The sequence below is a fragment of the Tachypleus tridentatus genome, chromosome 13 (genome assembly GCF_004210375.1).
Source record: "Tachypleus tridentatus isolate NWPU-2018 chromosome 13, ASM421037v1, whole genome shotgun sequence".
NCBI lineage: Eukaryota > Metazoa > Arthropoda > Merostomata > Xiphosura > Limulidae > Tachypleus > Tachypleus tridentatus.
The window spans coordinates 77,107,442-77,220,045 of NC_134837.1; the positions used below are offsets into that span (position 1 = coordinate 77,107,442).

At 31.6% G+C, this 112,604-nt stretch overlaps 1 protein-coding gene across 1 annotated transcript; it reads left to right on the forward strand.

Moving 5' to 3' along the window:
- Window positions 1-5,048: 5,048 nt before the first annotated feature.
- LOC143238533 (neuropeptides capa receptor-like) lies at window positions 5,049-80,535 on the forward strand. Its single transcript, XM_076478823.1, has 4 exons — window positions 5,049-6,063; window positions 73,108-73,656; window positions 78,382-78,513; window positions 78,668-80,535. The coding sequence occupies exons 1-4, from the start codon at window positions 5,811-5,813 to the stop codon at window positions 79,153-79,155; spliced, it is 1,422 nt and encodes a 473-aa protein (XP_076334938.1). The 5' UTR covers window positions 5,049-5,810; the 3' UTR covers window positions 79,156-80,535.
- Window positions 80,536-112,604: the final 32,069 nt, after the last annotated feature.

Here is a 112,604-nt window from a genome sequence, read left to right on the forward strand (position 1 = left end):
AGTCCTTGGTGGATTTACTGGTATATTTTGGGTCATTGTCGTGTTGCAGGGCCCAGTTCCGCTTCAGCTTTAATTTTCTTACAGATGGTTTCACATGTTCCTCAAGCACCCTCTGATACACAGTAGAATTCATGGTGGATTCTATGATTATAAGCTGTCCAGGTCCTGCTGCAGCAAAGCAGCCCCAAACCATGACACTTCCACCTCCATGCTTCACAGTTGGTATGAGGTTCTTTTCCTGGAATGTTGTGTTTGGTTTACGCCAAACATGTCCTCTGTTCTGGTGTCCAAATAATTAAATGTTGGACTCATCTGTCTAAAGAACATTATTTTAAAAGTCCTGGTGTTTGTCTACCTTCTATTTGGCAAACTTCAGTCTGGCCTTGATGTTTCTCTTAGAGATCAAATGTTTCCTCCTTGCACGCCTCCCATGCAAGTTACATTTGTGCAGCCTCTTTCTGATTGTAGAGGCATGCATTTCACATAAACAGTAGCCAGAGCCTGCTGTAGGTCCCGTGATAACATGTTAGGGTGTTTGGAGACCTCTTTTAGCATCTTGCTGTCTGCTTTGGGAGTGAACTTGCTTGGAAGACCAGACCTGGGCATGTTGGCAGTTGTTTTGAAAGCCCTCAACTTGTTGACTATTTTACGGACAGTGAAATGGCTGATTTCAAAATCTTTTGGGATCTTTTTAAATCCCTTACCAGACTCATAAGCTGCTACAATTTTCTCTCTGAAGGCCTCAGACAACTCTTCTGCTCTCACCATGGTGCTCACTCTCACTTCAACAGTCAGGAGCACACCAAACTAAACGTCTGAGGTTTAAATAGGGCAAGCCTCATTCAAAATGCTGAGTAACGATCTTCTAATCATGTGCACCTGGTGTGATACACCCGTGTGTGAGTTGAGCCATTTTAAGTGGGAATAAATGTGGGGGTGTCCTAACTTTTTCCTCACTTAGAATATGCATTTTTGTAGTATTATATTTACAGAAGATTTTGAAAAGACTTTCCTTCAGTTTTAATTGTTTAGTTATATTCCTATAATCTCTCAGTATTGTTAAAATTGAGATTAAATATCTATATATTCAAAAATGTTACAAAAATACACAGGCATTCATAGGGTGTTCTAACTTTTTCACATGACTGTACCTATAACAATCGCTTCAAAGTCTGTTGACGAATGTAATATCAACTCAGACTTTACACTGATGAAAAGTAGTAACATATTAAAATTCACCATATTTGAAACACATAGACACGTGATATGATATTTATGGGACCTTTTGGAATATAGATTTTATTTTTTGGTCAATTTATTAATTATTACACAATAAAAACTACTTAATAACATAGGTATTCACTATTTCGTTACACATTACACCAATAACTGTTCACCTGAAAGCTACTTTTCGTACATATACAAAAGTATTTGTAGACTTAATGACGTTATGTACTAGTCCACTTTGTTAACAAAAATAGTTATAAAAATATTATGAAACATTAAAACTAATAAAACTAGATTGTAGTTACCTCGCTTTATTTCATACAAACGAACTTGTTTATGTGAAATTTCCATTTTCATACGAGTTGAAAACTTTAACTCTTTCTATGTCAATGTTATTTTATTGTTTTTTTATTCTCTCATAGGTTGCCAAGGAAGACACTTATCACTCGTTTGTTACAATATTTTCCATGCTATTTATTAAAATGTTATTTCATTGTTTCTTTGTTTTCTCATAGGCTGCCAAGGAAGGCACTTATCACTCGTTTGTTACATTATTTTCCATGCTATTTATTAAAATGTTATTTCATTGTTTCTTTGTTCTCTCATAGGCTGCCAAGGAAGGCACTTACCACTCGTTTGTTACAATATTTTCCATTCTATTTATAGCTTGTTCAGTGAAGCTTAACTATCTCTAATTCTACTAGTGCATTATTTGACAAAATGTGATACCATGAAAGCTGCTCTACGCATACTTACTAAATATTTCCATGATATAAAGATCTGACAAAAGTGGGAAAAAGTTACCGAATTAAGAAGGAAAGCTATAGGGCATTTAATTACTGTCATGTGTAGACAATAACACTATCCTCAAAATGAGTTGAGATGTGAAATGGCGCAGATGAGGACCCAGACCAAAAAATTGTCACAGCTTTGGTTTGCATTCTGTTGAGGACCGTTTACGAGTTGATGATGATTGGCTCCAACCTCCACAGTGTAATCAGGACTTACACCTACAGCATTATCATGTTACTGCTTATTTTCATCCTATAAGTATAAGGCTGACATCTCTAGGTGCTACCTGTTCAGCCAACATGCAACTTTATAAAAGGTTGCATGTTAGTAATCTTCTCAGTTGACGATGCCACAAATCACCTAACTTTGAGAAAGGCAAAAAAACAACAGTAACTTGAAGCAATTTAACGACGTTTCTTGACTATTCATTATGTGGAAACCTTCACATATACAGAACAAAGAATATTTACTGGTTTTATAGTCTCAATTCACCATTTCTTAATATCTTTAGACTTAAACATGTGACTAGAAACGTATACAAAATCTGCCAGTTTCATACTTCTGACATTTTTGCAGTCATTTTGATATATATATGTGGAGACCTTCACAATGCCAGAGGTATCGGTTTCTCTGTAAGTTGTGGCTACTTCAGGTCATCGTCGTAGTATTAATATGTTAAATATGGTATGCCTGGATCCCCTTAAGGACGTATTAATCTTTGTTTGGAAACTTGTCAAGGTTTCTGTATAGCCGTTCCAAACAGCAGCAATTTTATTACTGTGAGCTCAGTATATGCCTCAACCTTAAGCTAGATATACCCTCAGCCACTATATTTGCTGGTAGTTACTTAGAGAAGTCTAATCGAATTTACACATCACTGCTCTCTAGTTTACGAGATTTGCGAATGTGCCAAACGCGCGTTGTGAGTCAAGCATGTTTTTTTTCTTTGCTTGGCAATTAACCCATTAACTGAGTTCGTATTCCTTTCATAGTTTAATGCGATTACTTATTAACACAGTATGTGCCTCACAACTGACCTATAGAGTGTTTCTTCAACACCCAGCTTGACTTCTGTTGTTGGTTGACAGTTCTAAATAAGAAAGTCCACGAACTTAAATGAGCTTCAAGAGATCGCAGTATATGTTTCATTACTTGTCTAAGAACATCTTCAAAGGTTTGAGCCTATCTTCTGGTGAGTGTTTTAGAAGTAGGAGTTAAAGAAATATTCAAGGGTCTAAGCCTATTTTCTAGTGTTAGTTAGTGTTTTACATGTAGGAGTTAGAGAACTTTTCAAAGATCTAAGCCTATCTTCTGGTGTTAGTCAGTACTTCAGATGTAGGAGTTCAAGAAATCTTCAACAGTCTAAGCCTATCTTCTGATGTTTGTCAGTGTTTCGTATTTAGGAGTTTGCAAAATATCCAACGATCTTAGCCTATTTTCTGGGGTTATCGTGAAAATGCTCCATGTCAAGGGTTTATAGGGTCTCCATTGATTTAAGCTTATTTTTTTATGCCAACTTTACATCTCAAATGAGTGAAATCAAAGTCTCAATAACGATCCAATATTATTTATCCTGAAAGGTTAATAAAACTTCGAAAGTAACTTTTATGCCCTAAATAAAAATGCACGTCTATGCATCATTCCTGGACTAGGCTCGAGAAAACATCGTTTCAATGAAGTATATTTCTTGATTATATTTTGTGATATCCGGACTTATTCAACAACTGCTAACTTCTTACTGCAGAGTAAATCGGACATGTATTTTTCCAATTGAGACAGCCAGAGACGATTTCAGCCCAGCAAATACAAGTGTCTGCACTTCTCATCTGCACTTCTTGGCCAATCTCAATCAAACTTGACAAGTACACGTCAGGCCGCGTGAAAAGTGCAATAAGATGTCTACGTTTGGTCTTATGTCAACTCTCGGATGTCCGTTTTTGTTTTACTTGATAATGTATTGATCTCCAAAATTCAAAGTTACTTTCGTGGGTATTTCAGGAAGTGATATAAGAGATGTCATTCTGAATTGCCTATCTATGTTACTGCATTTCATGTTTAAATTGTTTCTTTTTCAGTCTAAACTAAATCTGGCATGTGCTCTAGACTTTCGGATCTAATCCCCATTCTGCTTTTAGAGGGCCCCGGCATGGCCAGATGGATTAAGGCGTTCGACTCGTAATCTGAGGGTCGCGGGTTTGAATCCCTGTTGCAACAAACATGCTCGCCCTTTTAGCCGTTTGGGCGTTATAATGTGACAGTCAATCACACTATTTATTGGCAAAAGAGTATCCCAAGAGTTTGCGGTGGGTGGTGATAACTAACTGCCTTCCCTCTGGTCTTACACTGCTAAATTAAGGACGGCTAGCGCAGATAGCCCTCGTGTAGCTTTGCGCAAAATTCAAAAACAAAAATACTTGCAGAGGGCGTTGAATGAGCACAGCACATAGATGTTAATAAACTAAAATCTGTGTTATTGTAATATTTGTAGTTATCTGAAATTTTACGAATATTCAAAAGTTTATTATAATTATTATAACTTCGTGTATGCAACAGTTTTGTTGCATTGCCCTAGTGAACCGAACATTACGATACAATTAGTACGACTAATTCTTTGCTCATTTATAACTTATATTATACTTTTCAAGTTCGCTAGTTGAATGAAATAAAACGCTGAAAGTAAGATAAATATTCTGATCAACAATCTAACTTAAAAGAATAAGTAATACAAAGTATATAACCTATCAAAGTAAGCGGATATACAATAGAAATGAGAAATATACATGTATATTTTAGTAAACCTTTGTTTGGAATTATTAAAACGACATTACTGATTTTAGTAAACAAATGTTGATTAAAATATTTTTAGTCACATAATATTATTGTTTTGCTAAACCAATACCTACGTGTCATTAGCACGGCACAGTATTAAATATATGCTGTCAGATGTATTGAATATCGTTGTAGAAGCAGTGACAGAAGTCTCCTGAACTACTTCCTCTGTGATTGGCGGAACTGACGTACGGTTGAGACTCAGAGAAGCACGTCAGATCATAGCTGGTGTTTGGCCGCTAGCTGCGTGCTGCAGCCTTCTTCTATCCAGCACTCAGCTTCAGTACGGAGTTCATGTTTATTTTCTGCGTCAACCGTTAATCACAGGTAGAAGCGAATACGTTCATTTTTGTATGGAGTGTTAGGGTATAGTGTAAGCAGCTGGAAAGCGGGATAGACTTTCATAGTGCAGTTTTAGTGTAGCTGTTAAGAGTCTTGTTACAACAGAATTCAACTGATTATTCCTAGGTGTCAAGTTGGGGGCTTGAAGTTTATAGAATAGTTTTACAGACCACATACCAATGGGTGTTGTGTGGTCCAAGTTGTTTTTAAACCGTTCAAGATAAGATTTAAGCTATTATAATTTTTGAACATTGGTACTAATACAAGAAGCTTGGAAGAAAAATGTTTAATGATCCATACCATGTATGAATTTACATTAGTCTTCGAGTTTAAAAGATTAAAACCCATAATCAACAGTTATATTTGGTTTCTCAAGCCAAAGTAATCCGGTTAAAAAGTCTTCTTTTGTTTTCGAATTCTGCTTCGTAATTTCTTACTTAGATGAAGCGGGAGTCTAGAATAGGAATAAAAAAACTACAGTGGATATACTGGAACAGCTATTTCAAAATTATACAATAAATACTAAAAAAAAATAATTAATTATACAACTTAGAATTTTCGTCGGTTTTAACGAGCCTGTTGTAATCCGAAATCTTTGAAAGCAGCCCAAACTTTAAAGAATGGGTGAATATAATATCTCCAGCTTCTCAAACTTAACAGAGAGACAGTACTTGGAACTCCGGATGGGGCCTCAGCAGATATCTTCTGTCATCATTATACCAATTACAATTGTTTATGTCTTGATTTTTGTGAGTGGAATCATTGGGAACATTGTGGTGTGTCTCGCTATAACCAGGAATTCTCATTTTCAAACTCCAACCAACTACTATTTGTTTTCTCTTGCCATTTCAGACCTGCTTATATTAATCTTCGGTAAGTAAATAGTTCAACCAACTTAAGTAGGCCAGACATATAAAGATATACGTTAATTGTATACACAATCATCTAACTAGGAATTACAATGATTTTTGAAATTATTTAGGTTTAGTAGCGGATTAATCAGTTAATGAATATGAGATTGGTTGTTTGCCCGATAAAACAGAATTCAACTAATTCCTTGATGTAGTGTAATTATCTATTTGTTTAATTAATGTACAACTGAATCATTCTTGTGACGTATTGTAACTATTTACATTGGTTGTTTTTCCTAGTAATATAAATCTAACCATTTCCTTGACATAGTGTAAGTACTTAGATTGTTTTTTGCCTGATTAATATAGAACTTAACCATTTCCGTGACGTATTCAACTATTTAGATATTGTATATGGAACTTACTATGCTCATGTGATAATAATGACATTGTATAATTGTATAAATGATTCGTTATATAACATGACGCTTGGCATATGTATATCTACAACTAGCTGTATTCAAACTGTCATTATGCCAATGTATATACAACTACCTAGCAAAGTTAATACGGAATTATGGTCTTATAAATGTTTCTGTATAATTACTGACCTAAGTAAGGTCTTTATGCCATTGGATCAAATGCGTATGAGCTATGGATGCTAATATATGGTCATTCTGGAAGTGTAGAAAAGTATACATAATTATAATAATTATATACGGTCTTTGTCCAATAGAAATTCATATATAATTTTATCGATTCAGTATGGTTATTAATTTGATCGTTATAGGACTAAATAAATATATGCACAGTTAGCGACGCGCACCTGAACGTGATAACGTAACAAGAGAGATTCCTCAACATCCGCGGCTGTAATTAGATCTCAAATTTGTCAAGAGATGGAGCTATCAGCTAAACGTTTGTACTTGAAAAAAAAAAATTACTACGTTTATATGAATATGACATTGAAAAATTGTGTGTCCAACTGCCGATGTTAATAATATAATAAATATATTCGTTGCAGCATTAAATAAAAGTATGTTCAGCTAGCGATGTCAACATTATTATTACAGTACTAAATAAATGTATGTCTAACTAGCGACGTTAATATGGACAATACAGCACTCAATAAATGTAATCCAGTCAGCGGTGTTAATGTGGTCATAATGACACTCGTAGTCTAATTATTTTGATATAGTTATTCTAAGTTTTCAAAATGGTTTCTTCAATATGTGTTATATGTTCACAGGAAGATGAAAATTCCTTTTCTACAAGTAATTGAGAAAATTAGTTCTGAACCTAGAAGCTAATAATAATTGGTTCCTTACGTAACTTGTAGGATAGCTGAAAAAGGCAACTTTTTAAATAAAATTGAGTTCGGCACCATGAGAAAATTAGGGTGGTGTTATTTATCGTATCTTCTCTTTATCACTTCAAAATCAGGGACGGCTATCACAGATAGCTTTTTTTTAGCTGTCAACGAACTATAAGAGAGTTACAAACAAGTGAGTATGCGTAAAGAAGGACATGCACGTTTATCTTTCCTTTGGTGAAAATGTGGCTTTGTTTACGTGTGAACCAACATTCTGTAATTCAGGCTGTAATAGTTGAAGCTCGTAGGGTTGTTTATATGAGCCTGAAAAATGTAACATCATTTTTTCTGGCCCCTACCATGCCTGTCAAGTACAGCTGTCAAATCTCAAGCTGGGGTGTATTTTTTAATACAAAAATGGTCATGTTGTGTTATACTGACAATATTACACTTCTTAATACTTAACCGTGCCCCTTGAGACGTAAAGTACGGTAAATTATCTGTTGTTGCAAAGTGTGTTTTTTCTCTTAGTTGAATTTGTTTGTTTAAAGTGAAGCACAAAGCAACACAATGGGCTATCTATGCTCTGCCAACCACAAGTATCGAAGCCCAGTGTCTAGCAGTATAAGTCCTCAGACATAATAACCAATAATAATGTGAATTTGAGCGATTTTATAATACTTTAAGAAACGTAGAAACTATGAAGCAGTTTCAGTTGACATAAGTTTGTTTATTTGTAATTAAGCACAAAGCAACGTCTGTGCTCTGTCTGCCAGGGTGTCGAAATCCGGTTTCTAGCGTTAAAATTCCGCAAAGTACCATTGTGCCACTGGGAGGAGGGGTGACATAAAAATCACCAGTATGTTGTTTGTTATTTTCTAAACCAAGACGGCTATGCCTACTTTCCTGTCGTATGAATATGTAAATATAATTCTAAGTGTTAAAGTTTTTAAAATGATTAAATAAGTGCTTCTACTCTACTGCCAACACACTAAAAAGCGAAGTAAAGACAGTTTTTAATAAATTACCTGGCATAAACTTCACGACAAAAATACGTTTTTCAAGATTATGTACCCTCAGTGTGCAATATTTTTCAGATGAGTATGTGGCCAGAGTTGGGTTCCCCACTGGTACAACGGTAAATCTACGGATTTACAGCTCTAAAATCAGGGGTTTGATTCCCCTTGCTGGACTCAGCAGATAGCCCGATGTGGCTTTGCTATATGAACACACACACTCAGAGATGGTTTATTATACACTTTCTATCCCACGCACTTTTCTCAGAGTTCCCTGACTTGCCTTTGACAAATTGGATACTTTCGTCAACTTTATCTGACCTAGACGAAGTAGTTTCATAGTTACATTGTAGCTACTTCCTAATAGATGGATACTGACAGCATCTATCTATTCTCGCTTGTCTTAAATTTCGATTTTTTTTATTTGGTTTGTCCACTACGTTTGTGTTCTTTTAGCGTGGTTCTCTAGGGAATTATCCCCAAGTAAATTGATATCATATGAACAGTTAGAAAGACCTCTCTTCTTTGAGTTATGAGCTTTGAATTCATGATCAGTTGGAGCACTGGAAAAAATCGTTTTCCCTTTTGATGCGGTAAAGATAGTGGGATATATTTCAAATTACCATAGACTAATTACATTAGCTTTAGCTTACGAACTAAACGTTTCGACCTTTTTAGGTCATCTTCTTCTTAACCTCAAGATGACCCAGGAAGGTCGAATCTTTGTCCGTTCCTTATCAGTAAGAGTGTTAATACCCATACCAGCCGTTCTGAGATACATTTTTATTTCAAGTGAGTTTCTCGTCATCAAGAATAAACTGAAGATTATTCGTTATGTCCTTATGTTATATAGTCTTAATTGAACCGGCAACAGGTTTAACGAGGACTTAAAATGCACAGTAAATACTTTAACACACACCAACTGGAGATAGGTCGTGTCAATTACCTCACAATCCTCACTGAAAGGAACCCAAGTTTTATTACCATGCAAATATTAGTAAATTATGGTAAGTGTTTTTTATTGTAATTTTCATCGGTAAGGAAATAATCGAATTTTACATCAGTTGAGTATGTTTGTAATAATGGGTTAATCACATGTTGTAAAATGCTAGTGACATTCAATTCAGTTTTTTCACAAACTTTTAATATATTATGTGTAGTTTTATAAATGGACTATTATTGAAGAAATTATGTACATGTATATGTATTTCTTTGCAATGACGAAGTTAGACAAATTAAAGAAGATTATCTCAAAAGTTCCTTAAATGGGCCTGGCTTGGTAAAGTGGTTAGGGCGGTCGACTTGTAATCTGGGGGCTCGCAGGTTCGAGTCCCCGTCACATTCATTATGCTCGCCTTTTCAGCCGTGAGGGCGTTATAATATTCAATCAATCCAACTATTCGTTGGTACAAGAGTTGGCTGTGGGTGATGATGACTATCTGCCTTCCTTTTAGTCTTACATTCCTAAATTACGGACAGCTAGCTTGACGTAAAATTATAAACAAACAAACAATATCCTTAAAATAACATACCTCAAGCAGATGCTAGCCTAGGATGTTTGGAAAAATGACAAAGATCACATTTATTTTACTGTTGTGATTCTCGTCCGCGCAGAAGGATCGTGGATTGGGCATTTTAAGAAATTAAATAGGCACTAAAAATTTTACTACTGTCAACGTTGATACAACGATGAATTGTTCAACTTTATCAACACGCAAATACAATTGTACTATTATTATAAGCGTGCCCGGCATGACCGAGCGCGTTAGGCGTGCGACTTGTAATCCGAGGGTCGCGGGTTCGCATCCCAGTCGCGCTAAACATGCTCGCCCTTTCAGCCGTGGGGGCGTTATAATGTGACGGTCAATCCCACTATTCGTTGGTACAAGAGTAGCCCAAGAGTTGGCGGTGGGTGGTGATGACTAGCTACCTTCCCTCTAGTCTTACACTGCAAAATTAGGGACGGCTCAGGTTTCTCCTCCTGGTTGGGGGTTGTGCAGTAGGCTAACAATCTGCTTACTTAAAAAACCAGCCTGTTAATGAATCCGCAAGAGATTGCGGCCCTAGGTTCCTTCAAGGAATCTAGTGGTAATAATAAATAATAATTATTATAAGCATAATATTTTGATAAAGTTCTACCATTGGGTTCACCTTAACGATCGATATAATGTAAGGATTTAGATTTTTCTTTCGCTAACATTTAGTGTTAATTTACTCCTACTTGAATCGCATTCATAATAAAGTGTCCTCCAATTTCAAAGGTAACGATCAGGCACTGATGGAGTTCCTCTTGTTAGTGGAAGGCCTCAGTTGTTTATGAACGTTCACTGTAATGTTGTTCTTTCTCTACAAACAAATATTTGTTGATTCCTTCTCCCGGGTTTGATTAGCTTTGGTAAACTTCTTCACTCAAACATGTTTAATCTCGGAAATTTGTATTTTGATAACCTTGTAGAATTCAAGGACAGGCATGTAACATAATATTGTATCATTCAGGAACAAGAAGTTAACGTAATATCGTGGAATTAAAGAACAAGAATCTAACATAATATCGTAGAATTAAAGAACAAAAATCTCACATAATATTATAGAATTCAGAAATAAGAATTACTATAATATCGCAGAATTAAAGGACAAGAATCTAACATAATATTGCAGTTTTCAGGAACAAGAATTTAACGTAATATCGTAGAATTAAAGGACAAGAATTTAACGTAATATCGTAGAATTAAAGGACAAGAATCGAACATAATATTGCAGTTTTCAGGAACAAGAATTTAACGTAATATCGTAGAATTAAAGGACAAGAATCGAATATAATATTGTAGAATTCAGAAATAAGAATCTAACATAGTATCGCAGAATTAAAGGACAAGAATCTAACATAATATTGTAGAATTCAAAAATAAGAATCTAATTTAATATCTTCGAATTAAAGGACAAGAATCTAACATAATATTGTAGAATTCAGAAATAAGAATCTAATATAATATCTTAGAATTAAAGGACAAGAATCTAACGTAACATTGTAAAATTCAGGAACAAGAATCTAACGTAATATATAAATATTTTATGATTATTTTTATTACTGTTTTTTACATCCTGCCCTGGCATGGGCTAGCGCGTTAAGGCGTGCGCTTCGTAATCTGAGGGTCGCGGGTTAGCGCCCGAGTCGCGACAAACATGCTCGCCCTCCCAGCCGTTGGGGCGTTATAATGTGACAGTCAATCCCACTATTCGTTGGTAAAAGAGTAGCCCAAGAGTTGGTGGTGGGTGGTGGTGACTAGCTGCCTTCCCTCTAGTCTTACACTACTAAATTAGGGACGGCTAGCACAGATAGCCCTCGAGTAGCTTTGTGCGAAATTCCAAAACAAACAAACAATTTTACATCCTTTTTCCAACGTTGTCAGTTTTCTTCATTAATCTCACTTAAACGAAACAAAGATATATTATTATATTATATTATATTATTTTGAAACCACAAATAAAATAAAATATTTTCCTGATTTTTTATTGAATTGAAACATTTTTTTCTGTTTCCTGAACAGATTATAGGGGATTTAGTGCTTTTATTTATAATGCAAGGACCTCCTGCATTGCAACGTGTTAGTCAGTCTTTAACACTGAACAGACAGGTATGAAATTAAAATGAGTTCAACGAAATACGATTTTTATTTCTCACCCAGAAGAAATATAACATTTTTGACATGGGCATTATATATATATACAAATATTGTCTCACATCTCGAGCTTCAAAACGTCAAGAAATAAAAAGGTTTATCATATTTTTATAGATCTAAACCTAGAGAACATAGACCAGCTCTATTTTCTCAGCAATATATCTAATGCAATAAACTATTAAATTTAAAGTAGCCAAACAGTAGCTGTGAATTTACTTTGTTTGGTTTTCTGAGAAGTAAATGTCTTTAAAAAAATCTTACACCATAAATACACCTTCAAATGGATAGCAGTTTAAGTTATCTGAATCTTATGAATGTCTAATGACGGTAGAAAACGCCACCGACGATGACAAAGTTCATACCTCTCAATGAAATGTAGTCAGTTGAGTTTTGATTCAAGTTTGTTCGGAAGAATAAATAAACAAAGATGGTATCATATTAATTCAGAAACGTACATAAACACAAAAATAACGATACAACTATTTTAGTAGAAAAAATTTAAAATGAGCGTATCAGAATTCACATACGACAAGCTATATATATAATGTTTGTTTTGAATTTCGCGCAAAGCTACACGAGGGCTATCTGCGCTAGCCATCCATAATTTAGCAGCGTAAGACTAGAGGGAAGGTAGCTAGTCATCACCACCCACCGCCAACTCTTGGGCTACTCTTTTACCAACAAATAGTGGGATTGACCGTTACATTATAATGCACCGATAGATGAAAGGGCGAGCATGTTTGGTTTGATAGGTATTCGAACTTGCAACCCTCAGATTACGAGTCGTGTGGCTTAACCACCTAACTATGCCAGGCTTTACTTCCTCAGGAGGGTCCGAAAGTTTTCTGTCTCGAGAGTAAATAAAACCAAAACGAAGAGAAGCGAATTTTTTTCTTACTTTTGAAGTTCATGCAATGCTGTATCGTAGCCTAATTATTCTCGTGATTTATGGTATGCGTTCATGTTACTGACGTTACGACAGCACAAATTGCAGCATTAAGCGTCCTCTATGTGACGTCATTTTGGTTTCTACTGTATGACTAACAGACAACACATTATCGTTTTGTGGTGGGAGTGGTTAATATAGATGACCCATCCAAGCGGCCTTCAGCCACCTATCGGCGAAACAAAAGTGTATAGTTCCCGAAGAAGTCTGACCTGTGTATCATGCTCACCTCATCTCACTTGCTTCAGAGTTTCCCATGTTGTATATTGAGATGTTTGGCCGTTTATATTTCTTTAGTTACTACAAACATATAAACAAATTAAATTGCTTTTCAAATAGGTGAAATGTAACAGAACTTCTGAAAATAAAAATACGTAATTTAAGTTTGTATTTGTGTACGGTTCAGATTTTGGTGGATACGAATGCTGGTCTATTAAACATCATTATCCTTTGTTGAATTCGTGGTAAAATATATTACTAAGAAAGGTTTACATATTTGTAGTTTGGACTCAGAAAAACAAAACCAGGATGGATTATTAAGGTGTAAAACTAAAACCTTGCTGTATTAATGCATTCTGATGAATGTTTGTTTGATTATAGTTTAGCACTAAGCTATATAATGGGCTACCTGTGCTCTGCCCACCACAATATCGAAAATCTGTTTCCAGCAATTTAAGTCCGCAGACATTCTACTATGCCACTGAGAGGCATTTATTGTTTACATCGGTTTGTATAGTGGATTCTTTGAGATCGAATGTTGTACTTTCTTATTAATTAAAATTACGCTTTTGGCCAACACAAAGTAAGTGCGATACGAGCTTTGTTGTAAAACTGAGAGCATATAATGTTTCTATTATCAATGCATCACTTAATCTTTGTTAGTTTCTATTTTATAGAAGTTAATGGCACAGACAACACTTTTTCCAGGATATATGTATATATATATTAGAGAACATTCAGTGATGACGTTAGCCTTTGTTGTTGCAATGTTTTCACGAATACTCCGTAAGAATGTGATTGAGTTCCAGTATATATTCCTTCTAATGATACACATAGAAAGAATCACATCTTAATGTGTAAAATCGTGCGGTTATCAAGTACTTTCAGTTACCCAGTTAAGTCCTAAAGCAGTACAACAGTTACTTCATACACTAGACAAACATTTTTTTTTTTTCTTTTTTCTTTAAGTGGTTATTAATTCATACTTTCTTGGTTGTATGATATTTTTTATAATATTTCTAAACTTACTTAAAATACAAAATAAACAGTACTTTAATATGTTTTTTATATTTATATTTTGTAAAGATATCACTGCCTAAAATCGTCTTTGATTTTATGTATGTATAAACGGCTGGTTTGGGTTGAGAAAATTTTTTATGTAGAGGAGCGAACAACGTTTCGACATTCTTCAGTCATCGTCAAGTTCACAAAGAAAGAAAGAGGTAACTTACTGATAGCTGACCACATGCTTGAAGGGGTTGTGTAACTGAGTGTAGGAATGTAGAGGTCGTGCTTAACTGTTAGACGTTTAATTACAATCTTGGTAAATAAATACATAGCATGGGCATTCTCCAAATATGTAACATTAGCCAGTTCATTCATCAAAGATTCTTTTAATTTCAAGTCTAATCGTAATCAACTTAATCATAAAGCCTTAATGGCCAGTTTCGATGTTATATCCCTCTTTATAGAAGTTCCAACCGCTGAAGCCTGCAAGATCGCCTTAGAACTCTATATCAGAGACCCTAACCCATCTATAGACATTCCCAGCAACCAGTTAGCAACCCTCATAGAATTCACCACGATGAAGACAAACTTCGTGTTCAACAACCACAACTATATACAAACAAATGGCCCAAGCATGGGCAACCCAGTATCACCAGTTCTAGCCAATATTTTTCTGACACAAGTTGAAACACAATATTTTAACACAGCATTACATCCACCACTATACTTGTACAGATATGTGGGCGACATGATTGCGAGATTCACATCTACATAACACACACTTAATTTTTTCAATCACATTAACGCTATACATTCCAACATCAACTTCACATGTGAACAAGAAGAAAGCAATCAGATATCATTTCTTAACCTCAATATTACAAGAACCGAACACAATTTAAAACAGAAATCCACCGAAAAATCACCTATACTGGACTATACATTCCTTGGGACTCAGCACATGAAACAAAACAAAAACTCAACATACTAAGAAATAAAATAAACATAGCCATAAAACTATGCTCACTAGATAAAATTAACGAACGATTAGACAAAATAAAACAATACTTCATCAACATCAATACGTTTCCTCCACAAACCGTAGAAAACATTATACACACACACCTAGACAGAAAGCAAAATCAACTAACAAAAGTAAATATATCCCATGAATTAAATCACGAAACCATATATTGCTGCATACCATATATTCCCGACATCAGCAGAAAAATAACCAACGTTTGGCAAAAACTAGTAACAAAATATGACATTCCAGTTAATACTAAATTTATTCAAAAACCAGGGAAAAAAACTGAGGTCTATAGTATGTAAAAGCTACACTGAGAAACACCACACCGACATTATTTATAAAATACAATGTGATAACTGCCACAACTTCTATATTGGAGAAACAAGTAGAAAAATGGAAACCAGATTCAAAGAACACAAAACGTCACCTTCACACGTTTTCGAACACTGCAAATCAAATTAACAAAACATAACCGTAGAAAACATCCAAATACCAAATAAAGAAACAAACATAAACAAATGCAAAATTAAAGAAGCCTTACTCATACAATAACTCAAGCCCAAAATAAACCAATACAAAGGAACGCCTTTATACCTATATTAATAAATATAATCCAACATTTAAACACGCCCTCTACATTCCTACACTCAATTACACAACCGCCTTCAAACATGTGGTCATCTTCCGGTCAGTTACCTCTTTCTTTCTTTGTGAACCTGACGATCACCGAAGAAGGTCGAAACGTTATTCGCTCCTCTGCATAAAGAATTTTCTCGACCCAAACGAGTCGTTTTACATATATATTTTTCTCTACAAGTGGGTTTTCTCGTCATCACTGATTATTATTTCGTCTTTGACTTTCTTCATATAAATTGAGAGTTTTGAGTTTCCTAACAAAACACGGCTGACATTGCGTTCTATTGATAAACAAGTTAAATAAAAATAAATACTTTACTATTCTCGTTAAATTCCCTTTGCTTTTCTTACTGGTTCATAAAATATTCTCTTTACTTTGTAAACTAAAAAATAATAAAATAAATCTGTAATAAACGAGAACACCACTCGCTGAAATTTAAATTAATACAAAAGAAAGATATGTGGTAATAATAATTTTAAAGTTTCAAAATTAATTATCGTAAGTAAATCAGAATCGAAACATAAAAGTTTGACATCAATATTTACAGTGAAAACTTGAAAATGAATATAATTTTTATTACAGTTGTTATTAATAACAATGAATCAGGAAGACAACGTTACAATTCTTGTCACAATGCAATCATCTTAACTAAAGAACCTATTTTTATTTACTTATAAATAATAATACACCAGGCATTTAACATGGAAACACTTTTAAACCTAGATCTCATTACAAAAACAATAAGCGACATGAATCAACCAGAAACGCTTAAAATATTTATAATGACAAAAGTTAATAAACATTCTCTATAAAGCTCCATAAAAAGTCTTTATAACATAATATCATGTTGGCCATTATTTCAATTTTAATTTTTCATAGAATCTTTAAATCCGTATCCGCTTATTCTTGCATGTAAGGAATTTTGAAGGTTTGTAGTACTAGACTCCAGGTGTGAATTCAATGTATAGAATCTTGAATCAAATAATGAGGTATATTCCGGATGGTAATGAATGTGTCTTACATGTGAAGTTCTCTTTGTAGTTACAATATGCCACTGTTCTGTCATGTTTCTGTTTATGGTGATTTTCCCTTCTGTCACGTGGTTTTTGTTTATCCTTACCTTCACTTCTGCTTCTCATTTTTTCTTTTTGTCTTATTTTAATTAAATGTCTCCATTTTTTCATGATTTTTTTTGAATGTAAAATAAATAATAAATTGATAGAATAAATAGTTTAAGCAACTTAAACCAATTAGAGTGTACCTAATATGCAGTGCATACTTTAGACCACCACCCAGAATGATTACAAATGCATTAAATTTGACACATAAAACATATAAGTTTAAGTAATAAAGAATCAAAGACTATTAAAATGAATATATGAAATCAAGGCTAGTTTTGCCTTTATATAAAATGTATGCTATAATAATTTTACAAACAGCAATGTTTAATCAATCTTCATTCCATTTTTCCAAACCTCTTCACCTCCATATGTCATCTTCCTGACTTGCAATGGCCAAGAGGTTAAGGTAGGAATCCCGTACCATCAAACATGCTTGCCTTTTCATCTTTAGGGACATTATAATGTGACGGTCAATCCCACTATTCGTTGGTAAAATAGTAGCCCAAGAGTTGGCGGTGGGTGGTGATAACTAGCTGCCTTCCTTCTAGTCTCACACTGCTAAATTAGGGACGACTAGCGCAGATAGCCCTCGAGTAGCTTTGCGCGAAACTCAAAACAAACAAACATACATTTTATACCAATGTGAATGGGAAAAAGTAAATACGGGACAAGCTATAGAAGAAGTTTAAAACAGAATAAATGAACAGAAAAGAAATGTCAGAAACAACCATATTATTATTTCGCCATTAGCAGAAATATCAACGAAACAAATCAAACAACGGGAAAATTGTTATTATTTTAGCATAACCTGAAAATGTTATTAGTATGAATATCGGTGAACTTATTGAGAAACTTGACTGTTTAAAAAAGTAAATTGAAACTATTCAATAAAAACGATAAACCTGGTTGAAACGTCAGCAGATGGTATGGTATTCTTTAATATTTGAATTGTATGATGATGACTTTTTTCAGGGTATAAACAAATCTCATTCTTGGAGAACATTACACTCTTGAAGAGAACGAAGTAAACGTGTCGAAAGATATTGAATGTATGAGATTATTTCCAGTATTATTGTATTTTTCCCCTTTTATCCTGTACAATAAGTTATTTGACATTTTACTGTATTTTTAACACTGCTGGGAACAATCTAATTTTTGAAACTGTGTGCAATTGAAAACTGAGATTTTAACATGGTTTAAAAATGTTCATACCACATAATTACCATCTTCTAGAGAATTAGTGGCAGAACATCATTGATATAATTTTTTATATAAACAGTAAGTTGTTTGTTTCAACTATATTTAAGTATATTTCTCTAAATACACAAATACCTTTAATCAGATTGTGTATAAATAAGCTGAATGAATCCTGTAGCGAAGGTCGAAACTTCTTCGCTCTTCTATGTAAAATATTTTCTCAACCCAAACGAGTCGTTTTTGCATACATATTTCTCTACAAGTGAGTTTTCTCGACATCACTGATTAAGAGGTAGTCATGATGCAAGGAACGTATATCTAGATTGAATGTCTTCTAATGTGGGTGTGTGTTAAGTTTTAACAATAGTCTAAAAATGTTTCTCTCAAAAGAATATTTCTTCAGCATGAGGCACTACTGAATTGTAGTAAAAAAGACAGTTAAAAATATTGGTTATAAAGAGGAGTGGTCCTTTAACGTATTCAACAACGTACATTGTAACAATATACTAATTTTTTAATGTTCTTCATTGTAACTTAAGCCATTTACACAGAACTGCAAATTACCTTTTACAAAATACACATAATCTGTTAGGTTATTTCGTTTAAGTGAATACATTTATATTAATTATTCGTATTAATTCATTCAAGAATCAACACTTTTAGACTGTTTATTTATAGTCACTCAAAAGTGAACACTTTTAAACTAATCATTTGCATACATTAATTAAAGAGTGACCACTTTTCGACTGCTCTGTTAGGTTAGTTCATCTTGAAAAAGTGAAAGTATGTGAAACTTATTGGATTCGTCTGAAACAGTTTTTTATGATTTGATAAAGACAAGATAGAATGTTTTTCATTTCCCAAGTTCTTTTTACTTGGAATGGTTTTGTAATCATTCTCTGAAGTTGCCATGTTTTAAAACAGGTGCTCCTCCATTAGCTGAAGTTGTTGCGTTTTGAGCTTGATGTTTAGTTGTTCTCTGAAATTGTTTTGTTTTTTCAGCTGGTAGTTAATGGTCTTGAAGCTGTTTCGTTTCGGTGTGTTGGTATTTAGTCGTGTTCGAATGTAAGTATTTTTTCAGTTAGATAAATCGTAGCCAAACAACAAATATTTTCATTCTTAGTGGGGTAAGATATGTAGAAATACTGATTTGACTTGTAGAAGCATTAATTATACATGTAGAAGTATTGATTAGACATGTAGAAGTGCTAATTAGACATGTAGAAGTGCTAATTAGACATGTAGAAGTATTGATTAGACTTGTAGAAGTATTAATTAGACATGTAAAAGTACTGATTAGACATGTAGAAGTATTGATTAGACTACATTCTAAAATATTCAATAAAAGTTGGTCTACTCTCTTTTCCTTCTGGAATAATTTTGTATCTCTAAACGTATCATAGGTAAAATGTGTCGAAACCTTAGAGAAAGACGTTATTTATAGGCAGTCAGTACAAACGAAATAGTCCAAACGTGTGAAGTCCGTTTAAAATTACGAAGTTGATTAGAATGGAGCGGTCCGTAGATCCAATCATTTCTGTTTGTTTTTGAATTTCGCGCAAAGTTATATGAGGCCTATCTGTGCTAGCTGTCCCTAATTTCGCAGTGTAAGACTAGAGGGAAGGCAGATAGTCATCACCACCCACCACCAACTCCTGGGCTACTCTTTTAACCAGCGAATAGGGGGATTGACCGTCACATTATAACGCCCCCATGGTTGAAAGAGCAAGCATGTTTGGTGTGACGGGGATTCGACTCTCGGATTACTAGTCGAGTGCCTTAAGAACCTGGCAATGCCAGGCCTCAATTATTTCTGTCTTCGAGGTATATCATGTCATTGAGCTGTTGAATCAGGACTGAAAACGTGTTAACTACGCAATAACCTATTGGTAATATTTTTACTTCCTAACGTCACGTATGTCTGTGTTAATACCAATCATATGAGTGAATTGTAAAGATTATTAGAGGTATTCAACTTAGTTTATCGAGTTGAAGTATTAATTGACACATAAATTTCATATGAAGTTAACATCAATTTTTTTTTTAGCTGAGTGACTTGTTTTAACCAAGAATGATTTGGAAAGATTTAAACCTGAGAGAAAGTGACAACGTAAACGTTGTGGTTTGAGAAAAACACAATTAGGCTTCAGTTGCTTGGGCGGGAGAGTGTTGTATCGTCAGCAACGTTAGCCATCTCAATGAATGTCATTACAGTGAAGACTTATAGAACTCGCGTAGATATTTTTGCGATACAATATAGTCCTCAGTAGAAAGGACACAGAAGTTTATTTGGTTTCTCCTAAAGGTTGCTAATGCTTTCAGATTTTGGGGGTACTAGTCTTTTGAAGCGTTTGTATATTTCAATGTAAATAATTCAAATGCGGATTTAGTCTCGGTTTTAGTGAAATATACAAATATAGACAACAATAGTAACACTGTTATAACGTCTACTAATCATTACAACATATGACATCAACACTTAACTAAATTTGACTAAAATCAAGTATAACGCAAATTGTAACGAACATAGGCAACAGTAGTAACACTATTTATATTTTTAACAACACTTACCTAAATTTGATTGATGGCAAGTATATGGACCTTTTTCTAACAAATATAGGTAACAGTAGTGACATTTTAAGTGTTATTTATATATAATATTGTATTAACATTTTTTTTCACCCTTTAAATCCCTATAGAGTGGCTACCAGACTCCTGACATACTTAGCAATTTACTCTCACGGTTATTGACAACACAACAATCGAAGAATAAATTGTGCTATATTATTTACTTAATAGCTGGAGCATCCATCCCCTGAACGACAGCTATATAAATTCATGATTAATGAAAGTTTAGCCTAGAACATGAAAAGTTGTTTCCCTTATATCCAATTATGAAAAAAAGAAGAACCATAAAAATAAAAAAAAACGGAAATTGTGAAACCGCAATTTCAAAGCATCTCCGCATGGATCCAATAAACTTTCAAATGTGGTGAAGATCCATCAACAGGGGACGAAGTCGTGATAAAATTCCCAAAGCCGCAGATGGCCAAACTGTATCTCCCCCCCCCGTATGGACCTAACAAACTTCTATACCAATTTTAATGAAGCTAATATTTAGCTAATAATTAGCACCCTGCTAATAGTTACATAGACATACAACATACGGTACTATTGCATTTATATAGATACAAATTCACTTTAATATTAAAAACTATATATATTCGAAACTTATCGGTTGCTTAATATACAAGACAGAGATTTTGACCAAAAAGTTTAGTTTTGCGTTATCGATACCTAATGTTAAAAAACAGTGTCACGATTTTTTAAAATGAAACTACAAAATCATAGATATTTTATCTCAATTGTCTCCAACAGTGAATTTAAAGTTATGTTTTTTTTTCAGTTGCTGCCATCGAACTAAACTAGTTAATACCAGAAACCGATTACAGGAAGTCGTAGAAGACAACAATGATTTTCTTCTTTTTGTATTGCCTTCCCCTAAACTTACATAGCAAGCTTAAGGAAAGGACTGAAACTTAAAGGAATGCGTTGATATTTGGAGGTGTTTTCACGTGATCTGAATCAAAGATTAATGATGACTGTAGATATATTAGGTTCAAACCATTTAAAGCTTTCGATTTCGTGTTCTGAATTAATGATAGCTGAATCCGATATTTCATTAGTGATTAAAAGAAAGTGCTGTCGATTTGTTTATTCTCTCCTTTAACCAGCGCTAGTTTTTGGAGCAGAATATTAACCCTAAATGAGTTTGATATTTTCTAATCTATGAAAAAGTGATCCCACCTTTCTGAAAACATCAATCCATCGATTATTTTATACAACAATGATCAGTTTACTATGAAAGTTAATTTACACATGACTATTGTTACCATAAATAAATTATTTCTGAAAGAAGAGTTTGTTTAGTTGACAGTTGTATAGTAATTTCTACCAGATGACTTGAAAAAAATATCTCCTATAAAAATAACAATTAATTACAATTGGTAACAGGCAAACCCTGAAAACAACTTCTACGACTATTCTGCCTTCGTCATCAGTTTGGTATCCTCGCTGTTGTTTGTAGTTAAGCACAAAGCTATAGATTGGGCTACGTGTAAGACTTTAGAATTATTGTTGTCCCACAGGGGCACACAAATATAAGGCAGCGTTTTGTCATCTTTATCAGTTTTTTTTTTTAATTTCTATACTAAATGTAACAACAACACCGTGTAGCTATCTCTAAGATATTGACGTGTAGCACCTAGATCGTTAATTATTAAATATATCGTCGTCACTCCCGTGTTGATCTATTTAACTTTATTTGCTTATATGCTTCTTTGACTGTCCCAAAGGATCTGATGTCACTGATTGCTTTCTGAAATCAAATAAAAATAAAAGGAACTGAACTTGTTTCAAAATAGAATATTTTTTATGGCTTAAACCTATTGTAAACAAACACTCAAAATTTTTATCCTAATTCAGATAAATAATGAATGACAAATTATATATTAATATTAACCTCTTTATAAACATATTTCACCATTTTTTGTGCTTAGTTGACATGGTGAATGAATATCCGATACATGTTGTGTAAAACTAATATATTATCTGAAAGTTTTGCAACGGCTACTTGAGGATGACGTCATCTTGTTGAAACGTTTTACATTTATAATATTCTTCGATACTCAGTCAGGCCGTCTCCAAACGTTTATTTTCTGTAAAGTGTGTTCGAATTTAATATACGTCATCTACACTATCATAATATATCTTTTAAATTATGGTTTTTAAACTTACGTGAAAAGTACGATACAAACGTATAAATTACAGATTTTGAACGTACATTAGTTCAGTCTTTTTATTGGTAAGTAAGTAGTAGGTTAACACATTGAAATAGATCTGTATCGAATAATAGGTAAGATGAACAAGATAAAAATCAACAGCCCCAGCTACAAACTGTACACCTCATTTTTGAAAGTCATAAAATCTGACTGTGGTAAAAGTGTTATATCGAGCTAAGTTAAGCAATGCATTATAAATTACTATTTCTTTACAGAATGCAGAGGGTAAGAATGTTATGTTAAAACGATTTTGGAACTTTATCACCACGTAATAGTCCATTTCGCCAATGTGTCATCTTCTGTCTGATGGTCGTACACATTGACAATGATTCTGCAGCGTAGTTTCCATTACAAAAGGCTTCATTATAAAGCTTCACGTTCAAAGCATATCGCTTCTTCGTGCATACTTTTCATACTCCACCTAGCGTAAGAGAACAATGGTCTTACAGCGTTCCTTTTTATAGTCCTATCACAGAAATACGTACGTATTACATTCATTACTTGATCAGTAAGTCAATGTACGGAATAGCGTCCATATTTATTTCATTTCACAAGATGTGTGAAGTACGCGACAGTTGAAAGTAGATGACTTTTGTCAACTATAATTATGTTCGTGGAAACGTACGACCTAGAAAACTCCACAATTTGTTTACCATTACTATTTTATGACTTGTCAGATCTCTCTATGTTCAGTCGGGGTACCCCAAGCTGTTTCACAATCCTTTGTTTTTCATTATTATTAATTACGAGGGATTTTTTTTCTTAGAAAATTTCAATTTATGGTCTGAGTGTATGAATATTTTATTCCGAAACAGACAGTTACATATATTTTACACAACTCATGTACAATATCAAAATATCTCTCTGATACAAGCCGCGCGACTTTTGCTTTACATATTCGATTTGGGACTCAGTCTTCTGTAACGTACAACATAACTGACAAGGAATGCAGTGTAAGCGCCAAATTTACTTCAGTAAATCAGTTACTATTTATGGAACAAATTTCTAACTGATTTAGCTAAAGTAAATCGATAATTATTGTCACTAGTATAATCAAAACACATAAAATTATGAATTCAAACTATGGAATGTATTTGTATTTTAAAACTTCATCCTTTAACATTTAATTATAATTATTATTTAATTTGAAAAATTTATTAAGAATAATTAACACTTATCTTCTTCATTATAAACACTCTCGAATGTAACTGTAAATTTTTGAATCACTTCTAAAACCCTTTAATGTTAAATACATTAACTTACTATATGTCAGAATTCAACACCAGTAGTGAGTTTGTTTGTTTTTGAGCAAAGTAACATTGGGCTGATACCGTGGGAAATCAAACCCTGAATTTTATTGTTGTAAGTTCGTAAAATGTACTGTTGTCCTATCTGAGGACACCTTATCTTTGAAAACATTGATATTCTGAATCAATTCTATTAACAGTAGCTCACTGCCTTAGTTTTCCTAAATACGTCTTGGAAACACTGATTTTCTACATAAAACTTGAAAAGATCGATTTCTTAAATAAGTACGTCTTGGAAAACTTGGTTCCTTGACAAGTTTGGAAATATATACTTCCTAGAAAAAGTCTTGGAAACAAAGAATTCCTATGTCAGAACTGAAAATTGTAGTGCACCATATTACTTTCTAAATCAGACTTGAAAAGTTTGATTTCCGAATCAAGTTTGGAAACAATAGTTCATTACCTTAATTGTGGAGACACTGACTTCCTGAATCAGGCTTGTAAGTACTAACACAGTGGCTTAGTTGTAGAGACACTTATTTCATGTCACTTTTGAGATAACCAATTTACTGAATCGGGCTTGGAAACATTAGCTTAGTTGCTCAGTTGTAAAAATACGTATTTCATAAATCAGTCTGGGAATCTCATGCTTATTTAAGACGTGGTTAATAATTTAAACAAAATAAGTTGGGTTTTAGCGAGTTAAATAATCAGATACATTTAACTGATCTCACTTTTATACAACAACAAACCAAATTTAAACAGGTGCATTCGTTTCTTTGCTAAAATGATTTTGCAATGTTATTTTTTCCATGTTTACATTTCTACGTACATGTTTACATGACTTAATTCTTAAATTTTAATATTGCATCTTCTCGTGGCATGAGTTGACAGAGAAAAATGGTGCTAAACATGTTGAAAACGACCAGAAGCTAGGGCTCTTTCTGGAGGAAGATGCTATTCGTGTTTTTCTCCTTCTGCAAGCAATTTTGCATTGCTAAAAATGATTAAATCTTATGTGGAAATCGTGACTTAAGAAAATATGCTACGTTAATATAAAGGGCCCTTCTGCTCCAGAAGAAGAGCCCACAGTCTCCAAACGCGCTATTTTCTTTTATTCATTTGTTTGTTTGTTTTTGAATTTCGCGCATAGCTACAAGAGAGCTGTTTGCGCTAGCTATCCCTAATTTAGCAGTGTAAGACGAGAGGGAAGGCAGCTAGTCATCATCACCCACCGCTAACTCTTGGGTTAGTCTTTTACCAACGAATAGTAAGATTGACCATCACATTATAATGTTTCCACGCCTGAAAGGGCGAGCATGTTTTGTGTAACGGGGATTCGAACCCGCGACTCTCGGATTACGAGTCGAGTGCATTAACCACATGACCATGCGGGGGCCTCTTTTATCAATTCAATATATACTTGTTTTTCTAAATATACATAAGTTTCAAGATAAATTTATTACCACAAAAATACCAGTTTTGATTTTGTTATGAAATACTGGATGATAATAATTTCTCGTTTTTTTGTCTCTTAATTTCTTTTTGCTTCATTATTTGTTTAAATTAGAACGGTAAATGAGTTTATATTTTTTTATTGATCAAGGACTCAATTATATGTTTTCTTAACTACTTCATCTATAGCTGTTTCCTTGCGACGAAAACGCTAAAGAAATATGTCTACAAGGTTTTTCTGGTTCGAATCCCCGTCACATCAATCATGCTCGCCCTTTCAGCTGCAGGGGCGTTATAATGTTACGGTAAATCCCACTATTTGTTGGTAAAAAAACAGTCCAAGAGTTGGCGGAGGATGGTGAAGACTAGCTGCCTTCCCTCTAGTCTTACACTGATAATTTAGGGACGGCTAGCGCAGATTGTCCTAGTGTAGCTTTTCGCAAAATTCAAAAACAAACAAACAAAACAAGGTTAGTTTGTTCAGTCTAATTAACTGAAAAGTAAGATCAATCGTTTATTTCTACGAAATAAGTAGTTTAAATAATAAGTTAAGTAACTGTTACACTCTTGTAATGAACTTTTAATTTACAGCAGAGTACTGGCAGTTTATGTACAATCCAGCATCAGAATACTCTGTTAATGCTTTCGAAACGGATTTACAGCCATACAGTTAGAGTAGTTTCATAATAACTCTCTCCTCTCGACAATTTATGGCCTATAATCCCAAAACGAGCCTTCGTAGAATCGTATGTTAGAGTAAATCTATAGTCTAACAACTATTTTGAAAGTCCTAATTTGGCTACTTTTTACCAATGATTAGTGTGATTAACCATTATTTTATAACGCCCTTAAGGATGAAAGGGCGAGCATATTTGGTATTACGGGGATTCGAACCCGCAACCCTCTGATTACAAGTCAAGCGCCCTAACCACGTGTGATACAATAAAATACTATAATTACTCATAAAAGAAACTCACAGACATCCTGAAGAAAACAGTTTTTCTTGTAGATACTGTCAGCGTTTCATTACGTTCATTCCGGTTTAATGTATCAACGTTTCTTTCGTTTTATGTGTTTTTGATATACCATAATGGGGCCTGGCATGGCCTAGCGCGTTAAGGCGTGCGCTTCGTAATCTGAGGGTCGCGGGTTCGCGCCCGAGTCGTGCCAAACATGCTCGCCCTCCCAGGCGTGGGGGCGTTATAATGTGACGGTCAATCCCACTTTTCGTTGGTAAAAGAGTAGCCCAAGAGTTGGCGGTGGGTGGTGATGACTAGCTGCCTTCCCTCTAGTCTTACACTGCTAGATTAGGGAGGGCTAGCACAGATAGCCCTCGAGTGGCTTTGTGCGAAATTCCAAAACAAACAATATACCATAATTACTACAATGACAAATAGTTTCTGTATTTAACGCTTTAGATCAACTGTTCATAATATATAATAGTTGTAAAATAATTAGAATATTTAGATTTCATCTCTTTAATAAGCAATGACCCGGCATGGCCAAGTGTGTTTAGGCGTTCGACTCGTAATCCGAGGGTCGCGGGTTTTAATCCCGGTCGCACCAAACATCCTCGCCCTTTCAGCCGTGGGGTGTAATAATGTGACGGTCAATCCCACTATTCATTGGTAAAAGAGTAGCCCAAGAGTCGATGTCTAGCTGCCTTCTCTCTAGTCTTACGTTGCTAAATTAGGGACGACTCGCGCAGATAACCCTCGAATAGCTATGCGCGAAATTACAAAAACAAAACAAACAAACAATAAGCAATTGAATATGTTTATATAATTATAATAACTAAACAAATATAGATGGCCGAACATCTCGATGTACAATATGGAAAACTCTCAGGTAAGTAAGAGTACATGAGCATAATATACAGGTCGGACTTCTTCAAAAACTATATATATTTAACAGTTATTTCCTCGAAGGGTGGAGGGGTCACCTATTTTAACCACTCGCTCCCCTATACAATAGTGTGTTGTCGTCAATCAGTCAGTAGACACTAAAACGACGCTACAATTTGTACTGTCGTGACGTCGGTAAAATGTACGCCTGCGACGAATCATGAAAAGAATTACGCCCTCTATAGACTACGACAAAGAACTGCATATGAAATAAAAAAAACAACAAGAACAAAAATCACAAATATATTCGTTACTCTTGCTTTTGGTTTTATTTAAACAGAACACTTTCACGAACCCTAACAAAGTGCATCTAGTATAACCAGTATTTAAGATTTGTTTTATAACTTATTAAAATTATGCTATCTTTCATTTCGTGAAAGTATTATAATTCTACAAGTTTAATCTTGAAATCTAATTTTAAAGAAAATAAATCGAATAACAGAAAAGAATTAAAGAATAAGTAATTTCAGATTAAAAAAAAAAGCGTTCTCTTCCCTCTAGTGACAAATCCTTAAGCCTTAAGGCTTATAACGTTAGCCCTCCAGATGCACAGTGATATGCCTCAGGACATATACTACTTGAAACTGGGTTTCAATACCCGTGGTGCTTAATGTAAACATACATCGCACTTTGTGTGACCTTGAGCATAATAACAAAACAAACAAACAGAGAGTAAGAAAGTTGCACGCGCCACTTGAGATTATTTTTGTTCTTTACTGGTTCGTAAAGGATAGAGTCTTTCCAAATGCGCATAATTTTCTGATACAGCCTTGATGCCAAACTTAATGCTGAATGAATCCGGGAAGACTTTGGGAACTTTTTTATTGTTTGTTATATCAACACATCTTTTTATTTATTTCACTGGAGTCTCCCTTTTGAATAAATAAAATGTTATGTGTTTAGGAAACAAACTAATGTAAAACATCAGTGGTTTATGAAGAGGTTTAAATTATAATGTTTCATCGTCGCTTGCAACATTTTTGAATACATTTCATGGTAGACGTGCACTCACGGTACACATTATAAGGAAAGTTTATTCCAAATTTGGAGAAATTCGACTGGTCTAAACTCATCTACCTAATGGGTAGGTTTGACAGTGATTGATACTAACTACGTGAATTTCTGATCTTTCAAAATATTTTCAAACTACTGTTCAGCTCTTTTTACATAGCTTAAAGAGCTGAACAGTAGTTTGAAAATAACGATCAGAAAAACTGTAGGATAAAGTATTCGTTTCATAGTATTGAAAATATAAGAAAACATTATATATATGTATATATATCATTAAAGCACAAAAAAGAAAGAATTATAACATTTGAAAGCACTTAATCTAGAAGCTTAAAATGCTTTGCAATCTTGCTGATAGCAAAGAGAGAGAACTTTGCCACTGAAGTTAATCCTATATGACGTAGATAAATCTCCACATTTCCTCACCATTTTCCATATTAACATTCCGACATGTCATTTTAAATATATTCTAGAAGAAGTTGCTGTAGACAGAAGTGCATTAACATATTTTAGTTGAAGTTTTAATGTATTTATTTGACATAAATTTTAGGATACAAAAAATTGAGAATTGGGATATCTTATCGTATCTTAGGTATACCTGTTTTTTATCCTGAATTGTGCCTAACAATCTCAGACACAGTTTTTCAGATGTTTATGGTGACACTTCTGATAACCAGGTAGCTCAGAACTCTAAAAACACAATCTTTAGCTTAGATGGTAAAAGCTCGGTTGACGATCGAAAAGTATCGAATTTTCTCGAAATGTTAACCACACGTGTTCTAACAGTGGTGATGATGGTCTAAATAACGTTGTTCTTGTTTGTTTTTAATGGCTAATGTTCATCTTGTACTTTTTTTAATGTGTACGCCCTTTAATGAGTTTTTCTTTTGAAAAGAAACAAAAAATGTCTGGTTATTTAACTAATTAACAGTTAGCCTTTCTACTTATTTACCCATTAATTTATTTGCATTTTTGTTTAATTGTTTAATAATTAAATTATCCTGTTTTTAATCACTTATTAGCTTTCTAAAGAAATGTTTAGTTTGTTGATATTAATTATCAGTCTTGCGTTTTTTTCTCTTTATACTCTCACTACGTATGTGTAGAAAAAAATGTAATTCCAACGAAGAGCAAAAGAATCGAAGAGTAAAAGAGAAACACCTTTTACTCTAATTTTGGAACTATTATTAATAATTAGTTTTCCCTGAGATTTGTTTTGTTCTAACGTGCTTTTTTCTCTTCATGATCAAATCTCACGGAAACATACATAAACCTTGGCTACTAAATGTCTAATTAATCTTTCAGAGCTGATAACATAATAGGACGTAACTACCGGTCATATTATATCTTAGCTGGAGTTGGTAGTTGAGAAATCTAAAGTAAGCATAATCCACGATTGATTAAATCCAGAGAGCTTAATAAATACAATAATTTGCACTTCTAGTAGTGATTGATGTGGAGATCGGCTCCTTGATGGAAAAACTACTAAAGACAACTATTAAAGCAGTACATCATGCAACTGTAGATGAAAAAAATCAAATTATTCTCTTCTCTGTGAATGTAAATGTGCCAGATTTTCTCCATTTACAGTATAGCGTGACCTTTACGTTATTTATTATTACTGTACTGAAACGCGTTTGGCACTTTGAACAATTTTTTTAATAATCTCATTAGAAACTTTCCTCACTTGCCTCTGAAACAAAAATAATGACACCAGTTTTTGTATGAAGGAGCGCCACCTTGATATAATATTCAGAAAAAATACTACTTTCAGATTTAGTTTGGTTAATTTTCCTCGATATATAATTTATACTCGAAATTACGATATTTTTTATCAGACAATATTTGTTCTTCACTCTATTAATATAACAGACGTATAGTTTTAGTGAAAGTTATTTTCAGTTCAAGTGATTGTAGTTGAAGTCTATCTTTTTTCTTACTATCAAACTTCCAAAACATGCACATAGGTTTTAAAGTTTTTCCCCGTTCACATACTTACAAGTAATATTTCCAAGTATAATGTTTTCCTCTCTTCTTGTTTCGAGATTAATCTTTATAGCTTTCCATATACTCAACTCGTTATGACAGTCAAAGTTACTGTGATGTCAGCAGTTTGAGTTTAAATAATACGTTATAACAATTTGTAATTCCTTTTTATAAACACTGCGTGAATGATAAAGTCACTTTCTTATTTTTCAGATTGAAATCTTATTAAGTTAATGGAATAATAACATATAGTATAGACAAATACACAGCGATCTCTTAAGATAATGTGACAATACTCTTTCCTAATAACAAAAATTAATTAATCGTGTTCGTAAGGCTTGAAGATGACCTAAGAAAGTCGAAACATTGTGCTTTACTTTGTTTTAATTAAAGTTATAATACAAATACCAGCTGCTTGAAAATACATTTTTACTACAAGTGGGTTTCTCGTCATCAAAAAAATTAATTAATTAGTTTTCATACCTGCAAGATTATTTTAGCCTCCATTTAATCAACAATAAGAAGGGAAATGAGAAGTAAATTTTAAATTTCTGAAGTAAAAATCCTTCTCAGTCACAGCTTACTTTCCATAGTAACATTGCTAAAGTGTAACATAATAATAGCTTTGTTACAAGTCATTCATAAATCGCAGAAAAGCGATGTTCCAGTCGATCGAATGCGTAGGTTTTTTTTAAAGTTTAATGAGCTTTAACATAAATCATGTGTAACTTCATAATGTGCGATCAACCTTTCAGTAATAAATATTTCTTATACCAAAACAGGTACTAATAATTATAGATATGCTAAAAAAATCTAAAAGTTAAATTGTTAAGTTTATGTCATTTCATCGCATGTAAAATATTTTATGAAAAATGTGTTTTTGTTGTTGTTTTTCTGTTTGACGAGGTGCGACTATCAAACTACTTCTGTTTGTTGATAAAATATTCTCCAATACATTTGTAACTTTTAGATAACGGAAAAGTCTGCTCTATAGCCACTTAGATTATGTTAATGTTATCATATGCATCTTTAAGTTTTAGATAATAAATAATTCTACTCTTTAATCATTTAGATTATCTTAATGTTGATTAACAAAATGTTGTCTAATGCAGCTATAAGTTTCAGATAATAAATAATTTTACTCTTTAATCATTTAGATTATGTTAATGTGGATTAACAAAATGTTGTCTAATGCATCTTTAAGTTTCAGATAATAAATAATTCTACTCTTTAATCATTTAGATTATCTTATGTTGATTAACAAAATGCTGTCTAATGCATCTTAAGTTTCAGATAATAAAAAATTATACTCTTTAACCCTTTAGATTATCTTAATGTTGATTAACCAAATGTCGTCTGATGCATTTTTAAGTTTCTGATAATAAATAATTCTACTCTTTAATCATTTAGATTATTTTAATGTTGATTAACAAAATGTTGTCTCATGCATCTTTAAATTTTAGATAATAAATAATTCTACTCTTTAATCATTTAGATTATCCTAATGTTGATTAACAAAATGTTGTCTAATGCATCTTTAACTTTCAGATAATAAATAATTCTGCTGTTTAATCATTTAGATTATGTTAATGTTGATTACAAAAGAGTGTCTAATGCATCTTTAAGTTTTAGATAATAAATAATTCTTCTCTTTAATCATTTAGATTATCTTAGTGTTGATTAACAAATTGTTGTCTAATGCATCTTTAAGTTTCAGATAATAAATAATTCTACTCTTTAATCATATAGATTAACAAAATGCTGTCTAATGCATATATTTAAGTTTCAGATAATAAATAATTCTACTCTTTAATCATTTAGATTATGTTAATGTTGATTAACAAAATGTTGTCTAATGCATCTTTAAGTTTTAGATAATAAAAAATTCTACTCTTTAATCATTTAGATTATCTTAATGTTGATTAACAAAATATTGTTTAATGCATCTTTAAGTTTTAGATAATAAATAATTCTACTCTTTAATCATTTCGATTAACAAAATGCTGACTAAAGAATCTTTAAGTTTCAGATAATAAATAATTCTACTCTTTAATCATTTAGATTATCTTAATGTTGATTAACAAAATGTTGTCTAATGCATCTTTAAGTTTTAGATAATAAATAATTCTGCTCTTTAATCACTTAGATTATGTTAATGTTGATTAACAAAATGTTGTCTAATGCATCTTTAAGTTTCAGATAATAAATAATTCTACTCTTTAATCATTTAGATTATGTTAATGTTAACTAAAAAAATACTGTCTAATGCATCTTTATGTTTCAGATAATAAATATATCTGCTGTTTAATCACTTAGATTATGTTAATGTTGATTAACAAAATGTTGTCTAATGAGTCTTTAAGTTTTGGATAATAAATAATTCTGCTCTTTAATCACTTAGATTATGTTAATGTTGATTAACAAAATGTTGTCTAATGCATCTTTAAGGTTCAGATAATAAATAATTCTGCTGTTTAATCATTTAGATTATCTTAATGTTGATTAACAAAATGCTGTCTAATGCATCTTAAGTTTCAGATAATAAAAAATTCTACTCTTTAATCATTTAGATTATCTTAATGTTGATTAACAAAATGATGTCTAATGCATCTTTAGGTTTCAGATAATAAATAATTCTACTCTTAAATCATTTAGATTATCTTAATGTTGATTAACAAAATGTTGTCTAATGTATCTTTAAGTTTCAGAAAATAAATAATTCTACTCTTTAATCCTTTAGATTATCTTAATGTTGATTAACTAAATGTTGTCTGATGAATTTTTAAGTTTCTGATAATAAATAATTCTACTCTTTAATCATTTAGATTATTTTAATGTTGATTAACAAAATGTTGTCTCATGCATCTTTAAGTTTTAGATAATAAATAATTCTACTCTTTAATCACTTAGATTATGTTAATGTTGATTAACAAAAATGTTGTCTAATGCATTTTTAAGTTACAGATAATAAATAATTCTACTCATTAATCATTTAGATTATCTTAATGTTAACTAACAAAATGCTGTTTAATGCATCTTTAAGTTTCAGATAATAAATAATTCTGCTGTTTAATCACTTAGATTATGTTAATGTTGATTAACAAAATGTTGTCTAATGCATCTTTAATGTTCAGATAATAAATAATTCTACTCTTTAATCATTTAGATTATCTTAATGTTGATTAACAAAATGTTGTTTAATGCATCTTTAAGGTTCAAATAATAAATAATTCTGCTGTTTAATCATTTAGATTATCTTAATGTTGATTAACAAAATGCTGTCTAATGCATCTTTAAGTTTCAGATAATAAATAATTCTACTGTTTAATCATTTAGATTAACTTAATGTTGATTAACAAAATGCTGTCTAATTCATCTTTAATGTTCAGATAATAAATAATTCTGCTCTTTAATCACTTAGATTATGTTAATGTTGATTAACAAAATGTTGTCTAATGCATCTTTAAGGTTCAGATAATAAATAATTCTGCTGTTTAATCATTTAGATAATCTTAAAGTTGATTAACAAAATGATGTCTAATGCATCTTTACGTTTCAGATAATAAATAATTCTACTCTTTAATCATTTAGATTATCTTAATGTTGTTTAACAAAATGTTGTCTAATGCATCTTTAAGTTTCAGAAAATAAATAATTCTACTCTTTAATCCTTTAGATTATCTTAATGTTGATTAACAAAATGTTGTCTAATGCATCTTTAAGTTTCAGATAATAAATAATTCTGCTCTTTAATCATTTAGATTATCTTAATGTTGATTAACAAAATGTTGTCTAATGCATCTTTAAATTTCAGATAATAAATAATTCTACTGTTTAATCATTTAGATTATCTTAATGTTGATTAACAAAATGTTGTCTAATGCATCTTTAAGTTTCAGATAATAAATAATTCTGCTGTTTAATCATTTAGATTATGTTTAATGTTGATTAACAAAATGTTGTCTAATGCATCTTTAAGTTTCAGATAATAAATAATTCTGCTGTTTAATCATTTAGATTATCATAATGTTCATTAACAAAATGCTGTCTAATGCATCTTTAAGTTTCAGATAATAAAAAATTCTACTCTTTAATCATTTAGATTATCTTAATGTTGATTAACAAATTGTTGTCTAATGCATCTTTAAGTTTCAGATAATAAATAATTCTACTCTTTAATCCTTTAGATTATCTTAATGTTGATTAACAAAATGCTGTCTAATGCATCTTTAAGTTTCAGATAATAAATAATTCTACTTTTTAATCATTTAGATTATGTTAATGTTGATTAACAAAATGCTGTCTAATGCATCTTTAAGTTTCAGATAATAAAAAATTATACTCTTTAATCATTTAGATTATCTTAATGTTGATTAACAAAATGTTGTCTAATGCATCTTTAAGTTTCAGATAATAAATAATTCTACTCTTTAATCATTTAGATTATCTTAATGTTGATTAACAAAATGTTGTCTAATGCATCTTTAAGTTTCAGATAATAAATAATTCTACTCTTTAATCATTTAGATTATCTTAATGTTGACTAACAAAATGTTGTCTAATGCATCTTTAAGTTTCAGATAATAAATAATTCTACTCTTTAATCATTTAGATTATCTTAATGTTGATTAACAAAACTGTCTAATGCATCTTTAAGTTTCAGATAATAAATAATTCTACTCTTTAATCATTTAGATTATCCTAATGTTGATTAACAAAATGTTGTCTAATGCATCTTTAACTTTCAGATAATAAATAATTCTGCTGTTTAATCATTTAGATTATGTTAATGTTGATTAACAAAATGTGTCTAATGCATCGTTAAGTTTTAGATAATAAATAATTCTACTCTTTAATCACTTAGATTATGTTAATGTTGATTAACAAAAATGTTGTCTAATGCATCTTTAAGTTTCAGATAATAAATAATTCTACTCTTTAATCATTTAGATTATCTTAATGTTGATTAACAAAATGCTGTCTAATGCATCTTTAAGTTTCAGATAATAAATAATTCTGCTGTTTAATCACTTTAGATTATGTTAATGTTGATTAACAAAATGTTGTCTAATAAATCTTTAAGTTTCAGATAATAAATAATTCTGCTCTTTAATCACTTAGATTATGTTAATGTTGATTAACAAAATGTTGTCTAATGCATCTTTAATGTTCAGATAATAAATAATTCTACTCTTTAATCATTTAGATTATCTTAATGTTGATTAACAAAATGTTGTTCTAATGCATCTTTAAGTTTCAGATAATAAATAATTCTGCTGTTTAATCATTTAGATTATCTTAATGTTGATTAACAAAATGCTGTCTAATGCATCTTTAAGTTTCAGATAATAAATAATTCACATTTAATCATTTAGATTATCTTAATGTTGATTAACAAAATGCTGTCTAATTCATCTTTAATGTTCAGATAATAAATAATTCTGCTCTTTAATCACTTAGATTATGTTAATGTTGCTTAACAAAATGTTGTCTAATGCATCTTTAAGGTTCAGATAATAAATAATTCTGCTGTTTAATTATTTAGATAATCTTAAAGTTGATTAACAAAATGATGTCTAATGCATCTTTACGTTTCAGATAATAAATAATTCTACTCTTTAATCATTTAGATTATCTTAATGTTGTTTAACAAAATGTTGTCTAATGCATCTTTAAGTTTCAGAAAATAAATAATTCTACTCTTTAATCCTTTAGATTATCTTAATGTTGATTAACAAAATGTTGTCTAATGCATCTTTAAGTTTTAGATAATAAACAATTCTGCTCTTTAATCACTTAGTTTATGTTAATGTTGATTAACAAAATGTTGTCTAATGCATCTTTAAATTACAGATAATAAATAATTCTACTCATTAGTCATTTAGATTATCTTAATGTTAACTAACAAAATGCTGTCTAATGCATCTTTAAATTTCAGATAAGAAATAATTCTGCTGTTGAATCACTTAGATTATGTTTATGTTGATTAACAAAATGTTGTCTAATGCATCTTTAAGGTTCAGATAATAAATAATTCTGCTGTTTAATCATTTAGATTATCATAATGTTCATTAACAAAATGCTGTCTAATGCATCTTTAAGTTTCAGATAATAAAAAATTCTACTCTTTAATCATTTAGATTATCTTAATGTTGATTAACAAATTGTTGTCTAATGCATCTTTAAGTTTCAGATAATAAATAATTCTACTCTTTAATCCTTTAGATTATCTTAATGTTGATTAACAAAATGCTGTCTAATGCATCTTTAAGTTTTAGATAATAAATAATTGCACTCTTTATACTTTAAATTATGTTAATGTTAATAAACAAAATGTTGTGTAATGCATCTTTAAGTTTGAGATAATAAATAATTCTACTCTTTAATCATTTAGATTATCTTAATGTTGATTAACAAAATGTTTGTCTAATGCATCTTTAAGTTTCAGATAATAAATAATTCTAACTCAGATTTACTCTTTAATCATTTAGATTATCTTAATGTTGATTAACAAAATGTTGTCTAATGCATCTTTAAGTTTCAGATAATAAATAATTCTACTCTTTAATCATTTAGATTATCTTAATGTTGATTAACAAAATGTTGTCTAATGCATCTTTAAGTTTCAGATAATAAATAATTCTACTCTTTAATCATTTAGATTATCTTAATGTTGATTAACAAAATGTTGTCTAATGCATCTTTAAGTTTCAGATAATAAATAATTCTACTCTTTAATCATTTAGATTATCTTAATGTTGATTAACAAAATGTTGTCTAATGCATCTTTAAGTTTCAGATAATAAATAATTCTACTCTTTAATCATTTAGATTATTTTAATGTTGATTAACAAAATGTTGTCTAATGCATCTTTAAGTTTCAGATAATAAATAATTCTACTCTTTAATCATTTAGATTATCTTAATGTTGATTAACAAAATGTTGTCTAATGCATCTTTAAGTTTCAGATAATAAATAATTCTACTCTTTAATCATTTAGATTATCTTAATGTTGATTAACAAAATGTTGTCTAATGCATCTTTAAGTTTCAGATAATAAATAATTCTACTCTTTAATCATTTAGATTATCTTAATGTTGATTAACAAAATGTTGTCTAATGCATCTTTAAGTTTCAGATAATAAATAATTCTACTCTTTAATCATTTAGATTATGTTAATGTTGATTAACAAAATGTTGTCTAATGCATCTTTAAGTTTCAGATAATAAATAATTCTACTCTTTAATCATTTAGATTATCTTAATGTTGATTAACAAAATGTTGTCTAATGCATCTTTAAGTTTCAGATAATAAATAATTCTACTCTTTAATCATTTAGATTATCTTAATGTTGATTAACAAAATGTTGTCTAATGCATCTTTAAGTTTCAGATAATAAATAATTCTACTCTTTAATCATTTAGATTATCTTAATGTTGATTAACAAAATGTTGTCTAATGCATCTTTAAGTTTCAGATAATAAATAATTCTACTCTTTAATCATTTAGATTATCTTAATGTTGATTAACAAAATGTTGTCTAATGCATCTTTAAGTTTCAGATAATAAATAATTCTACTCTTTAATCATTTAGATTATCTTAATGTTGATTAACAAAATGTTGTCTAATGCATCTTTAAGTTTCAGATAATAAATAATTCTACTCTTTAATCATTTAGATTATCTTAATGTTGATTAACAAAATGTTGTCTAATGCATCTTTAAGTTTCAGATAATAAATAATTCTACTCTTTAATCATTTAGATTATCTTAATGTTGATTAACAAAATGTTGTCTAATGCATCTTTAAGTTTCAGATAATAAATAATTCTACTCTTTAATCATTTAGATTATCTTAATGTTGATTAACAAAATGTTGTCTAATGCATCTTTAAGTTTCAGATAATAAATAATTCTACTCTTTAATCATTTAGATTATCTTAATGTTGATTAACAAAATGTTGTCTAATGCATCTTTAAGTTTCAGATAATAAATAATTCTACTCTTTAATCATTTAGATTATCTTAATGTTGATTAACAAAATGTTGTCTAATGCATCTTTAAGTTTCAGATAATAAATAATTCTACTCTTTAATCATTTAGATTATCTTAATGTTGATTAACAAAATGTTGTCTAATGCATCTTTAAGTTTCAGATAATAAATAATTCTACTCTTTAATCATTTAGATTATCTTAATGTTGATTAACAAAATGTTGTCTAATGCATCTTTAAGTTTCAGATAATAAATAATTCTACTCTTTAATCATTTAGATTATCTTAATGTTGATTAACAAAATGTTGTCTAATGCATCTTTAAGTTTCAGATAATAAATAATTCTACTCTTTAATCATTTAGATTATCTTAATGTTGATTAACAAAATGTTGTCTAATGCATCTTTAAGTTTCAGATAATAAATAATTCTACTCTTTAATCATTTAGATTATCTTAATGTTGATTAACAAAATGTTGTCTAATGCATCTTTAAGTTTCAGATAATAAATAATTCTACTGTTTAATCATTTAGATTATCTTAATGTTGATTAACAAAATGTTGTCTAATGCATCTTTAAGTTTCAGATAATAAATAATTCTACTCTTTAATCATTTAGATTATCTTAATGTTGATTAACAAAATGTTGTCTAATGCATCTTTAAGTTTCAGATAATAAATAATTCTACTCTTTAATCATTTAGATTATCTTAATGTTGATTAACAAAATGTTGTCTAATGCATCTTTAAGTTTCAGATAATAAATAATTCTGCTCTTTAATCATTTAGATTATCTTAATGTTGATTAACAAAATGTTGTCTAATGCATCTTTAAGTTTCAGATAATAAATAATTCTAATCTCTTTAATCATTTAGATTATCTTAATGTTGATTAACAAAATGTTGTCTAATGCATCTTTAAGTTTCAGATAATAAATAATTCTACTCTTTAATCATTTAGATTATCTTAATGTTGATTAACAAAATGTTGTCTAATGCATCTTTAAGTTTCAGATAATAAATAATTCTACTCTTTAATCATTTAGATTATCTTAATGTTGATTAACAAAATGTTGTCTAATGCATCTTTAAGTTTCAGATAATAAATAATTCTACTCTTTAATCATTTAGATTATCTTAATGTTGATTAACAAAATGTTGTCTAATGCATCTTTAAGTTTCAGATAATAAATAATTCTACTCTTTAATCATTTAGATTATCTTAATGTTGATTAACAAAATGTTGTCTAATGCATCTTTAAGTTTCAGATAATAAATAATTCTACTCTTTAATCATTTAGATTATCTTAATGTTGATTAACAAAATGTTGTCTAATGCATCTTTAAGTTTCAGATAATAAATAATTCTACTCTTTAATCATTTAGATTATCTTAATGTTGATTAACAAAATGTTGTCTAATGCATCTTTAAGTTTCAGATAATAAATAATTCTACTCTTTAATCATTTAGATTATCTTAATGTTGATTAACAAAATGTTGTCTAATGCATCTTTAAGTTTCAGATAATAAATAATTCTAACTCTTTAATCATTTAGATTATCAGATTAATGTTGATTAACAAAATGTTGTCTAATGCATCTTTAAGTTTCAGATAATAAATAATTCTACTCTTTAATCATTTAGATTATCTTAATGTTGATTAACAAAATGTTGTCTAATGCATCTTTAAGTTTCAGATAATAAATAATTCTACTCTTTAATCATTTAGATTATCTTAATGTTGATTAACAAAATGTTGTCTAATGCATCTTTAAGTTTCAGATAATAAATAATTCTACTCTTTAATCATTTAGATTATCTTAATGTTGATTAACAAAATGTTGTCTAATGCATCTTTAAGTTTCAGATAATAAATAATTCTACTCTTTAATCATTTAGATTATCTTAATGTTGATTAACAAAATGTTGTCTAATGCATCTTTAAGTTTCAGATAATAAATAATTCTACTCTTTAATCATTTAGATTATCTTAATGTTGATTAACAAAATGTTGTCTAATGCATCTTTAAGTTTCAGATAATAAATAATTCTACTCTTTAATCATTTAGATTATCTTAATGTTGATTAACAAAATGTTGTCTAATGCATCTTTAAGTTTCAGATAATAAATAATTCTACTCTTTAATCATTTAGATTATCTTAATGTTGATTAACAAAATGTTGTCTAATGCATCTTTAAGTTTCAGATAATAAATAATTCTACTCTTTAATCATTTAGATTATCTTAATGTTGATTAACAAAATGTTGTCTAATGCATCTTTAAGTTTCAGATAATAAATAATTCTACTCTTTAATCATTTAGATTATCTTAATGTTGATTAACAAAATGTTGTCTAATGCATCTTTAAGTTTCAGATAATAAATAATTCTACTCTTTAATCATTTAGATTATCTTAATGTTGATTAACAAAATGTTGTCTAATGCATCTTTAAGTTTCAGATAATAAATAATTCTACTCTTTAATCATTTAGATTATCTTAATGTTGATTAACAAAATGTTGTCTAATGCATCTTTAAGTTTCAGATAATAAATAATTCTACTCTTTAATCATTTAGATTATCTTAATGTTGATTAACAAAATGTTGTCTAATGCATCTTTAAGTTTCAGATAATAAATAATTCTACTCTTTAATCATTTAGATTATCTTAATGTTGATTAACAAAATGTTGTCTAATGCATCTTTAAGTTTCAGATAATAAATAATTCTACTCTTTAATCATTTAGATTATCTTAATGTTGATTAACAAAATGTTGTCTAATGCATCTTTAAGTTTCAGATAATAAATAATTCTACTCTTTAATCATTTAGATTATCTTAATGTTGATTAACAAAATGTTGTCTAATGCATCTTTAAGTTTCAGATAATAAATAATTCTACTCAAAATGTTTTAATCAGTTTTAGATTATCTTAATGTTGATTAACAAAATGTTGTCTAATGCATCTTTAAGTTTCAGATAATAAATAATTCTACTCTTTAATCATTTAGATTATCTTAATGTTGATTAACAAAATGTTGTCTAATGCATCTTTAAGTTTCAGATAATAAATAATTCTACTCTTTAATCATTTAGATTATCTTAATGTTGATTAACAAAATGTTGTCTAATGCATCTTTAAGTTTCAGATAATAAATAATTCTGCTCTTTAATCATTTAGATTATCTTAATGTTGATTAACAAAATGTTGTCTAATGCATCTTTAAGTTTCAGATAATAAATAATTCTACTGTTTAATCATTTAGATTATCTTAATGTTGATTAACAAAATGTTGTCTAATGCATCTTTAAGTTTCAGATAATAAATAATTCTACTCTTTAATCATTTAGATTATCTTAATGTTGATTAACAAAATGTTGTCTAATGCATCTTTAAGTTTCAGATAATAAATAATTCTACTCTTTAATCATTTAGATTATCTTAATGTTGATTAACAAAATGTTGTCTAATGCATCTTTAAGTTTCAGATAATAAATAATTCTACTCTTTAATCATTTAGATTATCTTAATGTTGATTAACAAAATGTTGTCTAATGCATCTTTAAGTTTCAGATAATAAATAATTCTACTCTTTAATCATTTAGATTATCTTAATGTTGATTAACAAAATGTTGTCTAATGCATCTTTAAGTTTCAGATAATAAATAATTCTACTCTTTAATCATTTAGATTATCTTAATGTTGATTAACAAAATGTTGTCTAATGCATCTTTAAGTTTCAGATAATAAATAATTCTGCTCTTTAATCATTTAGATTATCTAATGTTGATTAATTGATTAACAAAATGTTGTCTAATGCATCTTTAAGTTTCAGATAATAAATAATTCTACTCTTTAATCATTTAGATTATCTTAATGTTGATTAACAAAATGTTGTCTAATGCATCTTTAAGTTTCAGATAATAAATAATTCTACTCTTTAATCATTTAGATTATCTTAATGTTGATTAACAAAATGTTGTCTAATGCATCTTTAAGTTTCAGATAATAAATAATTCTACTCTTTAATCATTTAGATTATCTTAATGTTGATTAACAAAATGTTGTCTAATGCATCTTTAAGTTTCAGATAATAAATAATTCTACTCTTTAATCATTTAGATTATCTTAATGTTGATTAACAAAATGTTGTCTAATGCATCTTTAAGTTTCAGATCATAAATAATTCTACTCTTTAATCATTTAGATTATCTTAATGTTGACTAACAAAATGTTGTCTAATGAATCTTTAAGTTTCAGATAATAAATAATTCTGCTCTTTAATCATTTAGATTATCTTAATGTTGATTAACAAAATGTTGTCTAATGCATCTTTAAGTTTCAGATAATAAATAATTCTACTCTTTAATCATTTAGATTATCTTAATGTTGATTAACAAAATGTTGTCTAATGAATCTTTAAGTTTCAGATAATAAATAATTCTGCTCTTTAATCATTTAGATTATCTTAATGTTGATTAACAAAATGTTGTCTAATGCATCTTTAAGTTTCAGATAATAAATAATTCTACTCTTTAATCATTTAGATTATCTTAATGTTGATTAACAAAATGTTGTCTAATGCATCTTTAAGTTTCAGATAATAAATAATTCTACTCTTTAATCATTTAGATTATCTTAATGTTGATTAACAAAATGTTGTCTAATGCATCTTTAAGTTTCAGATAATAAATAATTCTGCTCTTTAATCATTTAGATTATCTTAATGTTGATTAACAAAATGTTGTCTAATGCATCTTTAAGTTTCAGATAATAAATAATTCTACTCTTTAATCATTTAGATTATCTTAATGTTGATTAACAAAATGTTGTCTAATGCATCTTTAAGTTTCAGATAATAAATAATTCTACTCTTTAATCATTTAGATTATCTTAATGTTGATTAACAAAATGTTGTCTAATGCATCTTTAAGTTTCAGATAATAAATAATTCTACTCTTTAATCATTTAGCTTAATGTTGATTAACTTCTAATGCATCTTCAGATAATAAATAATTCTACTCTTTAATCATTTAGATTATCTTAATGTTGATTAACAAAATGTTGTCTAATGCATCTTTAAGTTTCAGATAATAAATAATTCTACTCTTTAATCATTTAGATTATCTTAATGTTGATTAACAAAATGTTGTCTAATGCATCTTTAAGTTTCAGATAATAAATAATTCTACTCTTTAATCATTTAGATTATCTTAATGTTGATTAACAAAATGTTGTCTAATGCATCTTTAAGTTTCAGATAATAAATAATTCTGCTCTTTAATCATTTAGATTATCTTAATGTTGATTAACAAAATGTTGTCTAATGCATCTTTAAGTTTCAGATAATAAATAATTCTACTCTTTAATCATTTAGATTATCTTAATGTTGATTAACAAAATGTTGTCTAATGCATCTTTAAGTTTCAGATAATAAATAATTCTACTCTTTAATCATTTAGATTATCTTAATGTTGATTAACAAAATGTTGTCTAATGCATCTTTAAGTTTCAGATAATAAATAATTCTGCTCTTTAATCATTTAGATTATCTTAATGTTGATTAACAAATTGTTGTCTAATGCATCTTTAAGTTTCAGATAATAAATAATTCTACTCTTTAATCCTTTAGATTATCTTAATGTTGATTAACAAAATGCTGTCTAATGCATCTTTAAGTTTCAGATAATAAATAATTCTACTCTTTAATCATTTAGATTATGTTAATGTTGATTAACAAAATGTTGTCTAATGCATCTTTAAGTTTCAGATAATAAATAATTCTACTCTTTAATCATTTAGATTATCTTAATGTTGATTAACAAAATGTTGTCTAATGCATCTTTAAGTTTCAGATCATAAATAATTCTATTCTTTAATCATTTAGATTATCTTAATGTTGACTAACAAAATGTTGTCTAATGAATCTTTAAGTTTCAGATAATAAATAATTCTACTCTTTAATCATTTAGATTATCTTAATGTTGATTAACAAAATGTTGTCTAATGCATCTTTAAGTTTCAGATAATAAATAATTCTACTCTTTAATCATTTAGATTATGTTAATGTTGATTAACAAAATGCTGTCTAATGCATCTTTAAGTTTCAGATAATAAATAATTCTGCTCTTTAATCATTTAGATTATCTTAATGTTGATTAACAAAATGTTGTCTAATGCATCTTTAAGTTTCAGATAATAAATAATTCTACTCTTTAATCATTTAGATTATCTTAATGTTGATTAACAAAATGTTGTCTAATGCATCTTTAAGTTTCAGATAATAAATAATTCTACTCTTTAATCATTTAGATTATGTTAATGTTGATTAACAAAATGTTGTCTAATGCATCTTTAAGTTTCAGATAATAAATAATTCTACTCTTTAATCATTTAGATTATCTTAATGTTGATTAACAAAATGTTGTCTAATGCATCTTTAAGTTTCAGATAATAAATAATTCTACTCTTTAATCATTTAGATTATCTTAATGTTGATTAACAAAATGTTGTCTAATGCATCTTTAAGTTTCAGATAATAAATAATTCTACTCTTTAATCATTTAGATTATCTTAATGTTGATTAACAAAATGTTGTCTAATGCATCTTTAAGTTTCAGATAATAAATAATTCTACTCTTTAATCATTTAGATTATCTTAATGTTGATTAACAAAATGTTGTCTAATGCATCTTTAAGTTTCAGATAATAAATAATTCTACTCTTTAATCATTTAGATTATCTTAATGTTGATTAACAAAATGTTGTCTAATGCATCTTTAAGTTTCAGATAATAAATAATTCTACTCTTTAATCATTTAGATTATGTTAATGTTGATTAACAAAATGTTGTCTAATGCATCTTTAAGTTTCAGATAATAAATAATTCTACTCTTTAATCATTTAGATTATCTTAATGTTGATTAACAAAATGTTGTCTAATGCATCTTTAAGTTTCAGATAATAAATAATTCTGCTCTTTAATCATTTAGATTATCTTAATGTTGATTAACAAAATGTTTGTCTAATGCATCTTTAAGTTTCAGATAATAAATAATTCTACTCTTTAATCATTTAGATTATCTTAATGTTGACTAACAAAATGTTGTCTAATGAATCTTTAAGTTTCAGATAATAAATAATTCTGCTCTTTAATCATTTAGATTATCTTAATGTTGATTAACAAAATGTTGTCTAATGCATCTTTAAGTTTCAGATAATAAATAATTCTACTCTTTAATCATTTAGATTATCTTAATGTTGATTAACAAAATGTTGTCTAATGCATCTTTAAGTTTCAGATAATAAATAATTCTACTCTTTAATCATTTAGATTATCTTAATGTTGATTAACAAAATGTTGTCTAATGCATCTTTAAGTTTCAGATAATAAATAATTCTACTCTTTAATCATTTAGATTATCTTAATGTTGATTAACAAAATGTTGTCTAATGCATCTTTAAGTTTCAGATAATAAATAATTCTACTCTTTAATCATTTAGATTATCTTAATGTTGATTAACAAAATGTTGTCTAATGCATCTTTAAGTTTCAGATAATAAATAATTCTACTCTTTAATCATTTAGATTATCTTAATGTTGATTAACAAAATGTTGTCTAATGCATCTTTAAGTTTCAGATAATAAATAATTCTTCTCTTTAATCATTTAGATTATCTTAATGTTGATTAACAAAATGTTGTCTAATGCATCTTTAAGTTTCAGATAATAAATAATTCTACTCTTTAATCATTTAGATTATCTTAATGTTGATTAACAAAATGTTGTCTAATGCATCTTTAAGTTTTAGATAATAAATAATTCTACTCTTTAATCATTTAGATTATCTTAATGTTGATTAACAAAATGTTGTCTAATGCATCTTTAAGTTTTAGATAATAAATAATTCTGCTCTTTAATCATTTAGATTATGTTAATGTTGATTAACAAAATTTTGTCTAATGCATCTTTAAGTTTCAGATAATAAATAATTCTGCTCTTTAATCATTTAGATTATCTTAATGTTGATTAACAAAATGTTGTCTAATGCATCTTTAAGTTTCAGATAATAAATAATTCTACTCTTTAATCCCTTAGATTATCTTAATGTTGATTAACAAAATGTTGTCTAATGCATCTTTAAGTTTCAGATAATAAATAATTCTACTCTTTAATCATTTAGATTATCTTAATGTTGATTAACAAAATGTTGTCTAATGCATCTTTAAGTTTCAGATAATAAATAATTCTACTCTTTAATCATTTAGATTATCTTAATGTTGATTAACAAAATGTTGTCTAATGCATCTTTAAGTTTTAGATAATAAATTATTCTACTCTTTAATCATTTAGATTATCTTAATGTTGATTAACAAAATGTTGTCTAATGCATCTTTAAGTTTTAGATAATAAATAATTCTACTCTTTAATCATTTAGATTATCTTAATGTTGATTAACAAAATGTTGTCTAATGCATCTTTAAGTTTCAGATAATAAATAATTCTACTCTTTAATCATTTAGATTATCTTAATTTTGATTAACAAAATGCTGTCAAATGCATCTTTAAGATTTCAGATAATAAATAATTCTACTCTTTAATCATTTAGATTATCTTAATGTGGATTAACAAAATGTTGTCTAATGCATCTTTAAGTTTTAGATAATAAATAATTCTACTCTTTAATCACTTAGATTATGTTAATGTTGATTAACAAAATGCTGTCTAATGCATCTTTAAGTTTGAGATAATAAATAATTCTACTCTTTAATCATTTAGATTATCTTAATGTTGATTAACAAAATGTTGTGTAATGCATCTTTAAGTTTCAGATAATAAATAATTCTACTCTTTAATCATTTAGATTATCTTAATGTTGTTTAACAAAATCTGTCTAATTTTTCTTTAAGTTTCAGATAATAAATAATTTTGCTCATTAATCATTTAGATTATCTTAATGTTGATTAACAAAATGCTGTCTAATGCATCTTTAAGATTTAGATAATAAATAATTCTACTCTTTAATCATTTAGATTATCTTAATGTTGATTAACAAAATCTGTCTAATGCATCTTTAAGTTTCAGATAATAAATAATTTTGCATATTAATTATTTAGATTATGTTAATGTTGATTAACAAAATGCTGTCTAATGCATCTTTAAGTTTCAGATAATAAATAATTCTACTCTTTAATCATTTAGATTATCTTAATGTTGATTAACTAAATGTTGTCTAATGCATCTTTAAGTTTCAGATAATAAATAATTCTACTCTTTATTCATTTAGATTATCTTAATGTTGATTAACAAAATGTTGTCTAATGCATCTTTAAGTTTCAGATAATAAATAATTCTACTCTTTATTCATTTAGATTATCTTAATGTTGATTAACAAAATATTGTCTAATGCATTATGAAGTTTTAGATAATAAATTATTATACTAATTAATCATTTAGATTATTATAATGTGGATTAACAAAATGTTGTCCAATGCATCTTTAAGTTTTAGATAATAAATAATTCTGCTCTTTAATCACTTAGATTATGTTAATGTTGATTAACAAAATGCTGTTTAATGCATCTTTAAGTTTCAGATAATAAAGAATTCTGCTCACTAATCACTTGGATTATGCTAATGGTGATTAACAAAATTCTGTCTAATGCATATTTAAGTTTCAGATAATAAATAATTCTACTCTTTAATCATTTAGATTATCTTAATATTTATTAACAAAATGTTGTCTAATGCATCTTTAAGTTTCAGATAATAAATAATTCTACTCATTAATCATTTAGATTATCTTAATGTTGATTAACAAAATGTTGTCTAATGCATCTTTAAGTTTCAGATAATAAATAATTCTACTCTTTAATCATTTAGATTATATTAATGTTGATTAACAAAATGTTGTCTAATGCATCCTGAAGTTTTAGATAATAAATTATTGTACTAATTAATCATTTAGATTATCTTAATGTTGATTAACAAAATGTTGTCTAATGGTTCTTTAAGTTTCAGATAATAAATAATTCTACTCTTGAATCATTTAGATTATCTTAATTTTGATTAACAAAATGCTGTCAAATGCATCTTTAAGATTTGGATAATAAATAATTCTACTCTTTAATCATTTAGATTATTATAATGTTGATTAACAAAATGTTGTCTAATGCATCTTTAAGTTTTAAATAATAAATAATTCTGTTCTTTAATCACTTAGATTATGTTAATGTTGATTAACAAAATGCTGTCTAATCCATCTTTAAGTTTGAGATAGTAAATAATTCTACTCTTTAATCATTTAAATTATGTTAATCTTGATTAACAAAATGTTGTGTAATGCATCTTTAAGTTTCAGATAATAAATAATTCTACTCTTTAATCATTTAGATTATCTTAATGTTGATTAACAAAATCTGTCTAATACTTCTTAAAGTTTCAGATAATAAATAATTTTGCTCATTAATCACTTAGATTATGTTAATGGTGATTAACAAAATGCTCTTTAAATCATCTTTAAATTTCAGATAATAAATAATTCTTCTCTTTTATCATTTAGATTATCTTAATGTTGATTAACAAAATGTTGTCTAATGCATCTTTAAGATTCAGATAATAAATATTTCTACTCTTTAATCATTTAGATTATCTTAATGTTGATTAACAAATTGTTGTCTAATGCATCTTTATGTTTCAGATAATAAATAATTCTACTCTTTAATCATTTAGATTATCTTAATGTTGATTAACAAAATGTTGTCGAATGCATCTTTAAGATTTAGATAATTAATAAATCTACTCTTTAATCATTTAGATTATCATAATGTTGATTAACAAAATGTTGTGTAATGCATCTTTATGTGTTAGAAAATAAATTATTCTGCTTTTTAATCACTGAGATTATGTTAATGTTGATTAACAAAATGTTGTCTAATGCATCTTTAAGTTTCAGATAATAAATAATTGTACTCTTTAATCATTTAGATTATCTTAATGTTGATTAACAAAATGCTGTCTAATGCATCTTTAAGTTTCAGATAATAAATAATTCTACTCTTTATTCATTTAGGTTTTTTTAATGTTGATTAACAAAATGTTGTCTATTGCATCTTTAAGTTTCAAATAATAAATAATTCTACTCTTTAATCATTTAGATTATGTTATTGTTGATTAACAAAATGCTGTCTAATGCATCTTTAAATTTCAGATAATAAATAATTCTACTCTTTAATCGTTTAGATTATCTTTATGTTGATTAACAAAATGCTGTCTAATGCATCTTTAAGTTTCAGATAATAAATAATTCTACTCTTTAATCATTTAGATTATCTTAATGTTGATTAACAAAATCTGTCTAATACTTCTTTAAATTTCAGATAATAAATAATTCTGCTCTTTAATCACTTAGATTATCTTAATGTTGATTAACAAAATGTTGTCTAATTCATCTTTCTGTTTTAGATAATAAATAATTCTACTCTTTAATCATTTAGATTATCTTAATGTTGATTAACGAAATGCTGTCTAATTCATCTTTAAGTTTGAGATAATAAATAATTCTGCTCTTTAATGATTTAGATTAACTTAATGTTGATTAAAAATATTGTCTAATGCATCTCTAAGTTTTTCTAATAAGAAAAAACTCTACACTATAATTCTTCGGATCATATTATTTTTAGTTTTGAAGTGGTGCCAACATTTTTCGGTTGAAGTCTGTGTAAAGATCTTCAAATAGTACTCGTTTTATGCTATTTATATGATAAAACTGCATTTAAAATGCTAAATTTTCAGATGTAATATTAACAAGAATTTATGTGCGTAATGTTTAGTGATCTAGAATATAAACATTATGACTAAATTATGTGAATCAGAAGTCTCGTTGATAGTCCACCAGACTTCATCGTTAAAATATTCAGTATTCATGTTGATACTTTATAGAATGTTCCACAGTTTTGTGTTTTGGTTTTATTACAACAATGTGGATATTTGTTTGTTTCAAGAGTAAAGCTGCACAACGGACTAACTGTGCAGAGCTGCTCTAGTGATCGAACTCGGAATTTTAAGATTACAAATCTTTAAGTTTATCGCTGAATTACTGTGGTGGCCCGACATGGCCAAGTGGGTTAAGGCGTTCGACTCGTAATCTCAGAAACGCGGGTTTGTAACCCGGTCGCACCAAACATGCTCGCCCTTTCAGCCGTGGGGCGTTATATATAATGTGACGGTCAATCCCACTATTCGTTGGTAAAAAGTAGCTCAAGAGTTGGCGGTGGGTGATGATGACTAGCTGCCTTCTTTCTAGTCTTACACTGCTAATCCTTCTAATTCGTTCCGTTATTTTCCAATTCTATTTTCTTTCAAATAACATGGCGTATTTTTAATACTTCTGTTTAAGGTCACTTTGAGGACATTTATATTTGTAATTTATAACCCTGAAGTGATTTGGCGTAAGAAAACTGTTTAGAACATATGTTCTTTACAACTATCCCCTCGACTGCGTATCTTTGAGGAAAATTTTTATTTACATATTTTATGGCTTCTCCTTTGTTGTTTATAATATTCCATGTTTCTGTTGTTTATAATATTCCATGTTTCTGTTGTTTATAATATTCCATGTTTCTGTTGTTTATAGTATTCCATGTTTCCTTCTTCCGCTTGCGACACTAATGTCAGTTGAAATAAAATTTGATTGACGATTACAAAAACAATGTATAAAAGTACAATACTAAATAATATGTATTTGTATTTACTCTTTAATGAAATAACAGTAAAAATGTGTGCAGAAAAGTGCAAATCAAAACTTGAAATGTAGGATAACACTGCATATTACAAATAACAATGATACTATATGAACGAATGTGTTTATACTTGTTTAGTTGTATTGTCACGCCAATATCTGTCAAGGTGAAATGAATAATGGGCGTGTGTGTATATATATCTCTGTATGTGGCCGAAATGATAATCACAATGACGCTCCATCTATTGAATTGTACCACAAAACAAAAACATAAGAATTTCACACTTTGGGTACTCAAAATTCGGACAGTGAGTAAAATAACTACGGTATGTGTTACAAACATTTCTTTACCACAAATAGCATTTAAAGTACAAGTTGTTTCCTCTCAACAAGAACACGACTTTCACTAGGACTGTACTGAAACTTTTATTATATATTTATTAATGTAACGTATAAATATAGTACTAAAAATGGAGTTATTAAAATATTATTTTTTCAGTAAAAGTGTGTGTTTTCTTATAGCAAAGCCACATCGGGATATTTCCTGAGCCCCCTAAGGGGAATCGATCCCCTGATTTTAGTGTTGTAAATTCGTACACTTACCGTTGTACTAGTGGAAGTTTGTTTTGAGTAAAAAGCACCACGTTTAATATACAAAAACATTATAGTTTATATTAGCACAATCCTAACAATTTTCTCGTGCAGGACTACCAGAAAAGTCCTTTTCTTAGAAAACGTTCATTTTTTCCAATTCTTTTTCAAGGAGGTATGAATTCTAACACAAACAGCCGCCTTTAGGGCGGGTTTTCTGCTAGTGTAATTTAAATGCCCCATAAAATCTGCTGTACAACATCGATTCAGAGAACTAATAATGTCTTTAGTGTCTATTAATTTCTCACTTATCTTTACAATACATTGCTTTCTGAGACATCTTTGTTACTAAAAGAAATCTAGGAAAAAATATAGAAACATTTCAAAAGGTTTTGTCATTTGACACAAGGAATTTACAGTCTGAAACGCAACTAAACCAGTGTTATCTGATATTCTAGAACATCGTTTCTAGTTTTGAACAATTAACCAAAATGAAGATATTAAGCAAGCAGCATCTGCTTCTTGGAATGTCTTTTTCTGATTTTGTCAGTTGAATAACAGCGTTAATGTTACTTTTACAACGCGCTTATGGTTAAATATGCTAAGCGTGTTTATTGACATAATGTCTCGGACTTAGGACCTTTTGATTGACAGCTCCATGCGTTAGTCTATAGCAATGAATGATGTTTTATCTTTTAGGATTTATTGAAATATAAGATTTTATATTTCAGAGCAGAATGAATTCTAGTTTCTTTGTTTGAAGTAAAGCACAAAAACTACAAAATGAGCCATATGTGATCTCTTCACCACGGGTGTCGAAATCTGGTTTCTAGCGTTGTGAGTCCTCAGAAATATTTCAGTGCCACTTAAGGGGGATTGAAATTTTAGACTTTTATATTTGGGTTACAGTGAAGTCTAGAACAGTTTGATATTTAAGTTTTGATACTTTTCACATATTTTGATAACGAATTCAACAAGGGTAACTTTATTACGGATTTGAGTTTATTTTCTTGTTTTCACTCAAACGTGCTCCCCGCTAGTACAGCGGTATGTCTCCGGATTTACAACGCTAAAATCAGGGGTTAGATTCCCTTCGGTGGGCTGAGCAGATAGCCCTATGTGGCTTTGCTATAAGAAAACACACAAACACACACTCAAACGATAGAGGAAAAAATGTTAAAATATTTACTAGCCACATAGGTCTTTTGTAACGCAGATTAATGGTGCGGTAATAAATTTGTTTGGTTTGTTTTAAATTTCGAGCAAAGCTACTTGAGGGCTATCTGCGCTAGCCGTCCCTAATTTAGTAGTGTAAAACTAGAGGGAAAGCAGCTAGTCATCACTACCTCCCGCCAACCTTTGGGCTATTATTTTATCAGCGAATATTGGAATTGACCGTAACATTATAACGCCCCCCACGGCTGAAAGGACGAGCATGTTTGGTGTGGCGGGGATTCGAACCTGCGACCCTGGGATTACGACTCGAGTCCCTTAACCACCTGGCCATGTTGGGCCGTAATTTCAAATGATACATACATTTTTAATAAAATAGATGGAAAAATTAGTCTTATTAAATTTTATATTACTAGCAAATTTTACCAAACTTTAATCGCACTTAATAAGAATGAACTGCGTATATTAATAAATTAGCGTGTTGCTACGGTTTGATAATGAATATCACCAGCTGCACTTAAAGTTGAAGAAACATTCCATGGACATTTCCGAAGAAGGACATTTGCATACAGAGATTATTAAGTGATGAAAAACTAAATAATATAACTTTTAAGGTTTTAATTCTCTCCAGGGAGAACAGAGGAGAACGTCTGGGACAGCAATGAGCCAAGAAAATGTACCATAAGTCCATTTGAGGCAACTCCATGATCCACAAAGTTTAAGGTACAGCTGCAAATAAAGAGCGTTTAAACACAATAACTATCACAATAAAGATGGAGATATATTATTGCAAAGAAAACAATATAAAAAACAAGGACATGAAGCTGACATTTCGAAATCAATGCCTATTTTCTTGGATAAAATTATACGAGAAATTGGAATTACGCCAATGCTTCTATACGGCCCTCCAATGTTAACTCCAATGATGTCTGTTTTGATCTAGTTAAATGCGGTTTTGAAAGCTGACATCTGCGTGCAGATGGAAGCCCATGGAAACTTTATGTAGATTTGCGATTCAAGGCTGACCTCAATGACCTTATTACAATATAAATTATGATATTGGGCGGTAACATGTAATGAGAGCCGTCAAAAGCAGCAAAGATGACAATAGAGGAAATAATTCCAAGGAGAACACAAGATTTTGACATTATATCTTAAAGTGCCATCAGCCCTCATCGTGAAAATATGTTTAAAGTATACATCCAATGGTATGTGATGAAAGTCAATGGTGGAATACTTTGTACAGTTTGTAGGATTATGTTTAATGCAAGGATGGATATTTAATCAATGTTACTCTTTTTAAAGAGGTGATTAGGGTATTCGACTAGCAGTCTGAGGGTCTCGGCTTTTAAACTCCGTCACACCAAACATTCTCATTAAAAATTTAGTAAATCATAAAATTACTTCTATGGGAAGACATTATATAGATAAATGGATATTTAATTTCAAGCATGAATTTACATACGTTCAATTTTGGTCCTTGAAATTGTAAAACGTTTTACTAGTTGAATGTATTTAGTATTTAATTTTCAACATGTGAGCCCGGCATGGCAGGATGGATAAGGCACTCAATTCGTACTTGTAGGGTCGCGGGTTCGAATCCCATTATACCGAATATGCTCGCCCTTTCAGCCGTGGGGCGTTATAATGTGACGGTCAATTCCATTATTCGTTGGTAAAAAAGTAGCCCAAGAATTGGCGGTGGGTAGTAATGAAAAGCTGCTTTTCCTTTAGCCTTACACTACTAAATTAGGGACGGCTAACGCAGGTAGCCCTCGTGTAGCTTTGCACGAAATTCAAACCAAACATGCTCGCCCTTTCAACCTTGAGGACGTATTAATTTATGATCAAAACCACTATTTCTTGGTTATAAAGTAGCCCAAGAGTTGACGGTGGGTGGTAATAATTTGATGTCTTCTCTCTATTTTTTAACTGCTAAATTAGAGACAGCTGGTGTAAACAGCTCTAGCGTAGCTCTGTACAAAATTCAAACATAAGCTTTCCCAAAGAAATATTTAAACAAGTCAAATTAAATGAATAAAAAAAGATTTCCAAATTTACTGAAATGTTAATTTAAATATCGATGTTTCATGTAAATATCTGACACATTTTTTTTAAGTCTCTTCGGGTACAGCGGTAAGTCTACGGATTTACAACACTATAATCACAGGTTCGATTCCCCTCGGTGAATTGAGCAAATAGCCCGATGTAGCTTGGTTATAAGAAAACAAACCCACACATTTTTTTTAAACAAGTATTAAAGTTTATCATTCAATAAAAATACCGCAAAATGTTTCATGTAAGTTATAGGTTGCTGTAGTTTCTTTTTCTTCAATAAATCCATATCGGGTATATATTATTATAACGCCCTAAAACATGTCATATCATTTAACACAAATAAAATAGTAAATAGAAATGAATGGCAAATTGAGTCGCTTTTGGTTTTAGTGTAAAATGGAATAATGAAAAAATCCACATATTGCGCATGCGTTGCTGTGCCCTCCCTATAAACGTAAAGTAAGCACAAAGAACAAAACGCTTAGTTTGTTTGTTTTTGAATTTCGCATAAAACTACTCGAGGGCTGTCTGTACTAGCCGTCCATAATTTAGTAGTGTAAGACTAGAGGGAAGGCAGCTAGTCATCTCCACCCACCGCCAACTCTTGGGCTACTATTTTACAAACGAATAGTGGGATTGACCGTGACATTATAACGCCACCACGGCTGGGAGGGCGAACATGTTTGGCGCAACGGGGATGCGAACTCGCGACCCTCAGATTACGAGTCGCACGCCTTAACACGCTTGGCCATGCTGGCCTGAAAACGCTTAGTCAGCTTCTAACGATTGAGTAAGTAATCAAACTGTAATTCACGAATAACAATTACTCTAATCATATTTCAATGCATTTGTTGAATTTTAGCTTTAGAATATCTTCGAAGTATCTTCGTCATCAATATTCAATATTATATAAGAGAAAAACCATTTAAATGACAAAAGTGTCTGAAATTACCTTTCTTGAGAAGTGGTATCTACAATTCCGCACATTAACATTTGTTTTATCAAATTACTCTATATTTCAAGAAAACGTAAACGTAATTTTTAACATCCTGGTATCAAATATGATATAGTTTTTTTTTGTTTCTTTTACAGTACCTCTTGTAGGTTGTAACTGGTATCGACACGTTGGTATTACAGTGTTTCTTAAAGAAACTCGATAACAAACACTTCGGGAAGTACATTTTCTTTTCTTAAGAGGTGCACTATCATACGGAAAGGGGAAAGTATGGGGGCTTAGGTAATCGAGATTCGTCGTTTAAAAAGTACGCGTCTTTTTTTTTCTGTTATTTTGTTACGAATTGCCTGCGCATAATAAAACAGATAATAATAAATAATAAAACGAATAATAATAATAAATAATAAAATGAATAATAAATAATAAAATGAATAATAAATAATAAAACGAATTATAATAACAAATAATAAAACGAATAATAATAATAAATAATAAAACGAATAATAATAATAAAATGAAGAATAAATAATAAAACGAATAATAAATAATAAAACAAATATTTCAGTTAATATATTATTGACACATTTTCACGCCCTTCACTTTGCAACATTGGTAATTTTTTGACATTTATGAATAGTTCATTGAGTTTTCAACTCTTTTCTAATCACAGTTTATAACATACATTTCCTTAAGATCAGAAGTCTAAGCACGTATATTTTTTCTTTGGAAAATGTACTCGAGTATTTTGAACCATTAGTTTTCTTACATTTGTATATGATTGAAAAGATCACATGAGATGTTATGATTTTACTCAATTAAAAACAAAAGAGAGAGAAATTCTAATCTCCTCAATATTACTATTATATATGTAAAACGGCTGGTATGGGTAGAGGAGCAAACGACTTATGTATTGGAGAAACAATTAGAAAAATGGAAACAAGATTCACAGAACACAAAAATTCACCTTCGCACGTTTTCAAACATTGAAAATCAAATAAACACGACATAACCATAGAAAACACTCAAATACTAAATAAAGAAACAAACATAAACAAACGCAAAATTAAAGAAGCCTTACTTATACAACAACTCAAGCCCAAAATAAACCAATACAAAGGAACACTTTTATACCTATATTAATAAATATAATCAAACATCCTAGCACGCCCTCTACATTCCTACACTCAATTACACAACCACCTTCAATCATATGGTTAGCTATCGGTCAATTACCTCTTTCTTTCTTTGTGAACTTGACGATGACCGAAAAAGGTCGAAACGTTGTTCGTTCCTCTTCATAGTGTCTTCTCCAACCAAACCAGCCGTTTTACATATGTATTTTTTTCTTCAAGTGGGTTTTCTCGTCATCACGGATTAATATTGCTATTAGAAGTTGATTAAACCACTCGCAAAGGTAACGAGTTTTATTATGTGGTCATTTTCTTTGCTCAAAGGTAATTATGTTTGTTTATTTTTAATTGCATGCAAAGCTACACGAAGGCTATCTGCGCTAGCCCTTCCTAATTTTGTAGCTTAAGAATGGAAGAAAGGCAGCTAGTCATCACCACACCCCGCCAACTCTTGGGCTATACTTTTACCAACGAATAGCGGGATTGTTCTTCGCATTATAGCATCCACACGGCTTAAAGGGCGAGCATATTTGGTGCAATGGGGAATCGAACCTGCGCCTCTCAAAGTACGAGTCGAGTACCTTAACCAGCTGGCCATGCCAGGCCTCAAAGATAGTTATATATCCATTTGTCTTATTACATTGATACCGTTGTACATGCATATCTTGAATGGGAAGGTTTTTTTAATGGGTATGTTAAAACATATTTTATATTTGACATATATATATATATATGAAACAAATACTGTTGTAGTATACTTGGATAAACATATTGTTAATATTTCTATCATTCTTCGAACTCTTTAAATTTTAATGCGAGTATAATTTATTCACTAGATTAGATTAATTTTATAACTTTTAACATACCTCTCAGGGCTTATAGCTGTAAACATCGGAAAACCGTGGGCTCAGAACAGTTAACTCATCGTGTAGCTTTGCACTTAATAACGAACACACAAACTAAAACTTTCTAATACAGTTTAGAATAACAATGGACCTGTGTATCTGCTCTAAGTCACTTTAGTAAAATTATTCTAATGCACTTTGGTAAAATACAGCATTTTCAGAAAAGGAAAAAAAAAGTTAAAAACTTAAGGATAATAAACCCTTAGTAATACGAGATCAAAGGGTATATATGAAGAGAGAGTATTTAAGTGTGATCGGGATAGAATGGACAACGAAAATAATCTATTATAATCCTATCACACACAAAATTTATTTTGTAATTAAGACACTTTCAAGTGTCAAAATAGACAAAAGATAGACCGCTAATTATAAAGAACTATTCCACAATGTTCTGATTATTGAGAATTGACTCCTGGGACGTTTATGTGCAAGTATTCTTTACAGTCCCATTAGTTTCTTGAATGCTCGTTTACTACTGGTTAGTACGCTGAATTTAATATGGTAATACATTAGTGTATTATCTGTTGTCATAGAGCTTATGTGGTATACTGATATATTAATATATTATCTGTTGCCGTAAAACGTGCGGTACACTGATATTTTAGTGTATTTCTTGCTGTCGTAAAATTTATCTAGTATACTGGTATATTAGTGTATTTCTTGTTGTCACAAAGTTTATCTAGTATACTGATGTATTAGTGTATTTCTTGTTACACAAAGCTTATCTAGTATACTGCTATATTATTGTATTTCTTGTTGTCTCCAAGTTTATCCAGTATACTGATGTATTAGTGTATTTCTTGTTGGGTTAAGGTTTACCTAGTATACTGATGTATTAGTGTATTTCTTGTTGGATTAAGGTTTACCTTGTATACTGATATGTTAGTGTATTTCTTGTTATCACAAAGTTTATCTAGTATACTGATATATTAGTGTATTTTGTGTTTACTTGTATATTCGACTAATTGTCACCAAACGTGGTAAGTATCTATAGTAGCTTTTGGGAAGTGACAAAGAGGTCACAATTCGGATCTGACCCATGGGTTCTATATCGTTCCGTTACGATGATTGGGTATGTCAACTACTACTTGCTAAAAACTTTGATATTGAGATCGACTATGTTCTGCAGGCTCTTGAGTGAACATGGTGAACAAAAATGCAAATGGTTTTTTACTGATTTTTAATATTTTTTTCGGATATTCATTAATATGTTCAAAACATATATAGAGGAGGTTTAATTATTTTCTTAGTTCATTGCAAGAGGGAGTTTTGTTTCACGTCCTGGAGCGAGTACTAATTAATGTAAAAATGGTGTTTCTGTAAATGTTAGTATGTTAGTTACTCTGTAAAAGGTGTTCCACCTTTATGTAAGGTATATGAAATGTTTATGTGGAAGAAATGTTTAGGCGTTTTCTGTATAACCAAGCATCCCTTATTCTGATACCAATTTATACGAACCAAAGTGATTGGTCGCAGTTCAGTATTTTGTTTGTGATAAAGTAACTTCTAGCAACACGTTGTCATGGGGATACATTTTACTTATATGAATTAAAATAAAACAAACCTTTCTATGAACTACACCAACTGATATCTTACTTCCTATATTCTTTTTTATCGTCGATTAAATGTATAGCTCTAAAATGATAAAAATTGGGCATATGGATATACATATATATATATATATACATTGTACATGAAAACCAAAAACGTACGTTAGAAAACAACAACTGAATGATTCAGGTGCATCTTCAACGTACAGATTAGTGTGGGAAATGTAAATACACACATCTGTAAATCTCTAACTTAGGATTAATTTATTGTGAAGTGAACTACCGAGGAGAGATTTTGGGATTTTATGTCCTGTCTCTGTGTGTGTATTTGTAATAATAAATCTCTAGAGTAATAAGAACACATACAATAAGAATAACAAACAATGAGTGGCTAAGAGTAGTTGCATAGTTCTATAACTCTGCTTCTTATTTCTCAAGAAATGTCCTAATTTAAAAAAATGTAATAATGGTTTGAATTTCTCCCTATGTTAGTATAGAAATTTAACCTTAGTTGAGACAAAAGAAGGTTGGATTGAACGATATGATGTACTCGATTTTTCTCGTAGCCTTTCTATAGTTTTGTTTAAATTCCGCGAAAAGTTACACGACAGCTACCTGCGCTAGCCACTCATAATTTAGCAGTGGAAAACTAGTTATTACCACCAACTTTTGAGCTACTCTTTTACTTACGAAATAGTGGGATTGACTACGACTTTATAACGACCCCACAGCTTCAAGTACGAGCATGTTTAGTGGAACGGGGATTCGAAACTACGCCTCTCGTATTGCGAGTCAAGTGCCCTAACCACGTGGCCTCTATAGTTCAGTAGCGAACAACATATAAGTCATCTGTAGTACATATTTTACTATTGTTAGACCAACTAACACTGTAACGTAAATGAACTGTTTTATGACAAATGGTTAACAATGAAGTAAGAATTATTCATTCAACATACATACCGTGCTTCTTGCACAGTTAATTTTAACTCAAGAACCTGTTAACCTTTTACTTTAGAGTAGCATCATCTTTTAAAGTTTTTTTTTCTCAAAACAACAAAAAAGAAAAAAAGAACTTTATGTTTTTGCGTGTCAGCATCTTTCACAACTAAACCTCGAAAGATTCCCTTGAACATTTCTTAACACAAAATAACATACGTTTCTGCAACGAGGTGGAGTTATATTGTACATTGTGTCGAGTATAATACTTTGGCGACTGAGTAGCAACACTTTTATTATATTTTGGTCTGGTTTCAATTTCGCGCAAAGCTACACAAGGACTATCTGCGCTAGCCGTCCCTAATTTAACAGTGTAAAACTAGAGGGAAGGCAGTTTGTCATCACCACCCACCGCCAACTCTTGGGCTATTCTTTTACCAACGAATATTGGGATTAACCGTCACTTTATAATGCCCTCACGGCTGAAATGGCGAGCATGTTTGGTGTAATGGGGATTCGAACCCGCGACCCTCGGATTTATTATACTTTATTAACAAATGCACTGTTACATTCAACAATTGTAAAACCTAATTAATGATATAATGATATATAGATATAATGAGTTCATTCTACTTTACTACCAATGGAGATGTCCTGCTTTTATATAACAAACTTTAGCATCATTTCACTATTTTTCTACTACATTTTTTTAAAGAAAAGCAAAAACAGTATTTTTTAAATACTGTCCCAGCTGTTTTGCGTATTAGATGGACTTAATATGTTTATATCTTGAGTTTTACGTTCCGTTACATTATTTTCCAAGGCACCTGCACATGATGTAGAAAAAATACTTGTATTCAAAACAGGACTTGATTAATTTGAATGATCTGTACCAAGGAGAATATATCCCGTGTTTCCCATCACTGATATATTTTAAAATGCAGTGTTTAGCAGAAAGACAACAAAACCCACCACTAACTCTCGGCTGTGCTCTTTTCTAATTGGATAGAGAAACTTGGTTGTCACCTTTGTAGCACCTACGGTACCAAAGAGCAGAGTGCGTTTTTGCGGAACGGGATGTGAGCCATGGACCCTCGAATTCACAGTCTGGACCTATTAACAACTAGGTCACTCCCAACCCGTTGCAGATTAAAGCACATTTCTGGTTTATTCTTTATTATTAAGGAACTCCAGAACAGTGCAAATGAAGTTTAGTGTAGTGTGGTCTAGAAACGTAATGTATTTACTGTGTTTATATGTCAAGGAGTTGCATTTTCTTATACACATGAAGTTAAAAATGTTGATAAAAACATCGGAGATGGGTCTAGCGTCACTAATTGTAAGAATCTGCGAAAATTACGGATTTTTTTTTTATCCTTTTTCGCTAAAAATAAAATACACCGTTTCGTGTTTTGTTGAGCAGACACTCCTTTGGAGGGTAACACTTTTATTTTGTCACTAGACCGCCTGTGGTGGTGGTCTATGTGCCTAGATCTGTGTTGTGGTTAAAATTAGACTCGTGATACAACCACTATACTGTCAAGGTGACGGTGACGTAAGTACACTTACCATGGAGGTAGCCAAACAAAGAAACTCTTACTTCAAGTACATTTGTTTCAACTTGTCCCAGTTTTTCTTTGCAGGCTAGAACCATAATTTTATCTTTTCTATCTGGAATTGTTTACAGCAGAGTCAAATAGGAAAACTAAATTATTGTTGCAACAATATGCTCAGCTTAAAACTTAAACGTGAACCTTATTCGGATGTGCAAGGTTTGCTGTAATTGGATTTGTCGTCCTAAATTACTAAGTTGATGGAACTTAGCTTCCTTCACTAATGAAACTATTTCTGATATAGAGAAGAAACACAGGAAGACCATTATCTATTATATATATATACACGTGCTGACTTAATTGGGATAAAAATATATATATCACATTTTAATTATCACAAGTTCTGTACTGTAAGGTACTTTAAAAAGTGCGATTAAAACGCGCTAATGTTTAAACTTTAAAATCAAACTTTTACTTAATTTTTATTATTTGAATTTATTCAAGATTTACTTAATATTATAAAGCTTCTAAACAATTAGTTCCAACTGTTAATTTTGAATGTTGTATATTCCGGCAGATGTCACTGTGCTTATATTTTGTATTATGAACTTCAATAAATCTACGCAAACTTTGAGCTGTATTTAATTTATCAAGGGTTCTGAAAATGTTCAATATTTAAAATTATTAAACTAATTTGTAAATAAAGCTGTTTATTGTAAGTTTTATTTATAGGGTTTGAGTCTGTTTTACTTTACCAAATAGTAATATAAATTAATTTAGGTAGTGAATAACCTTATAACATTTCGTCGAATTCAGTATTTAATGTTTAATGAATGATACATGTGTTAAAGATTCCTTTTCGTTTACACAGGAGGTGAATTTTCAAATAGAATCTACGACGTAGAAGCCTAATACGTGTTTTGGTTGGCCAATCAGATAATACTTTACTCTTTTACGTCATAGATTCTCTTTTTAAATTGCACTCGTAGTGATAAAGAAAGTAAATATGAATATTTATTATATATGAAGTCGTATTATCCATAGGTAAGTGTGTATTGGTGTATTGTAAGATAACCTGATTTGTATCCTAAGTAAGGGTGTGAGTTGTTATATAATTTACAGAAACACAGGAAAAAATAAAATTATGAATATGTAACCGTTTTACTCTGATATTACTTCACTAAAAGCTTTAGTGTCCGCAAAGTACAAGAATGAAAAAAGTTAATTAGAGCTTCATCCTTGGGGAGAGAGGGGTAAATTTTAAAAGTCAACGCTCGTAACAAACATTTAGCGAAATATAAAAACAAACCAAGTGAGAGGGGTAAAATTAAAAAAAGAAAATTATCACGAGGCTGTTTGGATTTTTTATAATGCATTTCTACTGAAAAGAGTTTTATTGTATCGGTTATTAAGGGCCCAGCAAGACCAAGTGGTTAACGCACTCGACTCGTAATCCGAGGGTCGCGGGTTCAAATCTCCGTCACACCAACATGCTCGCTCTTTCAGCCGTGGAGGCGTTTTAATTGACGGTCAATCCCACTATTCGTTGGAAAAAAGTAGTCCAAGAGTTAGCGGTGGGTGATGATGACTTACTGCCTTCCCTCTAGTCTTACACTGCTAAATTAGGGACGGCTAGCAGAGATAGCCCTCGTGTAGCTTTGCGCAAAATTCAAAAATCAAACCATGAGTTATTATAATCGTAAAATTCAACATATCTTGCCTAAAACCTAGGATATCGCACCAAAAGACTCCAAGCAAGATATTCCAAGGTTTTGAACTGTTTATTCGTCAATCTAACTAAGCAAAGACCACACGAAGTACTAGATGTATTTATAATGCACGACATTACGATAAAAAAAAAACGTGAAGAATTTCGAGCTCATCTGAACTATAGAAAATTAACGAATATAAAACTCACTTTTCATTCATAATGAAAAGGTCAAATCTCAAAGCGATTCCACCTTATATTCGGATCGCCTCAAGCAGAAAGAAATAAAACGCTTACACGTTACATTTTTCACAAACCATTGCATTTCAAGAAATTAAAGTTGAACGAGTATTTTATGGTTTCTCATTAAAAATTTAGTAAATCATAAAATTATTTTTCTTGGAAGATATTATATAGATAAATGGATATTTCATTTTAAGCATGAATTTATATACGTTCAATTTTGGTCCTTGAAATTCGTAAAACTTTTCAAGTAGTTGAATGTATTTAGTATTTACATTTCAACATGCGTGCCCGGCATGGCCAGGTGGTTAAGACACTCAACTTGTAATCCGAGGCTCGCGGGTTCGAATTCCCGTCATACCAAAAATGCTTGTCCCTTCAGCTGTGAGGGCATTATAATGTGATGGTCCATCCCCCTATTCATTGGTGAAAGAGTAAGCCAAGAGTTGGCGGTGGGTGATGATGGCTATCTGCCTTACCTCTAGTCTTACATTGCTAAATTATGGACTGCTAGCGCACATAGCCCTCGTTTACCAACGAATATTGGGATTAACCGTCACTTTATAACGTGACTTTATAATAAAAATTAAGTAAAAGTTTGATTTTAAAGTTTAAAAATTAGCGCGTTTTAATCGCACGTTTTAAAGTACCTTACAGTACAGAACTTGTGATAATTAAAATGTGATATTGGGATTAACCGTAACTTTATAACGTTCCCACGGCTGAAAGAGCGAGCATGTTTAATCTGACGGGAATTCGAACCCGCGACCCTCAGATTACGAGTGAAACGCCGTGCTGGACCTGTACTTTCTTGTTTTTGATGGTTTAATTTTCAACATGGTCCTTATTAATTGTGCATATATTACTTCAGTTATGAATTCTATTGCTAGATATCCTACAGATATAATTACATGATTCATGAAACACTAGAACAGACAACATCCGGCGACACAGTTCACAATTGAAACAGAATAAAATAACAAAACTCCTTTTCTATACGTGATGGTTACTAAGATACATAACCTGGTTACCATAGGAATTTATAAGAAACCCGAAGGCACTAATAAATACCCTGACTATAGAACAAACTTCCTAACAATGAAAAGACGAGCGTCATTGATTATACAGCATAAACAAGATTTATGAAACAGAATATTCTAAGAAGAAAGAAAAAGAACAGAGACCCTGAACACTTGATAAAGAATGTAATGATGAACACCAATATTTAGCAGGGAGAAAATTACAAACACACCTATATTCTCCCATAGTAGAGACCTTTCTTAAAACTTACAAAACATTGTAAACACCATAAAACGAGAAAAAGTATTCAAAAGCGTAATACAATACCATCAAAATTAATACACTCAAAATTATTCGAACTTCCGCTGGGTAAATAAAACAAAATCACTCCATTTATAAAATCTTTGTGAAAGTGGACCCTAATAAATAGGAAGACAAAAAGATCAACAAAATTGGTAATACCGATTTATCTGAAATAGCCAACAGTTCCAGAGATGGAGATCATACCGTACAACAACATTGAAAAATGCAAAAATAAAAGGAAACAAACCACGTCGAGCAGAAGAAAGGTAAAAACATTCATCTACTTTCACATAGCTCATAACAAACTCAGCTATTATAGACCCAACTCTTGGATAACCGTATTGAAAGCGTTAAAATAATTAGTTGAGTCTACTTCTCACGAGGCCTTTCTCAAAATATCCATCCCTCAAAACACCAGCGAACTGACAGACGAGGTGTAAGGTGTAAACTAATCCACAGTTAGTATCTACTGGTAAGAAAGTACATAATTAGACGTAAGTAATTATACAGGCTACTAATCATACAACTAGTTTATTGAATGTATGATACAGGCTTGATTTTAAAACAAGGCTTTACATTTGTGTGTGTTTTCCTTAAAGCAAAGCCAAATTGAGGTATTTGCTGAGTTTACCGAAATCGAACCCCTGATTTTAGCGTGGTAAGTCCGCAGACTTAGGCTTTAGACAAAAAAATCATTTTCCACTTAACACCCTTGCACTGTACGAGGAAACTGTTCAAGAAATAGTCGTAAAAGTACCTAAGTATAACTTTTTATATTTTATTGTCTTAGTTTATGGACAATGTTTTGCATTTTACGAATTTTGACGCTTTTGAAAGGCGACCTAATCCCAATGTTCTGTTCTGCTTCGAGTCGTTAACACTGTTTCGTCCAAATGGTCCTGATGCGATCTTGATGCTCCTTCAAATTTTTGCTTCATGTTTGCTTTACGCTACAACGAAGATCATTCGAATCAACTAGAACAATAGCTGATTTGATGTGTTTGTTGTTAAACACGAAAATAATGGCCAGGCGTGGCCTTAGAAACTAATGTGCCCGACTGTGAAAATTCTATGTTTTGCATCCTGTTGCCGCAAAATCGGGTTCCGCACTTTGAGATAGTGAATTACCCTTAATAATGAGGATAAAATCACACTCTTCGATTAGAGATTACCCCAAGAGTTATCGGGGGGGGATGGTGCTGTTAACTTCGCACCTTTTCTCGTGTCTATCAGTTCAAAATTAGGGATATGTAGCACAAGTAGTCCTTGGACAGCTTTGTCCCAAATCCAAAACAAAACAAAATCGCAAACCTCTGAATATATTAAACTCAGTTACCTATTTTCTGCCACAAATTCATCAGGTTGTACGAAGATAAAAATACGTACAGTTTATTGTCTGGCAAAACTGGTTAATTCTCGATTATCTGGTCTTTCAAGATGTATAATTAAGTGTAAGTTACAGAAACAGGTTAGTGCCTATATACGTAGACACTTTCAATTCTTACCTAAACTTTGATTATTGAAGATTATTTTGAATATTAATGTCTAGAACCAATATCAGTGTCTACAGAGAGGGGCTTCATTTTATTATTTGATGCAGGTGATTATATAATAAACTATGAAATTTAAAATGTTTATATTCTAGAGACGAGCCCTAATGAAGGAAAATATTACCAGATACACATTAAGAAAAGTGTATAAACATGACCTAGGAGATCCACGAACATCGAACCTTCGAATCTTTAATCATACGGTTTCTTCATAGGGCAAGCTCGTCGGAATAACCCCCGAGATGCAAAGGATCTGAAAATAGTTGTTAGAAATAAGTTTCAGAAGATAAACTACCTTTGTGAAAAAGTAATAATGTTAGCAGGAACCTAATTTGAGAGTAGATTTGATATACTGATTGGGAAAGTATATTAAACAATTTCAATGACTTCTCTAAGCCTATTTTAAATAAAACTTACGATTCTTATTAAGCCTATAATGAAATTCAATTTTCTTAAGGTAATTAAAATATGATCATTTTGAATATGAGATTTTCTTTGTATTTACCCTGTACATTTTGTTTCTAATTAACGGTATATTTGGAATCGTAGCCAAGACTGATGCTTTTTAGTTTTGGATAAATTATATTTAAAAAAACAAAGCCAAAATGCCAGTGATATAACAATCGTCGATTAACGTCTCAGTTAATCTATCTCTGAAATCTATGTGATATCATTATAAAAGTTAATTAATTAATTAACATACATTTGACGGTGAAAGTACAACAGTTAACTCAGGGTCTTTGAAATAAGCAACACAATATAAAACGAAAATTTCATCTTTGTTTAAATTAATAAAAAATTCAATTCTTGATTTATTGAGCAGTGTTTATGGTGCTGACAACTGATGGCAGACTGTAAGGAATTATGAACTAGCTTGATGTGTGCAAAGTGAGAATTTTAGTGGAGTCAGGTTCTGTTAAGTAGTTTGTAGTTTCGTTTTTAAAAATATGCAAAAAGATCTCATAATAAATGTCTATTTATGATAATAAAAATAACACTTTGGCTTTAAGATAGGAATGATAAGAACGAGGCAACAAAATTTGTTGTGATGGAAATCTTAAAGAGCAAGTATTAAAGTTAAGAAGGAAAATATGAAGAAATGTAAAGGGTTTATAAGCTTCGGAAATATTTTACCACAAATAACCTTGGGAAGAACCTTACTGTAAAACTGTCGATCACCAGAAGAGATTTATTTTATAACCTTGGGAAGAACCTTACTGTAAAACTGTCGATCACCAGAAGAGATTTATTTTATAACCTTAGGAAGAACATTACTGTAAAACTGTCGATCACCAGAAGATATTTATTTCTTGTAAAAATAGATAAATCCTATAAGCAATCCCTCAGAGATTACAGACATTAAGAAATAGATGCCGGGCCTAATCTTCTCTGTTCTTTTTGAATAAAGAGGTTCTCCTGGGTAACTAGTGTTGATTACCACCGTCATCTCAGAGACTGTTTTTATCCAACGGTTTTGCTTTGTTTCACTGATCGAAACAACACTTAAACCTTTTTTCTATAACATAGAACGATAACTAAGTACAAAATTTTCACCGCTTTTATGTATTTTAAGTGACAATTGTATAGAAAACCTAATATATGACCAATTCGGCCTCGTTTATTTAAGTGCGCTCGATTACGTTCGCATGCTTAAATATACTTCTAAAATCATAATGGAGTATTTGTAACGTAACCTGACAGCACACCAGTTACTGCCTGAAACGTTAAAGTCTTGGATTTGGATGCAAGTCAATACGATATGAGAACAGGACTATATGAAAACCCTTTGATTACTTTAGCATATTAAGTGCTTGAAAAACAAAGGGCGGATGCAGGAATGTCGTCAGTTTTTATTTGTTTCTTAAATATATCTTGTACTCAAAGAGCTTTAAGGACGCAAGACGTAGGATAAAGTACAAAGATTGGTTAGAACTAAACGAGAGCATATGCCCCTCATTGAAACAATTCATATATAGAAATATATACTATTAAACCATTTCGTAGTCTTTTGTTACTACTACAATTGAGAATGGGCCTGAACAAAACCGAACCCCTATCCACCAACCTACTTACTATATTTTTAAAAAAGTGTAAGCTGAACATTTTTATTTATGCTCTAGAAGTAAATACATTCCCTCTATTGAAGTTTAATTCTGTTATCTATATACTTTGACATCTCGCACTGAAATGTCTAGTTAGAGGCTATCACATGCTTTAGGCTTATTGGTCTTCACGAAACACGTTTCTCATCGGTAATCAAAGCATCAAAGATTACGTAAGAAGCATGACGAAAGTTACCCCTATCGAATGAAGGCAAAATGGCGTATTTGCTGTTGCAGAAAATATTTCCAACTCTAAGCTCTATAATATCATCCATACGAGTGTTATACTACGCATCTCAGCTTCAGTCTTAATAGTCTAGAGATTTTTTTTATTATGACATACTTTAAACGTTCAAAATTTCCATAATTTACGTGTGTGTTTAATTCAGCTATTGGTAGACGCGATGGTAGATAATGTGAAAGTTACGACACAGTTTTAGTCTTTGTACGTTTCGTGACGCCTGTTAAGAGGAGATACTGTTAACTCAGTTATTGAATCCAAGCAAGAATTATGAAATCTGTATACAGGTGCAGGTAATTTTATAGTTAATATTCTTAGCTGTTGACCCATAGCTGTTAAAAACAAATATATAAATCATTGTTGTAATCAATGCTGAATCTTTTTATATTTATAAACGTTTTAAAAATTGCTTGCTAAAGAAGCTTAAATGCAACGATTTTAAACCCTCACCACGTCTTTACAGTTATTGTTACCACGTCCGGTCATTCTATAACTGACGACTGTGCATTCTGCCACGAGCCCTGCGGAGTGGTTACATTTCTTAATTTTGTCATATTCTAGATATACCATTCCTTCCTATTCATTTCCATAATCCGCCTGCGCGCGAGAATGATGATTTCTCAGTATTCGTTCAAACAGTTTGATCTCACAGAATTCTACAGACAATGGTCTGTACATCTTCGTATGGAATAGAGCGGATACACTTTTAACACTCCAGCTGATTGAGATATGTTATGGTTAAATGTAAGGTAAGAATTAAAAGCTTATTTTGGCGGACCCATACCCTGTTGACCCTAGTTTCTAGACGGAGATCTTTCTTGATTATGTTAAATACCTTACTCTGGAGCACGATAATGGATTTTTCTTTTTTTTATGCATCTTTACATGTCATACATTTTGCTTACTACAACTAAAGTATAACTTGTTGCAGTTTTTTCTTTCCTGGATGGGTTTGATGTCACAAGACAATATTAGTCAGTTTTCAGATGCTATTAATTACGAGAAATATCCCCACTTTAGATATTTATAAGTCCCCGATAAGAAAACATCTATTTGATCTGAGTGAATGAATATTTTACGTTAGAAATAACTGTTTTTTTTCCTCCCAAAAGTAATCACTTTTCGCTAGCATCACACCACCTGCGTAATGCCGAGAAATGTCCAAATGTAATTATGATACATACTTTCCACCGCAACTTTATATTGGCTGTAGTTATCACGTGACTAGCTTATTTGTTTATTCAAAATCGTTTTAATATAACGTACTGAACAAATATTGGCTCTTCAGAGAAGAGAAAGTAGGCCACGCCTCTGATACATTTTAAACGAATAAAATGCGTGTAATTTATTTTATATTACTACCCATATTTTATTTGTTTGGAGTGTGAAAGTTTTCAAAAACTTCACATTTCTCTGTCATTCATCGAGTTGATATCTCAGGGTGGAGAAAGAAGCAGAGAAATGTAATGCCTCTCAGCTCTTTCTTTATCTGCTCGGTTTCTCTAAACTTATGACGAAAACAGCCAAGAGGATCTGAGTTTGATTTTGTTCTTTTTGTCGGGTTTTAAAATCAGTTGCACATATCAACTGCATATTTTCGGTAAGCTGTTTCATAGATCTTCAAGCTGTTCATTTTACCAGGGGATTACTCGCATAGAGGCGATTGTGAACTGATGATTTTTGTAGATATCATATTGTAAAATATCTTCACAATCTTGTCTAATTTAATAAAGCAGTAAAACAAGTGATAATTAAAATAGTTTATTCAGGTAAAGCAACGCTGATTGTTAGCGAAAATTAACAGATATAAGCATGTTTTAGTTTGTTTCTTTGTTGTACTTCCTGTAAATCTAGCTAGCCGTCTCTACTTTTGAAGTTATTAACTAGAAGGAACGCAGTTAATTAACATCATCTACTGCCAGCTTTTGGACTACTCTTGTAAAATCAGATTTGACTGTTACTCTTAAAACCCAACCACGACTTGAGAGTGCCGAGTTTTTTTTTTTTTTTTTTGTCTTAGCGGTTACAAGATGAAAAGCATATAACCTGAATTTCTCAGATGGGCTTGTTAAACACCAGGTTGAGAGCAGCCCAGTATCATTTTCAATGTTTCTCCCGCCCTTGTTTAAACAAATAAGTTTTTACCAGAGTATGTGACCAGTTACTTTTATCTAGCCATTAAGACATATACACAAACACTAACGAATGTAAGAAGGATTGTATTGTTATCTTAATATACGGTTCAAAGAAGTTGTTTGTGTGTTTCAGATATTTGCATAAAGCTACAAAAGGGCTAAGTGTACGAGTCATTTCTTATCTTGAACTTGGAGCAGATAGCCTTCGTGTAGTTTTTGCGCGAAATTCAAAACAAACCAAACCAATCTTGAACTTACAGACAAAATGGAAGTATGTTAATCCACATGAGTATTGACGAAGGCTTTTACCCTGAAGTTTCTGACCACATTTTATCTTTCTTATAGCAAGCAATCTATAAGTATTTTTACAGTATCTGGTGTATGAATGTAGTTACACGAATTCTTCTTGGTTTCGAGAGGGATAATTTATAAACAATAATCATTGCAGTACGATCAATCTTCGTACAATGTTTCGACATAAATTACATGTTTCGAAGTACCTCTCTGCTTTACAATTACTCCTAACATAGACACAGGCAAATTGAGAATTTTGGTTGACTTGATTCTGTTTTTATCTTCAATTCTACAAAACAGGTTACATGAGTAGAATAATTACAATACTTGTAGAGGTTTTTCTCCTTTCTTAGATATCGAAAATCCGAAAGTACTAATGGATTTTGTTTTGTTTTTGTATCAAACCTAAAAAATAAGAGATTGGAGGAATAGGATACATTATGTTCATGACAGTACAATTATAGGATACGCATGTAAGATGTAACCTAAATACCAAAAATTAATGAATTCTCCTTATTAAAAGATACAATAGTAATGGAAGGAGTATATCTCTTTAAACTTTCTAGTAACTCAGTGGTAAGCTGGTAATTTCAAATTCAGAGTTCGTTCCTCGCAGTAGTTGAGGTGCAAATACCTCAATGCAGAGCAGCCTTGTACAAAACAAATAAGACAAACAATCGACTTTAGAACAATTTGAAAGTAAATGTTCTGTTTGAATTCACGTGAAAAAAGTTACAGTTAATAAGAATCCTTTGAAGGACGTGCCATTGTTGTCAAGAGCTTTTATTTTCAGTGATTTGTTCCAAAACACACATATAATGGCATGACTCAATAACAGAATAACAACAGATCTTAAACCTTATATTAATGATAAAAATCGTGATATATTGCAGCTTTCTCTTCCAGTTATTCTTAAATCAACCCATTACGTCACAGTGCTATGTATTTCTAAATTCAAGAAATTCTCATTTTCGACAATATTAACGCTTCAAAACGCATGGCAAAGTATATAATTTTCAGCTTATATGCATCATTCAGTTATTGTACTAAATGAAAGTGTTTTGTATTTTTTGTGTATTTAGAATTTCCTTTTTCTTTTTACATAGCTTATTGAGAATTTTTACTTGATTATCCATAAAATTCCTATCGTTGAAATCTGTATTCTCGTATTATAGATAGATAGTAGAAAACAAATATAAAGATAACAAAAACAGCAAATAATTCAGTGAATAACATAGCGTGTTATTATAATAATTCAATTAATTTTTTCAGGACTTCCAAACGACTTGAAAGTCTACTGGCAACAATATCCTTGGATGTTTGGTGAGACAGTTTGTAAGTTGCGCGCTCTCGTGGCAGAAATGACTAGTTATGCTTCGGTGCTGACGATAGTGGCTTTCAGTACCGAAAGATATATAGCTATCTGTTACCCACTGTTTATTCAGACTGTGTCATCGTTATCTAGGTGTATAAAAATTATTACACTTGTGTGGATAATAGCATGTGTTAGCGCCATTCCGTTTGCCATCTTTACTAAAGTGAATTATGTGGAATATCCAATAGGATCAGGAAACCTTCTCACGGAATCAGCTTTCTGTTCTCTCCCTATGGAAAATCACGATATAAGTCTGCCGTTACTACAGTTTGCCACATTTGCTTTCTTCTGCTTACCCATGACGCTAATTATTATCCTATATGTCAAAATTGGTCTCACCTTACGCCATTCATCGCGTGTGTCTTCTGACGGCTCGACGATTGGGTCGCCATCTTTCGGAAATAACAGACAATGTCAAGTTCGCCGATCAATCAACAAGATGCTAGGTGCGTTGGAACTTCTATTATTTCATATACATTTTTTAAGATATAGACTGTTGCGACGTTTGTGTTAGCCTGTGACTTTGAGCAGTGGCTTGAAAATTTTTTTGAAGCTTATGATAGAACTCATTGGATCATATTTGAAATTTTGAAACCGTAACAAACAGAATAACAAAGGACAATTTTAGACATTTTCTGTTCATTGGTTGTCGTATTTTATGTTGCTAGTTTAAGAGTCATAAAAGAAAGAACACGAGAAAAACATACACCAAGTGAACTGTTTATAAGAACAGTGCATAAAATAATTAGTGTGTTGGTTTAAATTTAAAATGGAAGTGTGTTAAATAAGAACGTTTGTTTTGGAACTTTAATACAGGTGGTGCTCATAAATAAAATGGTTGAAAATAGTAAAACGAGATTTAAGAAAAAGTGGAGGAACTCAAGATGTTTACATTAGTTTTTATTGCTAAGTCTTTCATTGGCCCAAACCTGTCACAGGGGTAAATTTTAACAATGATGAATAGGAACATACAAATAAATATGTGATAAATAGGTATATCTCAATGGTGATGTGGCTACCTTTACAGTGATAAACAGGTTTATATCAAGAGTTATGCAGCTAATTTTACCATTGATAAACACGTTTATAACAGGAATTATGTGGTTAATTTTACCAGTTATAAACAGGTTTATCACAGGAGTTATGTTGCTAATTTTATTAGTGATAAATAGGTTTATCACAGGAGTTATGTTTCGACTTAGCCACAAAATTTATTACTACCCTTTTCTTCACCAGATGCAACAAGTGATGACTCTTTATTTCAGGCCCGGCATAGCCAGGTGGGTTAAGACGTTCGACTCGTAATCCGAGAGTCGCGGGTTCCAATCCCAGTTGCACCAAACATGCTCGTCCTTTTAGTCGTGGGGGCGTTATAAGTGACGGTCAATCCCACTATTCGTTGGTAAAAGTGTAGCCCAAGAGTTGGCGGTAGATGGTGATGACTAGCTGTCTTCCCTATAGTCTTACACTGCTAAATTAGGGACGGCTAACTCAGATAGCCCTTGTGTAGCTTTGCGCGAAAATCAAATCAAACCCTTTATTTCAGACATGACATAAAACTATAACAAGAACGACGTAAGCAACTTTTATACCTGGAGAAATATTCCGTTGTTGATTTTATAAAAATAATATATTTTTCACAAAGTTGGATGTTTAGTAAAAAATTCGGAGTATGTTATTATATAAGTTTTCTGACTCTAAGTGTAACTGAACCAATCAGATCTCAGTTATCAAGCAATGAGAGCTTTTATTTTCTGTTTTTATTCGGTGCCAGTTAATTGAGCTGCGCTTGGTTTAGCTAATATTAGTTACTACGACTTTGTCTGACGAAAGTTAATGTTTCGATTACTCATAATATTATATTATTTTTCCTTTTTAAAAAATTGCAGGTTTTGGATCTAGAATGCAAAACTAAACTTATAGTTGTTCTTTGTATTATTTTTTTTCTGTGTATCGTATCCAAACAGGACAGTGGTGGCCATGGTCTTCCACAGATCTCATCTCTTTTAGTTACAAATAATTTAAAATATCGATACACTCATACATTTAGATAAGCTCGTGATATAAGTCAATCCTTGTCTTCCATGGTCTCTCCTTCCTTCCAAACTGTCAATTTCTTCCTTCTTCATTATGTTTCCAAGAAACTTCATTTGTCTTTTTCTAACGTCAGCCATCATCATTCTTCTGCAACCTGCTCTTGATGAAATATCTTCATTTGCCCAGTTTGCCCTTGAAGAAGAAAGGTCCACCTTTCGAAAGCGCTCGGGTTATGGATTTCTATTTCATTTTTATGAAGACTTCCTGAACCTACGTGTTTTCAGAACATCATGAATATCTTCATTTGAGGTGTGACTTATTCAATATACCTTCAAAACACGCCTTAAGAACCACAATTCATTTGCTTCTATATTGTCCAACATTCTTATGTACGTGTGGAAACTGGTTAACACAGGAATCCAACATTCTTATGTATGTGTGGAAACTGGTATAACACAGGAATCCAACATTCTTATGTATGTGTAAAAACTGGTATAACACAGGAATCCAAAATTCTTAATCTTGTCCCCATAGAAACTTTACTTTTAATTTTTTTATAACTTAATATTAATGCCTATTTACTCCTCTCTGACAAATTCAAACAAATTGTGTCTCTAAAGTCTGCAGTTGGATCAATGTTTTAATTATTATTTTATCAGCGATATAAGAAAGATTATGTTTATGAAGTAATGCATTTTTGTATTGTTGACGTTTGTTATTTTTATTATAGAATATACAAAGATGTTGTTTAATGATCAGTATTATTAAAGACATCAGTCAGTAAAGTTGGTACATATACTTTATAGTGATTTGTTGTGCATTTATACATAGCATTCATTCTTGTTATATTGATTAGTTAGGCCTGAAATTTAATATGCTCTTGAAGTCTTTAAATGACTTAAAACATTTTCGTATTTAACTCCCCTTTTATTCTTTTTCTTTATTTTACTTTTTATCTGTATAATTTTTTCCAGATGGTTGTTTTTCGTCTTGCTTTCCTGTTCTACTTTTTGTCATTATTTCTGTCATATACAACACATTTTGATCACTTTTGGTAATATATAAATTAACGTATTATGCCATATGTTTAATTTCTTTGAATACAAAAAAACATTCGCAAATTCACCAAATTAAATATTTTCACAAATGACAAAAACCAGGAAAAACTAAATTATATAAAATCGTTATATAACGGCGAAATAACGTTATTGAAGAGATTTGCGTTTGGTTTAGTTAAAAACCAAACAGTTTTTGTAACGTGTTAACGAAAGAGCTCAATGTCAGGTGAAGGGTTTATTGTTACGATTATGTGCAAATCAGGTGTTTGCGATGCCTCCTGTAACGTTTCAACTTGATAGTTGTATGTTTGAGCTTATTCCAAATTTATTATAAATCTTAATATATTTCCCCTGTTTGTTATTAATCACCCAATTTATATTCAAATTACTCTACAATCACTTTGCACGAACCATGTTTTTCGATCCGTGACAAAACTAATTATCGTGTTATAATTTCAAGTGGACAGAAAAATATTACAAAATCTGGACTCAGCGCCATGATTATCTTCTACACCAATAATAGATTATGAAGTATAACATTTTATAAAATAATAAATAAAATGTGTAAAGTGAAAATATCAGATCATCCCATAAGTAATGCTTGAATATTTTATTACAGAAAGTGCATCATCATTTCTGTCTTTGTAGAAGACTTCAATGACTAAAATATATAGTAGGACGTGCATAAATATGTGCAGACAAATAAAAGACACTAACCCAACTCCACGTTTACAGATTATTAATCAAATAAACCCCTATGTAGATGGATGTGTCTGAGAAGCACATTAGGCATATAATGTTTTATGAGTTTAAAAAAGGCATTAGTGCATTAGAAACTACACTAAACATTCAAGGTGTTTATGGTGCAGAGTCTCTCAATGAAAGAAAATGTCGAAGGTGATTTCAGAAGTTCAGATCAGGTGACTACAGCTTAAGTGATGCGCCACGTTCAGGTCGTCCTGTTGAGTTTAATGATGACTTGCTGCTGGCTGCACTTGATGAAGATTGTGTTGTAACAGTTAAAGAACTAACACAGAAGCTTAATTCAACCCATTCAACAGTTAACCGTCATCTGTAACAGCTTGGAAAGGCGTCAAAACTTGGAAAATGGGTCCCCATGATCAGACAGAAGCCAACCTTAGAACAAGAGTGGACATTTGCACTTCTCTGCACTCTCGTGAATGCAATTCATCTTTTTAGACAAGTTGATGACTTGAGATGAAAAATGAATATGTTATAAAAATATTAAGCGCCACAGACAATGGTTCAGTTCAGGTAAACTGGCTAAAGCACAGCCCTAAATGGACCACCACCCTAGGAAAGTCTTGTTAAGCGTTTGGTGGAATATTGTTGGTGTGATCCACTTTTAGTTGCTGCCACACAATGTAACGATTCATCAGACTTCTGTTGTCAACAGTTAGAGCGCTTGAATATTGCACTGAAAGAAAGGAGGCTTGCTTTGATCAGTCATAAAGGTGTTGTGTTAAACCAGGATAATGCACGGCCCCACCCGATAAGGGTCACATCTGCAAAGATTGAAGAGCTAGAGTGAGAAACACTTCCACATCCTCCTTATTCTGATTATCATCTATTCTGAAGTTTGTAGAACTATCTTGATGGAAAAGAGCTTGGAACATATGAAGATGTCAAAACTACCATATCTATATTATTTTCCTCCAAACTCCAAGGCATTTATAGAAGTGACATTCAGAAGCTTGTGAATCGTTGACAGGATGTAATTAATAATAATGAAACATATATTATTGATTAAATAACATTAAAAGCGTTTAAAATCCTTTATCCTTTTCTGAACCTAAAATCAGACATTACTTAAGGGATGACCTGATATAAATAGTATTGGTGACACTGAAAATACGTTTAGTGTTTGTGTAACAACTTGCTTTTCATAATTAAATAATTAAAAATTATTAAAACTTTTCGGGACGTAAATAATAAGATTCCTTCTGGTTTCCTGTTATAAATAAACGGTTCTTTCACCATACCTTACACATATATATATGTATATATATTACATTTACATTAGTTACTTATCTGTTATTTATCTGTTACCGATAGTTGCTGTTGTCATCGCTTTCTTTCTTTGCTGGGCACCTTTCCATGCACAGCGCCTTCTGGTGGTATATGTGCATCCTCGACAGTGGACTATGAATTTAAGAACACTTAATGAAGTATTATATTATCTTGCTGGTAGGATATTTCTCTATTTAAACGCATTTTTCTTAGGGTAAAATTGCTAAACTTTTACTGTATTGTTTGTTTTATTCAATAATTAGTTTGAACTGGTATTATTTTGAAGTGTTGTTTTTGGTATTTTATTCCTTTTAACAATATTTTTCGATAGGTTGTCTGTATTACTTCAGTGCAACCATCAACCCCATCCTTTATTCACTAATGTCAACCAAGTATAGAGAAGCCTTCCGAAGGACGTTATGTTTATTTTCCCAGCCCAAACATCAACGCAGCAGTACAAAACAACGGGGATCTACAGAACCTTTCCACAAATCAATTTGTCTGAATGAAGGTTCGTTTTCTTCCAAAAGGAAAAATCCGATTGGTTCTGAATGTAGCAGTTCCGTTCCACTGAAGCATCTGGGCGTCGCGGAAATCAAACGATTGCCCAGCGACGAATCTTCATCTCGGACGGATAGGAAACTAAATTGGAATGAAATTGTCGACGAAAGAAGGAGTCAGCTCCATCCAGGGATTCCTTCAGAGAACGTGTTTTCATCAACATTTCCAAGAGCGAGCTCTCTTCTTAATCATTACAAACCAGAAAATATAAACAAGAAACAAACACTTTCCTCGAAGAGCAGACAAACTGAACTATGATGAAATTTCTTATTCAGGAGCAAATAAATCAATAGATTCTCGTAAAAATAATATATATTAACGTTTGTTAAGGTGTTGCACAAAAGACCCCGTTGTTGAGTTATTGGTGTAATGTGAAACAAAATATATAAACATGAGATTATTATATTAGTAAATCAAAAACCAGTAACAAGCTTAAGTCCTATTCATATATCTTTATGGTTTTGATTCGTATAAAACTATATTGCTCTTTAGAATCAGTGTGTATGGATGTATACAACGAGATATTGTGCTATACTTAGATAATACCCTTCATTTTCTTTCACTTTTTAAGTAAGTATAATTATAACATTTAGTAAGCACATCGCTGCTTCATCAATCATGGTGGCTTTCCCCATTCTGCGGGTCGAAGACTGTGGTTTCCAGACCTTTCTGCCTCTACCAACTGTCCTGTTTCAAGCACCTCATTCAATCTTCTAATATGATCGATCCAAGTGAATCTTGATCTCACTCCCAGTTCGCACTTCAGGAACTTCATCGATTCAGTCTTCCCTCAGAGATAACTATATTATCAAAATAGTGGATATTCCATTGTCTACATCGTACCCAGCAGTTTTATTTTGTCTTTGCAACGCTGATTCTAAACTAGTGTTAAATAAGACAGTTTTTTAACATTTAGGATGTACCTTTTACTTCAAACAGTTTGTCATGTAATCTGAACTTTAAACAGTTGAGCATGTTATTTATACCTTAAACAGCTTGGCATGCAACCTGTGCTTTAAATAGATTAGCATATAACTTTTGTTTTAATTAGCATGTAACCTATATTTTAAACAGTCTAGGATGTAACTTATGCCTTAAAGGATTTGACATGTTTTCTTTAATTTATATGTAAATTTACTTTAAAGATTTTGACATGTGAGAAGCTATTCAACAGTTTTACATCAACGCCATATTTCAAGTACATGAAAAACAGAAATTACTTAACGGTTTGTTTTAAAGTGAGACAGGATCATATACAACTAGCATAAGTTTAATTATAGTTATTTGAAGACCTTATTAGTGAAACATCATTCTCTCCTGGTTATTTCTGGCAAGACTGTAGGTTGTGTACAATTAAAATAAACTGTGAACCTCAGGGTGTTGTAAATGTACCGTTGTATTAATACCTGGAAGCAGCTGAACACCTGTATTGAGGTAAAACTGTGGCTTAATTTATAAATCAGAAAACAAATTTTATTTACATCAGTTATTGCCATTTCGCTTATTTTTCACTTATCAAAACCTCTGCTCTGAAAGTGTGAATCTAACGAAACACTCCAAACCTTATATTCACTGAATGTATATTGTCATTGTGTCAACCTTGTACTTTTATTTCGAATAATAAACACGAGTATTCAAAGCGTATTAGCTTCTCTTAGTTTACTTTTAGAAAATTTTAACTAAGATTTTGTTGTTGTCAGTTGCAAAAGTACACAATAAGATATTTGTGCTGTACCCACCACAAGTGTTTAAACCTGATTTTTAGTGTCTTAACTCCAAATAGTTATTGCTGCTGGGCCACTGGGGTTACAAATAAGTGGAAATTCAAATCGGCCATTGTTTCTCACGATAATCAATTTATATTGCCAGTCGTCGTTAACCTGTCTAAATTATAAAAATATATAAGATATTACTGAATTAAATACTCAGTATTACGAGAAAAATGTCTCTCTAAGCCAACACACAAAAAAGGGTTTTACTTACTGATAGGTTCCAATACTAAATAAAATGCCTTGTAGGCAGCAAAATATAACGAAATTCCAGATATTATGCTCTGATTACGATTTTATTAATCTTAAGACGATGCTTTATTACTTTTGTTTTAACTGTACATTACGAATGATACAAAAATTCTACAAACAAAAATTAATTCAACGCCAATATTTACACATTTAAAAGTTTGGAGATGTGTGGTGGAGCCGGAGAATTTATAAACAATATTTCTCTTTTACCAGAATTTGTTCACCAGATCGTCTTAAAAAACCAAATATAAACATTAATATCATTATAATTGCATAATCAATTTTCTCACCAGTGTAGCAATTCAACTTAAATACGACTGTTTGAAACCGGTAACCTATTTTGACGAATAAAGCTTACAAAAATATTCATAATATTGTTATAATAATAGTAATTAATAAACAATTACTTAAGAACAATTCATAATATTGTTATTGTTTTGAATTAAGCACAAATCTCCTTCATTGGTTATCTGTGCTCTGCCCATCACGGGTATTGAAACCCGGGTTTAGCGTCGTAAGTCCGCAGACATACCGCTCAGCTACTTGGAGCGTATTGTTATAATAAGAATGAAAGTAATGAATAAACAATAATAATTACTTAAGAAAAAAATCATAATATTTTTATAATAAGAATGAAAGTAATTAATAAACAATTGCAATTGCTTCAGAAAAAAATATTTGTAATATTGTTATAATAAGAATGAAAGTGATTAATAAACAATAACAATTATTTTATAAAAAATATAATGCTGTTATAATAAGAATGAAAGTAATAAATAAACAATAACAACTACTTAAGAAAAAATTCATAATATTTTTATAATAAGAACGAAAGTAATTAATAAACAACAACAATTACTTAAGAAAAAATTATAATAGTGTTATAATAAGAACGAAAGTAATTAATAAACAACAACAATTACTTAAGAAAAAATTATAATAGTGTTATAATAAGAATGAAAGTAATAAATAAACAATAACAACTACTTAAGAAAAAATTCATAATATTTTTATAATAAGAACGAAAGTAATTAATAAACAACAACAATTACTTAAGAAAAAATTATAATAGTGTTATAATAAGAATGAAAGTAATTAATAAACAATAATAACATGTCGCATTTGTTTCTTAGAATTTCGACTAAGAGCATAATCAAAGCTTTCCATATCTTTAATTAATGAAATTATTCTCTCAAAACAACGTTTTTCAACTTTTATTTCTGTTACAAATTATTTTTTTAAATTTAGTATCCTTATTGACTCATAACAACAACGAAAGAACTTGCCAACAACTCACAATTCCCTGATTTGTCTTGACAATACACATATGCTGCAAAATTAACCTATCTTTTATAATTAAGAAAAGAAAAGTTTTGAAGAAGGAATTATTTTAAGGTTGATAATCTGTATTCGATAAATTTGTTTATTGTTAAGCAAAAAGCTACACAATAAGCTATTTGTGTTCTGCCCACTGCAAGTAACTGAACATGATATTTAACGTTATAAGACCCGAAACTTACCTCTGAGCCACCAGAGGGAGACATATCAGTTAACTTTTATGATGATTATCGGTCAAAGATTGGATTTCAGCAAATATAATTACTGCTATGAAATATTCTAATTTAAACATAATGATATAATAAATATAAAAAATATAATAAATAAATACATCTTTTATTTTATTTTATTATACTAAAATTTTAGAATAGTTTCACAAAATAATATTTCACTGATGAATTTTTTTGTCTTTTAACCAAATCTGAAAATCGTTTTTCCTCATATGGTGTTTCGCAGATACTCTGGACCCTGAAGACTGCACCTTTCACCATCAAGTATACAGAAATTTTACCAAGTTCTTGTAAATTAACCAGTATAGCTCTTCGATGAAAGGCGACTCGTGTTGTTGTGTAAATTCAAGCTTAAAATCAACTTCCTCTAATTAATGCTTTGGATATTCTTATAAATATTTGTACAGTATTGATTTTTCCAATTTAAATACTTTTTAAACATTTAAATTTCCCTTTAATTTTAAATAGCGGGGCGAAAAACACCCCGTAAAAACCCAATTAATCGGTCAGAAAATTATGAATAATTTTTGAAACAAACAAACTACTAAGACACTTAAAATGGCCTTCAGAACTTGGAAATATTCACGATTTCGACCTTCATTCGGGTAATAGACCACAAACCCTACAATTTGCTGCAAATCGTGTACGACTTTTTCGAAATTAACTTTGTCTAAAGCTCAGCCTTGATTGTGTGTTTGTTTGCTTTTTGATTTCGCGCAAAGCTACATAGGGCTACCCGTACTAGCCGTATTTAGCAGTGTAAGACTAGAGGGAAGGCAACTAGTGATCATTACCCACCGTCAATTCTTGGGCTACTCTTTTACCAACGAATAGTGAGATTGATCGATACATTATAACGCTCCCCACGGCTGAAAGGGCGAGCATATTCGGTGTGGCGGGGATTCGAACCCACTACCCTCGGATTACGAGTCGAGTTCCTTAACTACCTCGCCATGCCGGGTCTTTATGAAAGATAGACAATGGACTTTCAATGCTCTGCTCATTACGGATATCAAAACTCGGTTTCTAGCGTTGTAATTCAGTCAACATTTCGCTGTCTGTCTGTTTGTTTGTTTGTTTGTTTAGAATTAAGCAAAAACTATACATTGGGCTATCAGGTATCAAAACCCGGTCATTAGCATTGTGAGTCAACAGACATACCTTTGTGTTACTAGGAGTCACCGCTGTGTCACTGGGGTTGCATTGATACCCAAGATATTCATTGAGAAAACATGTGTGTACTATTTGAGTACCATAATATTATGGAATATTTATATTGGAAGGTAGGTAAAGATTTTGAATAACTAAATCTAAGAAGTGATGTGTAGATGTCGGTAGTAGATATTCTGTATTCAGTCTCTCCTTTGTGTGAGGATTATCGTACGTGGAATCATCCGTTCAAATCTGCTTAACTTGGGATGGAATTCAAATAAGCCGATAGCGTCAAGTTTACTGGATGTGTTGATAGAATAGTACAATGGACTTATTTCATTGAACTGACAGATGAAATGACAAACAGATAGATAAATTAAAGCTTTACAAAATGTGTCCAAAATCATGTTCAATCTAGTGATAGGTTTTTAATGTTTTCTATTGAATTTTGCGAATCAGAAATTGATATTTGACTAGACCGCAAAATCCAGATTCATAAAAAACAACATTCTTCCAATATACGGTGATTGTTTTCAATGATGTTTCAATACTGCTATAATTCTTTGAGACTTTTTCAGTTGGGAATTAGTGAAACAATCAACCAAAATGACTGAAATTATTAGACAACTGTTTGAGTTATTTCACTGTTTGAGTTACTTCAAAGCTGTAAGCTTACTATCATATAATTTGTATGATTATACGGATTAAAAGTTGCGTCGTGATATTAATTGTATTGTGTATCGAGTGTTTGTACGTACGTTTAAAGCAGGCTGTATGTTTTTAATAACTTTCTTTTGAAAATAAATTTTAAAAAATTACCAAAGCAATCTGATGTTATTGAATTCAAATGTGGTTAAAATAACGTTATTATACTTTTCAAAACTACAAGAAGACAAAGTTTCTTTAACTACAGAAAAGTAGTCGTATCCAAGGTAAGAAAAGAGCAGTTTTCGGATTGGTAAAACTCCGTGTCCAAAAATGAAAGTTCGAGTGTTGAGAACAAATAAAAAAAGATAATAATTTTTTATCTGTTGTTGTTAATCTTCTGTTACATCGTGTCTGTTTGGTTTTCTCTTTTGTTATCTTTACCCCTTCTTCAGATTTGGCAGATTTTAATTATAGGGGTAAGCTTCTCTCATAACAGTTTCATACTATATGGACAACGTTCTCTTGCAGCAGTCTTTGACAGAAAATGCAATCTTCTCTTCTAGCAATGTCTAGCAAAAAGAGCCAATCTCCTTATGCGGCAGTTTCTAACAATAACCAATATTCAATTGTAACAGTTTTTCTTGTATCACTTTTCGACAATAAAGGCAATCTTTTCTTGTAGCAATTTCTAAAAGCAGAGAAAACCTTATATTAGAGTTCTTAAATTATATATATATTGAAAACGCGAACCAGGTTCAAAGGAAGCTTTATAGTAAAGCCTTTGATTCTTGAGAGTGGTGGAATGTGTTTTAACTTTCAGCAGTTGTTTAAGTTATTTTCTTGTCTCAAAACTAAACATAAAAAAAAACCTAGCCTAAGTCTTTTCTTTATAATTTTCACATTTTTGTCGGATAAGAAGGAGGTAAATATCGCATGAAACCGGATATTATTATCTATTTCGTAATTAGTTAATTAAATAGTTAATTTATCTTATTTGAGTCAACAAGAGCTTTCTAATTCTACCACTCACGTAGCCTGAATTGAATGACATAAGTGAATATAAAAATGATGTAAGAGCATATTTTATTTCTGAGTTTTTTGTGTATAAAAATAAACATATGCCAAAAACTTATTTAATGTTCTATAGGATTGTTTATTTTTTGAATTTCGCGCAAAGCTACACAAGGACTATCTGCGTTAGCCGTTCCAAATTTAGCAGTATAAGACTAGAAGAAAGGCAGCTAGTCATCACAACCAACTGCCAACTCTTGGTCTACTTTTTTAACAACAAATATTGGGATTGATAGTCACTTATAACACCCACACACACACACACACGGGCGAAAGAGCAAGCATGTTTGGTGTGACGGGAATTCGAAAGCGCGACCCTCAGATTACAAGTCAAGTGCCCTCGCCAAGCCGGGCCTTACGCTATTGGAAGAAATAACTGCATTATTTGAAGACAAATAAAAGAAGATATATAAAAAAAACAACAAGTAACGTTGGATAACAACGATCTATGTCTTTTATATATAAGAGCCGGCATGGCCAGGTGATTAAGGCACTCGACTCGTAGTCCGAGGGTCGAGGGTTCGAATCCCCTCACAACTGAGGGTACAAGCACGTTTGGGCGTTATAAAGTGACGGTCAATCCCACTATTCGTTGGTAAAAGAGTATCCCAAGAGTTGGCGGTGGGTGGTGATGACTAGTTGCCTTCCCTCTAGTCTTACACTGCTAAATTAGGAATGGCTAGCGCAGATAGTCCTCTTGTAGTTTTGCGCGAAATTCAAAAACAAATAAAACAAACTTTTTATGCCTAGATCACTAGTTGTTAACACGTCAGTGTTTAAGTATGTTTTAAAACTTTACTGAAATGAAATATTGATAAACTGTTAATCATATTAACACCTATAACAACTTACATCAACTTTTTTGTATATAGCTTTCTCTATTTACATTCACATGAAAATTGGCTAGCACGAAAAAACGTTCACGTAGAAAGCAGAACTTCAAATAACAAACAGGGGATCAAGGTACTACTTATAATACACTCTTCAGTTTCGTAGTAGAACAGTTGGGCCATGTGCAAACTCATCTTTATTACAAGTGAGATTTCCTTACATTGTATGTTTGATCAGTTGATTCCACAGAATTCGTTTTTTTCAAAAAAATAAAAGACGAACCCTACTTGATGAAAAGACAAAAGTAAAAACGGCTTGAAACATTTTTAATGCGAAGAACATTGTCTAAAGGACACTTTGAAAAGACGTTCTACAAAAACACAGAAACCCTTTAATTTTCGTACTTCACAAGATAGTGTATAGTCAAGAAGTAAAACACACTAAAATGAAAAAACTGATTTGGCTTGTTGCAGATAGAATGTGATTTCAAACCAACAACGGAGTTTCTGACATTTCTTGTATTACTGAGTGTAATACCAACAATATAATCACAAATATGATGGAAACTTAGAAGAAACAAAAAACGGATAGGAGTGAAGAGATCAAAGTAGAGATTGAAAACAACTTCATGGACTTCCGAGTTAACTTGATAACAGTTATTGATGAAAAACTTTGCAAATTATTCTGTGAAAGCAAAGCTAAGAACAAATTGAGAATATATCTGCTGATGAAAACAGTTCATGACCCGGTAACACAGAGATTATCATTAAATATTAATTTGATTTGGAGACAACAGTCAGCTATACACGAGAGATTCATGGCTTTGACGTTGAAACCTTTCAAGTTGTTGTTGCTGCTACTTCAGAGTAACTGAGATTCTTTATAAACCTGAAAATCGTTTTGTGGAATATATTTGTGATAACTAAGGCCATTCGAAAATGAAATGAATTAGAACAACGAGAGGAAGAATTGGACTTATTAAAAAGGTTGTACTGGAAGATGAATGGAATCACGTAAGGAAACAATTCATTAAATTCTGATAAGAACTTATTCCTGCTGAGCCTTCTGGCGGAGGGAGACAATTCATAAAGCCTAACTCTACACTTTGAATATGACTTCAACTGAACCCTTCTGAGACAGTGGCAAAATGCCCTTTTATAACAGAAACTGTGTGGTTCCAGTATATTCAAGTTTTAATGGGTTGTTACTTGGCATCGTCTCCAAGCAGTGATACAAGTCTCTTTAAGATGACGTAGTTATATTCCTTCCTAAATTCGGGCCCGGCATGGCCAAACGTGTTAAGGCGTTCGACTCGTAATCCCGGTTGCACCAAACATGATCTCTCTTTCAGCCGTAGGGGCGTTATAATGTGACGGTCAATCCCACTATTCATTGGTAAAAGAGTAGCCCAAGAGTTGGCGGTGGGTGGTGATGACTAGCTGCCTTCCCTCTAGTCTTACACTACTAGATTAGGGACGGCTAGCGCAGATAGCCCTCGAGTAGCTTTGGGCGAAATTCAAAAAACAATCAAAACAAACAAATTCAGGCACTAATATTCTCACGTTCAACGGACTTTTAATACTCAAGTCAGACTAAGTCAGATTTTCTTAAATTGCCAAACTTCTCCTAAACATTATTTATTTAAAATATCATACTGGTACTTACTGGTTTAATTCAAAACCTAAATTCAAAATCAAATTCATTTAATTTACAATTTTCAATAAACAATGAATAATTATATTAATTTCAGATCCCTGACGAGTCCGCAATATCTGTTACCTACAAACAAGACAGAACTAGTTTACTAAATCATTATATACAAATGTATTATATATATTAAGAATCTGAGAGTAATTTTAGAGTTACAGTATTTACACAATCATGAAGTAATATTGACACAATCACAAAAATACTGAAAATTAACAGATCTGATCAGAATTTCTTAATACAATATGCTTTAACATGTCCAATTTCTCAGTCAACGACAAGTCCACCTTTCTTATTTAACCGTTACACACAATTCTAAATTTTCTTAAAGCTCGAGCGTGATGGCAGTCGGTTAGATCTCTGTGGAAGGTAGTAACTTCACACCATTCGTAGCGAAATATATATACTATCATAGTACTCTGTAAACTTCTAACTGTAAAAACTTCCGCACGTGAATGTCATCACATCCTCTCTGAAAATTTTGATTCTTGTAAGTTCACTGAGCTCCAATCTGTATTCCAGAGTGTTCTAACACCTTATACATTTTTAGGTCTGACTCACGAGCATTCCAGAATATTCAATAACTTTTCTGTAGTTCAGAAATATTCGATGAGAATCAATTATATTAATTATGCTAAGGATTCTGACCAGGTTTCTCTGACTTTTAAATTCTGACCAAGTATTAAGTTAAATATTAAACACAGTCATATTTACGCTTAGTCATTACAGTTATTAATAACTCTACCACGTAAAAGAGGAAAATTTGGATATAATGAAAATTTTCTGATACATTTAAGAATTTTATAAATGTACGTTTATAAATCTCTACAAGGAACAACCTTGTGATAGTTACATTTCAACCTGCTCTTGAATAACAAAAATATTTTTCTTGCCCTTAATATGTCCGATCTCCGAATTATACTCTTTTAAAATCAGAATCGATCAGTCGTTGATTTTTGTTTTTCATTTTCTGAATAAATGCCAAAAACTTGTGGTTGCTGGAAACAAAAACAGGGCAACTGGTAGTACTGACATAGACATCAAAACGTTTTAGCACTAGTAACAAAGGAAGACATTCTTTTACAATAGTAGAATAATTTTTCTGGTGTTTGTCAAATTTCTTTAACAAAATAGCAAGCCGGATAGTTAACATGATTATCATCCTCTTATAACAGAACAGCACAAATACCAAAAAATAGCAAGCCGGATAGTTAACATGATTATCATCCTCTTGTAATAGAACAGCACCAATACAAACAAATATCAAGCCGGATAGTTAACATGATTATCATCCTCTTATAACAGAACAGCACTAATACCAAAAAATAGCAAGCCGGATAGTTAACATGATTATCATCCTCTTGTAACAGAACAGCACCAATACCAACAAATAGCAAGCCGGATAGTTAACACGATTATCATCCTCTTGTAATAGAACAGTACCAATGCCAACAAATAGCAAGCCGGATAGTTAACATGATTATCATCCTCTTGTAATAGAACAGCACCAATACCAACAAATAGCAAGCCGGATAGTTAACATGATTATCATCCTCTTGTAATAGAACAGCACCAATACCAACAAATAGCAAGCCGGATAGTTAACATGATTATCATCCTCTTGTAATAGAACAGCACCAATACCAACAAATAGCAAGCCGGATAGTTAACATGATTATCATCCTCTTGTAACAGAACAGCACCAATACCAACAAATAGCAAGCCGGATAGTTAACACGATTATCATCCTCTTGTAATAGAACAGCACTAATACCAACAAATAGCAAGCCGGATAGTTAACATGATTATCATCCTCTTGTAATAGAACAGCACCAATACCAACAAATAGCAAGCCGGATAGTTAACACGATTATCATCCTCTTGTAATAGAACAGCACCAATACCAACAAATAGCAAGCCGGATAGTTAACATGATTATCATCCTCTTGTAACAGAACAGCACCAATACCAACAAATAGCAAGCCGGATAGTTAACACGATTATCATCCTCTTGTAATAGAACAGCACTAATACCAACAAATAGCAAGCCGGATAGTTAACATGATTATCATCCTCTTGTAATAGAACAGCACCAATACCAACAAATAGCAAGCCGGATAGTTAACATGATTATCATCCTCTTGTAATAGAACAGCACCAATACCAACAAATAGCAAGCCGGATAGTTAACATGATTATCATCCTCTTGTAACAGAACAGCACCAATACCAACAAATAGCAAGCCGGATAGTTAACGCGATTATCATCCTCTTGTAACAGAACAGTACCAATGCCAACAAATAGCAAGCCGGATAGTTAACATGATTATCATCCTCTTGTAATAGAACAGCACCAATACCAACAAATAGCAAGCCGGATAGTTAACATGATTATCATCCTCTTGTAATAGAACAGCACCAATACCAACAAATAGCAAGCCGGATAGTTAACATGATTATCATCCTCTTGTAATAGAACAGCACCAATACCAACAAATAGCAAGCCGGATAATAAATATGATTATCATCCTCTTGTAATAGAACAGCACCAATACCAACAAATAGCAAGCCGGATAGTTAACATGATTATCATCCTCTTGTAATAGAACAGCACCAATACCAACAAATAGCAAGCCGGATAGTTAACATGATTATCATCCTCTTGTAACAGAACAGCACCAATACCAACAAATAGCAAGCCGGATAATAAATATGATTATCATCCTCTTGTAATAGAACAGCACCAATACCAACAAATAGCAAGCCGGATAGTTAACATGATTATCATCCTCTTGTAATAGAACAGCACCAATACCAACAAATAGCAAGCCGGATAATAAATATGATTATCATCCTCTTGTAATAGAACAGCACCAATACCAACAAATAGCAAGCCGGATAGTTAACATGATTATCATCCTCTTGTAATAGAACAGCACCAATACCAACAAATAGCAAGCCGGATAATAAATATGATTATCATCCTCTTGTAATAGAACAGCACCAATACCAACAAATAGCAAGCCGGATAGTTAACATGATTATCATCCTCTTGTAATAGAACAGCACCAATACCAACAAATAGCAAGCCGGATAGTTAACATGATTATCATCCTCTTGTAACAGAACAGCACCAATACCAACAAATAGCAAGCCGGATAGTTAACATGATTATCATCCTCTTGTAACAGAACAGCATTTATACCAACATCATTAACATCTTCAACGAGTTTGAACTGCTTTGAAAAATATGGTGCTCTAAGAACAGGATAATTCATTAGAATGGCTTTTATACTTTCAAAAGCATGCTTGCGTTGATTACTTCATATAAATGTTGTGTTTGTTCTAAACATGTTGGTCAAACATTGTGCCAATGTTGAAAAATTTGGACAGAGTTTCCTCTAATACCCAGCAATTTCAAGATACCTCATCAGTTCTCTCTTGTGTGAGTGTTTGAAAATTTACAATGCCTTCCACCTTTCTCACTAAGATTTCATCTGTCCTTGACCTACCACATGTAGGCTTAGCATGGCCAGGTGGTTAAGACACTCGACTCGAAACTCAAGAGTCGCGGATTCGAATCCCCTTCACACCAAACATGCTCGCTCTTTCAGCCGTGGGGGCGTTATAATGTCACGGTCAATCCCACTATTCTTTGGTAAAAGAGTAGCCCAAGAGTTGGCAGTGGGTGGTAATGACTAGCTGCCTTCCCTCGAGTCTTACACTGCAAAATTAGGGACTGCTAGCGCAGATAGCCCTCGTGTAGTTTTGTGTAAAATTCAAAATAAACCAAACCTACCACACATCCTGAATATTCTATTGTGACATGACAAAATTCACTGTTTACAAAATGTACAGTCAACTCAGCTTTTTACACTCGGGAAAGAAATCAAAACGAACGAAGTTGTCGTAAACGCTTTTCTCACTCATCACTTGATACGATGACGTCATCAGTGTCACACCCTTCTAGTCCAACAGTTACACTGTTGAATAAATGTTGGAAAGTTGCTGCAGCATTTTTTCATTCCAAGCAGCATCACTTTGTGCTGGAAACCTGTGATATAAAAGCGGATATTTTTAGCTCTGTCTGTGAGTGGGACTTGCCAATATCTTTCTCAGTAAGTGAACCTTATTAACCCATCGTATCAATAGAATCATCAATCCTAGAAATCGGATAAGATTCAATCTTGACTACAGAATGAAATTTTCTGAAGTATTTAAGACTTGCCTGGTGTGGGAACTAAGACGCATGACGAGCTACATTAACTATTACTTGGTTCAATAATGTTATTTATTTCCAACATGTACATGACTTCACTTCTCATGTGTTCCAGCTTGGGAATAATTATTATTTAAACTGACTCTGTATTGTTTCTTTGTTTCACGTAACACTTTTGTGATTAAAATATGTCATTATTTTGTGTCGTACACTGCATAACAGCATCTCACTGTTTTGTATGACTGTATAGTAACATCTCACCATCATGTGTGACACGCAGTATAATAGCATCTTATCATCTTATATAACACATAGTGTAATAGTATCTCATCATCTTGTATAACATATAGTATAATAGTATCTCATCATCTTGTATAACACATAGTATAATAGTATCTCATCATCTTGTATAACACATAGTATAATAGTATCTCATCATCTTGTATAACATATAGTATAATAGTATCTCATCATCTTGTATAACACATAGTATAATAGTATCTCATCATCTTGTATAACATATAGTATAATAGTATCTCATCATCTTGTATAACACATAGTATAATAGTATATCATCATCTTGTTTTACACATAGTATAATAGTATCTCATCATCTTGTATAACACATAGTATAATAGCATCTCATCATCCTGTATAACACATAGTATAATAGTATCTCATCATCTTGTATAACACATAGTATAATAGTATATCATCATCTTGTTTTACACATAGTATAATAGTATCTCATCATCTTGTATAACACATAGTATAATAGCATCTCATCATCCTGTATAACACATAGTATAATAGTATCTCATCATCTTGTATAACACATAGTATAATAGTATCTCATCATCTTGTATAACATATAGTATAATAGTATATCATCATCTTGTATAACACATAGTATAATAGTATCTCATCATCTTGTATAACACATAGTATAATAGTATCTCATCATCTTGTATAACATATAGTATAATAGTATCTCATCATCTTGTATAACATATAGTATAATAGTATCTCATCATCTTGTATAACACATAGTATAATAGCATCTCATCATCCTGTATAACACATAGTATAATAGTATCTCATCATCTTGTATAACACATAGTATAATAGTATCTCATCATCTTGTATAACATATAGTATAATAGTATCTCATCATCTTGTATAACATATAGTATAATAGTATATCATCATCTTGTATAACACATAGTATAATAGTATCTCATCATCTTGTATAACACATAGTATAATAGTATCTCATCATCTTGTATAACATATAGTATAATAGTATCTCATCATCTTGTATAACATATAGTATAATAGTATATCATCATCTTGTATAACACATAGTATAATAGCATCTCATCATCCTGTATAACACATAGTATAATAGTATCTCATCATCTTGTATAACACATAGTATAATAGTATCTCATCATCTTGTATAACATATAGTATAATAGTATATCATCATCTTGTATAACACATAGTATAATAGTATCTCATCATCTTGTATAACACATAGTATAATAGTATCTCATCATCTTGTATAACATATAGTATAATAGTATCTCATCATCTTGTATAACATATAGTATAATAGTATATCATCATCTTGTTTTACACATAGTATAATAGTATCTCATCATCTTGTATAACACATAGTATAATAGTATCTCATCATCTTGTATAACACATAGTATAATAGTATCTCATCATCTTGTATAACACATAGTATAATAGCATCTCATCATCCTGTATGATACACTGTGTAATGACATCTGATCATTGTTTATGAAGTATAATGAATATATCTGATCGACTCACAGTATAATTAGAATATTTCATAACTCTACATAATAATGTATGGTAGTTAAAACTACTGATCATTACCATGAAATTGGCACGTATGATTAACTCTATGATGGTAGGTAGAATTATTTTATATTTGATCAAAGTAAATCGTCTTAATAACTGATACAACATTAATAACTCTAAGGCGAAATGTGTATGCAGAATATCACAAATATTAATTTATCTGAATATATATGCATATTGTTTTTTAAACCTAACGCAAACTTATTTTAAGTTCTGTTATTACATGTCTTTTATTTGAAAGCTAATGCTCTACAAGTTCTAAGCGTGTCGACAAACATAGTGATTTAAATAGATTTTTTTACATATATGTATTTACATAAAACTCGTTGTTAAAGAAGTGAACAGATTTAGCTAATTTAATATTTTATTTTTTTCAATGCGCAGTTGGTTCAATAGTTACGTTGGAAACGCTTCAAACGTTCGGCAAAATAAGAAATGCGAAAAAAAATTAACTCCAGAGTTAAATTAATGAAATTCCATTCTTTCTCATTACTAATGTTAAATAATTTTGGATTCGGCAAGTCTCTATAATTAACTAAAACAGACCTGTTTTATACTAATGAATCTTATTTGTTTGTATATAAATTTTGTTAAGTGATCGATTCGGCTGTATACTTAAGCTGATAGGAAAAACATTTAGTAGGTTTTGTGCATATGTAACTTTTTTTTTTCCTCAGGATCAGTAATTTCCACGAAACTAATTACTAAAACTGCTTTATTCTATCAAACAACTAACTGTGTTATTAACTTGAGAAATGTTAAGGTAAGTGGAACATAAAAATCGATATTTTAAGGGCTTATGCTTTAAATTCTTGTTTCAAAAGAACAATATTTGGCGAGTGTAACCTGACATTTCTATAGCATTTTGACTTTAATTATAATTAAAAACTGATTAAACATTAGGAATCGTATATACATTAACTACAAACTTTTAATTTAATTATCAATTGTATTTGTATTACAGTAGAAGAGAAACACTGAATAAATAATAAAAATGTTGGTTAACACAAGGAATTCAGAACAAATTGGATTGAAATAAATCAGAAATTTTCTAAATACGTGGCTGTAATAAATTTGTTATAAAAGATTATATGTAACTTTGATTTACCTTCTGTTTTGATAGTGGTTTTAATCATTTCTCTGACACTTAAAGTTGCGTAGTGATAGGTGTAGCAGCTGATCCAGGGCCCTAGATATAGTTTTAAAACATTGGAATTGTAGGAACAATCCTCTAAAACACGGGAAACGCTTAAATGAGGACAGTACAAAAATTTGACTATGGTTATTTGAGACTTAGTTATGTATCTAACTTAATGATCGAAGATTAATTTAACACCTACTTTATACTCTTCCCTTCTGATAGAGGGTATACAACTGAACGCATAAAAATCACATTTATCCAGTTCTGTAAATCAAATCATTATTACGACAATACATATTGTTAAATTAGCTGTACTTATAAAGATGTTAAAATTGGAAACTATCGTACTTCGTTTAGAAGGCATAATTTTACATTTCTATAACAGATAATTGTTGTAATATCTGAAGTATACGAATAATTACGTGATCACTACACACGTATGCTTAATATATTATATTGTGTCCATAAATGGAAGTAAAACCCCTAGAAACTTTTATAACTTTTATGGAAAAAAATAAAAATTGTACCAGCAAGAGCTTTCAGTGCTTTCAGTTTTAAAATTATATATTTAGAAAAATAACAGAAATCTTTATATTTCCGCATGTCCATGTAAATTTTAAGTGCTTGCCAGAATAATAAAAATAATTTATAATAAATACATTTTATGATAATGTATTGTGCTGCCATCTGTTTGTTATAAAGCGAAACACACATTTAAAGGAAACGTAATATTCAAAAGCACTCAGTATCAAGTAGAAAAACCGACTTGTTTCGCTAAGAAAGTTAATATCATAATTCATTCTACTTTGTACGTTTTTAGTATGCTAGGAATACCCTGTAAACATGTTGTCTGTAGTTGAAATTTAGATTAAACAAAAATTCTTATAAATTATTCTTTTATTTTCGTAAACATTTTGTGGCATTTAAAATTCAAAGAACTTGTTGTATTTTATCATAGCTCAAATGTTAAAATTTGAATAATTGACTGATATTACAAGCATGAACATTTCAAAAAGCTCTTAACACTTTGATTTTTAATTACAATCTATTTTAGTTTACGTACACACTTATTTCACACCGGAAACACTCTCGATATATGCACATTGATTACATACAACAAAGACTTCATAACACATAGACGCTGATTTGATGTAAGTATTAGGACCGGCGTTCCTAGAGTGTATGAATCTAAGAATTCATGGTTTTTATTTCGTTCCTGCAGAAGCGCACTCCGCACTTTGGGCAGTGGATACACTATAATGGTAACGTTCATTTAACTCCTATTTTGTTAGACAAAAATAGCTTAAGAGTTGGCGTTGAGTGATGTTGACTAGCTGTTTTCTCTCTAATAAATCATCTCAAAATTAGTAACAGTTATGAAAAGGTAGTCCTTTATATAGCTTTGTGCAAATATTTTGAAACAAGTAAACGAGAATACTTAAACATACCATCATAAGACCGAACCAGCAATGAACAGATGATATGAACAAATATGTACAGACTATTCCCTAAGCTAAATAATTTATTTATCAGTGAAACACTTTAATTCAATGACTAAGCAGTAACCGTAACAAGATGAAAGGCAGAATACCCTCAACACGTCATTCTCTATACTTGTGTTTCTACAACAGGCATTTACCGTCCATTCAACTAAGTAACATCATAAACTTATTAAACAATTGTCTCGATGCAAATTATTTACACTTGAATGGTCAGTTTTGAATCATTCTAGAGAGTATTCCAATAGGTTCACCTTTATTACATACGAGTACAGTATCAAATGAATTTATGTAGTGTTTTTGAACACGCCATTTTAGTACCGTATTTTTTCCCAGTAAGACGGCAGTAAGTTTATGGATTTTCAACGCTAAAGTCTGAAGTTCGATTCCCGCCGTGAACACAGCAGGTAGCCCATGAGACTTTGCTATAAAATAGATAACATTGTATCCTCATCCATTTCAGGTATACATAAGATATGTCGACGATATGTTTGTTTTATAAACTCATGACGAAGACGAACCCACAATCTTTTATGCTCATCTGTACAATCAATGCATGAAAATACCTTTTTTTTTAACCTCATGAGGACACTAGAGCAGAAAAACTGATCAGTGCTGTTTATCAGAAAGAGACCAAATATAAATTTCTCAATTTTCTCTCACGTTATACATTTTATTTTGAAAGTGAGGGCCCAACATGGCCAGGTGGTTGAGGCACTCGACTCGTAATCCGAGGGTCGCGGGTTTGAATCCCCGTTGCACCAAACATGCTCGCTCTTTCATCCACGAAGGTGTTATAAAGTGATGGTCAATCCCACCATTCGTTGGTAAAAAAGTAGCCCAAGAGTTGCCTGTGGGTAGTGATGACTAGCTGCCTTCTATCTAGTCTTATACTGCTAAATTAGGGACAGCTAGCGCAGATAGCTCTCGTGTAGCTTTGCGCAAACTTCAAAAACAAATTAAAAAGTGAGACTACGCAGACATTAAAACCCAGAGTCTTGAATATATGTCTCTTTTTCTGTCTAAAAAGATTTTCAAGAGGGAAAGGTAATCTCAGGAAAACGATACACCGTATACTATAAGCTGTCTCATACAAATGATCCACAACTCGATAATCACAAATAAAAAATGCACTTTTTATTATATATCTATACGTGGCCTTAGAAAAAAAAGAAAATTATCGAATTCATCGTCAGCTCTTCTGTGCGACACTTCATTCTTAAGAAAGTAAGTCCTCTAAATCTCAATCCTCTTACAAAGAACGTGGTTTATCGTATTTAATGTGATAAACAATACATTGAAGAAACACGAGGTACATTACGTGTAAGATTCAAGAAACGCTAAAGAGACATTAAGATGTTGTTACAAATACAGTGGTACCTCGGTTCTCGAACTTAATCCGTTCCAGAAGGCTTTTCGAAAACCGAATCAATTTTTCCCATAAGAAATACTATAAATTAAATTAATCCGTTACAGACCTTTCAAAATTACTCATTATGAAGCATTTTAAGTAAAACTTTTGCTTATTTATACCTGTATAATAATACTTACATGCATAAAGTCAACCACAAAAACTATAAACACAATAAAAAAACAATAAATGAAAATTTAACTGCACTTTACCTGTGCTGAGGAGAACTGATGACGTAAGTGAAAGGTGGTGAGAAACGTGGAGAGTAGTAGGGTTATTATTGTTTGGAAGGGGTGTCACCTTCCATAAAAACGTCAGGTAACTCTCCTTCTGGGGTTCTTTCTCTTATCTGTCTCTTTGCACCTTTTCAGGACATTATTTTTCTTAAAAACCCTCGGGTTCTCAGAATGCTACACAAGCAAAGGTTTAAGTTTTAAGTCCCCACTTGCATTACTACATAACAATAGAGTTAACCTGTCCTTCATTGGCTTGTGTCTTAGCAGTGACTTCTCCTCCTTGGTGATGTAGGTCCTCTTTGGCATTTACTTCCAAAAGAGGCCTGTCTCATCACAGTTGAACACTTGTTGGGGAATAAAACCCTCAACTACTACATAGTCCTTAAATTCCCTAACAAATTTATCAGCAGCGTCTCTGTTAGAACTGGCACCCTCCTCATGTCTCACCACACTATGTGTGCCACTTGTCTTCCTAAATTTTTCAAACCACCCCTACTAGCCTTAAAGGCATCACTTGTATCAGTACTCGTTCCAAGGGTGTTTTTCAGGAGATCAGCATGCAACTGCTTTGCTTTCTCACAAATGGTGGTCTCAGAAATGCCATCACCAGCTAACTGTTTTCCAAACAATGGAAAAGGTAGAAAAACTGTTGTTGATCTTTGTTTCGTAAGCACTATCACTCCTTTTGCAACATCAGCTCCTTTGATGACTTCTTTATTTTTGAGTATGGTGCAGACTGTAGACTTTGCCATACCAAACTGTGTAGCAACGCGAACACCACTCTCATACTTTGCTATGAGATCTTTCTTCAACTCTATTGTGGCTCTAACAACTTCTTTTTGGTTTGCTGCTTTCATTATCCTTCTTTGACCCCATGGTGGCTTATTTAATCAGAATATTTAGAAAAAAGAAAAAAAAACAAGAACGTCCACAGCAGATTTTAGCGGGGGTGTGAACTGAGCGACAGGTGCGGGTAAAATATTTTGGGCAAGCTTGGCGTGGGCCGAAAATGGTCGTTCGGGTCATCAGTCGAGTTATTTTGAGGGTTCGGGCCACGACAGCTTGGTTCGGGAACCGAGTTTATGCTCGACAACCGAAACATTTTTTTCTCAAACAATATGTTCGAAAATCGAATTGTTCGAGAAGGGGGTCATTCGAGAACCGAGGTACCACTGTATATCGGCTATGGACTTTCATATTCAGGAAAAGGGAACTAGTAAATCTAAAGAATGCAAAACTCGTGACAGAGAAATATACATCGAAAGAATATTCTCAAAGAAGGTATTACCATCCAAACATGAGATTGCAGACCACCAATGTTTATTAATCTAAGCACCAGCCAACACTTATCAGTACTATATGGACAGAACTTATCAAAGATATTAGACATGTAATTTGTCGTGGTACAAATTTGTAATTTTTTTGTCTAACTCTTGCCCGAGAATTCTATAACGCAACATTTGACAACTGAATATCTTGCGTTTTCTACATATTAGTTGTGGCTCAGCATGGTCAGGTGGTTAGGGCACTCGACTCGAAATCTGAGGGGTCGTGAGTTCAAATTCCCGTCGCACCAAACATGCTCGCCCTTTCAGTCGTGGGGGCGTTATAATCTGACGGTCAATCTCACTATTCGTTTATAAAAGAGTAGCCCAAGAGTTGGCGGTGAGTGGTGATGACTAACTGCTATCTCTCTAGTCTTACACTATTAAATTAGGGACGGCTAACACAGACAGCCCTCGAGTAGCTTTGCGGGAAATTCAAACCAAATATATTAGTTGTGATCGTATTACTTATTATACTCAAATAATTTTTTATTATTAAATATGTTTTTAAATAACGGGGTGTATAAGATAATTATATCGTTATAAGTTTAAATTATTTGAATGTAATTTTGAATTGTTATAATCATAATTCATTTTCAGCAACTTTTATATGGTTAATTACGTTAATACCGGATGTCACCTATTCTTAGACTTGTTGCTTAAATACCACAGGTGTTCCACATAAAGGAAAATAATTGAATTGGTATTTCTTAGCACACTGTTGTTCGTTGAAGGTTTCGGTAAAAGAACCAACAGCAAGTATGTAATATAGATAACATTCTGTGCATATATTCCTATTATTAATATATATATCTGTTACGAGCTTTAGAAAAACGGCAATAGAGGACGTTTTACAACTCTTTTGAGATAAGCCTCCAGGTTTAATATGACGTGGATGTCTGATATAGTATTCATAAAATAAATAATTAATTAATAAATATTTCCTTAATATCATAATGATCATATCGTAAGTTCATAAATGACATAAAAACAGAAAAACGACCTCACAATGCGTTAGTTAACATTATTAATTAATTTATCCTAAAGGCGTTTGCATGATAACAATCGAAACTTAAGAAATGCGCTCATTATTTTAGTACCATTCTCCGTGTATTCCGTTATTTTCCTTTATTTGTTTAGTCACGGGCAGTTCATTAACCCTAAACTGTTTGTACTGTCTCATTAAATATTATATGAACATATCTCAGCTGATCTATAAAAATCTAACTGTGTTTGTTCTTCTACTGTCGAAGCATTTTCTTAAATTCGCTACTACATTGTGTAAATACATAAAAGTGAGAAACGTAAGCTGAGACGAGCGGGATTTAAACCTGCCACACTGATTTGTAGAAACGAAAGACGAAGGATAGAATACAACTCGACTTCTCTGGTTTCTTTTCTACTAAACGACAAAGGAAAACGTAAAGTTACTAATAATAGTTTCTAGACGATCCTCGGATTACAATCCCCATTACATCAAACATGCTCGCTCTTTCAGCCGTGGGGGCGTTATAATGTCACGGTCAATCCCACTATTCTTTGGTAAAAGAGTAGCCCAAGAGTTGGCAGTGGGTGGTAATGACTAGCTGCCTTCCCTCGAGTCTTACACTGCAAAATTAGGGACTGCTAGCGCAGATAGCCCTCGTGTAGTTTTGTGCAAAATTCAAAATAAACCAAACCTACCACACATCCTGAATATTCTATTGTGACATGACAAAATTCACTGTTTACAAAATGTACAGTCAACTCAGCTTTTTACACTCGGGAAAGAAATCAAAACGAACGAAGTTGTCGTAAACGGTTTTCTCACTCATTACTTGATACGATGACGTCATCAGTGTCACACCCTTCTAGTCCAACAGTTACACTGTTGAATAAATGTTGGAAAGTTGCTGCATCATTTTTTCACTTCAAGCAGCATTACTTTGTGCTGGAAACCTGTGATATAAAAGCGGATATTTTTAGCTCTGTCTGTGAGTGGGACTTGCCAATATCTTTCTCAGTAAGTGAACCTTATTAACCCATCGTATCAAAACAATCATCAATCCTAGAAATCGGATAAGATTCAATCTTGACTACAGAATGAAATTTTCTGAAGTCTTTAAGACTTGCCTGGTGTGAAAACTAAGACGCATGACGAGCTACATTAACTATTACTTGATTCAATAATGTTATTTATTTCTAACATGTACATGACTTCACTTCTCATGTGTTCCAGCTTGGGAATAATTATTATTTAAACTGACTCTGTATTGTTTCTTTGTTTCACGTAACACTTTTGTGATTAAAATATGTCATTATCTTGTGTCGTACACTGCATAACAGCATTTCACTGTTTTGTATGACTGTATAGTAACATCTCACCATCATGTGTGACACGCAGTATAATAGCATCTTATCATCTTATATAACACATAGTGTAATAGTATCTCATCATCTTGTATAACACATAGTATAATAGCATCTCATCATCCTGTATGATACACTGTGTAATGGCATCTGATCATTGTTTATGAAGTATAATGAATATATCTGATCGACTCACAGTATAATTAGAATATTTCATAACTCTACATAATAATGTATGGTAGTTAAAACTTCTGATCATTACCATGAAATTGGCACGTATGATTAACTCTATGATGGTAGGTAGAATTATTTTATATTTGATCAAAGTAAATCGTCTTAATAACTGATACAACGTTAATAACTCTAAGGCGAAATATGTATGCAGAATATCACAAATATTAATTTATATGAATATATATGCATATTGTTTTTTAAACCTAACGCAAACTTATTTTAAGTTCTGTTATTACATGTCTTTTATTTGAAAGCTAATGCTCTACAAGTTCTAAGCGTGTCGACAAACATAGCGATTTAAATAGATTTTTTTACATATATGTATTTACATAAAACTCGTTGTTAAAGAAGTGAACAGATTTAGCTAATTTAATATTTTATTTTTTTCAATGCGCATTTGGGTGGTGATGACTAGGTGTCCTCCCTCTAGTCATACACTGCTAACTTCGGAACGAGCTAACCCTCGTGTAGCTTTGCGCGAAATTCAAAAACAAACAAGAAATAGGTTTAAGGGTTTTCAGGTAAAGGTACTTTATCTGTAATCGAATGATTATATAGGTTGTAATCAGTGATTATGGTAGTGGGTGATACAATGACAATAGTTAAAAATGACTCCTGTGACTGGTTTTCCTGCATGTATAATTTATTATACTAGAAAACATGACGTGTAAGGAGATTAAGAAACTAAGGATTACAAAGATTAAAAATGTTTTATAAACAGTTTACAGAAAACCTGTTGTCGACGGTTGGTTATGAGGAATACTTCAGAATGATTCATTCGAATATATGAAGATGTACTTTTATACATACTTATCTGACACACATGTATAATGTGATGGAAGATACAACGTTACGTGTTCTAATGATTCTTATGTTTTTAGACAACGTTCTGATAACGATATGGACTGAGTTACTTTTTTCTTTACTGGATCATAAAACCGGAGAGCAAATAAAACATCGTGACGACTTAAGCAACTGTGGATAAATAACAAACAAACTGAGTTATTGTACAATAGTTTATGAGACACCAAACGTACATGTTACAAAGTTTATGACAACTAAAAAATAATTAGCAAGTAACATCAAGAAGTTATTTGATATGAAATATGAATTTTAATCAGAAGTAATTTAAACAATAGGTGTATCAAATCTAACAAATAAGGTTTCACACTGTTCACGTACAGTAGTAATTGTCAATCTCTGGTGCCAACTGATTAGAAATTAATTCAGACTACTGGCTTTCTTAATAACTATTTTCAAAATCCATTGGCGACCGTTTTGCACATTCCAACAACCTAATTTAGTGTAGCCTGACTGTTCGAACTTGAGGGCATATATGTAAAGTCAGTTCTTGTGTACTAAAGAAAATAATAAACAACTTTAATATTAATAAAGAAACGCTGTATGGTCGAATGTTTTCTCGACTTACTAAAATCACTCGAGAAAAATCTGGTACAATTTTTTTCTTTTTTAATTTTGCGCAAATCTATACGGAGGCTATCTGCGCTAGCCGTCTCTAATTTAGTAGTATGAGACTAGAGTGAAGGCACCTGGTCATCACCACCCACCGCCAAATCTTGGGCTACTCTTTTACCAACTAATAGTGGGATTGGCCGTCAAATTATAACGCTCCACGACTGAAAAGCCGAACATTTTGGTGCGACGGGAATTCGAACCCGTGACCCTCGGATTACGAGTCGAGAGCCCTAACCACCTGGCCATGCCGGAACTCTGGTACAATGATTTTAGGTACAAACTCTAGCAAACGACTCCTCTGACTGAAATTATTCGCTGGTTATCCAACTTCCTGGAGGATGAGAATGAACGAGAAGGCACCTACTTGATTATCTTCATCCCTCGCGGCAAGAGTTCTACAAAGTAGAGTACTTGGCCGTTATTTGTCCATCATCTACATGCACGAAATGCTTCTAAAATACTAACATTTTCAAACAATGCTCACAGTTCGCAGACGGTGTGGTCATTTAGAAGAGATCCTCAAATTCTATAAAAGCACCTTGCAATATACAACCACTATTAAACTAAACAGAACAATTCTGTAACAATTGCAGGGTCAAGATAAACACTTATAAAGCATAGACAATATTATTTACAAAATAAACTGAACGAAGCAGTTTGAACCCTAACTGCATTCAGATAGGATACTTCTATAAGTTGCCACATCTGCAAAATTCTACGGATTAACTTACAATTCAAAACTAGAGTAGATTTAACATATTAAGAGTATTAAGAGATGTGGCTTAGAGCAAAGTATCACAATATGTCTGACAATAAAGGAAATTCATCTGACACAACGCTCAAAATATTTCGAACATACATTGAGTCAGTTATAGATTACGCCTGTATGGCATGGCTAAACGTTTCTAACACTCACAGAATATCCACAAAAAACACCAAATCTAATACTCATAAAGGCCTAAAAGGACCCTCATGCAACAAACCTAACCTTCTTTTTTACACACATACTTAAACATTCTTCATTTATTTGACAGACTCCTTGAAAACTCTATCAAATACTGTAAGAAAAATAAAAACAAATTTACCTGATGACCAGCTTAGAATTTGTTTGTTTTTAAATTTCGCGCAAAGCTACTCAAGGGCTATCTGCGCTAAGCGTCCCTAATTTAGCAGTGTAAGATTAGAGGAAAGGCAGCTAGACATCACCACCCACCGCCAACTCTTGGGCTTCTCTTTTACTAAAGAAAAGTGGGATTGGCCGTCACATTATAACGCCCCCACTACTGAAAAGGGTGAGCATGTTTGGCGCGACCGGGATTCGAACCCGCAACCCTCGGATTACGAGTCGAACGCCTTAACACGCTTGGCCATGCCGGGCCTTTTTCACAACGAATCTGACGTAAAATTTCCAGTTGATAGCAAAATACTTATGAATGAAATTAGCCGTCTGAAAGCACAACTTCATGAACAAAAGGGAGACCTAAAAATATTTTTATCATCGATAGAACAAGTTACGTTAGCTAGCTATAAAATAGCTTGGATTATAGCTCAAAAAAAGAAATCGTTTTCTGATGCTGAACTAGTAAAAGAAATATTGATTGTGGTCATTGAAACTGTTGGAGAATTATGATTCAAAAATAAAAAATAATATTCTTCAAAAGGTAAATAATTATAATTAAATCGAAGGACAATTGTTTGCAGAATGTTAGGGTTAGCTAAAAACATAGAAAATCAGTTGCTTGACCAACTAAAAGACTGTTTGTATTTTTCTTTAACACTAGATGAGTCAACAAATGTTAGTGACACTGCACAGTTGATATTTTGGGTTCGATATGTAACTTCAAATCTTCATGTGAGGGAAGAAACGCTTGGCCTTTCTGGATTACGAGATCGAACATGTGGTAAAAAACATCTTTGAAAAATTTCTTGAAATGTCGAAAAAATTCAATATGGAATTTAAAAAACTGGTTTCTGTCGCGACAGACGATGCTCCCGCCATGACTGGGGCGAAATTATTATGTTTCTCTTTTGAAGCAGCATTTAATTGAAAATAATGTGAAGTCCACACTGCCATCTTTCCATTGCATTTTGCACCAGGAAATTTAGATGTCTAAAAATGATGAACTGAAAAAGTTGACGGACATTGTTGTAAAAATTGTGAATTATATTAGAAGTGGAAGCTCTCTCATCGAAAGTTTGATGAGTCTTTGAAGAAAAGCAGTGACTATACTTTTGATGATCTTACTGATTTTGCAAATGTAGGATGGTTAAGTAGAGGAAAAGTCTTAGAACGATTTACTTCCTTATTTCCTCAAACAAAAGAGCATCTTGTTGAAAAAGGTAAGATTGAAAATTTCCCTGAAATTGAAACTTTGTCATGACAGTTTCATTTGTACTTTCTGTGTGACATAATGGCTCACTTAAATAATTTGAATACGAAGCTTCAGAGAAGAGGTAAAATAATAAGCGAGTAATCACAGTCTATTCATGAATTTCAATTAAAGCTAAACCTCCTTGTGGAACAGATACAAAAGAATAAGTTCAAACATTTTGCAAAGTTGAATAGTTTTATAGAAAATAATAAGGACTATGATTTCTCTGATGCTAAAGATGATCTCCATGTAAACTGGATCAAAAATCTATTTCAAAAATATGAAATTGATATTTGAATTATTGAATGATCCATTTCAATTTCACTTAAGAAATTTCGGTAAGGAAATTACATTTTTTTTGTCTTTGGATAAGTGTGGATTTGAAGACGAGATGCTTATCTTGCAAAGTGTAGAACATATAAAAGGTAAAAAAATGTTCTATCAGAGAGATGTGACTCACTATTCTGATAAATGAAAGTCTTCCAAATTTAAATGTAGCAAGTTCAAAATTATTCTTCATGTTTGGATCCACATGGATATGTGAGTAAACATTTTACTCTAGATACAGATCTCGGCTTACTGACATACATTTAGGGGCAGAGCTAAGCTGCTCATTGAGCATAAATATTAAGCCAAATTTTACGAAACTTGTTGATGAAAACCCCCATCAATTTTCTTATCGGAGGTTAGTTGAAATGCAATTATTTTGATTAAATTTACATCTTTCAATTTTTTGAATAGTGTGGCCAACGTTGTTTTCATTAGTTAAAGTTGTAACTACTATGAAAAATAAGTTACCCATCCCTGAGCTTGTGATGCAGTTCATGATAATTTAATGCAGCTATTGACTATTCTATCACATTACCTTGAAATGAGATGTAAAGTGTTAAACTGCAGCTGGAGATTGTCACGAAGATTAGTTTCAGAATATAGCGATTATTTATAGTTTCTGTGTAATTAAATTCGATATATTTATATATAATTCATATAGAATGGGTAAATATATGCCTGAGCTAACACACAAACCCGATAAGCGCGTATAAAATTTTATCAATAGAAAACCATCCTTTAAAATAAAAAAATATACGTTTAATAGATCGTTTTAAATGAGCTTCGTGTCTTTTAAAGTAATTTCTCTACGAATGTGTGCAATAAAGTTTAACATTATGTGTATCGAGTTTGTTTTTTTTACTCCTTCGCTACATGTTTGCCCGGTAGTAGCACAGCAGTATGTCTGCAGTCTTATACTACTAGAAACCGTGTTTAAATAATCGTGGTGGACAGAGCATAGATAACCCTTTGTGTAGCAAGTCGCTTCATACATACTATAGGGGTTAGCTTCCTAAAGACACATATGGTACAGTGTACAAAGCATTGTTACAGTCATCTAATGTTCTTCTATCATTGGCTGGCAATTCCTGTATCTACCTGTACTTAATCTTTTAAAACAAACTTCAGTATTTGTGAAGATAATGATAAGATCGTCTATACCAGAATTTTGATTGTTTTTAACTTATGTAAAATACAGAAGAAACAAGTCAGCTTTTCAATACCTTACAACCTTTGTGGTATCTTATTTAACATTCTACTTATAGTTTAGGTGTAACATACCAAACCGCTTTTGTTGTAGGCTAGCAAGACAATAATAATAATAAGTTTGTTTATTGAATTTCGCACAAAGCTACACGAGAGTTATCTGAGATAGTCGTCCCTACTTTAGCAGTGAAAGGATTGGGGTATCCTTTTGCCTCAACGAATAGTGGGACTGATCGTCACAGTATAACGCCCCAACGGCTGAAAGGACGGGAATGTTTAGTGGGACGGGGATTCGAAGCTGCGACCCTAAGACATTTGCTAGTTAGACACCCTAACCATCTGACCATGCCGGGCAACAATAATAATAATAACGATAGCGGATTTTCCTTTGCTCGTATTTTAAGACACGTGTTTTTTGTGCTTTATTATATAAAGTCTTAGCAGTCAATAGTAAAGGTTTTAAGATGTTGTTTGAACAGAATCTTTACTGTTTAAGTACTTTTTGTTGCCAGAACGTTCTATTAAGATTGTGTGCAATTCCTTGCGATCCTTATTATGAACCACTATTAGAAGTACCTCTCACCATTAAATTAAAAAAAATATAAATTAATACGGCCTCTTAGTTCCAGGCATTATAGAATTTTTCCGATAAAATTGCAACTTATTTCACGGGGTTTATTTTACGTGTATTAGAATAAATTTATTGGTTAGAATATATTATTACTACAACGGACTGTGGTGTGAACGCAGGACGTTGTTTAAACTTACATCAGCGGTATGTGTGGTGTGAAGTTGAGAATATTAACCCACATTATGGTCAAGGCCTTGAAAGGGCAATGTAAAATTTAATTTACCATTTATGACGTATTTTAGTACAATGCTTTTAAACCACAATAATTTTCTTCAATACATAAATCTTGGGCTGCTACTCTTTTTGTTAAAAAAGAACAAAATTTCTGAACAATGACAAAAAATCTCGATTCTTAAGACGACAAGAAACCAAAATAAAATAATATTATTTTCTCGTTTTGGCTATTTTAAAACTATTAGAACAAGTTATGGATATGTGTAAAAAGATTACAAGGATAACTACTACATAATGTGAAATAAGATAAAATAAAATTATGATTTATAAACTGCTTTCTTTGAACAACCTCATATTTTGATTGTTGTCTAACAGTACAGATATCCACTAATTGAATTGCTAAACATTCAATGTGAAATTGTTTTTTAGCCGCGGCTAAGTGGCTCAATAAACGTATCTGAATTTGTTTTTATCAAGTATAAACTTTTAATTCATAGCTCTGCCATCTCTTGATCGCTTTGAAATCTAATTATAATTTTGGACTAAGGAGTTCTAACCCTTTCGTTTGATGTACTTGACTACGCCCAAAGCCTCATCTATTAATTTATTTTATTTTGCCTAAAATAATTTTAATTTTATGGTAAGCTAGTGGATATTCTGATGAGTAATAAAATCGAATCGGGCAAACGCGCATCTCACGCTGAGTATTCCTTGCGCACAAAAGTATAGAAAAAAAAAGTAGCAAAGGTCGCATGGATCAATTTACTATAATCCCACCTAAAACTGTTTCAAGTGCCGAGACTATTTAGGAATCCCTCTTGTTTTGTTATATGATGCATGAACGTTACTGTAAGAGATTTCGTGGTCTGGTGTTTTCTTTAGTGTCAGTGAAAGGATTTTATTTGTAACCATCTGTAATAAAAAGATTAAGCATGATAAAGTTAATATAATAGATAACAAGGTTAATTTAATAAAATAACAAAGAAAAGTTGCATAACTGAATCACGAAAGTGTTACGTACGATATATTTTTTCGTTATGAAATAGTTATTGTTTATTTGTTTGAATTTCGCACAAAGCTACTCGAGGGCTATCTGTGCTAGCCGTCCCTAATTTTGCAGTGTAAACTAGAGGGAAGGCCGCTAGTCATCACCACCTACCGCCAACTCTTGGGCTACTCTTTTACCAACGAATAGTGATATTGGCCGTACAATTTTAACGCCCCCACGGCTGGGAGGGCGAGCATGTTTGGCGCGACGGGGATGCGAACCCGCGACCCTCAGATTACGAGTCGCACGCCTTAACACGCTTGGCCATGCCGGGCCGAAATAGTTACTAAAAAGCGTGTTCGATCAACGTGTATATATGCAGATTAAAGATAATTATTCCGCACACGATGAAGTTGTCAAAACTTGTCGTTGAAACAGCCACTAACCACAATTTTCTGTCTTATTTTATAGTACTAAAGATGGTAACGCAGCAGCAATTCGTTTTGTTACAGTCAGAACTAGAAAATAGTTTTTTATTCAATTTCATATAGTTACTTTATATTTTGCTAAACGAACAACAAATGTTGTCTTACAACCTTTTGTAAGACTCTATATATATATATATGTATATTCAAAACACACATACACACACATACACATAATATACATCTATATATAATCACTAACAACCTTGCATCGCCAGCTGGTTAGGACGCTAGCTCCCAATCTGAAGTTTGTGCGTTCGAATCCCCGTCGCTCGTTCAGGGTGCCCAGGGTTTGTCTTGATCCTTGACAGGCATACCAAAATATGCCTTGTAGGCTTCACACATTTTAGAAATGCTGTCACAGAGTACTTTTCGCTCTTGTCTTGATAAATTGGCCACATACGTAGTAGAATGTGTCTGGAGAATGCTTGCAGCTTCTTGATGTCATCTTTGATAAAATCTGATAAGTCTATGTGTTCACTTAGGCAGCTAAACTAAACTGAAGTGGTGAGCCCCATACATTATTATGGAAAGTTCTAGACAATTCTAAAAGGTTCTTAAAAATTCTACAACATTCTCGAAAAATCTTGTAAGTTCGAGAAAATCTCTAACAGTTACTTAGCAGTGAATCTACCTAGAATGTTCTGGAAAATGGGTAAATTTGAAAATTTCATTACCCAGGTCACAAAAGCAAAGTTTGAAGAGAAACATAGGTCTTTTCCATTTACTTTAGGCATAAGTAATTAGGAAATAATACTTTCTGTCCAGGAATAAGAAAAAATAAAAATTTTGTTACGTAGTGTTTGTTTTTTGAATTTCGCACAAAGCTACACAACGGCTATCTGAGCTAGCCGTCCCTAATTTAGCGGCATAATACTAGAAGGAAGGCAACTAGTCATCACCATCCACCGCCAACTTTTGGGCTACTCTTTTAACAACGAATAGTGGGATTGACCGTCACATTATAACGTACCCCCGGCTGAAAGGCAGGTATGTAAGGTGCCACTGGGGTTTGAACCCGCGACCCACAGATTAGGAGTCTAGCGCCTTAACCACCTGGCCATGCCGGGCCTGCAAGACAAAGTGATTTTAAACATGTATAAAATACACAAACTAGCTTCGTAGAATTTAAATTACATTATTTATTTATTTGTTCTTAAGCATAAGGTTACACAATGGGCTGTCTTTAATGTGACCAACAAGGGTATCGAAAATCAGTTTTTTGGTGCAATTTCTAATCAAATAAAGAGTATATATTTAATCTCGCAAATGGCAAATAATCAATCTTTATTTGAGGAAGATTCGTATAATTAGTTAGCGTGAACATGTCAGAGCCATATAATTGAGAAATTAAATTTATTACAGAACTCATTCAGTCAGACAGTAAGCCATTTATAGGTGATCGTAAAGTATTAGCCAGTCAATTACACAGCGGGTATATCTGCGGATTTATAGTGCTAGAAACCTTATTTCGATACTCGTAGTGGGAAGAGTACAGATAACCTTTTGTGTAGTTTTGGGTTTAATCACAAAACAATAACAACAATGTAAATGATTAATTTTTATAAAACTGTAACACTTGCTTTCTTCAATTCCTAAAAGTTTGTGAATCGAATCGTAATTCCTTTTTACGTGTTCTAAAATAAATATTTCGTCCGGATTTATGACTTTTTTCCATTTTTTAGCCTATGTCTTAAAACTTTCTTTACACGAAATGTTTTGTGTGTTTGATAAGTAGATCTTTTTGTTGTCCCAGAACTGAAACATAGAAATATATTTGTCTTTTGGACCATTTTACTGTCTTATCCAAGTTCTTTAAAGACTTCGTTGGTCCTTTGAACTGCCTAACAACTTATAATAGGTTGTTATTATAAGTTATCGGACTTTTGAATTCCATCTACGAATGTACTCTTTACGTCAAATAAGGAATTTTATGTTAATTGCCATCAAGGTTTCTCATCAGGTTCGATATAGCTATTTTATATCTTGCAATACCGTTCATATACGTACGGACAAGCACGAGTTTTGCTTCCCAAAGGCACAGCGGTATGTCTGCGGACATACCATGCTAAAAACTGGATTTCGATACCTGTGGTGGGCAGAGCATAGATAGCCTATTGTGTGGCTTTGTGCTTAATTACAAACAAACCTTGTCTGTACAAAGTAAAAGCTACCTGATTTTAAGACTGATTTTATGTGGATTTTGTTTTGAAAATCTTACAGACAAATAAAGATCTTGACCTATTTTTAAGTGGTATAACGTAGATAGGGGACACAGTTTTTATAGCTGACCTATACTATCAAAAAAGTATTGTTTCTTTGAAAAAGGTGGTTGAGACATGTCCCTTAACGTGAAACTTATGTATATGTACAGAACAAAGAAAATATTCAAGAAGAGTTTGTAATGTTATCATGTATAATGTAAAATCTTGGATCCGATGTTTTATTTGTTTCAGTGTCTACATTACCATTATCTGGGTTAATATTACTATTAGCATATTTTATCCTTGCGTAACAAGTGAGAAAATATCTTTATTAAAGTATATTTGGAGTTTGTTTTGTGAAGTTTAGTTAGAATCATCCTGATAAACAATAGGTAAAAGTTACATACCACAGTAACATGTTTATTGAGCTGATACCTGTTTGGCCATGTGTCTGTGTACGCTCCTCAGTAAAGTTACGCTTATTTAAGTGACGATACTATGATTTTCACAGGTTAATATGGCTTGGATATTTAGTTT

What these genes read in the sequence shown, in the direction of transcription:
- LOC143238533 (XM_076478823.1), top strand. Translation starts at nt 5,811, where the DNA reads ATGGGTGAATATAATATCTCCAGCTTCTCAAACTTAACAGAGAGACAG. An exon ending in ATCAATCAACAAGATGCTAG is followed by an intron (nt 73,657 to 78,381) that starts GTGCGTTGGAAC and finishes TGTTACCGATAG; the next exon opens with TTGCTGTTGTCATCGCTTTC. An exon ending in AGTATTATATTATCTTGCTG is followed by an intron (nt 78,514 to 78,667) that starts GTAGGATATTTC and finishes ATTTTTCGATAG; the next exon opens with GTTGTCTGTATTACTTCAGT.